Source organism: Gymnoscopelus microlampas (assembly GCF_963454915.1).
Source record: "Gymnoscopelus microlampas genome assembly, chromosome: 3".
NCBI lineage: Eukaryota > Metazoa > Chordata > Actinopteri > Myctophiformes > Myctophidae > Gymnoscopelus > Gymnoscopelus microlampas.
The window spans coordinates 5,844,894-5,989,072 of NC_139940.1; the positions used below are offsets into that span (position 1 = coordinate 5,844,894).

The following is a 144,179-nucleotide window of genomic DNA, read 5'->3' on the forward strand; positions in this document are numbered from 1 at the left end:
TCCAGAGCTTCTACCTGGACAGAGAAGCGGGTCGAGCTCCTGGAGACGCTGTCCACAAGATCTACCCTGGAGCATACATTAAGGTAACCTTTCACCTTTAACCTCTGACCCCTGACTATAATCTACCCTGGAGCATACATTAAGGTGACCTTTAACCTCTGAATATAATCTACCCTGCTGGAGCCTAAATCATCACGTTTGACCTCTGCCCCCTAAACATAGTGCATAGTGTACCAGGTCAAATAAAGCTCAACAATGTATTGGTACATAACCGCCATGAGCTTGAACAGCTACTTTGAAAACCAATCATATAACCATCCCAGTATGAAGGACCACATTAAAGTCTTTGCAATGCAATTATTATTAATATATAATTTGTTTTTCCTGAATTGTTTCTACTCCCTACATTGAAGTTAGATGTCAAAGACATTTTGGTAGGTGGAGATCTCTGACTTCTCTTTGAGTCATATCATTAACCTGTTTAATTTAACACAGAAGTGTGTGTGAGGCGCTATAGTGAGGCTGCCATCAACCTAGCTGGCTATCTGGCTCCCTCTACTGGTACTTAGGGGGCAGTAAATGTACTTCTGCATTTGCATCTGTTCTACTTAGCCTTGGGTTCCCGAGCCATGTGGCCTATTAGATCACTAAGATAAGGAGCCTATCTCATGTTCCTGTGGTGTGAGGTACCTTGATGTACAAGTACACCCGGTGTACATGACGCTAGTATGTCACTGGGACTTAACTCCTATCCAACCCTTGATGCTGAGCGCCAAGCAGGGAAGCATTGGGTCCCATTATTATAGTCTTTGGCATGACTCGGCTGGGGATTGAACCCGTAATGTCCCAGTCTCAGGGCGGACACTGTGGCCACAAGGCCACTGAGCTGGTCCTATCCGTGTACAGTACTTTTACATGTATGTTAGTCTGTTGTGACTGTTCCTGTAGTCTGTTCTAAACACATATCTGTGTTTTGCAGGTGCTCTGATCTGCCTCAGTGTATTGTGGGTAATGTAGTACTTGTGTGATTGCAGGTGTTTGACCTGCCTCAGTGTATTGTGGGTAATGTAGTTATTGTGTGGTTGCAGGTATTTGACCTGCAACAGTGTATTGTGGGTAATGTAGTTATTGTGTGGTTGCAGGTGTTAGACCTACCTCAGTGTATTGTGGGTAATGTAGTTATTGTGTGGTTGCAGGTGTTAGACCTACCTCAGTGTATTGTGGGTAATGTAGTTCTTGTGTGGTTGCAGGTGTTTTATCTGCCACAGTGTATTGTGGGTAATGTAGTTATTGTGTGGTTGCAGGTGTTTTATCTGCAACAGTGTATTGTGGGTAATGTAGTTCTTGTGTGGTTGCAGGTGTTTGACCTGCCTCAGTGTATTGTGGGTAATGTAGTTCTTGTGTGGTTGCAGATGTTTGACCTGCGACAGTGTCACAGACAGATGCAGCAGCAGGCGGTCACGGCAAGGACAGCGACGGCTGCGCAGGCTGCTGCTGTCGCTGGTTCAATTCCCGGACCATGCAGGGTAGGAGGCATCGCCCCAGCTGTTAGTAAGTACATCTCTCTCTCTCTTTCTCTCTCTCTCTCTCTCTCTGTCTCTCTCTCTCTCTGACACAGATGTAAAGGGTTTGAATTAGTTCCTATCTTTATGTTTATTAAAGGATCCCATTAGAGTCACATGAATGAGCCTATAGTCTTCCTCGGGTCCTGAACAAAGAAAATACAATACAAATGTACAACTAAAAGTGCAAATAATAGTAAAATAAAACAAAACAAATAAACAATAAAAAGAGAAATTAATACAAAAACACAAATTAACATTTTAAAATCTAATCCAACAATCCAGTCAAATGAATACACAAACACAAGTTACTTGCAAGGTACCTCTTGATGTGTTTTTTTAAACTAATTTTGTACAGGATTGTAAATAAGATGTTTTTGGGCAGAGCATTCCAGAGTTCTATTGACCTATATATATATATACCAGTGAGTTTTAGAAAATTAGTTTTTGGTGCTGTTTTTCTTCTTAAGTTACCAGAAGCTGCTCCTCTGGTGTTGTACCCATGTTCAGAAGTCATGTGTAACTGTTTAGCCAAGCTAGACGGCTTATTGGTGCTAATAATGTTCGGAGTAGCTTTAGAAGACTCACCGATAATTTCTGTTCAACCATCAGCCATGCCAGATGTTCATGCATAATATTCATACAGGACAAGTATTAGCTATATTATAGCTAATACTTGTCCTGTATGAACATCCTAGTGCCAGACAAGCTGCTTTATTGTGAGCAACCTGTAATTTTTTCAAATCAGATTTTGTAGCTGACGACCAGATTACAGGGCAATATTCTAAATTAGACAGAACTAAAGAATGAATAACTGATTTAATTATATTCTCTGACATTCCTGATCCTTATATCGTTGCCGTCGCGTAGAAACCTCTTTTATCTCCATATACTAACTCTTATTACGTTTTTTCTTAAATTAATGCCCTGCTTGATCATACTGCAGCATCAAACATAAGCATCAAAAGTAGCAGATCTACAAGCTCAAATCTGCTTTTTTTGCTATTTTTTCCACCCGACTGAGGCGATATGTTTGTTATACTTTGTAACTAGTGATGCGCGGGTCGGGTTTTTTCATGACCCGCACCGCCCCGCCACGGAACCCAACCCGCCTCAACCCGCCCCGCGAACCCATATATAAATCTATGGCTCAACCCGCCCCGCGGGTTGTACCTATAATTCTGTAAAATCATGGTTAGAAAATATTCCCCAAGTGTATTCAAACTGTTTTATTGTTATTATTCTTATTCTTATTAGGAATAAAGACAAAACAAGAGCATGTGATTTTATTTTATTTTTTGCGTGTGAGAGCGGCTGACCCGCTCACCCGCATAATTGCCTCTGAAATTCTGACTCGACCCACCCGCGCCGCGGGTTGACCCGCGGGTCCCGCGGGTTACGGGTCAACCCGCGCATCACTATTTGTAACTCTCCTCTCCTCTCCTCCTCCTCTCCTCTCCTCTAATCAGGTCTATCAGCAGCAGCAGGTATAGGAGTTGACGACCTGAGGCGTCTGTGTATTTTGCGCTTGAGTTTCGTGAAGGGATGGGGTCCAGACTACCCCCGGCAGAGCATCAAGCACACCCCCTGCTGGGTGGAGGTGCACCTGCATCGCGCGCTGCAGCTCCTGGACGAAGTGCTGCACACCATGCCCCTGTCTGACCCTTGACCCCGGAGCCCCGGATGTCTTACTTTTACAGTTATTTTTTAAATCTTTATTTCAAGGACCCCCAGTTTGATATGCGTTAGGCCACGGACCCCCTCCATTTGATACCAGTTTACACTGTAAAATCCTCAGTATTTAATTTAACTCTTGACAGTGTACAAATGGAACCAAATGGACCCTGACGGGTCCGTACTTTAATATTTGCCTGTTGAGGCCTGTTTACCTTATTTAAATGGAACCATGATGTCAAAACGTTTCTCCAGACCGATCCTACTTGTACCCACCTAAGCCCTACTATGTTATACTTTGACGTTCGAAGGTGTTGCTTGTTAAAGATAGCCGAGCTTGTAGATCTGCTATTTTCACTATTAAAAAAAAAACATTTTTAATCCAAAATAAAAGCCCTAGACTTTTTTTTTTCAAAATAAATGAGCCAGAGAGAATCATAGCAGCGAGAGTGATATTGCGCAAAAGTAAAAGTACTAAATATTTGAAAATAGCAGATCTACAAGCTCACAACGCGTCGCGATGCGACGCGTTGAGAGCTTGTAGATCGGCTATTTTCAAATAGCCTAGGTATAAATTAGGGCTAAAGTGGTTAATGTATGTTTTATAATGTAATCATTTTTATCTGAAAAGTAACTAGTAACTAAAGTTTTCAAATAATTGTAGTGGAGTAAAGGTATTTACACACCGGCGAAAATAGCAAATATACGCAAAATTCTGACTCGTTCCGAATAATTAAAAGACGCTTTTTCGCTCCATGTACGGAGCCATTGACTTTATAAGGTTTAAAAAAAAAACGCATTATTCGGCAAAAAAAAATAGCCCCGGTGTGTAACAACCTTAAAACTACAATATTTGCCTCTGAGATGCAGTGGAGTAGGCGTAAAAGTATTGGAAATTGGAAATACTCAAGTAAAGTACAAATACCTCAAAATTGTACTTAACTACAGTAACTTAAGTAAATGTACTTAGTTACTTTCCACCACTGAGTCCGCACCGTTGTGACGAAAAGAGAAAAGAGAGTCGAGTCTCCATGGTCGCCTCTCCAGGTAGGTTTTTCCAAGCCCGTCCAGCTGGGAGGAGAGGCCACAGGGCAGACAGAGAACCAGGTGGTGGGATTATATCTCTCCATAGTGAACTGGGAACGCTTTAAGATCCCCCGGGGAGAGCTGGCTATAACGTGGCCAGGGAAAAGGGACGTTCTGGGGTTCCCTGCTGGAGTCGCTACAACACCTCCACTACCTGACTTGCGTTTGAAGATGGATGGATGGATTATTTCACGGCTGTTGCAGGGAGTACTGCAAGATAAACTGCTCAAAAAAAGTTCGGAAACTTAACTTCGGTCAATTATATCTCCCCTTTGATAATACCATTTGTATTGTGTTTTATATCATTTTTATCGTTGATTAGTCACCTTTACAACAAGGTACAGTTTGTAAGGATCGTGCATTCTTGGAATGAGCAACACAGCTAAACGTGTGGGTAGCGCCTCCAAAAAATGTGCCAAAATCACCCAATATGCTGCTGTTGGTAATCGCTCTTGTTTTGAGCAACCTGCCAGCACACACCTGCTGAGAGGTGTGTGCCAGTAGTCACAGGTGTGTGACTGCCTCACAGGTGAGTGACTGGCACCTGAACATGGGTTCTGAAACTTTTTTGAGTTTATGTATGCTCCAAGCAGCAACACTGCCCCCATGGACTGCCACGTTTGTCCCTTCAGGATAAGGCCCGTGCAATAGGGCAAGTGAAACTGGTGTTACGTTACGCAGATTACACATTATTTGATGTCAGCCCTGGTACCATTTGCAGGCAGGTGTGTGCCAGCCAGTCACAGGTGTGTGACTGGCACCTGAGCATGGACCCTGCAACTTTGACATCTGTCTTTGGTACCGTTGTGCAAATCTTGCCTGTAAATCTATGGTTCCTCAGTGAAGCAAGGGGTCTTGGGATGTTGTCTTCCTTGTTGACTTCACCTGTCTCACAGAACTTGGTCCTAAGTTTGGAAATGGTACCAGGGCTAACACCAAATAATGCTGTCACTCTGCATAACGGAACACCAGCTTCACTTGCCCTATTGCACGGGCCTTATCCTGAAGGGATAAACGTGGCATCTTTCCATGGGGGCAGTGTTGCTGCTTGGAGCATCAACTCAAACTCAACAAAGTTGCAGAACCCATGTTCAGGTGCCAGTCACTCACCTGTGAGGCAGTCACACACCTGTGACTACTGGCACACACCTCTCAGCAGGTGTGTGCTGACAGGTTGCTCAAAACAAGAGTGATTACCAACAGAAGCATATTGGGTGATTTTGGCACATTTTTTGGAGGCGCTACCCACACGTTTAGCTGTGTTGCTCATTCCACGAATGCACGATCCTTACAAGCTGTACCTCGTTGTAAAGGTGACTAATCAACAATAAAAATCACACCTGTGTGAAGGTAGCGGCGCCTTCGATACATTTTGTCATCAATAAGTGTTTATAATGTGTTTATAGCCACGTGTCACGTGAAGCTTGACCAATCACTTTGTTGACGTGTCTGACCAATCAGAACGTTGACGCAAAAGCCAGGTATAGAGCAGGATCCGCTCTATACCTAAAGGTATAGAGCGGCTAGCGCCGCTAAAAATGATGACAATAAACTAAAACACAATACCAATTGGTATTATTAAAGGGGAGATATAATTGACCGAAGTTAAGTTTCCGAACTTTTTTTGAGCAGTTTATATAAGGACTGTATTTCTTTGGCTGGCTCTTTCTATTGGTCGCCGCAAGTGCTTGACAAGGGGCCCGGATTAGATATACTGTAGATCCTTAATCACGCACCTTAGATATGGTGAAAAGGCCCTGGTATTTATCTAGGTATTATTACTATTATTACGGAGTTTAAGCAATGGACTGCTACGGCAGAGGACTACGGTAACCGGAAATGATCAGCGCTCGATAGATAAACCTGCCGTCGCCGCAGCCTATTTTACTACGCCAGAAGCTACCGTTCCACGTAGTGTCTACAACGTCAAAAATAGGTGAGCTGCATAGACGCGTCACCATGGAAACCAAAAAGGGGTGGGAACCCGTCGCCGACGGCTGCTTGCTTAACGATTTTGACTGCTACGGCGATTGCGTCATAGCAGCCGCACTCCGCCTGGCGTCGCCGTACTGAAAAACAGAAAGCTTAAAGTGCCTAATACTACAACTGCCGAACGCTCTCATCTGACCGAGTCGTAGTATTTATGGGTAGGATATGATGCCATGCGGTCCTAAGACGACGTCTTAGGACCGCATGGCGGTCCTAAGACCGCACGTGACGTCACGACGTCACGTGTGTCCATATACGGGCGTAGTACTGTATCGTAACAACGGCCCTTTTGTTTTTTTGGGGTGGAAAAAGCAAGCAATCTGTCGCATTTGCTTGTAGATTAGAGCTTTCTGGAAGCAACACCGTTCTGCGATGGAATATAAATAAACCACTTTCAACCTCTTTTGGGCATGTCATTATAGGCCATCATTTTCAAACATTTTCATAAATGCAATTTGTTCACTTTTTGAATTATTTCTTTTTACACATTTTGAAAATTGCCAATCTACAAGCTCACAACGCTTGCACTACAACATGTTCTAAGCTTATAGATCGGCTATTTTCACCATACAACAAAGTATAAAATTAGGGCTTACGTGGATCAGCTTTTGTTGAATGTGAGTCAAGCTTCGTCTGTCAGTGGTTAAATGACTACTGGGAAATATCAGTGTTATGAATGGCATACAGCAAGTCATAAATAAACACATAAATAAATAAACACATTAAGAATTTTAATTTCTGCCCTCTCGTTTAATGTGATGCCTAGTGCCCTAGTCATTGTGCGCTTCATTTGAGGGTGTCTTGTGAAAGTAACACAAAAGTAATATAGCACATTACTTGTCACAGTAATATTGTAACACAACTTGGTACTTTTATTGAACATGATAAGCAATATGTAATACATTATACTTCTCCAACATTGGTTAAAGCATTAAAATGGGGTGTGCTAAGTGGTTTCATCTCTGTCCATCAGAGGGAGACATCTTGCACATCTGCACATTTAAAAGAGATTTACACAATTACATCAATTAAGATTGACAGCGTTGAACAAAAACTGCTGGGTCACAACACGCCACGCTGTGACCTTGTAGATCGGCTATTTTTTTAATTCTTCAGAAAATCTGTTAAGATGTTTGAAAGTAATTTGAAAGATTTTGAAATTGTTGGATTTTTAAAAAAATATTTCCTTTTTTTCTTTCTTTTTTTGTAGGGAAAATGTCACCTTTAGTGACGTGCCCAAAATAGGGAAGCCAGGTTGAAAGTGGTTATTATGACAGTAATCATAATAAGGTAGGGGTCTTCAACGTTTTCAGGCCAAGGACCCCCTAGCTGAGAGAGAGATGAAGCAGGGACCCCCTCTGTAGGCCTATTGTATACAATTGTGTTTCAGATAAACCTTTGCTGCTCTTTTCCCTCTAGTCTACCCCTATAACTCTTTGCCAAAAATAGCCTATCTACAAGCTCACAACGCCTCGCAGCGCGAGGCGTTGTGAGCTTGTAGATCTGCTATTTTTGGCTAAAGTTCTCCTCAGAAAAGGGATGCTAGGGTTCAAGTGGTTAATGTAAAAAAAATAACAATCATATCACACAAAGATTTGGTGGACCCCCTGTATTAACTCTGAGGACCCCCTAGGTGTCCCGGACCCCCTGTTGAAGACCCCTGGCATCATAATAGGGCAGTGATTTTTCATTTTATTTTCTTGTCCACAATACATCAGGGGATGGGTGTTGTGTGGAAGGAGGATAATATATGAGAAAGAAAAGGGAATTTCTGACATTAGATAATTGTGGGCCTGCATTTGTTTCTTGCTGCACATAGTGCCTGCAGTGGATGACTTTATCAAATTGTACTTTGGAATCTGATTTAGCAATAAAGAAACACTCCTGCTTTGACCCTGAAGTAATCATATTATAATAACAATACAGACTTTGAAGCGTCGACACAGTGAATTGGGCCAATTCAGAACCGTGCGCGCGCGCGCACACACACACACACACACACACACACACACACACACACACACACGCACTATGTATATATAATTGAATTATTTATTCTGTTTGTAACAGTTGCCGTGTTACAATCAATGAACAATCATAATGTTTCATGTTGATAACTGCTATGATGTTATTCAATATTAAACTTTTTCATTAAAAACAGATTCATCGTTTACATTTATAGGTCTGCTAGCTGCCTCTCATAATATATTCATTCATAACATTTACCAGAACATGAGCTGCCTTTCTTTATATATTTATTTATGACATTTTACTACGGTAAATATAAAAGCAGCAATGCCAGTAATTCTAGACTCTCTCTCTCTCTCCCTCTCCCTCCCTCTCCCTCCCTCTCTTTCTCCCTCCCTCTCTCCCTGCTCCTGTCCCTCCCTCCCTCCCTCCCCCCTTTCTCTCTCTCTCTCTCCCTCTCTCTCCGTACCTCTTTCCCTCTGTCTGTCCCTCTCTCTCTCTCTCTCTCTCTCTCTCTCTCTCTCTCTCTCTCTCTCTCCTTCCCTCTCTCCCCTCTCTCTCCCTCCCTCCCTCCATCTCTCTCCCCCTCTCCATCTCTCTCCCTCTCTCTCTCCAGCTTCCTGTTTACCAGTCTCTCTGTTCTCATTAATATTCCGAGGCAGAGGGGACAGCCCGAGCGGGGGGCGGGGCCTCTTCTCCTCTCTGTACCAGTCAGCCTCCGGCTGCATCTCAACCAGTGTTGCCATGTCGCCTTATTATAAGCGACTTTGGGCTTCTTTTTCTGCAAAGAAGTTGCTTGTAAATATTGGTAGTTGTGGGTTGCGTTTTTTTGAGCTTGTAGATCGGCTATTTTCGAACAGCCAATGCATAATAGGTTTAAAGTGCTCATATGTGGTTGCTTCTTTTGGGATTGTTTTCATAGACCTGGTTGCTTATTTCTCTCACAGAGTATGGCAACACCAATCTCAACCCACTTTGACAGCATCACACACACACACACACACACACACACACACACACACACACACACACACACACACACACACACACACACACACACACGGTGGACGAGCTGCGATCCAAACGGATATACATATATGAGCATTTCGTCGACATCCATCGTTTAGATTCATGCTCCATCCCTCCATATATATAGTGTTCTCTATGGATCCTATGAAATAGAAACCGTTATTAACCGTTACTAACAGCCTCATCCTCATCTTATTCTGCGCTGGTCGTCGCATCACTTGCTGATTCACCAAATGGCTGAGATCACTGAGTTACGACCTGGCTATGGTGAGTTTACAGGCCTCTGCTTCATTATAATGCCTTTTTTTATATTTTTATTTCTTATTTAATGGTGAAATAAACAGCAACCGCATTTGAAAAAATAGCACAAATTTTCACTTAAAAAAAAAAATAGCAGATCTACAAGCTCATAGCACAGCACTAATATGAGCCTGTAGATCTACTATTTTTGAATAGCCAAAGTACAAAATAATACTTTTTTAGCTCAAGTCTAAAGATAACAGTAGCCTATTTGATGTAGGCCTATACTGTTTTTAATGCCTTTAAATACATTAAAAACAGTAGCCTACACCAAATACTATGATGTGTTGTAGCCTAGTTGACAGAGATGATGAAGCTATTATTAGATTAATAGCCAAATAGATTCATTTGACTATTATTTCTAATCTTTTTATAATTTATAAAAGCTAATAAAATGACTAGAAATTAATAAATAAGACCATATAGCAGGCCTACAGCTTGAATGGCTTATTCATTTATTATTCCTCCGTCATCAATAGTGATTGTAAAATTGCTGAATCACCGCAGTCTGATAGCTATCAGTGAATCTTATTATTAATATTGAAATGAATATATATATATAATATATGCCATGGTCCATCCATGTCTTATTGAAATAAGCCCCATGCACTGTTCTCTGGCAGCGGGTGTGGGTGGGGATGACGTCATGTCTCTTATTCCCTTTGTTGAACACCGGGATGACATCATCATTCATGAGCCCTGGTGTCAGTCACATTCTGTCATAAAGACTTATCAAATGTAGGCTACATCTAACATTATATCCTTTGTAAACACTTATAAACGTACATCTGTAAAATGTAGCAGCCTAACATCATTCAACTGTGTTCATCACACACAGTGAAACATTAGCAGGGACAATCAAATGTAAATACATAGAATCTTGAAACAGAATTACACAAACTCAAGAGTTATTACAGTTGACCTGCACAACAAAATACTTACTGTTTCAAAATATGCTGAATATTATTATAATATAGACTACGTGACTAAATAACTATATGAATTATGTTAAATAATAATGCTATGTTGATGCTCTCCTCTTGTAATTTAAATATTTTTATTTATAATATAAAAGCAGGTTTTGTCTTCCAGAAAGTAACTCAGCCTTCACTCTGTTGTCATTAATATTGAATGTCTAAGACCAAAACAAGGAAGGATTATGATTCACTTGAATATCAGTTCCTGATGACATCACCAGTTTACGTCAACTTGACTTTGTGATGTGATGTCACACACTGATGTGATGTCACACTGATGTGATGTCGTAGTGCTGTCATTTCTTTAAAAGAAAACAGTCATTGATGCAGGAAGGGAGTTGTGACACGCACAAACAAACAAACAAACAAACAAACAAACAAACAAACAAACACACACACACACACACACACACACACACACACACACACACACACACACACACACACACACACACACACACACACACACACACAGACACAGACACAGACACACACACAGACACAGACACAGACACACACACACACACACACACACACACAGGGGCGGATTTAAGAAGTTAGGGGCTCCAAGCAAAGCTCTGGTTCGGGGCCTATTTTGCGCGCGCGAAAATGCGAAGAATAAAAAATGTAATTAAGAAAAGAAAAAAAAAAGGGGGGAGGTGGGGGCTCCCCTGCCTTGGGGCTCCAAGCAAGTGCTTGGTATGCCTAGTGCAAATATCCGCCCCCACACACACACACACACACACACACACAGACACACATATGATAATGTTGAGAGTAGGACCAGAGTGACTTACAGGCGTCTTTACCTGAGTTACTCTAGGGCAGTGGTTTCCAAACTGGGGTCAAATTATTCCCCAGATGATTAGCTTAGTGTGCAACATTGTTTTCTCACTCAACAGTAAACAAACCAAATACAGTGTAAGTGTTTACAGGGTATCTGCACATTTCTAAAGTTACAATTTAATGACGTAAAAGACCCTTTTAATACCAAATTGTCCAAATTGTCAAATATTATGCAAAAAAAAGAGGCACACATTGTGAAAATAGCCGATCTACTGCGAGGAGTTGTGAGCTTGTAGATCGGCTATTTTCACAACATTTATCTGTGGAACTGAGTCAAACTAAATGTAATGCCTACAATTCCAAGTGCTTGTCAGGGTGGGGGGTCCCCAGTTCAAATATGATTATTTTGGGGGGGTCGCGGCCTGAAAGGTTTGGGAACCCTTGCTCTAGGGTACAGTTACTGATTGGTTTATAGGCAGTGAGCAGATCAGAGATGCATTCAGGAGCCAGCTGAACCATTAAGAGCTTGGTAAACAGTAGTAGTACTTTGAAATCCATTTAGTATTGAATCAGGAGTCACTGATGTAAGTGTATTAATAATGTGTTCCAGTGAGAACTCTGGCTGTGCTGCATTTTATGAACTGTATTCTTCCAACAGTATTTTTTGGGGAATTAAAGAACAGAACGAGTCAATTACAGTAATCTGGCATCAGATGATTTCAGAGACGAGAAAGTTCTAAACATCATTTGAGTTTTTTAAATGATAGAAAGCAGCGGTGGAAAAATTACTCAACTGTTTTACTTAAGTAAAAGTATCAATGCTGTAAAAAGTGGTTAATGTATGTTTCATAATAATAATAATGATACCATAATTTATATCTGAAAAGTAACTAGTAACTCAAGTTTTCAAATAATCGTAGTGGAGTAAAAGTACAATGTTTGCCTCTGAGATGTAGTTGAGTAGAAGTAAAAGTAAAGACAATTGGACATACTCCAGTAAAGTAAAAGTACCTCAACATTGTACTTAAGAGTTGAGTAAATGTACTTAGTTACTTTACACCACTGTCCATGGATCAGCTGCCTCTGACCTTCAGCACATCCATCATAGTCACACTCATCCTCAGCGTAAATTCAACTGAGACGAGAGTACAATGAGACGCCCAAAACCAAGACCCCGGCGACTTTGATTGATTTCCCGTATTTGTGTGAGGCGGCTGCCCGGCCCCTTTAGGAGACCAGAAGCAGGTCAAGCAGAAAATTAACTTTATTAGAGACCTGCCTCTGTCAGCAAAACACTCTCATGACATCTGGCAACACTGATCTCAGGACAAGCTCTGACAACAAAAAAGGCAAACAAGGACAGGAAGGGTGTGTACCATTTTATACTATCGGTGAGGAGCGGAATGCGGTACCTCTTCTCTATTAAGGATCTTTGGTAGCCTACTACTGGAACCAAACTAATGGACCCTTGGAACTAATGGTTACATTTGTACTCTCTTCTGAGTTTGAATAACGCTGAGGATTTTGCAGTGAAGGATCTCACTCTTGTTTTCTTTTTTTCAGCTGTAGAATGTTCTGGTGGTTTTTAAGCACATTAACCTTGGCATGCCTATGCTTGGCTAGCCTGGTAAACCCTCCCTCCGGAAATCTCATTTCAATTCGATTTCAGAAAGGAGTCTGGTCTGAAACGCCTTTCTGCAATAATCGCTGTGGGCTGGAGTTGGGCGGGAGTAATACCGTTGACTGACAACCCCTTCAACCAATGATCGTTTTTCCCCTTCAGCCAATGAGCAGTTCAATTTGACGAGCTCCAGACTATGTGACGCAACGGGACTTTTGGGACGGCCATGCCGAAAATAGGTTGCCTTATTGGGATACATGCGTGTCACTCCCCGCCCCTGCCGGTTCTCTAAATTTATATTTTTAAATAGGCTCTGTCATGATTAATTGACCACATATATGAAGTTAAACAACTAAATTCTATCCAAACGATATCTTATAAGTAAATTCCGTGCCTCAAAAAAGAAGTTTGAAAGCGTTATAAAACTGAAAGTAAGAAGTGAAGGCACTCGCACAAACAACAATGGCTGCCGTTCGTCTTTTTTCGGCGGCTCTCAGGCTGCACTCGGGTTCATTCGGGCTCACTCGAACTCGCCACCTGATTGGCCAACTGTCGCTGTCAATCACAGAACAATGAGCGACGACGCTGATAGGCTCGTCGGCTCGGCGAGCAGAGCGATTATTGGAGAAAGGCGTTTCAGACCAGACTCCTTTCTGAAATCGAATTGAAATGAGATTTCCGGAGGGAGGGTTTACCAGGCTAATGCTTGGCATGTCATTATAGGTGAACATTTCCAAAAACCTTTAAACACAAAAAGTGTTTTTTTTGTGTTTCAAGATTATTATTATTTTCAAAATTGTTTGAAAATTCCAAATATGCTCAGTGGTCAGTATCTAGATAAAATGAGACATTGTAATATGGAACTGTCAATACTCAATATCCAATGCGTCAATAACAAGGCTTGTAGAATTCATCAGGGACGTGCACAGATAGACTCTAGGTGGTGCTAGAGCACCGGCCCTTTGCCCTCTTGACCAGAAGTGCCCTTTTGACAGGGGGTCCGGGACCCCTAGGGGGTCCTCAGAGTTACTACAGGGGGTCCGCCATATCTTTATGTGATATGATTTTTCTTTTTACCATAACCACTCGAAACCTAGCATCCCTTTTCTGAGGAGAACTTTAGCCAAAAATAGCAGATCTACAAGCCCACAACGCCTCGCAGCGCGAGGCGTTGTGGGCTTGTAGATCGGCTATTTTTGGCAAAGAGGTATAGGTGTAGAGGGAAAAAAGAGCAGACCAAGTAAACAAAAAAAAAGTATAATTTACTTGAGCACCTGCCCCTCAAAATGTCTGTGCACGCCACTGATTCACATCCTCTTTGTGCACTTCCTGTCGACATATCGATTGACAGCTCCACAGACCAATGATACGCCCGGTGTTACGACCTTGACTTGGGAAAACACTGAGTGACCTTGTTCCAGGATTTAACCAGTATGTAAAAGCTTGTAATGGAGGTTAGAGATGCAATCTGTACCTTTCATTTCCTACCCGGGAGGCGAACACGGGTCACATGCGTATAAGCTCTGAGATTTCTACTGCTGAGCTAATGCAGTGGACAGAAGATAAATGAATGTTTTATTTTAACCCATTAAGACCTGAGGCCGATTCTACGAATGTCTTATAAATCCCAACAGTATTCTGAAAAAAACGTATGTTTCTATATCAGTGTTGCTCAAACTTTTTCATGTCACGAACCGCCAAAATTATATTTATTTGGACGCCGACCCCCATCTCAAAATATGTTGTTCCAGGGACCCCCCAGAAGCAAAGATTTTAGTTAAAAAAAATCGCTTTACAACAATATATATTCAAAGATTTGCACACATTTTCATAATTTTTCAAAAATAGCTGATCTACAAGCACTCAGTGCCGCGCTATGAGCTTGTATATCTGCTATTTTTGAATGTCTCACACTGTGATTGGAGGGAATGGATCATTTTCAATCCAAAAAACTAAAAAGCCTGCCTTTTAAGTGAGCTCAGTGTTTTTTTATGTCCACAAGCAGCTGAAGAGGCTATTTAACAAATCACTCACTGAGTCTTTCTAAACTTTTTTAAATTAATTGCTGGGTTCGGCAACATTAAAGTTAAGAACACAAGCCTACTGAACAAAGTAGTTTAGTTGGTTAGCAAGATTATTGGAGAGCAGCAGGCCACATTAACACACATCTTTGCCTGACAAGTCTGATAGAAGACAAAGAAAACTTCCAAAAACAAAATGAGGAATTTGACAAAATCCTGTTGCAGGCGTTACACTATTATTGTTTTTTATCGATTGACTGATAATTGTTCTTATTTGTTTTAACTGCTTCTTAGCTGTTATTAATATTTATACTACTACTACTACTACTAAGGGTACTGTAGTGATCCCCATGGGGACATTACTTATGCATTTGACCCTTTTAGAAGTGTGCTGCACTGCTGTCTGTCTGTCTGTCTGTCTGTCTGTCTGTCTGACTGTCTGTTTATGTTTATGTTTATTAAAGGATCCAATAATAGTTACATATAGTTACATCTCTTGATGTGAAAGTAATTTTGTTATGGATTGTACATAAGACGTTTTTGGGCAGAGCATTCCAGAGTTCTATTGACCTATATATACCAGTGAGTTTTTGAAATTTTGTTTTTGGTGCTGTTTTTGTTCTTAAGTTACCATAAGCTGCTCCTCTGGTGTTGTACCCGTGTTCAGAAGTCATGTGTAACTGTTTAGCCAAGCTAGACGGCTTATTGGTGCTAATAATGTTCCGCAGTAGCATTAGAAGACTCAACCGATAATTTCTGTTCAACCATCAGCCATGCCAGATGTTCATGCATATAGCTAATACTTGTCCTGAATGAACATCCTAGTGCCAGACGAGCCGCTTTATTGAGAGCAACCTGTAATTTTTTCGAATCAGATGTTGTAGCTGACGACCAGATTACAGGGCAATATTCTAAATTAGACAGAACTAAAGAATGAATATCTGACTTCATTATTCTGATTTCATTATTCCGTCCGTCCGTCCGTCTGTGCATCCGTCTGACCTATTTACTTCCATGATGTTCTTTCTTCAGGCTTTGCCTGCAGTGCTGCAGTAATCTCTCAGTCTGATGGATCCCAGTGTAAACAGACTATAATCCACCCGTCACTGTGACTAGATCTACTGACCGATCTATGACCATGCAAAATTAGTTTAGTTTCTGATTGGCTGTCACATGGTGGCCATTAATGTTGGAAGAATAGTCCAGCTGAACAATTTAATCACTTCTAAATCAGATGTTAAAACTACATGGACCCGTGACGTAAAATAAACAAACTATAGCAGCAGCTTGTTAGACCAACAGTATAAATGACACCAGTTACATTTCAAACACAGTGAAATAAACCTCTAAAAGCTACAATGTACTGTAAAAATTACAGAAGTTACAGTTACAACACAGTGAAGAAAAACCTCTACTATCTACAGTATAAATCAACACCACAGGGAGGGAGGGAGGGGCAAATAGTGTGTTGCTAAGCAACGGGCTCAGCTGGTATTAACCACCTTTCAAAATATGACATCATCCCATGGCGATGCCACACACACACACACACACGCACACACGCACGCACGCACGCACGCGCGCGCGCGTGTGTGTGTGTGTGTGTGTGTGTGTGTGTGTGTGTTCCTCCTGGGAGACAGCAATCTAACAATAAAGTGTTGTGTTGCTGTGACCATTGATAAACAAAGACATCTCTCTCTCTCTCTCTCTCTCTCTCTCTCTCTCTCTCTCTCCCCCCTCCTTCCACAGCCATGTCCCCGGTGTTGGCGGGCTTCATCGGCGCCGGCGTGCTGGTGGCGCTGGTGGTGATCCTGGCGCTGCTGTGGATGGTCTGCCAGCGGCGCTTCCCCTCCTCGCGCTGCTCCTCGGCGTCCCGCCACAAGCTCCACGGCGACCGCTACGGCGACTCGGCCGAGGACCCGCCCTACCGCTTCATACACATGCTGAAGGGCATCAGCATCTACCCGGAGTCCCTCAGTGGCAGCAAACGCATCGTGCGGGTGGCGCGGCGGGCGGCGGGCGGGGGAGGGAAGGGGGGCGAAGGGGAGGGTGAGAGGACGAGTGGTGGCGGCAGGGGGGCGATGGTCCTGGTCGACGCCGAGAACAACGTGCTGCAGATGAGCAACCTGTTGCCCCCCGGTGGTGGTGGTGACGGCGCTGAGGCGGCGGGTCTGCCCGTGACGGCGGCGGACGACTACTGCCTGGAGGACAGCACCTCTGACAGCAGCAAGACGGGCTCGCCCTTCACCCCGCCCACCTCGGACCCCGAGCCAGGTATAGAGGGCAGTGTTGATTTCGTCAACTAAAACTATGACGAAAAATGTTCGTCGACTACCTTTTTTCACTGACGAAAACTAAATAAAAACTAAATAAAAACTAATTATACAACAGGTAGTTCTGACCAAGCAATCTGATTGGTTGAAATAGCTTTCTAGCCGTGCTTCAAACCAGCATCATAGCACGGGCCTAATCACATTAATAAATCACTCCGCAGTGCAGTCCAGTCCGCACCTGATTAGACCATTATATGGCACAGCTGTGCTGTGAAGTCACTCTGTCCCACGGTAGGAAAACAAACAGACAGTAGCCTGACCCACCGCCGCCACCGGAGAACAAACAGCTATGCAAAATGGACTATGTTGTTAATTTGGTGGATTTACGGTTGATCAATGGTTAGAAGGTTATATAAATATCCTCCTGTGTAAAGTAAAATGACTCCCATTTCGTTAACAGTCCAGTACGCTATATGCTCCGTCGTACGACCGTGTCACGCGGCCAAAATAGCCGATCTACAAGTTCACAACGCGTCGCCATCGCGACGCGTTGTCAGCTTGTAGATCAGTTATTTTGGCCGCGTGACACGGTCGTACGACGGAGCATATAGCCTACTGGAATTCATTCCACTGCGCAAGCATTGATAGCTCAGCTGTGTTGATGAGACGGTGCCTCAAACTCAAAGCACTGCTACAGGGACTATTTAATGTCTCTCAGTCAAAAACTCTTCTCTTTACAGGGAAACGGACAATAGCGAAACATTTTTATTATTAATTGCCCCACAATATGAATACATTTGGATGTGTTTTGTTGGTAACTGTTGTATAATCGCAATATTACACTCGAGGGTGTGCTTTTCCTTACATTATTGGCACTTCAGTGATGCTGGCGGAACTCGGCTTCGCCTCGTTCCTGACCGCATCACTGGCGTGCCAATAATGACGGTAAAGCACACCCTCTCGTGTAATATTGCTTAAATAAAAACTAAATAAAAACTAAATAAAAACTAAGGTATGACGACTAAAACTAAGACTAAATATATTGACAATTTCGTCAACAAATAAAAACTAGACTAAAATGTTACTGAGGGACTAGTGGAGAAGAGATCCAGTAGAACTAAAAGACGAGTCATTTTATGTTTGGTTGCGCTCGGGTGTTGCACTCTGAAAATAGCAGATCTACAAGCTCACAACGCGTCGCGTTACGAGCTTGTAGATCGGCTATTTTCAGCATGCAACCAAGTGTAAAATCAGCCATTACGACGCCATCAAGGCACCGACAAAATACATTTTAGTCGACTAAATCAACTGTAGATTTAGTCGACTATAATCTTATGATATTTAGTCGACTAAAATTAGACAAAAACTAAAACATTTCAGAAGACCAAAATATGACTAAATCGAAATGGAATGTTATTCAAAAGACTATGACTAAAACGAAATCAAAATTTGCTGTCAAAATCAAACTGGATGTCGCAATTATTACATAATCAGCCCGACAGCAGTTGTTTGAGATGATCGCGGTTATTTTTTCCTTAATCGTCCGAACGTTTCCATTCATCTGTATGAACTCATCTGCTGAGTTTTTTTTATACATTTTCGTTACAAAGAAAAGTGGAAATAGCAGCTCTAAGCTCACAAATCGTCTGTTTCCACTGTTTTTTTTTAATATTTTGAAAGTATATCATGGAAACCTCCTCCATCATGGAAATGTCCAAAACAGTTACTTTTCAGGATTCAAATTCAAAAATAGCAAAAGTAGCAGACCTACAAGCTCACTGCGTTTCGAGCTTGTAGGTCTGCTACTTTTGATGCTTTAGTGTGACACTGTAGTATGATCAAGTAGGGCTTTAGCAATGATATACAGTAGAACGTTATTTATTTTGATTTTTGCCACTGGTCATTGTCAGTAATTTCTTTGAAGATTCAAATTATTTGCCATATCTGCCCTGTGCATTTGTTGTTTACAAAGCCTAAAAGCCAAACAGAAATATACTTTGTATTTATATGTTCCAAGCTCATGTTCAATGCCAATCATTAATTGCAATTATTTGTATGACACTACCAGTGGTGGAAAAAGTACTCAGATATTTTACTTAAGTAAAAGTATCAATACTGCAATATAGAAATACTCTGTTACAAGTAAAAGTCTGGAATTCAAATTTGACTTGAGTAAAAGTACAAAAGTGTTGGTATCAAAATGTACTTAAAGTACCAAAAGTAAAAGTACTAAAATATTTGAAAATAGCCGATCTACAAGCTCACAACGCGTCGCGATGCGGCGCGTTGTGAGCTTGTAGATCGGCTATTTTCAAATAGCCTATGTATAAAATAGGGCTAACGTGGTTAATGTATGTTTTATAATATAATAATCTATCTGCAAAGTAACTAGTAACTAAAGTTTTCAAATAATTGTAGTGGAGTAAAAGTACAATATTTGCCTCTGAGATGTAGTGGAGTAGAAGTAAAAGTACCTCAAATTTGTACTTAAAGGTAGGGTAAGTGATATTTTTTGGTTAAAACAAAAAGTATTTTGTTAAAAGGTTAAAGTACTATATTCTGATAGTAATCATTGCTATAGAGTGTTTGTTCAGTAACAGGAGTCTCCCTGTCTCTCCAGCTCTTTAATAAACAGAAAATAAATGTTTCGGTAGGTGTCAAAATCTCAGCCAATCAGGAGAAAGTACCCATTTTTAAGATTAATTTGTATAGTGTTCCAGTTCCAATTTTGTCTGCTCATTTCTTAGTGTCATCACTTCCAATTTCACTTGTTTAATCTATATCCTGATTGAGTTCTCTGTCCTGGTTGCATAAAATTGGAAATGGAACTGAAACTGAAACGAAAATGCATTTTCTGTTTAATAAAGAGCTGGAGAGACAAGGAGACTCCTGTTACTGAACAAACACTCTATAGCAATGAGTACTATCAGAATATAGAGCTATTTAACAAAAGTGACACTGTAGTATGATCAAGTAGGGCTTTAGCAATGATATACAGTAGAACGTTATTTATTTTGATTTTTGCCACTGGTCATTGTCAGTAATTTCTTTGAAGATTCAAATTATTTGCCATATCTGCCCTGTGCATTTGTTGTTTACAAAGCCTAAAAGCCAAACAGAAATATACTTTGTATTTATATGTTCCAAGCTCATGTTCAATGCCAATCATTAATTGCAATTATTTGTATGACACTACCAGTGGTGGAAAAAGTACTCAGATATTTTACTTAAGTAAAAGTATCAATACTGCAATATAGAAATACTCTGTTACAAGTAAAAGTCTGGAATTCAAATTTGACTTGAGTAAAAGTACAAAAGTGTTGGTATCAAAATGTACTTAAAGTACCAAAAGTAAAAGTACTAAAATATTTGAAAATAGCCGATCTACAAGCTCACAACGCGTCGCGATGCGGCGCGTTGTGAGCTTGTAGATCGGCTATTTTCAAATAGCCTATGTATAAAATAGGGCTAACGTGGTTAATGTATGTTTTATAATATAATAATCTATCTGCAAAGTAACTAGTAACTAAAGTTTTCAAATAATTGTAGTGGAGTAAAAGTACAATATTTGCCTCTGAGATGTAGTGGAGTAGAAGTAAAAGTACCTCAAATTTGTACTTAAAGGTAGGGTAAGTGATATTTTTTGGTTAAAACAAAAAGTATTTTGTTAAAAGGTTAAAGTACTATATTCTGATAGTAATCATTGCTATAGAGTGTTTGTTCAGTAACAGGAGTCTCCCTGTCTCTCCAGCTCTTTAATAAACAGAAAATAAATGTTTCGGTAGGTGTCAAAATCTCAGCCAATCAGGAGAAAGTACCCATTTTTAAGATTAATTTGTATAGTGTTCCAGTTCCAATTTTGTCTGCTCATTTCTTAGTGTCATCACTTCCAATTTCACTTGTTTAATCTATATCCTGATTGAGTTCTCTGTCCTGGTTGCATAAAATTGGAAATGGAACTGAAACTGAAACGAAAATGCATTTTCTGTTTAATAAAGAGCTGGAGAGACAAGGAGACTCCTGTTACTGAACAAACACTCTATAGCAATGAGTACTATCAGAATATAGAGCTATTTAACAATTATTTTAACCAACGCAAATCACTTACCCTACCTTTAAGTACAGTACTTGAGTAAATGTACTTAGTTACTTTACACCACTGGACACTACACACACACAACTAAAATATCATGATCTCGACGTCTCCAGAGCAAAGCCTGGGGACCCTCAGCCTGGCCGTGGACTACAACTTCCCCAAGAAGGCGCTGGTGGTGACGGTGGTGGGCGCGCGGGGGCTCCCGGCCGTGGACGACTCGTCGGGGACCTCGGACCCCTACGTGAAGATGACCATCCTCCCGGAGAAGAAGCACCGCGTGAAGACCCGCGTGCTGCGCAAGACCACGGAGCCGCTGTTCGACGAGACCTTCTCCTTCTACGGCGTGGCGTACAGCGCCCTGCCCGAGCTCACGCTGCACTTCCTGGTGCTCAGCTTCGACCGCTTCGCCCGCGACGACGTCATCGGCGAGGCGGTGGTCCCGCTGAAGGGGGTGGACCCCAGCACCGGGCGCGTTCACATCAGCCAGCCGATCACCAAGAGGAACATGCAGGTCAGGACATTAAAACAGAAAACAAACATTTTAGATCATTGGTTCTTGAGCCTTTTAACACATGGGGTGCCAGAATTTTATAATAACAGATTACGTTCGGTGCCACAAATCTCACCGTTGCGCTGCATCGTGCCGTTTAAATCTGTAGACTCCACGACGAGCGATCCATGACAAAAAAAGGATGCGTGTAGGTTGCGCGATGGTCCTGGCTAAAGCCTGGAACAACAACATGTCTCACGCGAGTCACCATGGCGGAGTAATCTCGGATCGAACGGGACTCGTTTTGCCCACTGTAAAAAGTTAAGGAGATACAGAGGTTTTTAGCCAGGAGATAGAATGGAAGCGGATGGGAGCGAGATTTTTTGGCACGGTGATCCATCTGTCCCTTACTTCTTAAGAGTGTTCGTGGGTGATTCCAGGGCTGCGCTAGCCCCCCCCCCCCCTTGTGGAAAAAAACGAAAAAACAAAAAGGTAAGAAAACCGTATATATACACGTTTTTTAGGATTGTTGGCACTCCACGGGTGTATTTGCAAAAAGGTATATATACGGTTTTGGCACTCAATGTGTTCATTTAAATGACCTCATGACCCCATACCTCTGAGAGTGTATCACTCTCTGAGTTTGTACACTCCACTTCTTTAGATACTTTTGAAAATGTTTCTCTATGATAGTTTATTCATATTTTATACTAACGTGTGTATGTGTGTGTGTGTGTGTGTGTGTGTGTGTGTGTGTGTGTGTGTGTGTGTGTGTGTGTGTGTGTGTGTGTGTGTGTGTGTGTGTGTGCGTGCGCAGTGTGAGACTCGCGGGGAGTTGCTTGTGTCTCTGTCCTACCAGCCGGTGTCTCATCGTCTCAGTGTGGTCGTGCTGAAGGCCAGACATCTGCCCAAGATGGACATGAGCGGTCTGTCTGCAAGTGAGTACAACCTGTCTCACATCCTGACTGTACTGAAACCAGTCTCACATTGTCTGGGTCCAGACCAATAGACTCCACTGAGGGGACTGGTCCTCTGGACCTGGCATTGTGTTTTGGACCTGCAGTAGAAAAAGCCATTCTCCAATGACTCTAACCATTAGCCAATCAGCACCACGGGTCGGGCGTTGTCCTTCTTCTCTCCATCGCGCACCTCTCCATTCAGAAATGGAATAGAACATATATAGAACCGTCGTCCTAAAACACCCTCGCCCCGGGTCTAATCCGGCGACCTCGGTCCGCGGGAAAAAAATGGGGCAGCGTGTTTTAGGACGAGCGTTCCGTTTTGGAATAGAACATATATAGAACCGTCGTCCTAAAACACCCTCGCCCCGGGTCTAATCCGGCGACCTCGGTCCCCGGGAAAAAAATGGGGCAGCGTGTTTTAGGACGAGCGTTCCGTTTCCCACCCGGAAAAACCTCCGGCTCGTCGGAGTTTTTTTCTTTTTCTTTGTCCTAGAAGCGGGGGGGATATCAACCCCCCTCCCAATGGAACTGAATGCGTCTAAACCCCCCCCCCCCCCCCCACTGTGTCCCTGCGTACACATGTGCATACACGTGTCGACAGTGTCGTCTCAAAATGGCGTCAGACAATTCAGTCTGAAATCAGGCCACGGTTCACATCCTCCTCACTGTAGTGAAACCAGTTTTATCCATCACTTTATAGTGATCCATGCTTGCGTCTACTGCCATAGAGGACTGTCCCTGGTTGTACTTTTAAGTGCAATTGGATCTACATCAAAGAGCTCAGATCTGTCATTTGTTTGCCAATCTCCTCACTGGCATGGTGAAGAGAAGCAGCTGGTGTGTCCATGTGTATCAGACGAGACATGTGGTCGCTACACCCTCCTCCTCAGTGGAGGTTGGCAGCAGTGGTGGAAAAAAAAGTACAGTACAAGTACAAGATCCAACGGTACTTTGAGTAAAAGTACAAAAGTATTGGCATCAAAATGTACTTGAAGTACCAAAAGTAAAAGTTGTCATTATGCAGAATGTCCCATTTCAAGTTTTCAAATGCATAAAAATCATTTGAAAATAGCAGATCTACAAGCTCACAATGCGTCGCGATGCGACGCATTGTGAGCTTGTAGATCGGCTATTTTCAAATGGCCGAAATGTATGTAGAGCTGAAGTGGCTAATGTCTGTTTTGTAATAATAATCAAAATCTACAGTACAAAGTAACTAGTAACTAAAGTCTTTAAATAAATGTAGTGTAGTAAAAGTATAATATTTGGATCTGGGGTGTAGTGGAGTAAAGTAAAGTAAAAGTATTGAAAATTGGAATGTACTCCAGTAAAGTAAAAGTACCTCAAAATTGTACTTAAGTACAGTACTTGAGTACATGTACTGTACTTAGTTACTTTACACCACTGGTTGGCAGACACAGGAACCACACGGGACACAAATCATTTCTAAGCAGTGATATTACAGTAGGAAAAAACAGCAACAACAACAGTATAGCTATTTAGGCCAATCATCAAACATCAACGTTATTTTGGCAATATCTAAATCTTTTACGAATGCATGCTTTGCCAAACGTACGATTTAGTTTTTCTGCATTTTATTTTTGCTAATGTTTCACAAGGCATAACGTCAAAACGGCCGGTCATGTCCGTCTCGATAAAGTGAAGACCACATTATGAGACACTGCTAGTTAGGTATTGTACATTCTAAGATGATTCTGATTGTTCTGAGCATAATCACATTTATTCAATGTACTTTACATTTAACTCTGTGATGAAGATCAACATCGGCTTGTGTTGTATGTGTGTGATGCCATACAGCAGGGGTCCTCAACGTTTTTCAGGCCTAGGACCCCTTAGCTGAGAGAGAGATGAAGCAGGCCCCCCCCTACATATTGTATAACATTATGTTGCAGATACAACATTTTCATAGATTTCATAGATAGCTTCATGGACTTGTTTGACAACAGTATCATTGTGTAGTGTTGTGTTGGATTCGTGTTTCTGTAATTGTATTTATTATTATAATTTATTATTATCCTGTTATTGTATTTTCAGACAGTTAACCACTTAAACCCTCAAAACTTGTATTTGGTCTGCTCTTTTTCCCCTACACCAAACCTCTTTGCTGAAAATAGCAGATCTACAAGCTCGATCTCAAGCTCGTAGATCTGCTATTTTCGGCTAATGTTCCCCTCAGAAAAAGGAATGGTTGAAGTGGTTAATGTAAAAAAACAACAACATCCTATCACACAAAGATTTGTCGGCCCCCCTGTAGTAACTCTGAGGACCCCCTAGGGGTCCCGGACCCCCTGTCGAAGACGCCCTGCCGTACAGTTTCTGTGTGTGCGATGCCAACACTGTTGCCGCTCTGTGTCCTTCCAGACCCGTACGTGAAGGTCAACGTGTTCTACGGCCGCAAGCGCATCGCCAAGAAGAAGACTCACGTGAAGAAGAGCACGCTGAACCCCGTCTTCAACGAGTCCTTCATCTACGACGTTCCTCCGGAGCTCCTGGCCGAGATCTCCGTGGAGTTTCTGGTCGTGGACTTCGACCGAACCACCAAGAACGAGGTTCTGGGCCGCCTGGCGCTCGGCCTCCACTCCCCGAGCCCCTCCGGCACCTCCCACTGGAGGGAGGTGTGCGAAAACCCCCGGCGACAGATCTCCAAGTGGCACAACCTCAGCCACTACTAGCAGCGGCTCTGAAAACTACAACCATAGAAGAAGAAGAAGAAGATGAAGAAGAAGAAGAAGAAGAACGGAAAGGACTTCCTGTCTGTTGGGACTGACTCAACAGACACCACAGACAACACACACACACACACACACACGCGCACACACACACACACACACACACACACACACACACACACACACACACACACACACACACACACACACACACTCATACAACTAACACTGTCTGTATGTCTGTCTGTCTGTCTGTCTGTCTCTCTGTCTGTCTGTCCGTCTGTCTGTCTGTCTGTACTTCCATTACATGAACAATGAACATTACCTGATCCCAGATCAGTTCAGACTGTTAACCCTCGCCCCCCTGTTCGCCGCATGTCTGTCTGTGAAGAAAAAAAAAACTGAATACGACTGATGATGTCACACCTCTGACATCACAGCGATTGACAGGAAGCAAAAAAAAAAAAGAAAAGGAAAAGATCCAACAAATGACTATGATTATTATTTTCATTTTGACCCTTCATTCAATAACTCTGAACATAATGGGGAGGGTTTGAGTTGATGTTCGGTCGGACGTGTTCATGTATCGCTTGAAGTCGTACTGATGATTTGATGAACGTGCAGTTATCTGACAGCATGCCGTGTCCAATTCATTCATCTAAACCAGAGCCCGACCGATCACACACTTTTGGGTCCGATCCCGACATTTGGAGAGTTCTAGTCAGTGGTTCTGAAAAAAGACATAACAGACCTGTAAGGGTCCATTTGGACCTTGGTCCTCCACTTTCCTAGATCACCGATTATTGATGTTTTGAAAACATATTGCAAAATAAAATTGCAATTGATTTAAAAAAACAACAACATGTTTTTCATTCATAAGCAAACTAATAATAATGATAAATAATATTTAACTTGAATTATACAATGAACAAGCAAACAAGTATGCATTGTAAGCTTGTAGATTGCTATTTTTTCCCCAACTTTTTTTGTTGTTAGGTTTTTTTTTGCCCAAAAATAGGAATACCAGGTAGAAAGTGGTAAAACATCCAAACATACTATCTGCATAATGGCTGATATATCGTTCAAACTAATATATTGATTTGGACGATATATATCGGTCAAACTAATTTGGACGATATATGGTTCAGACCTCTGCGATTTGGGTCTGGCCCCCGCTCCGTGGTGAATCCATTTCCTGCTCCCGAAGTCTGGGGTGACCAATCAGGGCCCAGTATTCAAATATGGGAGACTGTAGTTGATCGTTGTTTGTAGGCCTAACCAATTGCGTCCAGAGCAGGGACGTCACGGGCGCTCAGAAGGTGGGGGGGATGGACTTTCGGTGGACTATAACCCTTACTTTACACTTTGGCTATTCAAAAATAGCAGATATACAAGCTCATAGCGCGGCACTGAGTGCCGCGCTTTGAGCTTGTAGATCTGCTATTTTTGAAAAAGCGTGAAAAACATTTGTAACTGTCGAATGTAAACAAATTCTGTATTTTCTTTTTTTGGGCGGATTTTGTTAGGTTTTTTTTTCGTGTTTCGGTTACTTTATTTCGGTTTTAGGGTTAGGGTTAGGTTATTTAATTCTTATTTTTGCCTGATTTTACCGATTTATTATCAAAAAATATATATATATATATATTTTTTTTTCTCAAAAAGTGGGGGGTATGAAATCACGGATCTGTGAGAGTGAGGGTGTCGCGTCGTACGCACAGTGAATGGCCGTGACGCCCCTGGTCCAGAGCCATTATTTTGATCCACGCCCCTTGGGAAAAAAATACGTCCTCATAGAAGCACCAGACTCATATCCACGCAGTGACATAGTCTGGCCACGAGAGGCTAGTTCAAACCCACATATCGGTCGGGCTCTACCATAAAGTCAAGCAGCCTGCTACTGTGTGTGTAATTAATGCATTTACAAGACAACACTGTATAACTCTGTATGACATTGATATGTGAGTGCTTTTAACATAGTGTATAAAGATGGAATAATGATGTCTCCCGGTCACCATGGCAACAGGAGGCAGTTCCTAGTTAGTCTTGACTGCTGGGAAAACAATGTTTTAACATTACCCGGTTTCTTAAAAAAAAACTTTATTTCGCATATCATAGATTTCCTTTTTAAATTTAATTTAAAATGATCCCTCTTCAGTTCACGATGAAGAATTCAATGTGTTTATAGATTGTGTTACTGTGAATGTTTTCTTTAGAGTAGTGCTTCTCAGACTTTTTTTTCGTTTCAAGGACCCCTATAGACCATATTCACACGGCGGCCATTTTAGAATTTTACATTGAAAGTGCCACCCCGTTACCGTGGCAACAGGGGTGGCATGGCAACTTTTGAGAACCACTGCTTTAGAGAAATAAACGTCATTACTTGATCAGCCACCAGGAGGCATTGTTGATTGATTGATTGATTGATTTAATTGATTGAAGTACTTTATTTAGAAAGACATGGAAAAAGTACATGGATAGTTCACCCCATAGGCGATTTTTAGGGGGGGCATGGGGGCCCCCCTGGTGGCCAGCCGATTTTTCATTTTTTTTCTTTTTTTGCCAATATATGGCAAGTATATGCAGAATATATGCTGCATACTGTATATGCCATATTCAGGTTCATATGTGTGCATATATGTGGATATATAGGAAATATATGTCTCTTCTATGTCCAATTTCGTATATGTCACATATATGATAAACATAAATGTTGCATATATAAAAACATATATATTCATATATTTTCTTTGCCCCCCCCCTGGAGGCAGAGGCAAAAATCGCCTATGGTTCACCCCCAAAATGTTGTATCTGTTACTTGTAGCCTTGCATACTAGACTGGTTTATCCAGACATTATGATGCATTCCATAATACCAGACTCCTGTCAGGTCCAGTCAGATCCAGCCAAAATTAACCGCACAGTCCCTTTAAGGCCAAATTAAATCTTTCTCTCCATGAAGCCACGGTTGTTGTTGTTGTTGTTGTTGTTGTTGTCTGTTGGTGTTCTTTTGAAAGATTGAAATACAAAGATGTAAGCGATCCCGCAACACAGCATTAAAGGGATAGTTCCCCCCACGGAGACTTGAATTCATGGATATTGTTTTGTTTTTGTCGCATTCCTAAAACAATAATTTGATGACCAGCGGACCGTTATAGGCAGCGGCTCCGAGACACAAAGAGACTTTTTGTGTCTCCTACCGGAACCGCTGCCGGTCATCAAATTATTTGCTTAGGAATGGGACAAAAACATATCCATGAATTCAAGTCTCCATGGGGTGACTAATTGATAAAAAAAACTGTACTATGACCACATTTCCCGTCTACAGCAAATCTCTTCGCCAAATATAGCTGATCTAGCCTACAAGCTCACAACGGTGTGACGCATTTTTGTCTAATGTTTACCCCAGAATATGGATGCTGGGGTTCAAGTGGTTAAGCGGAAATTAAGTGAAAATAGACGATCTCCATTCCAAGCTGACAAAGTTTTCATCAGTGGCCCAAAATATTGATGCCTTAAAATGGCTGCGCTGGGTCTCCCTCTGAGATTCCATTGGCCTTCCTAGACACCGTCTTCTTTCCAGGTTTCATTGGCCGAAATGTTGACCATGTGAAGCGCTTTGGTCCTAAAATAACCGTGCAGTGAATTCCTGCAGGATCTGTGGTACACGAATAGTACATGTAATGATTGGAATCAACCAGTCTCGTATAAAAGTCTACGTTTGCTGTTACTGGACAAAATAATTCAGTGAGTGACAGTGGTGGAAAAAGTACTCAAATTCTTTACTTAAGTAAAAGTATCAATGCTGCAATATAAAAGACAAGTAAAAGTCCAGAATTCAAAATGTACTTGATTAAAAGTACAAAAGTATTGGCATCAAAATATACTTAAAGTACCAAAAGTAAAAGTACTAAAATGTTTGAAAATAGCCGATCCACAAGCTCACAACGCGTCGCGATGCGACGCGTTGTGAGCTTGTAGATCTGCTATTTTCAAATAGCCTAGGTATAAAATAGGGCTAAAGTGGTTTTATAATTCATAATTTTATCTGCAAAGTAACTAGTAACTCAAGTTTTCAAATAATTGTAGCGGAGTCCAAATTACAATATTTGCCTCTGAGATGTAGTGGAGTAGAAGTTAAAAGTATTGGAAATTGGAAATACTCAAGTAAAGTACAAATACCTCAAAATTGTACTTAAGTACAGTCTACTTAAGTAAATGTACTTAGTTACTTTCCACCTCTGTTGAGTGATAGTCTGGGGGAAATCAACACATCCACTTGTCATATGAAAGCACAGAAGGTAGAACGTAGAACATAGAACATAGAACATAGAACATAGAACAGATGCTCTATTGAAGTGAGACACATTTTTGTGATAGGGCCTGACAGAATGGAAGTAGGGCATGGTCATTTTTACAGTTTCTTTTTTTTATAATAGATAATGATAGCTTTCAAATGATGTGTCATGACGTGACATTGAAATCTGAAAATAGCTGATGTACTGTACAGATGTACTCGAATGAAGAAGCTGAGAAAAGGGCGGTCAAAGCTCTGTGTTACTGTATCTCACGCGTCTCACAGCAGCTACTCGAAGGACAATTTATTTAGGTATTTAGTTGATCCTAAAACTGCTCTTTGTATTTAGTGAATTCTTCAACATTAAAATGTGTGGGGTCTTCAACGTTTTCAGGTCAAGGACCCCCTAGCTGAGAGAGAGATCAAACAGGGACCCCCTACTCTATATTGTATAAAATTGTGTTTCAGATGTTTTTTTTTTTTACTTAATCTGCTTTTTTTCCCCTCTACACCTATACCTCTTTGCCAAAAATATCCGATCTACAAGCTCTCAACGCCTCGCGCTGCGAGGCGTTGAGAGCTTGTAGTTCTGCTATTTTCGGCTAATGTTCCTCTCAGAAAAGGAATTCTAGGGTTCAAGTGGTTAGTGTAAAAAAAAAACGAAATCCTATCACACAAAGATTTGGCGGACCCCCTATAGTAGCTCTGAGGACCCCCTAGGGGTCCCGGACCCCCTGTTGAAGACCCCTGGTGTATACTATGAAAAAGAAAGAATGATTGAAACCCCAATTTTAGGAAGAAAAAAATATATATATTTCCTTGCACGATATCATGTTTGCCTACTTTCTTCTATTAAACCCTGTCACATTTAGTTAGACATGATGGAAAGGAAAATAACAGAACATCTCGTTCTTACAAAGAACGAGGGAGAGGTCCCACGTTTCTCTGCACAACTTGTTCATCGTGTACGACTAGGGTTGCATTTTCTGGGGGAGATGTGAGTGAATGCCTCTGCTTTTGATATCTCCTCCGCTGATCTTTTTTTTATGGCCGATGGGGATAATGTTTTATCCCTGCTTCTGGTCAGACTGAATGAAATACATACATTTCCTTTTGGGAGATAGAATGTCTGATATGTTTGATATTTGTGCTTTGGTAATATCACAATTTCATGTAAATTTAATTTAATTAAATGTACTGTAACCAAACCAAAACATGGCGTCCCTATTTTAAGATGTATTACTTTTTCAAAATTGTCATAAAGAATTGCAAAAGTTCTCAATTTGTAAAATCTCAAATCTCAAATGAAATCTCAAATAGCAGAGTAGCAACAATAGCAGATCTACAATCGTGTAGATCTGCTATCTTCGCTATTTGTTGTACAACAAAGTATAGGGCTTACTGTAGGTTGTTAAGAAAATGTCCCCCTCTATTTTGTGTGTGTTTTTGTGTTTTTGTTTTTTACTAATCAAACCCTATGTACAACATTTATTCTCATAACAGACACAACAAGGTGATCATTCCTTACAGCTCCAGGAAATATATTGCTTATAGGTTGATCTGCTGTAAACATAATGCTGTTCCGTGCCTCTAATAACATCATCAATAACTCCAGGTGAATGATTTTCTGTCCCATCAGACTGACCTTGTAATGTTTTATTGAATATCCTCCGCCTTCCATGGAATGGTTGCATAGTTGGCTGCCTGTGAGCACATTAACTTTCAGAAGAAAATGCCTCATTTCTGGGCAATGGTAGAGTTGGTTAAACGTTGGAAATCACTGCTGTACTGTTACTTGTTTACAAGGTCCAGCAATCTGACCAAATTATTACATTTATGTTACTGTCTACTGTAATCTCATAATATATTATTATATGAACACATCAAAACCATTGCTTCTTCAAACATGGAGGATTAAGGTACATTTTAACCACTTAAAGGGGAAATCCACCCATTTTCAATATTTAACTATGTCATTAATATAGCATAAAGGAGTTGTGTGGAAATAAGAAAAAAGTTCCCCCCTTTCTGTGTTGCCTTGAACTGGAGGATTGATTGTGGGTTTAACATTGCAAATTACAACGTGATGACTCATCATGTTGTAATTTGCAATGTTAAACCCGTCGTTCGAAAAATGACACATCTACAAGTTCACATCACGTTGCCGCGTGGACCGTTTCCATCTGCTATTTATGCTATTTTTGGGAAAATGTCAATACTTTCTGATATTTTTTGAACGTTCAGAAATATTTGGATTTCTTTGGAAATTGACATGCCCAACATTGGGATGCTAAGCATTCCTTGAAAGGTCTCTATATTTTCCGCCTCGAAGACCAACAAAACACTTATCGTTTTATTTTCTAATACTTTGTTTACATTGTACTTACATTAAGACAGCTGACCTCGACCGCACGGTCCGCACCCTGCATTTGTAGTTTGTGATTTTCTTTAGATTTAACAGAAAGGATGTAAAATATGACAGCCATACTGTAGATTTGTACAGAAGCTCCTCCCAGGTCTCCCATAGTGTGTTCTGATTGGACAGCCACTCCCCCTGACTCCAGTGCTGGATGCTAACTGTGTGTTGATGCTGTTTAACACTCTTTGGATGTGCAAATAAAAAGTTAGCCATCACTGGGTTGCGTTTCTCTCTACATGGCATATAATCGGCCTCAATATTTTGTGCCAGGGACCCCCATACAAGATTTGTGATTTATATATATTTTCCCCACATTTTCGCACGATTGTTTTGAAAATAGCAGATCTACACACTCACAATGCGTCGCTTGTAGATGGGCTATTTTCAAATACGTTAGGTATTTAGAGTGCTATATTAGTGCTATATTAACGAATCCCTCCATTATTTATCAGTTAATCTATGTTTTTGTATTACTCTAAATAAGCAAAGTAACTACTAAAGTTGGCAAACAATTATAGGCAAGGCAGGTTTATTTGAATGGCATATTAAAATCACAAAGATATTTAAACTGCTTTAACACATTACAAAAGGGCATTTGAATACCATTTCAAAATGTTAAAATGAAACCGATATCCACCTGTTTCCTAGGCTTTTCACTGTGTTCCACTTCCTGTCTTTTGATGCAATGAAATCCAATGAAACCGGTCAGATGACTAATGATATCCAATGAAATCCGACAGGAAGTGAAAACACACAGCCAAGAAACAGGTGAATAAGAGAATAAAATTACAGTGCAGAAGAAATTATAAAAAATGAAATAAAAAATAAACTCAGTAAATGGCAGCAACAAACAGAAAGATCATCAGCTTATTTTAAACACACAGAGAGTTGTATCAGACCTGCAGTTTAGTGGGAGTTTGTTCCATAAAAACACAGCTTCTCCACGTCTAGCTGTGACTCTGGGAACAGAAAGCAGAGCTGTCCCAGATGACCTGAGAGGTCTGGATGGTTCATGATGTAGCACAAGATCATACATGTATTTTTAAACCATTCAATGCTGTATAAACCAACAGTGTTTTGATTTAAATACATTATTTGGCAGACAGGGAGCTAGTGTAAAGATCTAAGAAATGGAGTGATATGATCCATTCTCTTGGTATTAATAAGAACTTAGTACGTTTTCTAAATCTTTCTGACATAAGTCCTTTAAGCCTTGATATAGTCTTTAGGTGATTATTTCTTCAATGCACTACTTAAAACGATAAAATGGGTACGACTTAAAATGGAGAGACGAGCAGACCTCTGTCACTGAACAAACTCTCTCTTAATTAAATTACTTTTTTTACTTATATTTTATGTATTTATTTTTCATTGAGTTGTTGACGTGCCGGTCTTATACCATCCACCAGGGGGTAGTGCATCACCCCTACTTCCCACAGCCTTGGGATGAACCACCTTCTGGAAGGGAACGAGATTAGAAGCTTCGTGGGAACTTCTTCATAACATGTAATTCATTGTGTCATTTGTTTCATCATTAACATTTTAATTAATGAAGCATGGTAACTCTTTAGTCAGACTATAGGCTCTGTGCAGGACTGCAGTTCCCTTTTCCAGAAGGTGGCGACCCTGTTGTCTGTAGTGGGTCAGTTTTCCAAAGCTTCATTTGATTGGCTGAATTGCCAAGCAGAATTGAACCGGAAACACACAACACCTTCATTCGAGTTTCCGGTTCAAATCTGCTGCTGAGCCAATCAAATGAAACTTACCCCGAAGCTGGAAATCGGAATGCCACCTTCTGGAATTACGTGTCATGCACAGAGCCTGTATGAAATCATGTGACAACAAACCTGAGAGGGTGTGGCCGACTTCACTGTAGATAGGCGGGGCATATGCATTGGGTGTGGCCTGTGACATCACTGTACTAACTTCAGGTAAATGGTTGCCCATGACAACAGCTTGCTGAAAGACACAGAATAGACCAAAGAGTCCCTGAGATGTTAAAGACAGGGCAGCAGATGAGGGACAACTTCAGATATTTACATACCACAATATATCTAGACAACAATATCTGTTGGTAACAGGGTGGATCTTCTTCCACTCCTGATACCACAGCCTTGAATATGGGATACGTGGGGGCGGGGCATATTTAGCTGTTCAACAGTGTGATGGTCCATCACGGTAACACAGGCAGATTCTACAGGTCCATGTCATGTAGGCCGCGTTTAGACTGCAGTCAAATCCAGTCAAATCCGATCTGATCAGATTTGAAACCACCTCTGAATCTGGCTCAAGTCGGATTTGTAAAAATCGGATTCCTTGAGACCTGTCTCTTTTCAGACTTCATAAAACAAATCCGATTACAATCTGGATATGGCACAGATCTGATTCAGGCTGGATTCAGGCTGGATTTGGCTGCCAGTGTAAAAGGGAGGCCGTAGATTTTGTTTGTGTTCAGGTCTTACCATGATCGGGGTCTGTTGGCAGCAGCTGCAGCAGGTGGCTTTGCAGCCAAAAACGGACACACAGATGGAAATGATGAACACCAGCAGATTGAAGACACACTGCACACCCGACACACCCATCGACAAGCTCTGGAAACAAACGCATCATATAAACAAACAAACATCATGTCAGCATAACCACAATTGTCCGTTGTTTTTTTTTACTTAAGAGCAGGGAGCCATTAAAATACATGATGGCCTACATTTAAGAGTTTTGTGTATGAGGCCCAAAGGCTTTACAAAACAACATCTCATTTGTAGAAAACCAACACAAGTAAACAAACACATCATGCATTGTACACATCTAAACCAGTGGTCTAATCAGGGTCAGGGTGAACCAGGTGAATGGAATGAACTAGCTGGTCAAACAGAGACCTAGCAGCAGTGTGGGTCAATTCAGTGAGTAAATAAAGTCCTACCCTGTATATATAAGGTTCCTCCCACAGCAATATCCCTCCAGCGTCCAGGCCGTAAAGGATGGTGGCAGTACATGACACCATAGCAGCCACAATGTTCATCCCCATAGAACCTTTAATCTGAAACATAGAACAGCAATAGTATAAACAGCTAGTAGCAAATGGAATGACTTGTAAAGAGCAGTAAGGGTGTGGTCGAGGGCGTGGCTTTACTGACCAGGCAGCTGTTCATTGACCTATCAGCAGCCACCGTTAATGACCCTGCAATGATGTACTGGGGGAGAAGAGAAACAACCAATCAGATAATGAAGAATTATGTTTAAAATGAAACATTTATGACTCTTCTTACAAAACATACAGTAGCATCAAAATGAATCATAGCAGTATGGTTATATTATGTGAATACTTACAGGCAATCAAATCCTGTTTAAATAATAGTTACGGTAATTAGTATGTACGTATCAACTTAGATACTAGAGAATATTACAGTATGTTTATTTCATTCAAAGCTCAAATGATTTGAATGAATATAAACACAGTACATTGTACAGTAGGGTTTGGAGGAGGATGCAGATGTTTGCTTACAAATAAAGGTGCCCAGACGAACACTCCAGAGAACACTGTCAAAGTGTTACCAAAGAAACACAACACCACACCAAACAGGAGGAGCAGCACACCCACCATTATCTGCACTGTCTGCAAGGAAACACACACAACAGGTCAACAGGTTAACAGGTCAAAAGACGCAATATTAACATTCTTTCTTTCTTTCTTTCTTTTTCCTTTATTTATTCAGGGAAACCCATTGAGAGCAAGCTCTCTTTTTCAAGGACGCCCTGATAACAAACATTTGAATCACATTACAATGTCACAACTTTGACAATAAAGCAAAAAAGAAAAGCAGAAGCATAAAACAACATTAAAATAATCGCAAAAGGCGTGAATCTGACAATACAGTGAGGACATGGATAACAACACAGAGATTTAAAAATCAGATGCAAGATAAGCAGTGTTACATGAAACAAGTACAGTCACTATGTAGTGTGTCCTCAAGAAGCACTCTGAATGTCTCTATTGAGACCAATCGCACCAGTTTCAGAGAGTCCTGAAGTATGTTCCATTTGTGTGGGGCATAATACATGAATGCAGTTTTTCCTTGTTCACTGCTCTTACGTGGACTGGTATATCTAATGTGTGTTTGTGAACGTGTTGAGTGACCATTAACCTTTGGTTCCAAAAGCAAGGTTAGGTATAAAGTTTACCACACAAGGCCTTATAAATAAATAAAATACAATGTTGCTCTCTACGAACTGCGAGAGATGGCCAACCCACTTTATCATATAAAATACAGTGATGGGTGAGATCATCACCAGTAATAAAACGCAAGGCACTGTGGTAGACTGCATCCAGAGGCTTCAGTGTGGAGAGTGAAGCATGCATATACAGTGTATCCCCATAATCAAATACAGACATACTTACAGATTGAACAATAGTCTTTCTGCTGGTAAAAGAAAAACAGGACCTGTTTCTGTAAAGGAAGCCAATTTGACCTCTTAATTTTTTGATTAGGTTCTCCACATGAACCTTAAATGAGAGTTTGGCATCTAGCCAAATGCCGAGGTATTTATAAGATGTGACCAGCTCAATTTGTTCACCTTTAAGAGTGTAAATACCAGTAAAGGGATTTATATTTGGAGACCTAGTAAATACCATGCATTTTGTTTTGTTGGAGTTTAAAACAAGCTTAAGGTTAATTTGAGCCCATTGAAACCTATTGAAGGCAGTCTGCAAATGTGCAGTGGCCACTTCCAGCGTTGGGGCAATACTGTATAAAATTGTGTCGTCTGCATAATAATGGACATCCCAGTGCGGAGAGGGGAGTGCAATATTATTAACATAAAGAGTGAATAAAAGGGGGCCCAAAATTGAACCCTGAGGGACACCTTTACCAATTGACAAAGAACTGGATTTAAAACCATCAGCAACAGCTTGAGTTCTACCCGTCAGATAAGTTGGAAAACCATCTGACCGAGAGATCATCCAAGCCAATGGAGACTAGCTTTTGTAATAAAATACAATGGTCCACAGTATCAAACGCTTTAGAAAGATCAATAAAAATAGCAGCACAGTGATGGTGATTATCTAGACCAGTTAGTATGTTATTTGTGACAAGCGTTGTAGCTATCACTGTACTATGTCCTGGTCTGAACCCTGACTGTTGAGGTTGGAGTATGTTGTGCATGCTCAGGAATGTACGTAACTGTGAACTGACTAGGGATTCAAGGATCTTGGCTAAACAGCACAATTTTGATTGGCCTATAATTATTTAAATCCAACTGATCACCACCTTTATGAAGTGGAATAACTTGTGCATCTTTCCATACTGCAGGAAGTGAGCCTGAGGTAAGTTATGAATTAAAAATATGGACAAGTGGTGCAGCAATTACATATGCACTAAGATGCAGTAGATACGTGTTAAGGTCTGCACCCTTAGACTTCTTGGTGCATATTTGTGACAGTGCAGTTAAAACCTCTGAGTGTGTTACTGGTCTAAATGAAAAGCATGGCGGGGACAAGTTGAGTAAGTTGTCAGTGACTGAATCCCCGTCCTGATCTGATGGCGCTTGACTGACAGACTGCCTGTCAAATAGATGGCCAGATGATATAAAATGATTGTTAAAAGCATCACAAATACCTAATTTATTTAGAACAACCCCACTTTCAGTGCTAATCTGCGATGGGAGAGAGGAGGCAGGCCTAGCTTTTAGTGATTTTACAATCTTCCAGAAACTAGCCGCATTACCTTGTGTCTTGGTGAAACTAGATAAATAAAAATCAGATGTAGCCTTTCTGACCATACTGATACCTTTATTTCACAGTAATCTAAAAGATAACCAGTCTGCTGGTTCACCAGAACTTCTGGCCTTTGACCAGGCCACATCTCTGTGGCGGAGAGCCTCTTTGAGATCCGCTGAAAACCAGGGACTTGATCTATTTTTTACTCTAAAATTCTTATAGGGGGCATGTTTCTCAGTAACAGAATTAAAAATAGTAAGAAATAGATTAAGAGCTAGGTCAGGGTCTTGAGTTGAAATGACCCTGTCCAAGTCAGAATTAAATAAATCATGTAAAAAAAAACCTGTTCATTAAAAACTTTAAAATTACTTTTAATAATCATCCGCCCCTTGATTTTTATCAGCTTTAGCAACTCTAACACAGACTATGGGGCAATGGTCACTCACACCTTGAGCAAAGACCCCGCTATAAGGGTATTTGGCTGGTCTGTTAGTTAGAGCTAGGTCTATCAACGTCGATCTAGAGGGGTTATTTAGGTTTGGTCTGGTAGTATGCTATTGCTGGATGAGCTGCGAAAGGTTTAAATCTAAACATAGCTGCTTCAGCCGGGAAGAACTATTAGCAAGCCAGTCCAGGTCCAAGTCTCCCAAAATCAGAACCTCTGAAGACACGTATTTTGTCAGCAGCACCCCAAATTCCTCCAGAGCCAAAACTGGCGCTGAAGGAGGACGATAAGTACCAATAACAGTGCAGTGGATATCACCACCCAGACAAATATCTAAAACAATATATTCAAAACGATTAGGGATAGATGACATTTCAAGGACATGTGCAGCTAGTTGTTCCCTGACTAAGATTACAACCCCACCAGCTCTTGATTTCCTGTCTACTCTAAAAAGGTTATAGCCATTTATGGCAATATCAGAGTCCAGTGTAAGCTCAGTCAGCCAAGTCTCTGATAAGACAAACACATCAGGGGAACCCCCATTAATCATAATATTAATAAAATCCAGTTTGAGAGCCATGCTCCGAATACATTTTAAGCCATCACAAGCTTGCAGCTCTTGTGCAGTCTTCAAATCAATACAATTCACATTATTAATGAAAGCAGAGGGAGTTATTTTGGGAGCAGTGTTTATAAAAACAAGGTTACTCACTCTGAACCCCTTAAGGCATTCTACTATTGGGCTGTTGAATTTACTGGGAATGCAAGTTGAATTTGCTCTATTTGAGATAACAGTGGAAATATTATAAACCTTGTTTATTACAAGTCTATCTGAAGGAACTTTGAGAGGGAGTGCTTTACAATCATTGTTGGTAATCAGGAACAAGGCGTGGTACTGTAAACTTATTTTATTATCCAGCAAGTAGGCTGACCCTTTAGTAACAACGCATGTACTGTAAGTGATTCCCAAAAGTATCACCTGATATAATGACTTGCCCAAAATAGGCGTGCTAAATGTCCAAATATATATCTCCTCACAGTTAATACAAATGACTCATTTCAGCTGTTACCCGACTGTTTACATGAAGTCAAAACCTGGATGGACAGGACATATACTTTCTAAACCTCAATAAAAGAAAAACTGAAATTATAGTTTTTGACCATGATAGCTGTCCCAAGTCCAACCACCAACATCCTCAATACCCTCAACTCCAACATCTGCTCATCTATCAAAAATCTTGGTGTTACAACTTCACACTAGACAAAAGCAATTTATTTCAGTTAAGACTCTTAGCCAAGGTAAAAGACTACCTCCCCCCTAAACAACTGGAAATGGCTATCCATGCCTTCATATACTCGAGGCCTGATTATTGCAACTCTCTGTATACAGGTATTGAGCAGTCCGCACTCAAGTGTTTGCAGCTGGTGCAAAATGTGGCTGCCCGTCTCCTTACTGGCATAAAAAAAACTAGACCATATAACTCAGAATACATTTTAAGGTCCAATTATTTGTTTTTAAATCTCTACATGGGCTGGCTCCTCCTTATCTCACTGAACTTGTGGAACCTTATGCCCCAGTCAGGGCTCTGAGGTCTGCTGACAAGTTGTTCCTGGAGGTTCCCAAAAGTAGAAACCAGGGGTGACCGTGCCTTTACTGCTCTGAAACAACCTACCTCTTCCCATTAGACTATTGGGGTTTTTAAATCTCTGCTCAGGACTTATTTTATCTAGCTTTTAATGTTGTTTGAGTCTAGTCTTTTTGTCTCTGCCTGGCGAGAGAGTATGTTTTGCACCCTGTCCGTCCGTCCGTCCGTGTGTCATTCTGTCATTCTGTGTACATCTAATCTAAGGCACTGTTGGCTTGATCGCAGCGAAACTGTGCACACACACAATCACTCACTCACTGCACTGGCTCCCAGTTCATTTTAGAATACATTTTAGGATTCTTGTAATCACACACAGAACCCTCCATGGCCAGGCACCCCCATGTCTATGTGACCTGCTCCAACCTTATGTGCCCAGAAGGTCTCTGAGATCCTCATCTCAAGCCCTGCTGGTTGTTCCTCCCACAAAACTAAAAACTAAAGGTGATCGAGCCTTTGCTAGTTTTGCACCCAGGCTATGGAATGACCTACCCTTCCATCTAAAATCTGTGGCCTCTGAGGGGGTGCAGTACGTTAGTCCGACAGCGCATTCCTCCGACAGCGCAGCGCTCCGACGTTTCCAAAACTAAACCCGAACCAAACCCGCACCCTAACCCTAACCGCACGCGGATGCCACATAGTCGGAGAAAAGGTCTGTCGGATTAACGCATGCCTCCCCTCTGAGGACCTTTTTAAAAAACTTTTAAAGACTCACCTATTCAAACAGGCCTTTACATAGCCTTTTATGATTACCAATCTTTGTGAGTTTGTGCTGTAACATAATCCGTATTGATTTCTTGATTTTTACCAACTGACTGGTAAAATGCTGATTGTTTTAATTTGTCTTTTTATGTTTTTACTGATATGTTCTGCTTTTATTGTTGTGAAGCACTTTGTGACTCTGATGTCTGTGAAAGGCGCTCTACAAATAAAATGTACTTACTTACTCCCTGGATGCCAATTCAGAATCTCTTCCCCACCAAACAGGTGTACAGCATATGCCCCACATTAAACAATCATTCTCCCATTCCTCATTCCCTCCCTCCACCCCTTGCACACTGACAAATAATACACAGAAAAGTGAGTATGGCAGAATATAAACAAATATAAACATCCCAGTACTCCTACAGATTTTGTCCAAAAATCACGCAAATCGGTACACAGCAGCTCCATAGTCATTAAACAAAAAGCGTCTTTCAGATTTTTCATATTTCATCCTAATTTGCAGGAGTGCTCTGTTTTGAACAAAATGGCTCAAATCATGCAGCATGCAATTTCCGTGAAACTTTGCCCGCACATTCCCACTAGGCTGAGGAAGAAATGCAACTTGAAAATGTTCAAATCGGCCTCATGGTGGCGCTATAACAGGCTGATTCGTGTTTTTACCTATAACTGCACCGATATGTGTAAAACTTTGTGGGCGCACTCCCTAGAGGCCAAGGAAAAACATTTTCCCTGCATTTTTCACTTCTGCCTTTTATAGTGCCACCAGGAGGCCGACTTATGTAAAAAAAATAATATATATAATATTAAGCCTTTACATTTTATCCAAATTGGATTTAAAGTGGTTAATTGTGTTTCTGGGTTTTATAACTACTGTACATAACCAATGAAAATATAATTTTTTTCACTTCCTGAAAAGTTATGGTTTTGGACAATATAATACATTCTTCTATGTTTATGCTTATATTGAGTATATTCTAATCTATACTGTTGTTATTCAGTGTAATGTATGAACCTATGTGCAAACATACCTGGCAAAAATACTGACTTATCAATCAGCTGATCACTGTGGTCTAAAGTCTGTCTTTCACTCATAAAAAGAGGTTGATCTGTGTAACAATGATTGTTCTGTGACTACTTCTACGTTATTATTTTACTCTTGGTTTTGCACAGCGACAAAAATGTTATCAACGATCTGTTTAAAAGCTCTAATCGTGAGATTTCATATAAAATAAATCATTTCACAGTGATACTCTGATAAATACTGTAAAGTATATTTACCCCCAGAGCTTGTGGGAATGTCCGTTTGAACTCCAATAGTTTGGTGTCTGGACTGGACCCCAGGACCAACCCAGTCCCACCAGACTGCGTTTGGACTGGAACCAACCCAGTCCCACCAGACTGCGTTTGGACTGGAACGAACCCTGTCCCACCAGACTGCATTTGGACTGGAACCAGAACCAAGCCATTGGGAATGTTCAGTACGTTAGTAGACATACTGCTGGATGCTGGTGTCTAATTGTATATTTATTGTATTGTATTCTGTCTGTTTTGAATTCTATTCTATTCTATTCTGTTCTTGGAAGACAGAAGTGTCTTGATGCTATGAGAACATCAGACTGTGTCGACTTCCCTAAAATCCTCTGCTCTTCTACTTTATTACAGTAACTCTGTTAATGATTCATGTAATGTAGGACATTAACTTATGGGAGTTATAAGGAACTACATTTTTTCCTTTATCAGTTTATGACTTACTGTAGCACTAGCCTGGCTCCAGCCCCATAATCACTAGACACGCTTCATTGAAACACAATGAAAATTCAGGCTGAGTGTCAGGCTAATATACTGTAGCACAACAAATGTTTGTTTTTGCCATAAACCATTCACTGCTTTTTACAACAATAGTGTTTTGATTATTTGGCAGACAGAGAACCAGTGTAAAGATCTAAGAACAGGAGCGAAATAATATGATCCACTTGTCGGTAGCAAGACATGTCCAAGTCCGTGGCACATTTTTTTGGTTATAATGTGTACAGTACATACATGTATCTATCCTAAATATTCATTTTTTAAAATAATTTGTTTGCATGGTGATGACCCCTGCTTTCTTGGTATTACTGCCAGATTCAAATTCTAATAGTGTCACCCCAGTGCCAGCGAAAACTAGTGTTTTTACCTACTTATATTTTCTTTGAACGCTGTCCGCACAGTGATCTCCTCATTACATGCACAGGGGTCACATAAAATATCCGATCGTTGTAATCCGTTCCATAGTTGTGGCAAGTTGAAAATAGCATGTTTTTCAAAAAATACATAGTAAAACACAGGGGCCGAGATACAGAATATTTCCCTAATATTTTAACATGGAAGTGAATGGAGCAGCAAATCTTTTGATCGCGTTATCTCCTGGTTCTGAGTGAATAATGAAAAAAAAAACTAAAAAAAAACTAACGCCTCAATGGCACTGTGGAGTGCCATTGAGGTACCAATTGACTCGAAAACACGTCCATGGCAGTAAAAGAGTTCTTAAGGCCTTGAGCAGCAGCGTTACAGCTGCCCCTCTGTCGTTGGGGCTACACTGGACGGGGTGGAGGTTGTGGTGAAGGAGGACATCAGGGCCAACCACTCCCACATCCTCCACATGGAGACGAGTGAGCAAGAGGAAGGATTTATAGTCCTATACCCCAAGATGAGGGACTTTGTCAGTCCTTTGTGCCATTTGTCATGAGAATTTATAATGATTGATGTAACCAAGGGGCTACAGTAATTTACGTGTTGTGTGACTATGGTAACATCCAATCTGTTACGTTATCTGTGGTTTGTGCTGATGTCATAACTAGGATTACCTTGCTACTCGCATTCTTGTTCTGTTTTGGGCTTAATTGGGCAGGATGATTGTGTGGGGTGTGTAGCTACTTCTATAGACTTTAGTACTTGTTGACGGTGTCTTCTTGTTCTGCACTGGGCGGGACGACTGTGTGTAGAGTATATACGTCTCTGTATAATTTTATTAATGCTTTGTTTGAGGATATCATGTTGTGATGCTGCTCTCCTGTGCTTGCTGTGCTTCTATGCCCTTTATCTGTGTATTTTTGCTGTAGTGCTGTCTATGGCGCCTGGGATCAGTAAAGGTATCCATAATCAACCGCAGTCATTTTTTTTTCAACTTCTTTTTATTTGAGAAAACAGGTGTACAGCATGTGCCCCACATTAAACAAGCTTCATTCCCTCCCTCCACCCCTTGCACACTGACAAATATACGCACATTTAGAAAAGTGAGTATGGCAGAATATAAACAAATACAAACATCCCAGGAGGGCATAATATCCAATAAATGTATTGGAGGTCAGACCTAGTACAGTACAGGTGTAAGAGTCTGACCGCTAAATACACCAGTCGGACATCACACTAAAACAGTAAGCATAAAACACTGTTGATCAGGACAAAAACAGGGTAGAAAAATGTATCAACCACTTTCTTCTGCGCAATGGTAGAGTTGGTTGAATGTTGGAAAACACAGCCTGTAGCCTACTGTTATTTATTTACAAGGTCCTGCAATCTGACAACAAATTATTACATTTGTTACTGTATATTTCATATATAATTATATTATCATATAGTGTAACCCACATTTAAAATGAGGGTGTACAAAATAAATAAATATGAACGGTTAATTTAAATGCAAAAATAAGTCATTAAAATACACAAGTAATTCATAAATGCAAAATTGATAAATAAGGGTTGAATTGAAAATGGTTTGATAATGTTTAGACTTGGAGTTAACAGAAAAACTGTAGCTGAACAAAAAAAAAGAACGTATTCCTTTAAGGCAGGCAGGTGACGTTACTGCCCCTTTAAGCACACACGTGCAGGAGGACTGCAGCCTCAGCCTGTCATCTGAAGACAGCTGAGCTGAGAGTGGAATGAATGATACAGAAGCAGACAGAGCGTCAGAAAGTAACTAAATAGATTAAAGTAAAAGAAAGCCATAGTGATAAAAAAAAAAAACAGTTTGATTACTGTGGGAACCCAGGTGAATGGTGCACCCACTGCACCTGACTTAGTCACATGACCAGGAAGTATAAAAGCCTAGCTCCTCCCAGTAGAGAGCCATTTGTCTCTGCTGTAGGCTGCATGGTTCATGCAGGGAGAACAATTCTGGAGATACGGGTACTTATCACGAAACGGATCAACTTGTAACATCCGTGGCTCGGGGATAAGCACTTTATATTTGAAATCTGAACGTTTATGTACATGTGAGAGTAGGCAATGTAAAAAATCGAACACCACTCTAAACCAGGAGCTCCCGGCTCCACCATGGCTAAGTTTGGTCAAACCTGGGAGCAGCACTTAACCTGTTGTGTTTGTGCCAGTACAGACCAAGTGTTTTGATGAGTTAAAAACAAATGCATTTGTCACTGCACTAAATGTTTGTGTTTGCACTTTTAAATGCAAACGTTTTGTATTATAAGTTGTTTGAGTACAAGAGTGTATTGTGTACATTTCTGATGGTAAAATGTCAAGATGTATTCATGGTAAAAACGAATTGTGTAATCAAAGCAGCTGAGCAGGGCAGCCAGCTGACAGCAATCAGCCATCAATATGGTTCTAGTTGTCCACTGCAGCTCGTGTTAATTGACCCACAGTACCTGAAGCACTTTATTGTTTGATTTGAGCAATTGATAGTGATTTATTTTCTTTATGACCTGTTGTACAGGTCAGGTTGTTTGTCCCTGTTGGAAATACAGTGAAGATTTGTTCTTTGTGATACAAGATGGCGAGCTAGGAGGTCCACAAACACTGAAACTCACTGCTAATTTTGATTTGATTTTTCTATATTAGTTTTTGGACTGAACTGAGTTAAGGCACAACTTAAAACTGAGTCAAAGTGCCATACATATTGGATAAGACACAACTTGAACTGAAAAAAGACAAGAGTCAAAGTGTCATATCTTTTTGATTTAAGACACAAACTGAACTGAAAAAGGACCGAGTTACAGTGTCATATATTTTGTTTGAATACGGAGCATTATTTAATTGAACACTGAATTGAAGTTTTCCTTTCACATCAAGCTGTGATTTAAAGTATAGTGCTACTAAACTGCTACTTACTCTTAACTGTGAAATTTGATTATTGAAACCTGGTTCGGTGAGTCTTTTAGCTGTGGAGGAAAAGGGAAAAAGTTAACTCAAGAGACAGTTGAACCAAAAATGAGTTATACCGGTCTAAAATAGTTGACCTAAAATAGGAAACGAAACTACTTCAACTTAGTTTAAAAAAAGATAAATCTATCTATAAATCTAAGGAAATTAAAAAAGGGAAAGTGGGATACTTACCTTTTAAGGATACCTGCAGGATTTCTCTTTGTTTTATTGGGTTCAACATTCATGGTTATTGTACAGTATGTTTTGTATGTCTTTGTCTAACTATAAGTAATGTTTGCCGTCTTGCAGTAAGTGGTCCCTGGTCTAATATTTTATTGTCCCCACTCATAAGAACCTAGAACTAGTCCAGTGGTTAACCTTGGTGATACGGGTGCTACCATAGCAACCATTGTTTCTTCAAACATGGAGGATTAAGGCGTATTTTAACCACTTAAGCCATATATTTGTTGTACAACAATATCAAACATGACACATCTATAAGTTCACACCACATCGCATTGTGTGAACCATTTCCATCTGCTATTTTTTTTAAATTACAATAATTTTGGATATTTTCTGTCATGTTCAGAAAGGTTTGAATTTTACATGCCCAAAATGTGGACGCCAGGTTGAAAGTGGCTAATAGGCATGTAACGATTCACTCAACTTACGATGCGATTCGAATCATGATTTGAGGTTCACGATACGATTTTTCACAATTTTTTAAACTAAAATTATTTACCAGACAAAATTACTGATGAATGATTTCTCTTACACAAATCCAGCATTTTCTTCTCTTTTATTATTATCTTTTTACAATACTTGTCTTATCCTCTTTTCAATACAGTAGCAAATGACTGAACACTTTTTAGCAATTCTCTTACAAAGATCTGTATTTTCTTTTGCACATGTCAGTGACATCATTGACGAATCCTTGGTATCTTTATAACCAGCTTTGAACATAATGGCGTAAGTCCGTGCTGTTGTGTGCCTAACTTATTACTTGAAGTTAGTGCAGCCTGAATTGAATCATTGTACAAAGAAAGCTTCGTGTCTTTTGGTTCGTTTATTTAATGACCGCTCCTCACAAACACCGGTCTCAATCATAACAACAGGTTACATCATATTGTGTGTCCCTATACATTTCAGTTACCTGTTCCTGGTCATGTGACCTGGCTAACCAATACATGACATCCCCCTTTTCCTTGGAAATAAACTTGTACCTTGAACAACCTCTGTACTGACCCTTAGAACCAAATACAACAAAAATCAAACAATGCATAATATTATTTTTTTTTCAAACAATGCACAATACCCTATTTTTTTTTAACAGTGCAATTCAGCTCAGGTCAGCACAAAGTCACTGAGCCTTTCAGGTGGCTTTGTCACCCTTTGAGGTCTGGCCTTTGGCACCTCTGACATCTGTTGTGGTGTGTGAGTGACATTAGTCTGTGCATGTGTGTCCATGTCAAGTGCACTGTCCTCAGTCCACTGCGTCTCCTCCGGTGTGTCGTGTGCCCCCGTAGGCCTGTTGGTCACATATCTTTTCACATGTGTGGTGTTTCTCTGGTATCTTGCTCCTGTTGGTGATTCAACCACAACCTGATTCCCTGTCTTGCTCACAACTTTGTGTGGTGTTGCGTTGAATGGTGTGGTGAACTTGTCCACCTTGTCCTGCTGTATGAGCACGGTGTCTCCAATGTCCACCTTCGAGTACTGAGCTCCCCGTCGTTCATCCGCATATAGCTTTGCTTTTCCTTTTTGCTCTGCATCTCTATCACGTACTTCCAGTGATGCTGTGTATGATCCACAGAGATCTGGCAACTTTCCCCTCATCTTCCGGTTAAAGAGTAGCTCAGCAGGGCTCTTTCCAGTAGTAGCATGTTCTATGCTCCGGTACACAGTCACATACTTTCTCAGTTCACGTTTCCAGTCCAGTCCTTCTGCTTGAGCAATCCTTATTCTTTTCATCAGTGATGAATTCTGACGTTCAACTTCTCCATTTGCTTGAGCCCATTTCGGAGTTGTCTTCACGTGTGTGATTCCATTTGTTTCACAGTACTCCTTGAATAATTCAGACTTGAACTGGGGTCCTTGGTCCGATCTGCAGGAAACCGGAAGCCCATGTCTGCTAAAAATGGACTCCAGACTGTCAATGACCTTCTCTGCAGTTGTGGAAGTCATAATGTCATACTCATAGTAGCGACTGTAGTAATCTACCACCACAAGTATGGAGTGATTAGTTGGCAGTGGTCCTAGCAGATCTATGGCAACATCTTGCCAGGGACCATCTGGTAGGCTTGTAGATCTCAACGGTTCTGGTGGGTCAGGTCTGGCTACAATTTGACATCCATGACATGCCTTACAGTATTTCTCGGCTGCCTTCTCCATGCCAGGCCACCAAACCTTGGTTCTGAGATGCTGTTTGGTTCCCACTATTCCCAAATGTCCTTCATGAGCTAGTGTGAGTGCTCGTGCTTGCAGCCTCTGTGGTAGCACTATGCGTGTTCCTCGTAGCACTATGTATCCTATTACACACAACTCATTAACAATCGGTGCATATGGTTTACAATTATCAAAACATCCACTTGTTATTGCATTGCGTACCTCAATTAATTCTGGGTCAGTAGCAGAGGCTTCTTCTATCTCTCGTGTAGTAAGTGCTTTGGGTGTAGCACTCACTGCTACAAATCTAACATACTCTTCTGAGTCATGTCTGTGTACCTCCCTTTTTGCTGTGCTCCCCAGCAGCCGTGACAATGGGTCTGCTATGTTTTGTTTCCCAGGTACATATACAACTCTGAAATCATAGGGCTGTAATCTGAGAACCCATCTCTCTATGCGTGCACATGGTTTGGATCGAGGACCATATATGACCTCTAATGGCTTATGGTCAGTGACTAAATCAAACCTCCTACCATACACATAAGGATGCAGTCTCTCACAAGCCCATACTAGAGCTAAAGCTTCACGCTCTGTCTGAGAGTACCTACGCTCACAGTCTGTCAAGCTGCGACTCACATAGCACACAGGTACCATCTCCCCCTGCTGTTTTTGCACTAGCACTGCCCCTACAGTGTACACCTACAGGACTGGCATCCGCTATCACCTTGGTTGGTGCTTCCTTGTCAAAGTAGGCTAGTGTAACAGTTTTGGCTAGCTCATCCTTTAAAATTTGAAATGCTTTTTTCTGTTCTGGCCCAAACTCAAATGGCACATCTTTTCTGGTCAGGCGTCGTAACGGCTCTGATAGTGTTGCAAAACCTGAAATAAATCTGGAACCGAATCCTACGAGACCCAAAAAACTTCTGACCTCTGAGGCATTCTCGGGTTCTCTGGCCTCTACTATAGCTCTAACCCTCTCCTCTGTTGGTCCTATGCCTTTCTGTGACAAAAGTATCCCCATGAAAATCAACCTGTCCATGTTGAATTGACACTTTTCTGGGTTTAGTGTTAACCCACAATCTGAGAGCCTCTTCATTACAGCATGTAAACTCCTGTCTTGTGTTTCCTGGTCTCGTGCGTGCACTATCACATCATCTGAGATGTTCTCAACACCTTCAATGCCAGTTAATGCATTAGCTATCTCCTGCTGGTATTGCTCACTGGCTGATGAGACACCAAAAATCAACCTTTTGTACCTGTACACTCCATTATGCACTGCAAAAGTGGTTATTTCTCTTGACTCTGGGGTCAGTTCCAACTGATGGTAGCCCCATTTAAGGTCTAGCTTGCTAAATATAGCTGAGCCATTCATGCCTTGCAAAATTTCATCCACAGTAGGAATAGGGTACCGTTCCCTTACAATTGCTTCATTGGCCCTTCTCATATCTAGACACATCCTGATATCTTTGTCAGGTTTTGGAATTATCACCACTGGGTTTACCCAAGGGGTGGGGCCTTCGACACTTTCTATGTCTAGATCAATTAATTCCTTTATTTTATTCTCTACAGCCTCCCTGAGATTGTATGGTATGCGTCTAAGTGGCTGTGCCACAGGCTTGACCTGTGGGTCTATGTACAGGCTAACCTGTTTGGTGTTTAATTTTCCTACACCCTTAAACACATCTGGATATTGCTGCCTGAGTGTGTCTTTGATGTCTGTAATCACAGAGACATTTTCACCTATTTTCAACACTCCTAATTTCGTGGCTGTCTTTTTCCCCAGTAGTGGTTCACCATTACCCTTAATTACAATGAATTCTGCCTGTTCAGACCTGTTACCAATGGTGATTTCACATTCAAATATTCCCTTAATTGGTAGTGGTTCACTGGATGAGTATCGGTACAAATTCCTCTGCTCTTTTGGCACATAAGAATAACATTTTATCTTTTCTGCCTTCAGTTTTTCCCATACATTTGCTCCCATCACATTGCTCTTAGCACCTGAGTCAACCAACATTTCTACATTTACTCCCCCCACACAAAATGTAAGTTTGTCTGACATGTCATCCTCTTTCACATTAAATGCAAACTCTTTGTCATGTTCTACCTCCACAGTGTTGACATTTTGCTTATTTGATCCTCTTGTGCGGCACATCTTGGAGTAATGATCCTTCCCATTGCATTTGTGACATGTCTGTCCTCGTGCGGGGCATTTAGGATCCTTTGCCATGTGATCAGCATATCCACACCTGAAACATTTCCTCTCCGATGTGGCGCCTTCTTCTCTTTCCGGTGGTTTCCCTCTCGATGCTGAGTATTTCCCTCCTTTTTGCATGACGCGATGCACAGTCTCAGTGTCCCCCCTGTCTTCAGTCAGAGACATGGCTGCCATCTGTTCCTCAATTCTCTCACATTGTGAGGATAATTCCAATGTGCGGGCAAGTGTCAACGTATGCCCTTCCTCCAGTAATTTCCTGCGCACATACAGTATAGTGATGTACACTTATTCAGGATAGCGTCCCTTATCTGATTGTCATTGTCGGCTTGAAAAGCACAGTCCCTCGCAGTCCGTCTCAGGCGTGTAGCAAACTGTTGCACAGTCTCACCTGGTTCTTGGCATAATTTATGAAACGTCTGGCGGGCAAACGCTGCGTTGACTTGGGGCACAAAGTACTTGTTCAGCGCTGTGACTGCCTCTGCGTAGTCCTTCGCCTCCCCGGTGTCCGGTAGAGTTGAAAATACATCCTGGACGTCTGGTCCTGCCAGGTGTAACAGTAAAGCTCTTCTCCTCTGCTTCACCACAGCCGTGGCATCAGCATCAACTATTAGTCCTTTTCCATCAGCAAATAATTCAAACGAAGTGAGCCATCGTGCCCATCTTGGTCCGAGTGTTGCTGGATCCGTGTAGCATGCAAACGGTTGAATTCCCGACTTTTCCATGTTGCTCGTTTAACTCCTTTTAACGTTCAACGTAGTCTTCAAACATTCACAATAATCCTCGTCGCCATTGTTGTGTGCCTAACTTATTACTTGAAGTTAGTGCAGCCTGAATTGAATCATTGTACAAAGAAAGCTTCGTGTCTTTTGGTTCGTTTATTTAATGACCACTCCTCACAAACACCGGTCTCAATCATAACAACAGGTTACATCATATTGTGTGTCCCTATACATTTCAGTTACCTGTTCCTGGTCATGTGACCTGGCTAACCAATACATGACACGTGCTACTTCCGGGTTGCATAATAGTGACATCACTGTAGAATCCTTGGTATTATGATCCTAGCCTTTCAACGTGTCGATGTTTACCGGGGCCGTCACTCCACGCTTTATTTTGATTTTCTCACACTCGCACTAATGAAACACTAAACAGGATTATTATTTCATGTCAAGTAGTGCAAGTACAAATATCAGAAGATGTAAACCAGGTGAAGTAGTGCGTCACTCTGCAAGTTTAACTAAAGTTTTCCACCTGTCCAATTGTTTCTTCTGGATATTTTTCACATTGCGATAGATTTTTTATTAAAACGATTTAAATCGTCACCCGTTTGAATCGATTTAAATCGATTTACGATAAATCGCTACATGCCTAGTAGCTAAGCATTCATTGAAAGGTCTCTATATTTCCCGCCTCGAGGACCAACAAACACATTTATGGCTGTTGAGGTTCTGTCTACTGGCTCTGTGTCTCAGAGGTGGGTGGTGAACAGTATTTATGGCTGTGGAGGTTCTGTCTACTGGCTCTGTGTCTCAGAGGTGGGTGGTGGACAGTATTTATGGCTGTGGAGGTCCAGGGGGTCAGGACCTTTTTGTCGTTGCCAGGAAAGCGGTAGAATGACACTTTAGTCGTTATTTCAGTCTATGTGAGGGACACAGCACTGCGCATATTGGGAAAATACACACTTGGACCCGGAAGTTATTCTAGCGGGGCGCAACGTCACGTCTTAACAACCGAATGGGATCTGTAGCCATGGTCATGGTCCCAAGTCAGGTATGGACTAGTACAGTATATCATCATTTATCAGTTCATGTATGTTTTTTTTATTAATAATCTAAATAGGCAAAGTAACAAAGTTGTGAAATGAGTGTAGGCAACACCGGTTTATTTAAATGGCACATTGAAATACAATAAGCATATTTGAGACAATAAGACACAGAAACTTAAGAATGCAAAATAAATTACAACAAACACATTACAAAAAGGCATTTGAATACAATTCAAAAAGATGTTAAAATGAAACCGAAAAAATAATAAAATAGTATAATTATATATTTTTTTAACTCAGTAAAAGGCAGCCACAAAAAACAGAAAGATCATCCGTTTATTTTAAACACACTGAGAGAGTTGTATCAGACCTGCAGTTTTGTGGGAGTTTGTTCCATAAAAACACAGCTTCTCCATGTTTAGTTGTGACTCTGGGAACAGAAAGCAGAGCTGTCCCAGATGACCTGAGAGGTCTGGATGGTTCATGATGTAGCACAAGATCATAAATGTATTTTTAAACCATTCAATGCTGTATAAACCAACAGTGTTTTGATTGGATTTTTTTTTTGGCAGACAGGGAGCCAGTGTAAAGATCTAAGAACTGGAGTGGTATGATCCATTCTCTTGGAATTAGTAAGGACTTAGTAAGTATTTCTAAATCTTTCTCAGACATAAGACCTTTAAGCCTTGATATATTCTTAAGCAGGTTTTATACAACCCACCACGGGGTGGTGCATCACCTCTACTTCCCACAGCCTTGGGATGAACCACCTTCTGGAAAGGAAAGAGATTAGAAGCTCAATCAGGTTGGATATCACATGTTTCCTTAATGGAATGGATCTTTATAAAAGGTCATTCATTGTGCAACATTCAATTGTCTTTAGTCAGACTAATTCGTTTTTTAAGTCTGACGTCATTTTGTAGTCCTGCGTCACTTCCGGGTCCAAGAGGTATCTAGCGCCGTACACTCTTCATTGTAAACAAACATGTCGGAACCCGTAAATCGTTTTACAATAACCTCCTTTTTCACACTTGGAAGTTGTTCTGACGGGTGCATACGTCACGGTTTAACAACAGAATAGGCTCTGCGCATGACTGTAGTTCAGTCAGGACAACTCATGAATGGATAAAATATATTTCTATTGAATACAAAATTAGCAATATATTTATTTTGGTTTGGCGATGAATTGGATCTGCATTTAGGTACTCTGAGCCATAGATATATATTAAGGCTAGATGGCTCAAGGGGGCGTCGCAAGCGTAGCTCAACCGTGGCCATCTTGCGACAGTCATTCATAACATTATGTCTATGGTGCATGTACTATTGAAATAACCATAGCGTGCTCAATTTTCGGTTCGGTGTGTTGTAAACACCAAAGATGTAGTTATGATACTGCATACTTATAATTATAATCATGTTTTTTTTTAATAACATTAAGTATGCAGTATCATAACTACATCTTTGGTGTTTACAACACACCAAACCGGATGAAAATTGAGCACGCTATGGTTATTTCAATAGTACATGCACCATAGACATAATGTTATGAATGACGCAAGATGGCCACCATGTGGCAACGTCGTACTCCATTGGCCAGCAGCGCGGGTGAGTCATCTAGCCTTTATATATCTATGCTCTGAGCTAGCATATTACATCTCCCTACCAGTAGCTGGGGTGGTGGAGGGTGAGCAGCCAGTGTTAAAGCAGCAGCAGAACAGAGCAGTAGACAGCAGCAAAAGGCAAGCAAGGAATGAGCAATGCATGCAACTTCCTCATTTAAATAGGGTGCTCTATTATGAAGTGAGTATGTAATTGGTTGAGAATAGAAGCATGAAGCTGACACCGACCAATTGTCGGCCAGCAGCAACTGCACTGAGTTCGCGGACAGAACTTGCTCTGTGCATGTCTATACCAAGGGCTACACTCATTTCCCTTTAACATAAGGTGGCATTCCCGTTTCTTGTAGTGGGTCAGTTTCCCAAAGCTTCATTTGATTGGCTCAGCAGCAGATTTGAACCGGAAACACACAACACCTTCATACAGTACGTGTTTCCACCTTCTGGAATGGACCCTTCGCTAAACCCCACCCCAAAAGCGATTGTCCAATGCCAGCTTAGCAACCGGTGTTAGCCTGGCATAGGTCTGGCAAGCTTTCGTCACCTGCCGTAGCTGTCAATGTTATATCGCCCGCCAGTGTTGGGATAGTTACTAAAACATAGTAATATGTTACTTATTACATATTACTTGTTTAAAAAGTAATGTAGTTACTTTACTTATTACTCCCTGCCAAAAGTACCTAGTTACTTATTACTTTAGTTACTTTTTTCTTCTCGCCCCCAGTAATTTGCATCCTTTCTCCCCAAAAGTCTAACTTTGCATTTTCAACATTAGCAGTTGTTTTTTTTCTCTTTTCTGCAGCCTACATTGTAAAATCCTCATTGTACACTCATTTGAATTATATTAACACTAAGACTTTTACAGTGTATGAATTCATAACTTACAGACTAAATGAAAACCATTTGACGACTATGAATTGAATACTAAGGACCTCAATGGAAACAAGTATTTTAAATGTATTTAATGTATTTTTTGCCTAATAAAATATTCAAATTCAAACACCTGGGCTCAAACAGATAATGACTCATCATGAGACACAATCTTTGAACAACTTCTGTTGTTTATTAAAGCTCCAAACATAAACTAAACAAACATAGATAAAAACATCTTCATAAACTGCTATATTTCTTTGTAAACAAAATGTATTCTAATAAAATACAAAAATAAAAATGCTCCCATAGCAACACATATCATCGTGGGCTAGGCCTATGTACTAGGTTAAACAAAACAGTTAAACAACAAAACCTCTTCATAAAGTGCTTCATTTCTTTGTAAACAAAATGAATTCTAATAAAATAAAAAGGCTCCCATAGCAACACATATCATCGTGGTTCGTGGGTGTAGGAAATGTAAACTTCAAAACAATCATTCTGACTGACTGATATTCAGTGCATCATTCAGGACACAAAAAAACATATCAGGAAAATAAATCAAAAGTGTGTTCCACTTGACCACTTCATAGCAGCCTACAGCTAGGCCTATGGACTAGGCCTACGCTTAAGTGGGCATTGGACAATATGCTGGTGGACCCACTTACAGCCAGCCTCTCAAAAACCTTTTATTTGACAGCAACCAACTAAACAACAAAACCTCTTCATAAAGTGCTTAATTTCTTTGTAAACAAATGTATTCTAATATATATATATATATAGAAAATAGCCGACCTACAAGCTTACGGCGCATCTTCATCGGTTAACAAGTCGCTTATAATAAGCAGACATGGCAACACTGTTTGATCCGGTTTAAGGGCGGCCCGCCCTTCCGCAGCTGATAATAATTCACACAGACATGAGCGCAACGTTTCCGTATCCGCTCTAGACCGGATCAGCAAGCAGCCTGCATAGCAACTCGATCCCAACCAGTCTACCATTATATCAATGGACCAAAAACAACACAGGATCAAATAAACACACTCAAACCCAGAGTACCACCGAGGCTCGTGAAAAAAAGTAATAAGTTACTTTTTGAAAAAAAGTAAAGGTAATATTATTACTCAAAACGTGAAAGTAATTAGTTACGTTACTAGTTACTGGGAAAAGGTAATAATATTACTTTAAGTTACATATTACTTTAGTTACTTCCCAACACTGTCGCCCGCACACACACACACACAAGCATTTGCAACATAATGGCAAGAATAGGAATACCACGATAACGTAATGGTGACTATGAACCACGTACCCAAACCCGTTGGAGGCTGCTTTTCCCAAGCTGAAATCTGCACTTAAACTGCAAGGCTTCATGGCTGTGTTGTTGAATACATACACAGCTTAACGTGGTGAAAGACACGACTCACTAGCCCAGGTGGTGTCAATAATAGGCTACTAATCACCGTAATCGTAACAAAATTCAGAATCACAGCGCTGCCTGTTTCGGATTCCGCACGTTAAAGTATATTAATTCATTTGTTCGTCTATTCATTAACTGCTACTGCAGTCCCTGCGGTACATGAAAACTCCTGTTACAGTCAAGGATCACCTTCAACCTGGTGTTTGCACTTTCTCCATTTACGGTCCATCTACACAATCTATACAATCTATAGTACATCTATATAAACGTTCAGATTTTAAATATAAAGTCCTTACCCCATGGCCACGGATGTTACAATTATGCACGGGACTCTCAAAAGTACCCGTATATTCTGTATTGTTCAATGAAAAGCATTTTAATCTGATCAGTGGCCATTTTGTCATAATGTATTCGAGTGCAATACACCTACCAACCGATAGGGTCACTCAGTTGAAAGCATATGGAGAAAATGGCCACCGATCAGATTAAAATGCTTTTTATTTAACAATACGGATGATACAGGTACTTCTGAGAGCCCGTATATACATGTAACATCCGTGGCCATGGGATAAGCACTTTATAATTGAAATATGAACGTTTATGTAGATGTACGGGCCATAAATGGAGAAAGTGCAAACACCAGGTTGAAGTTCATCCATGACGGCGGTGTCAGTCGACCGTCGTGTATCCATGGCTTTTACTCCCTCTAACATTTCCCATGTTTTAGTTTATTGAAATAATGTCATGCACATTTGTCCAGTGCATAGCCTACTGCAGGCCTTGTTGACTAGATTTAGAAGAGATTTTGAAGCTCTTGCTCCTGAAATGATCGATTATTTTTAAGGGGAAAAGCCATCATTTAACATGCAAGTCAATGGGTGAGAAGCAGAGATTGCCAGGCGCTGCCAGGCCTGGGTGTGACTAACTTCGCACCACCAGTCACAGAGTGGAGTGGGTGGGGCTTAGCGAAGGGTCCATTACAGTCATGCACAGAGCCTGTATGAAATCACATGTGACAGGGCAACAGACCTGAGAGGGCGTGGTCTACTTCAGTGTAGGAAGGCGGGGCAGATGCAGAGGGTGTGGCCAGTGACATCACTGTACTAACTTCAGGTAAATGGTTGCCAATGACAACAGGTTGCTGAAAGACACAGAACAGACCAAAGAGTCAACTTCAGATATTTACATACCACAATATATCTAGGCAACAATATCTATTGGTTTCTGAATATAATGATATGGAATTTAACAGGGTGGATCTTCTTCCACTCCTGATACCACAGCCTTGAATATGGGATATGTGGGGGGCGGGGCATATTTAGCTGTTCAACAGTGTGATGATCCATCACGGTAACACAGGCAGATTCTACAGGTCCATGTCATGTAGATTGTGTTCGTGTTCAGGTCTCACCAGGATCGGGGTCTGTTGGCAGTAGGTGGCTTTAAAGCCAAAAACGGACACACAGATGGAAACGATGAACACCAGCAGATTGAAGACAAACTGCACAAGCACAACCACCGACAAGTTCTGGAAACAAACGCATCATATAAACAAACAAACATCATGTAAACCACAATGGTCTGTTGTTTTGTTACTTAGGAGCAGGGATACATTATTTTATGATAACGATAATTACAATAATACTTTATTGTCAGTTCACAACTTACAAAGCATAGTGTTTGAAGAGATAATTCCTTGCCAACCCAGAATCTGTCTACTAGCACCAAAAGATCTCAGACGGTAAAGGAAATAGATTATTTGCTTTGTCTTCTTAAGACCTCTACACACTGCCTGATCGGGCAGTCGGGCTAAATATATCGTTGTGATTCTCGCACGATTGATTGCTCGGCGACAGGGGTTCACTGATTACAAGATATTTCACCACGATGTGATCCCGACCCAATACATACATTTGTTTTTATTCCAAACGAAAACGAAAACGAAAACGTGAAAGGCTCCCGTGATATATGCACGAGACCGAGACAAGACGCTAATGATTGACATTAAATAATTCTCAATTTCTCTATATTTCTCTCTCTCTCCCTCTCTGAAACAAACGTTTCAAAAGTCAACCAGTGTTGCGGTGTCCGCTTATTATAAGCAAGTTTCTTGTAAAAGATATTGGTGGTTGCGTTTCTTTTTAGCTTATTTCCAAAGTGTAGTTGCTTATTTGGCTTTATTTCTTAATGTTGCTTTTTTTCTTTGAAAATTGCTGCGACGCGTTGTGAGCTTGTAGATCGGCTATTTTATTTGTATATAGGTTTAAAGTGCTCATGCAGCCTATAGTCGCTTTTGTTGGGCTTGTTTTCATAGACATGGTTGCTTATTTCTCGCGCAAAATCTGGCAATACTGTTCAGAGACACATACCTGCGACACACACACACACACACACACACACACACACACACACACACACACACACACAGCTCTCTCTCTTTCTCTGTCTGCAAGCCCTATTCCTCTCTAATAATAAACAGCCCCATTGTCGAGCAGGCTCGCTCACTCTATCAATCTGTTTATCATGTTTATCTAATACAGGACCGGACTGGGAACCGCCTTCCATTTCGACATCCCGCCACTCCGACTACGTGGCTTCCGCGTGCGGTTAGGGATAGGGTTAGTAATGTCGGAACAATGACATGTCGGAACAATGACATGTAACCGACTGGCCTGTCTGTACGGTAATATTGCGGTTCTATGCGGGAGGACTAGCCACGGACCGGTGCGTGGCTGTAATGTGCTCTCATTGAATGTAGCACGGCTCTCATCGGATCCGACAAACCCAAATATCCAACATGCTAGAAAAGTAAAAATTGTCGGGAACCGCGCGCCGACCGCAATTTATCGGGGTGTTTCTTCTCGGAGTACCTTACACACTGCGCGATCAACACCTCGCCGAGGAACGCCCGATCTGGACTGAGATCGGTGTTTTTCTCGGCGATCACCAAAAAATATCCCTGAGTGCCAAATCGGGTCAAATGTCGGGCAGTGTATAGAGGTCTTTACCCACTGATTCAATCTGGTCTTTCCATGACAAAAGATGGTCTATTACTACTTCTAGGTATGTATACAAACATACCTGGTTGATCTGTTCTCTATGAATAGTAATGGGGGATCTGTGTATCTCCAGGGGTGCACCAAAAACTATAAAAAAATATGGTAGTCTACATTTAAGAGTTTTATGTATGAGGCCCAAAGCCTTTACAAAACAACATCTCTGCATTTGTAGAAAACCATCACATGTAAACAAAAACATTCTGTACACATTATGTAAACCAGTGGTCTAATCAGGGTCTCATTAGGACCTGGTGAACCAGATGAATGGAATGAACTAGCTGGATAAACAGAGACCTAGCAGCAGTGTGGGTCAATTCAGGGTGTAAATAATAAAGTCCTACCCTATAATAAAGTACATGCCGATTTACTATCACGATTACAGCGTCCAGGCTGTAAAGGATGATGGCATCACCTGACATCACAGCAGCCACAATGTTCATCACCATAGAACCTTTAATCTGAAACATAGAACAGCAATAGAATAAACAGCTAGTAACAAATGGAATGAATTCAGCGTAGTGATAGTTCAAGTAGACACAGAAGGCAGGAGGTTTATGCTATGTTCACTCTCTCTGGACCCCCCCATTCATTCGTTAACAAGCTAATTCATATGTACTCCCACAATCACTATGTCCAACCACACTTCATTCTCATTCGCTACAACCTAACTCACACACACCCTCATTCCCACAGTGCATCTCAGGCGGTTCATTTAACAAGCCTCTGTTCAGTGTTCATTCTACATGTTTAGCTGTTTCAGCTGGTTGTACAGCTGTGTTTTTTTCAAATTCCCTCCACCTCCCTGGCCTCCTCCCTGTGGCATTTAGTTCATATTGTTAATATGTTGATTCTGTGGATTATCCTGTGGTTCTATGGATAGTACTATGACATGTGGTAAATTAATTATGCATTGAAGGTTCAATGTTATGTGTATGTAAAACTATATTTGCGAGTCACACCGCCAAATCTGAATGCAATATCATTGCAGTAAATGGTTATATATGCAATATGGTAAATAGTTAATACATGGTATTGGTTATTCCTGAGCTGAAGTGTCTAAATTAACTTCTAGAGAGCAGTAAGGGTGTGGTCGAGGGCGTGGCTTACTGACCATGCGGCGGCTCATCGACCTATCAGCAGCCACCGTTAATGACCCTGCAATGATGTACTGGGGGAGAAGAGAAACAACCAATCAGGTAATGAAGAATTATGTTTAAAAATGAAACATTTATGACTCTTCTTACAAAACATACAGTAGCATTAAAATGAATCATGGCAGTATGGTTATATGTGTGAATACTTACAGGCACTCAAATCCTGTTTAAATTATAGTATTAACTTAGATACTTCGAGAGTAAGTATATAGAATGTGTATTTCATTCAAAGCTCAAATTATTTGAATTCATATAAACACAGTGCAGTGTACAGAAGGGTTTGGTGGAGGATGCAGATGTTTGCTTACAAATAAAGGTGCCCAGACAAACACTCCAGATGACTTTGTGAAAGTGTCACCAAAGAAACACAATATCAGACCAAACAGGAAGAGCAGCGCACCCACCATTATCTGCACTGTCTGCAAGGAAACACACACAACAGGTTAACAGGTTATTAACATGAGAGGGAGTGCTTTACAATCATTGTTGGCAATCAGGAACAAGGCGTGGTAAATTATTTAATTACTCCAGCAAGTAGGCTGACCCTTTAGTAACAACGCATGTAAGTGATTCCCAAAAGTATCACCTGATATAATGAGTTGCCCAAAATAGGCGTGCTAAATGTCCAAACATACCTTCCCCTCACAGTTAATGCAAATGACTCATTTCAGCTGTTACCCGACTGTTTACATGAAGTCAAAACCTGGAAACTTTCTAAACTTCAATAAAGCAAAACTGAAATTATATATTTTGACCATAATACTGTCCCAAGTCTATATAACCACCAACACCCTCAACTCCTACATCTGCTCATCTGTCAATCATCTTGGTGTTGACTATTGGGGTTTTTAAATATCTCCTCAAGACAAGACTTCTTTTCTCTAGCTTTTAATGTTTTTTGAGTCTATAGGTTTCCAAATTGGATTTAAAGTGGTTAAGTGTGTCTGTGGGTTTTTATAACTACTGTACATAACCAATGAAAAGTATTAACAGGAGCTTGTGACTAATGTGACTAATAACAACATTGGCTCCACTGTATCAAAGGTTCTTTCTTTCACTTCCTGAAAAGTTATGGTTTTGGACATACACGTTTTCCGCCTGACAGCGACAATATAATACATAGGTTCTTCTATTTTTATGCTTATATTGAGTATAATCTATACTGTTGTTAGTCAGTGTATGTATGAACCTATGTGCAAACATACCTGGCAAAAATACTGACTTAAATAAATAAATCTGAATTACAAATGAATGTAAAACTAAATTTGTTCAATGCATAACAAATTAACAATGTATAACAATGCTTGTTCTGTGACTACTTCTACGTTATTATTTTATCATTTTGAGAAGGTTTTGCAGAGAGACACAAATGTTATCAAAAATCTGTTTAAAAGCTCTAATCGTGAGATTTCATATAAAATAAACAATTTTACAGTGGTACTCATTCTGTTTACCCCCAGAGCTTGTGGGAATGTCCGTTTGAACTCCAATAGTTTGGTGTCTGGACTGGACCCCGGAACCGAGCCTGTCCCACCAGACTGCATTTGGACTGGAACCGACCCTGATCCACCAGCCTGGAGTTGGACAGGAACGAACCCCGTCCCACCAGATTCCATTTGGACCTGAACCAGAACCACGCCACTGGGAATGTTCACAACGTTAGTAGACATACTGATGGACGCTGGTGTCTAATTGTATATTTATTGTATTCTGTTCTGTTTTGAATTCAATTCTATTCTATTCTGTTCTTGGAAGATGGAAGTGTCTTGATGCTATGAGAACATCAGACTGTGTCGACTTCCCTGAAATCCTCTGCTCTTCTACTTTAATACTGTAACTCTAATTTTCTCGCTCTCGGGTGACGCAGTGGTAAAGTGCCTGCCCAGTGACCACCACCACGGAGGTTGTGGGTTGGAATCCACGTGGTACATCCGGCTTTGTCGGGCGTCTACACTAACACAATTGGCCCGTGTTCGGGGGAGGGAAGCCGGACGGGGAGGGTGATATTTGTCACTGCGTGTACGTACTCTTACGGGCTGGGGCGGCACCTGTCAGCAGGGAGAGTTGGGCGGGAGGAGTAGGACGAAGCCTCTACATTCTCCTGGTGGGGGCTCCTCACTGAGTCAGTAGGATACAACAGCAGGAAATGTGCGTCGGGAGAAATCAATTGGCACAACGACTAAATGTGGGAGAAAAAGGGGTAAACAATATTGGCTACTCTAAATAATAATACAAAATAAAAAAAGCCAACAGTTTTTTGATTGTTTCGCAGAAAGGGAACCAGTGCAAAGATCTAAGAACAGCAATATGATCCACTTTCTTGCAGGGGTCATCAATATGTCCGTACACGGACACACGTGTCCGTGGCAAGACATGTCTATGTCCATGGCACATTTTGTATTTTGGTTTTAATGTGTACATATCTATCCTAAATATTCACAATCATTATTTTTTTTTAAGAATTTGAATGATTTTGGTGACTCGTAAAGCATGCTTGCATTAATATGTTGCAGGAGATTTGTCGTATTGGTACCTGAATGTACATGATTGAATCAGGTAAAGACAGACTGGCAGACTGTTAGAAGTAATGTTAGCGAATAGCTGCATGCTCTAATATTTTCATTGTTCCACTTACAAAACCTTGCATTACACCACCTACGCATGGTCTAAGACTTTCTCATCAACATCGAATACTTGTTCACCGTAACGGAAACCACAACTCTTGAAACTAACTACAGTACCTTGACAAAAAGAAAACGAGTAGCTCGTCCATTGTGGAGCTATTTGAAAACCCAGACAAAAACATGCATTCATATCATCCAACGTCCAACCATGCATGGGTTTGCTGGTTTGAATGTGATCCCCAATAACTGATTGGGGCAGTGTGAATTAACACAGGGTTGACCCTGGCAGCATATCAATGGTACAGGTGTGTTACCTGTTTATTAAGCTACTGCTATTTTTCAAACACAACTAATGAGACAAGACATCAGTAGAATGAGTTTGGGAACAGACGTCATGAGACAAAAGACATGAATTGCAACAGGTATGCAGTTCTGTCGAACCACAAATCATTTGACTAGACATTTCCAGCAGACAGAGAACTGAGAAAAGGAAATAAACTAAGGAACTGAAATTTCAACCATTTTTACCATGTGAAAATTGTCACGTGCAGTCATCAGTATGTTAATCAAAAATTATATTTTTATTATTGTTTGATGTACATTACACTTTCTTTCATAATCATAGATATTAAACTATTGACTTTTCTCTTTGCATTATTTTAATTCACGGTCTATAGTAAGATGAAAAGGCAGTGGCTAAATACTGTAGATCTCATGCCCACAATGAGACTGTTGGGGCCCAGAGGGGGCCCTTCTGCTCTAATTAACTTATTTAAGCAAACATTGGGCAGTGCATGACACAGCACTGTGGTTGGCAAAGCAGAGTTGATCCGGTTCTTATGAATTCCCTGTTTTCCCTTCATTCAAACAACTTCTGGATACTGTTTGGCAATTGACTGTGTTTTTACTTTGTACATGAGTTGGATGGTTTTGAAATCAACCATTTCCTTATATTTCAGTGTGTTCAGTGTGTGGGTTTGTTGGTTCACTGTAATCAGCTTTCTTTAGTATCCTTATTGCAATTTTTTGAAAAAAAAAAAGTTTTAAACAGTGCTCGCAATGTTAGCATCTTGCAACTTCAGAGTCCAGTAGAGCCAGCGACAAAAACTAAAAGGCAGCAGCAAACAGAAAGATCATCAGCTTATTTTAAACACACAGAGAGTTGTAGCAGACCTGCAGTTTATTGGGAGTTTGTTCCATAAAAACACAGCTTCTCCACGTTTAGCTGTGACTCTGGGAACAGAAAGCAGAGCTGTCCCAGATGACCTGAGAGGTCTGGATGGTTCATGATGTAGCACAAGATCATAAATGCATTTTTAAACCATTCAATGCTGTATAAACCAACAGTGTTTTGAATTAAATCAATTATTTGGCAGACAGGGAGCCAGTGTAACGATCTAAGAGCTGGAGTGATATGATCCATTCTCTTGGTATTAGTAAGGATTTAGAGTATTTTTAAATCTTTCTCACACATAAGTCCTTAAGCCTTGATATATTCTTAAGCTGATTATTTCTTCAATACACTTTTAAAAAGATAACATGGGTACTCTGACATTAACATGTAACATAATAAGGAGTTGTAGAGACGGAGACCCTTGTCCCTGAACAACCTCTATAGTAATTAGAGGACACTTTGATTTTTTATTTAGTCTTTTCTTTTACCCCTTTTTCTCCCCAATTTCGTCGTTATGCCAAATGATTCCTCCCCACACACATTTCTGTGTTGTCACTGCTGTCGTATCCTACTGACTCACCTGCCAGTGAGGAGCCCCCACCAGGAGGACGTAGAGCCTTTGTCCTACTCTTCCCGCCCAACACTCCCCGCTGACAGGTGCCGTCCCCAGCCCGTAGTAATACGCGCAATGACCGATATCACGTCCCCGCCCGGCTCCCCTCCCCCGAACACGGGCCAATTGTGTTTGTGTAGACACTTGACAAAGCCTGATGCACCACAGTGGATTCGAACCCACAACCCCTGTGGTGGTGGGCAGTGACTTTACCACTGTGCCACTCCAGCGCCCTGATTGAGTTGTTGACGTCCGTGGATGTTATACCATCCACCAGGGGGTGGTGCATCACCCCTACTTCCCACAGCCTTGGGATGAACCACCTTCTGGAAAAGAATGAGAGTAGAAGCTCAATCAGGTTGGATATCACATGTTTCCTTGATGGAATGGATTTCATAAAAGGTCATTCATTGTGCAACATTCAATTGTTTTGTCATTAACATTTTAATTAATGAAACATGGTAACTCTTTAATAATAATAATAATAATAATAATAATAATAATAATAATAAACATTATTTGTATAGCACCTTTCATGACATGACATGCAGCTCCAAGTTGCTTTACAGAGCAAGAATACAATTACAGTTACAAATAATTTAACAATAAAGCAAATAAGAAAACCAGAAGCATAAAACACATTAAAATAATAGCAAAAGGCAGTGAATCAGGCAATACAGTGAGGACATGTACAACACAGAGATTTAAAAATCAACCAAAAAATCAGCTAAAAGCAAGAGTGAAGAAGTAGGTCTTGATCTGTAGAGGGTGCCTGTCTTAGGTGTAATGGGAGTTTATTCCACACTGTCGGTCCGTAGAAGCAGAATGCTGCTTCGCTGTGTTTTTTATAAGTCATTGTAGGCACCTCTAGCAGGTCAGCACTTGAAGACCTGAGGGGCCGGTTTTGAACATACAGTTCATGTATCTCTCTAGGCAGTCATAGAGGTAGGAAGGTGTCAGACCATTTATAGCTTTATAAACTACTGTAGTACAATAATTTTAAAAACAACCGGGAGCCAGTGTAGTGAAACTAGAACTGGAGTAAAATGTTCTCTCATCTTAGTTTTAGTTAAAACTCTGGCTGCCGCATTTTGAACAAGTTGTAATACGTCAGTTGTTTTCTTTGGCAGGCCAGAGTAGAGTGCATTGCAGTAATCAAGCCGAGAGAAAACAAAAGCGCGGATCAACGTTTTTGCATCGATAGGCTCTGATTCGCGCAATATTTCTAAGATGAAAGAAAGCAATCTCGGTAACATGATAATGTGTGTATTCAAATTAAATTCAGAATCAATAATAGCCCCCAGGTTCTTTACTGTAGTGTCACTTTCTACAGTCAGGTTAATAATACGTCGACTTATTATTGATTCTCTCTGCTCACTAGAACCAATTAATTTTTTCAATTACAGTCATGTACAGAGCCTGTATGAAACCATGTGACAGGGCAACGCACCTGAGATTGTGAGGCTTCAGTGTAGGAAGGCGGGGCAGATGCAGAGGGTGTGGCCTGTGACATCACTGTACTAACTTCAGGTAAACGGTTGCCAATGACAACAGGTTGCTGAAAGACACAGAACAGACCAAAGAGTCCCTGAGATGTTAAAGACAGGGCAGCAGGTGGGGGACAACTTCAGATATTTACATACCACAATATATCTAGACAACAATATCTGTTGGTTTCTGAATATAATGATATGGAATTTAACAGGGTGGATCTTCTTATACTCCTGATACCACAGCCTTGAATATGGGATACGTGGGGGCGGGGCAGATTTAGCTGTTCAACAGTGTGATGGTCCATCACGGTAACACAGGCAGAAACAGGTCCATGTCATGTAGATTGTGTTTGTGTTCAAGTCTCACCAGGATCGGTGTCTGTTGGCAGCAGGTGGCTTTGCAGCCAAAAACAGATGGAAATGACAGACAGATGGAAATGATGAACACCAGCAGATTGAAGACACACTGCACACCCGCCACCCCCATCGACAAGCTCTGGAAACAACCACATCATATAAACAAACAAACATCATGTAAACAAACACATAACCACAATGGTCTGTTGTTTTTACCTAGGAGCTACATTAAAATATACGGTAGTCTACATTTAAGAGTTTTGTGTATGAGGCCCAAAGCCTTTACAAAACAACATCTCTGCATTTGTAGAAAACCAACACAAGTAACAAACACATCATGTGCAAAACACATCATGTACACATTATGTAAACCAGTGGTCTAATCAGGGTCTCATTAGGACCTGGTGAACCAGGTGAACGGAATGAACTAGCCGGTCAAACAGAGACCTAGCAGCAGTGTGGGTCAATTCAGTGAGTAAATAAAGTCTTACCATGTAGTATATATAAGGTAAACCCCAATATCCAATCACCCCTCCAACGTCCAGGCCGTAAAGGATGGTGGCAGCACATGACACCATAGCAGCCACAATGTTCATCCCCATAGAACCTTCAATCTGAAACAGCAATAGAATAAACACCTAGCAACATATGGAATGACTTGTAGAGAGTCGTAAGGGTGTGGTCGAGGGCGTGGCTTACTGACCATGCAGCGGCTCATCGACCTATCAGCAGCCACCGTTAATGACCCTGCAATGATGTACTGGGGGAGAAGAGAAACAACCAATCAGATAATGAAGAATTATGTTTCAAAATGAAACATTTATGACTCTCCTTACAAAACATACAGTAGCATTAAAAGGAATCATGACAGTATGGTTAGTATGTATGAATACTTACAGGCAATCAAATCCTGTTTAAATAATAGTTACAGTAATACGTAAGTATGTATCAACTTAGATACTTCGAGAGTAAGTACAGTATGTAGAATGTGTATTTCATTCAAAGCTCAAATGATTTGAATTCATATAAACACAGTACAATGTACAGTATGGATTTGGTGGAGGATGCAGATGTTTGCTTACACAGAAAGATGCCCAGGCAAACACTCCATATAACTTTGTGAAAGTGTCACCAAAGTAACACAACATCAAACCAGACAGGAAGAGCAGCGCACCCACCATTATCTGCACTGTCTGCAAGGAAACACACACAACAGGTTAACAGGTTAAAGGAGATACCACTCATTTTCAACATTGAACTATGTCTTTAATACACCTTAGAACTGTTGTGTGGAAATAAGAAAAATGCCCCCCCCCCCCCCCCCCCCCCCCCCACACACACACACACACACACACACACACACACACACACACACACACACACTGAGGGGGCGGAGCCAAAAGTACACCGTGCGTATGTCACTGTTCACATGACCTCAATCAATTATCCAGTTCTAGGCAACATAGAAGGGTGGGGGGACTTTTTTCTTATTTCCACACAACAGCTCTAAGGTGTATAAAAGACATAGATACATTTTGAAAATGAGTGGTATTCTCCTTTAACAGGTCGTATGATGCAATATTAACATGAGAGGGAGTGCTTCACAATCATGGTTGGCAATCAGGAACAAGGCGTGGTAAACTTATTTCATTACTCCAGCAAGTAGGCTGACCCTTTAGCAACAACGCATGTACGTGATTGCCAAAAGTATCACCTGATATAATGACTTGCTCAAAATAGTCGTGCTTAAATGTACCTTCCCCTCACAGCTAATGCAAATGAATCTTTTCAGCTGTTACCCGACTGTTTACATGAAGTCAAAACCATTTCTAAACCGCAATGAAAGCAAAACTGAAATTTTATATTTTGACCGCATGATACTGTCCCAAGTCCAACCACCAACATCCTCAGTAACATCTTTTGCAAAAAAGATTCTGCAGGATTGATGATTGGTCTGCTCATTCTGCCCCTCTTTTCAAACGTTTTAATATTATATACATTTTTAATTTACAGAAATACCAAACCTGCGACTTTATTTTCAAAGTACTGTTTCAGCCAGTTTCATTTTATTTGCCTACTTCTTCCAGTTCAAAAATGTACACCATTTCAATACAAGACAGGCAAATCATTTGCATCTCCCAAAGCTCCGTACTAGTCTGTGTCAATTTTCCTTCAGGTACAGAGGGGCTCAGCTATGGAACAGCTATATTGAGATCTCATTGAAGGCTGCTTTACCACATCATTTTTAGTGTTTAGCTTAGAACCCATTTGATGAATCAAATTTAACAATTCACAGAGACTTCTACTCTTACACCCACACACACTTGCACTTACACCCATTTCTAGAAATATTTATTTTTCTCTATCATTCATATTGTGTATCTATTGTTGTATTATTTATGCTGCCAAATAATGTATGTTTTTTTATTACTTTGTTTTTCTTCTTGTTAAGTGAGGTGATATTAACTTTATAAATCCCAACCTAATATTATGCTGTTGTTACAAATGTGTTGTTTTATAAATGTACAAAACAATAATAAACTAGACGCGTCGCAATTCCGGGGAAATTGCAGAGTGTGGTTGCGCCGACGCCGGTCGCGGGTCGCGGCCGCCGGGACTCGAGGAATAGGCCGGGAGGAATAACGTCGGAGGCTGCGCCAATTACATTGTCACGTCTCTCATGAGATCGCTTGCGTTTCATTTTGAAAGGATCGATCCACCCCGAAATAATGTTTTTGCATCAAACGGTTACATTTTGCGCATTTGTGGCGCCCCCTATGGGTCAAAGTGGAAATGCTTTTGGGAATTTGTTGAGTAAACCACCCTCGACATGTGATTTGAATTTGGGATTGACCGGACGTTTCGTTCGTGATTTCTGGCATTTTTGGTAAAACGGGCCCCTCCCGCTAACTTTGGAAGCCATTTACGGACGAACGGTAAGGTCTATGAAAATGCCGTTTGGATATGTTTACCGCATGGGCTCAGAGATCATGTGTACCGATTTGTGTGAGATTTGGAAAAAAATTGTAGGAAAAGGAGCAAAAAGTGTGTTTTGAAGAACATTCAAAATGGCGGAAAATCTATCCTGACGCAAATGGGCGTGGCCTATATGGGGAGATGCGTAATGACCCAAGGAATCCAGGGAAAAAGACATTTTGATTTTACGACCTACGGTTCAAGAGTTATAGGCCAAAAGGTAAAGTGGGCTGTTATAACGCCACCATGTGGCCGACTGGTGTGATTATTTTCATAATAATTTCGCAAAAAACTATTAACCTCCCCTCCAAATCTTGCAACTGTAGCCCTTACGGTTTCCGAGAAAAAAATACTTGAATGGGAGTTTTTGCAATTCCCATTAAAGTGGATGGGGAAATTTAATGCAGAAATAAATCAATATCAAAAAATCTATCCTGACGCAAATGGGCGTGGCCTATATGGGGAGATGCGTAGTGACCCAAGGAATCCAGGTGAAAAGAAATTTTGATTTTCGGACCTACGGTTCAAGAGTTACAGGCCAAAACGTAAAGGGGGCTGTTATAGCGCCACCATGAGGCCGAATGGTGTGATATTTTTTTCAATAATTTCGGACAATATTATGAATTATCCCTCCAAATCTGATAACTCTAGCTCTTACGGTTTCTGAGAAAAAAATACTTGAATTTGAGTTTTTTCACTTTTCCATTAAAGTGGATGGGGACATTTAATGGCACTAATAAATTAATATCAATTAAACTATTCAACCAATCTCTTAGCCCTATACACGCGCACGATTCCCGATTTAGACGGTCATTTTGATATATGGCACAACATTGGGGGATAAAAACTGTGGGAGGAGATGCGTCTGAAAAAAAGTTTATCTATAAATAAATAAAGAGTATAGAGTACTATAGTCTGGTTGCCCTGTTGGGCAACCACACTAATAACAATTTAAAAAAAAAGTTACCCTCGACAGGAACTTCACACTAGACAAACAGTCTGCTCTGTCGTCAAAAGCAGTTTATTTCAGTTAAGACTCTTAGCCAAGGTAAAAGTCTACCTCCCCCCTAAACAACTGGAAATGGCTATCCATGCCTTCATATACTTGAGGCTTGATTATTGCAACTCTCTCTATACAGGTATTGAGCAGTCCACACTCAAGTGTTTGCAGCTGGTGCAAAATGGCTGCCTGTCTCCTCACTGGCACAAAAAAAGCGAGACCTATAACATTTTAAGGTCCTCTTATTTGTTTATAAATCTTTACATGGGCTGACTCCTCCTTATCTCGCTGTTACGCCCCAGTCAGGGCTCTGAGGTCTGCTGACAAGTTGCTCCAGGAGGTTCCCAAAAGTAGACTAAAAACCAGGGGTGACCGTGCCTTTGCTGCTCTGCAACAGCCTACCCCTTCCCATGCATTAGAAGTGCTCAGACTACTGTTTTTTTTTAATAACTCCTCAAGACCAGATTTATTTTCTCTAGCTTTTAATGTTGTTTCAGTCTGGATTGGATTTGGATTTAAAGTGGTTAAGTGTGTCTGGGTGGGTACTGTACATAACCAATGAAAAGTATTAACAGGAGCTTGTGACTAACTAATAACAACATTGGCTCCACTGGATCACAAGTTCTTTCTTTCACTTCCTGAAAAGTTATGGTATGTGCAAACATACCTGTCAAAAATACTGACTTATCAATCTGATTTACAAATGAATGTATAACAAATGATTAATGTACAGTATATCAAATTAACAATGTATAACAATGCTTGTTCTATGACTACTTCTACGTTATTATTTTATCATTTTGAGAAGGTTTTGCACAGAGACAAAAACAATCTGTTTAAAAGCTCTAATTATGAGATTTCATATAAAATAAATCATTTTACAGTGATACTCTGATAAATACTGTAAAGTATATCTACCCCCAGAGCTTGTGGGAATGTCCGTTTGAACTCCAATAGTTTGGTGTCTGGACTGGACCCCGGAACCGTGCCTGTCCCACCAGACTGCATTTGGACTGGAACCGACCCTGATCCACCAGCCTGGAGTTGGACAGGAACCGACCCTGATCCACCAGCCTGCATTTGGACCGGAACGAACCCCGTCCCACCAGATTCCAGTTGAACCTGAACCAGAACCACGCCACTGGGAATGTTCAGTACGTTAGTAGACATACTGATGGACGCTGGTGTCTAATTGTATATTTATTGTATTCTGTTCTGTTTTGAATTCTATTCTATTCTATTCTATTCTTAGAAGACAGAAGTGTCTTGATGCTATGAGAACATCAGACTGTGTCGACTTCCCTGAAATCCTCTGCTCTTCTACTTTATTACTGTAACTCTAATTTTCTCGCTCTCGGGTGACGCAGTGGTAAAGTGCCTGCCCAGTGACCACCACCACGGAGGTTGTGGGTTGGAATCCACGTGGTACATCCGGCTTTGTCGGGCGTCTACAAGAACACAATTGGCCCGTGTTCGAGGGAGGGAAGCCGGACGGGGAGGGTGATATTTGTCACTGCGTGTACGTACTCTTACGGGCTGGGGCGGCACCTGTCAGCAGGGAGAGTTGGGGTGGAGGAGTAGGACGAAGCCTCTACATTCTCCTGGTGGGGGCTCCTCACTGAGTCAGTAGGATACAACAGAAGTGTGTGTGGGGAGAAATCAATTGGCACAACGACTAAATTGGGGAGAAAAAGGGGTAAACAATATTGTCTACTCTAAATAAAAAATATTTATATAAAAAAGCCAAGTTTTTTGATTGTTTCGCAGAAAGGGAACCAGTAAAGATCTAAGAACATCAATATGATCCACTTTCTTGCAGGGGTCATCAGGGGTCAATATGTCCGTACACAGACACACGTGTCCGTGGCAAGACATGTCTATGTCCGTGGCACATTTTGTATTTTGGTTTTAATGTGTACATATTTATCCTAAATATTCACAATCATTTTTTTTAAAGAATTAGTTTGAATGATTTTGGTGACTCATAAACATGCCCATTAATATGTTGCAGGAGATTTGTCGTATTGGTACCTGACTGTACATGATTGCATCAGATAAAGACAGACTGACAGACAGAAGTAATGTTAGCTAATAGCTGCCTTAATATTTTCATTGTTCCACTGGTAAACCTTACATTACACCACCTACGCATGGTCTAAGACTATGCATCAACATCGAATACTTGTTCAGCGTAACGGAAACCACAACTCTTGAAACTAACTACAGTACCTTGACAAAAAGAAAACGAGTTTAGCTCGTCCATTGTGGAGCAATTTGAAAACCCAGACAAAAACATGCATTCACATCGTCCACCGTCCAACCATGCATGGGTTTGCTGGTTTGAATGTGAACCCCAACAACTGATTGGGGCAGTGTGAATTAACACAGGGTTGACCCTGGCAGCATATCAATGGTACAGGTGTGTTACCTGCTATTTTTCAAACACAACTAATGAGACAAGACATCAGTAGAATGAGTTTGGGAACAGACGTCATGAGACAAAAGACATGAATTGCAACAACTTTATGCAGTGATAGTGAAGAAAGGGAACTTGGAACTTTCTGTCAAACCACAAATCACATGACTAGACATTTCCAGCAGACAGAGAACTGAGAAAAGGAAATACACTAAGGAACTGAAATCTCATGCCCACAATGACACTGTTGTTCTGTTCTAACCTTCTTGAAATAGTCCTCACTTTTATATACACACACACACACACACACACACACACACACACACACACACACACACACACACACACACACACACACACACACACACACACACCAGTAAACTTATACAGTTTCCTCGTGGTCTTACCAACATAGGCGAGACCACAGGAACAGCTTTAGAAAATCATGTGAGTGAATCCGCATGTGATGACACTTTTAATAGGCAATTGTTTGTCAGTTGACGGGTGATAAAACACCTTTGCTTTGTTGGTATTATTGCATTGCACGCGTTACCACAGGGATAATTGCCATTGGGAATATGGCTGAGCAAGGATTGTGTGGGTTGCACTGGTCCGACAGTGTAAAAGTTTGCTTTGATGAGAGAATCTCTTACGTTTCTCTCACGTTTGTTAACAAAGAGTGGGGGGAATTGGAAAATGTGTGATAGTTCCGGATAGGATTGAACAAATGCCATTGTTTCTTGAAGACTGACTGGATGTGAAAATGGGGAATAATTAGTGATACAAGTGACTGAGACATTTTTAGCCTGTTTCTTACTCTTTTTGAATACATCAGACCGGGGTTTCTGTAAAGCTGTAAAGCTGAGCATTCCTGATCCAATAATTTGATGACTGGGTCATCGGTCAATAGCAGACTCAGCTACTGGAGAATCCGCCGGTCATCAAATTATTGGCTCAGGAATGCAACAAAAACAAAAAATAAATCTCCATGAATTCAAGGCTCCATGGTTGTGTAATTGATAGATAAATAAGTCTTTTTTTTTTGGGTGAACTACTCCTTTCACCACTTTCAGAAGAAAAATAATGCCTCATTTCTGTGCAATGGTAGAGTTGGTTAAACATTGGAAATCACTGCTGTAGCCTACTGTTACTTGTTTACAAGGTCCAGCATTCTGACAACAAATTATTACATTTATGTTAGCCTACTGTATATCTCATTAGATGAACACATAGCAACCATTGTTTCTTCAAACATGGAGGATTAAGGCACATTTTAACCACTTAAGCCTATAGTTCACATCACATCGCAGTGTGTGAACTGTGAACCATTTCCATGGATTCGCCAGGTTGTAAGTGGCTAAGCATTCCTCAAAAGGTCTCTATATTTCCCGCCTCGAGGACCAACAAAATACTTAGCGTTTTATTTTCCAATACTTTGTTTACATTGTACTGACATTTGACAGCTGACCTGGACCGCATCCTATATTTATATTTGTGATTTTCTTTAGATTTAACAGAAAGGATGTAAAATATGACAGCCATGCTGTAGATTTGTACAAAAACTCCTCCCAGGTCTCCCATAGTGTGTTCTGATTGGACGGCCACTCACCCTGACTCCAGTGCTGGATGCTAACTGTGTGTTGATGCTGTTTAAGACTCTTTGGATGTGCAAATACAAAGTTCTCTGTACATGCTTAAAGCATTGGTTCTCAAACTTTATCATGTCAACGACGACCTAAATTAATATGTGTTTGGGCGCGGACCCTCATCTGAGAATGATTTGTGCCAGGGACCCCCATACAAGAATTGTGATGTGTGTATGTATATATTCTTTCACATTTTCTCACGATTGTTTTGAAAATAGCAGATCTACACGCTCACAATTTGTCGCTCTTAGATATATTTAGAGTTGGAGGACCACACTTTGAGAACCACTGGCCTAAAAGGAGCACTTCAACCATTTTGAACCTTATCTTTATAACTGGTCCTCACTAATGCTTATGATCAGATTATACCATTTCTGTCTACTGGCTCTGTGTCTCAGAGGTGGGTGGTGGTCAGGTGGATCTGTAGCCATGGTCGTGGTCCCAAGTCCCTCAGGTATGGACTAGTACAGTGTATCATCATTTATCAGCTCATGTTTTTGTATTAATAATCTAAACAGGCAAAGTAACAAAAATGTCAAATTATTGTAGGCAATACAGGTTTATTTGAATGGCACATTAAAATACTATAACAATTGCATTGTGTTAGAAAACTGCATCCACTTGTGGTTTTAAATCAGCCCAAAATACTCAAAAAATAAGTATTTTCATTTGTCCCCCTCCCACCTCATAGCTGAGTACTCAAAATATTATGTTGGGTTAGGGCTACGGTTTCATCTTTCAAAATATCTCGTTTTCTATTATAAAAATGTTAAAATTCACTCATTACATTTCCTATAATGAAGGCAATGGATAATGATGTTATCTAGCTATAATAGAATAATTAAGAATAATAATTAGAACACACTTAAAAAAAAAAAAAAAAAGTTTAACTTTAAAAAATGTTAAAATTATTAAAAATAGTGACACTAGTGGTGTTAGGGTCCGAAATGACCCGTATACCATAGAAGGTAAAAAGTCATTTATTTTTCATAAACTCAAACTTTATTTTACTCCTGATAGCAAATGCTAATTGAGGACAAGCCTCTCTCACTCTCAAACATGTAAACATTGAATATTGACAATTTGGGGGGGAATTGAGCCACACTTCTTTGCCGGGTCATTTCGGACACTAACACCACAAGTATCCCTTTTTTTTTTTAGACTACCAGAATTAATTAAAATGATGATAAATAATTTAGTTGCGTTAAAATGGCTATTTCTGAGGATATCATGAAGCCTCGTTACAATAAAGAAATGTAAAGGGTACTTTTTACCTATTCAAACTTGAAAACGGGTAAAAAAAAAGACCCTAACACAATGGAAGGGTTAAGCATTGAGACACTTTGACACAGAAAGAATGCAAAATAAATTACAACTCATTACAAAATGTAAATACAATTCAAAAAGAAAATGAAAAAAAATGAATGAAAAAATTATTACAGTGCAGAAGAAGGTATAATAGTATATTTTTTAAACTCAGTAAAGGCAGCAGCAAACAGAAAGATCATCAGTTTATTTTAAACACACTGAGACAGTTTTGTGGGAGTTTTTTTCCATAAAAACATTGCTTCTCCACCTTTATTTGTGAACTTGTGACCCTGGGAACAGAAAGCAGAGCTGTCCCAGATGACCTGAGAGGTCTGGATGGTTCATGATGTAGCACAAGATAATAAATGTATTTTTAAACCATTCAATGCTGTATAAACCAACAGTGTTTTGATTTAAATACATTATTTAGCAGACAGGGAGCCAGGGTAAAGATCTAAGAACTGGAGTGATACGATCCATTCTCTTGGTATTAGTAAGGACTTAGTAAGTTTTTCTAAAGCTTTCTCAGACATAAGTCCTTTAAATATTGATATATTCTTAAGCTGATTATTTCTTCAATGCACTACAGAGACTACAGAGCTGTATAGTCTATAGTAATGAAATTACACTTTTATTTTAATTGTATTTTATGTATTTATTTCTAATTGAATTGTTGACGTGCGTGCATGTTATACCATCCACCAGGGGGGGGTGCATCACCCCTACTTCCCACAGCCTTGGGATAAACCACCTTCTGGAAAGGAATGAGAGTAGAAGCTCAATCAGGTTGGATATCACATGTTTCCTTCATGGAATGGATCTTCATAAAAGGTCATTCATTGTGCAACATTCAATTGTTTAGTCATTAACATTTTAATTAATGAAACATGGCAACTCTTTAGTCAGACTAATAGGCTCTGTGCATGACTGTAGTTCAGTCAGGACAACTCATGAATGGATACAAAATATTTGTATTGAATATAAAATGAGCAATATATTTATTTTGGTTTGGATCTGCATTTAGGTACTCTGAGAAAGCATATTACATCTCCCTACCAATAGGGACTCTGAATCCCCCGTACATAAAAGTAGATCCAAAACGACAGGTGGTAGCTGGGGTGGTAAAGGGTGAGCAGCCAGTGTTAAAGCAGCCGCAGAACCAGACAGCAGTAGACAGCAGCAAAAGGCAAGCAAGGAATGAGCAATGAAACTTCCTCATTTAAATAGGGTTCTCTATTATGAAGTGAGTATGAGACTGGTTGAGAATAGAAGCATGGAGCTGAGAACTTGCTCTGTGCATGTCTGTACCAAGCGCTACGCTCATTTCCCTTTTCCAGACATTCCCGTTTCTTGTAGTGGGTCAGTTTCCCAAGGCTTCATTTGATTGGCTCAGCAGCAGATTTGAACCGGAAACACACAACACCTTCATAGTGTACGTGTTTCCACCTTCTGGAATTACAGTCATGCACAGAGCCTGTATGAAATCACATGTGACAGGGCAACAGACCTGATAGGGTGAGGCTTCAGTGTAGGAAGGCTGGGCATATGCAGAGGGTGTGGCCCGTGACATCACTGTACTACCTTCAGGTAAACGGTTGCCCATGACAACAGGTTGCTGAAAGACACAGAACAGACCAAAGAGTCCCTGAGATGTTAAAGACAGGGCAGCAGATGAGGGACAACTTCAGATATTTACATACCACAATATATCTAGACAACAATATCTAATCTGACTATAATTATGGAATTTAACAGGGTGGATCTTCTTCCACTCCTGATACCACAGCCTTGAATAAGTAAAACATGGGGGCGGGGCAGATTTAGCTGTTCAACGGTGTGATGGTCCATCACGGTAACACAGGCAGATTCTACAGGCCCATGTCATGTAGATTGTGTTTGTGTTCAGGTCTCACCAGGATCGGGGAACTTATGTCTGTACCAAGCGCTACGCTCATTTCCCTTTTCCAGACATTCCCGTTTCTTGTAGTGGGTCAGTTTCCCAAAGCTTCATTTGATTGGCTCAGCAGCAGATTTGAACCGGAAACACACAACACCTTCATACGTGTTTCCACCTTCTGGAATTAGTCATGCACAGAGCCTTTATGAAATCACATGTGACAGGGCAACATACCTGATAGGGTGAGGCTTCAGTGTAGGAAGGCGAGGCATATGCAGAGGGTGTGGCCCGTGACATCACTGTACTACCTTCAGGTAAATGGTTGCCCATGACAACAGCTTGCTGAAAGACACAGAACAAACAAAGAGTCCCTGAGATGTTAAAGACAGGGCAGCAGATGAGGGACAACTTCAGATATTTACATACCACAATATATCTAGGCAACAATATCTATTGGTTTCTGACTATAATTATGGAATTTAAAAGGGTGGATCTTCTTCCACTCCTGATACCACAGCCTTGAATATGGGTGTAGTATATTAGACTACGCATATAGTCTTGTAATGAACAGTCTTGTAATGAACACACATGAGGAGCACATGGTCTGAGTTGAACCACACCAAGAATAGGCCTAGAAACCTTTCCTCCCCCGCAGGATGCTGCACACTGAAAATCACTGATCACTTGTTACTGAGGAACAGGCATTTAAACAGCACATGGTCCTTGTACTACATACATACATCCATACATAATATCATATATCAATATACACTAATGCACTAGTACTTATATTGTAATGCACATACATTGCAATATAACTTTCATACTACTACTGAAGGTTTAAATAGACACAGTCCATTGATTACTAGATTGCCTAGCAAGGCATTCCTGATTAGCCACAGAAATTCTACACCCTTTCATGGGGGAGAAAGACCCATCCTTAAGATAAAGGTCCATTCTTTTAGGAGGTCCAGATGGCCAGTATCTTCTGGGGTCATCTGACCTTAGTGACCACTATATTGTTCTAACCAACTCTCACAATAGACCTACACACACACCCAACTCCTTAATCTAGCGCACACACATTTACACACATAGTCTAACACACACACCTACGTGCACACTGAAGTACATCCATACATGCCTATACACACACACACACAGGACACACACCGTTTTGGTATCTGGTTCAGAGCACACACACCACATGCACAAACCTATAGGAAGAGTGTGCATGTGCATACACACGGAGTATAAAAAAGGTTCTCTAAAGTGAATTCTGCCTCTTTTCCTGCTGAAAGCTGCCATGTAACCATGTGAGTAATTCTCTTCTCTCCTTAATAAAATCAACTGAGGAGAAGGAATGCCTTGGACTCCTTAATTCTCCTTAAACAAGGGCAAATAGTCTCACAGATTAATGCATTTTACTTCAAAATGGCGAACCAGTCCCGATTTCATTGATTCATTTTGGGAACAATCTACAGCACGGTGAGTTAATTTATTTTGACTCAATGGTTGTCCCTAAAATGTTTTCGAAAACAAGAACCTGTTTTTTAATTTTTATAATTGCCATCTGTGGGGCATTATTTTTGCCTTTGTTGAAGGAGTGTTTTGGATTCATGTTAAATTTATTTTTATTGAAAGTTTGGTCAAAAGTATATGGCTCACATTGCAGATATGCCTCTGTGTCAGGCGATTACGCATCAGATTAAGTCGTCTCGCTCTGTCTCCTAATAAGTTTGCCTGACTGATCATGAAGCTAAAAAAAAAAAAAAAAAAAACAGTAAACTAATAAGAGGATTGATGAATGGAAGACGTATGATTTTATAAGCCACTCCATGTTGCGAGGCTATCCTCCGAGGATTATAAGCCGTGGATGGCTCCCATGCATAGGAATTAGCCCAAGACCTTCTTGAGATCTGCAAAATGATTAGTCGTCTTTCCATTCATAGTTCGACTATAAAAAATGTAATATTCAAAAAAACAAATAAAATCTATGACTATTCGATTGGATAGTAGTTATATGTTACGGCAAGGGATCCTTCTAAAATACCATGATATGCCTGATCAGCTTTGGTTGGGGAGGCCGGCGCTAAAGCGTTTTGGGTTTAGTTTTCGTGGATTGATGATGACAGATGCATGAATTTATAAGCCACTCCTAATGTTACGAGGCCAAATTCTCCCACGATTGTAAGACATGTTCGCCACCATGCGTTAGGACATATTTGGTCCAATGACCATCATAAGGTCTGCGTAAACTGGTCATCTGTTCATTCATAGTCCAATTGTAGCGTATGGCTACCGGATTCTTACTTGATTGGTTAGCGTTTGTAAAAGAATCCGCCGGGTGTTGTGTTGTGAGACTGGAAAATGTTGAGTTGCGGCCCAGAGCTGCTACTTATATTCACTGAAAACTATGGTTTTCCGTGAGACTGCGATGTTGACGTCTTTTTGGAGGGTTTTTGTTTTTGTGTTGTAGGCCTATGTGCGTTCATCTCCCTGTTGCATACATGTAAAGCCATACATGTGTTCAAGTTGTGAGATGAAAATGTTTTGTTTGTTGTCTCTCTGTTTTGTGAGTATGCGTGTCTGCTTGTCGTTTGTCATTGGTGTTTTGAATGTGTGTTTGTCTTCATGTTTGTGCGCAGGTGTTGGTTACTTTTTATATATTATAAATACAGGGTTATTGCCCTGAGCTTAATTGGGTGTTATTTTGTATTATGTTGGATGCTTTTGTGTGTTGAATTAAAGTGCGCCCGTGAGCCTATGGGACGCTGCCCGCTGAGGTGACGTTTGACTGCCTACGGACTGGACCGTGGCTTGGAGTAAAGGTTCGATATCGCACCTTTTCATACAACATTTGTGTAGTACATTTGCCTCTGACATTATATTTTGGATGCTAAGAGATAAGTGTGAATGAATTTTAGTATATTACGTGACAAATATTTTTCCATAAGTATGACAATATAGTTGAAAGGAAGGATTTTGCACAAGCGTGCGTGGGGTTACCTCATGAATGCATCACATTTATTTCTCTGGATTTTATAATACACACTTCATGCTGGCTTAATGTTTTGCAATGTTATGTGCTGTGTGTTGATGATACTTCATATATTTGCTGCTGATGTTGCTTGTTTGGCTGGCAAATGCTATATTGGATAAGTTGCAGTGATTGATATATTGAAATTGCCTTGCTAAGTTTATTGCATTTACTGCAGACGTGTGCTATATGTAATTCCTTGTTGATGTTTTTTCTGTATGTCATACAATGCTAATTGAGCTTATGATTAATACTTATATTTTATAGTTTGGCTTTGTGGACCCTTATTTCTAAGTGTCGCCGTACACTGCTTTGTTTGTTCTACACTAACACTTCACTAAACTAAAACTATACTCCGCTGTGGGTGCTGACTTATTGTGCTGACACAAGCTAGCCTGTCTTGTTGCTAACTTATGTGGCTAGCTCATGCGAGTGAACTGAATGTCCATTCATAGGCTTAACTGAGTGGTGTCACGTAATTTCAAAGCAGCGACTATAAGTCTTTTGTTCATAACACCTGAACCATGTCTTTTATCGGAGCTTTTATGGCCTTTATTGTCACTTTTACACATTTGTAAAACGGGTTGGTTTTGTTGACATTTTCGCTTCCGCGTTTTTACGTCGCTGCCGTAAACCGTTGTGATCTTTCTCTGGTTGCTATGGTAACGTTCATGTGACCACTGCATCAGACACTGCTGATCTCTATTCTTTTGGTTAAATTCTTAAATAATATGTACTTTTGGTACGTATTCTCATTTATTACTTTTAAACTTTAAATTACTTGTCGTGTTAATAATAGTCATTTTCACTTAAACTCGTTTCTGGTAACTTTTTTAAGCTACTCTTTTAATTTTTTCAACGGACAATTTGACTCTGGTAGCTTTTGTGTCAGGTCACGTGGTACGCTGCTAATACTATTCAGTACGTCACTACGTTCAACGTGGGGATTCCCTCCCCTCTTTTTGTTGGGGGTATCCCTTCTTTGTCCTGCGTCACTGAGATCCTCCTTTCGAGGGCGGGTTTTGCCGCATCGTATTTCACACTTCGCCTACGCTGTGAAGTATATGGTTTGATGACTGCTCCTGTCTCAGCACATGTTGTCTCCATTTAAGCGGTTTAACCAAGTATTACTTTTTCCCATACATTAATGCAAGATCGTTTCTGTTTCTGAGTTGAGTTTGGACTATTCTGAACTCACTTATTTCTTACAGCTTACTGCTATATTGTTGGTTTAATTGTTTTACATTGCTTTAATCCAACTCTTGTTTTTCTTTATGTTTCATATTACTTATTACATTTTAGTAACATTTTAACACGCATGTGTTTTATTACCTACTTCACAGCCACTTTCATGTGGTATTTTCTTTTCGTTTCCTCTTTATAGTTTGTTCATTATACTGACATGCTTGTTTGTTATACTGTAGGCCTACTGTTCTTTATAACGCCTTAGAGTATTCTATTTAATCGGTTTATTCCAAATTAGCGATCTTGCATATTCGATAGTTTACATTTTTAATTTTTACAGTTTTTAAAAATAAAATTAAATAAATAAATAACTTAATAATATTTTATCAGCACCTACCTAAGACATTGTCAAGGGGGGTACTACATTTATTTGGCTCAATTTACTGATCATTTCCCTTGTTTTATTTTTAGACATTTAAGCGGTTTCGGTGGTTCGGCAATTTGAGTAATGAAATTAAGGTTGTTTTCAGTTCAATATAGCATCAATTAATTTGCTACTTCTATCTCCTATATTGAAGCTTGTGTTTGTTCTTGCTGCAGCCTTTTATTCAACCACAATACAAACCTAACTGCACACACGCACACATACACATTATTATACGTATACATCAGCTTATTTGTGTACGTTGATATATATACATTCGCATCTTTGTGCATTCATACTCAAGTTGCATTCACGTATATAGGTGTATTCGGTGTGGTTACATGTTTTATAGGAATATACATAACAATCGTATTGTTCCTGCACAGCTTTTCTTGAGGGTTGACTGACGGGTCCTTTGTGGACTGGCAATTGTTCGTGGTCTGTCTATGAACCTTTAATGGTGAACGTATAGTTTTTCTTTAGTGCTTTCAACATTATTTCAAAGGCTATATAATCAAAAAACACTATTATTATTGGGTTTTGGCCACTTACAGTGCACCCACTAAAACTATCATACATATTCTTCAATAATATTAACGTAGTTGATCAATATTTGTGATGGGGGCCAAGGCGACGCGAGCTGCTTCCCACGCTACGACTCCTGTGTTGATAGTACAACAGAAAAATCCCCTATTTAAAGGTATTTCCAAAATTTCCAAGAAATGGAATTCACGCTGGTTGGGAATTGATCAGCCATGGCCTCAGGATGGTACTTTTGACCCAGAGGTTATTAAAACGATGCAAGTTCTTGTCCACACACACAGGGCAGACCAGAATACAGGTAGACGTGGCCGCATTCGTAAAGAAAAACGGTTTTTAGAAGAAGCGATTTTGGAATTATTTTATCAAGAAGGTCAAAAGTTGACCAAAGCCCGAAAAGAGCATAATGACAAAATTATGGCCACAACCCTGTCCACTGACATGTTACCTCAGGCAGTTGCAGCCCCGTTCATTCATGTGAATCCACCACCTTGTGGGGTTGCACAGATTTCCCCTGCACCATGCCCAAACCACTACCCCCTACAGATTTCCCCTGCACCATGCCCAAACCCCTACCCCCTGCTACCGCTTTTGGAAACAAAGGGCCGCTACAATATTACTGATGACCACGGTGCATTAAGAGACATTTATATAACTAATATCGACCCGGACGTCATTCTCATTGACGCCCTTGGAGATGTAGAGAACCCACGTGCGTTTGTAGCCAGAGCTCATCAGAAATGGCGAGACGTCACCGGCAATGACCCTGATCTTAACCAGCTGGAGCAGGCGCTCGTCAGGAGCAAGATTCAAGAAGGCTTGCCTGCGCCGGTGCAGAAGAAACTTTCTGGGACTGTGGGCCTTGCTTGCATGGATAAACCAACTTATACAGATAATGTTGCACACCAAGTCATCAAGCACCGGAAGAAACTAAGCGCTCAGAAGGACAGTGACTTGGCCACAGTGAGGAAGCTTAACCAGTTACATCTGTGCGAGGGGTACAAGCAAGGGGTTCTCCAGCGAAACACCTCACGGTTTCCCCGGGCTGGCTCTCGACCTAGGTCCAGACCTGATTTCAGACGGCCTGTGGGACCTTGCCATACTTGTGGGAACTATGGCCACCTTTGGCGTCAGTGCAATCTGCCACCACCACAACAACAACCTTCAGCACAACATCTGACTCCTTTACAGTGGACGCAAGGGTCATCGCCTCAACAAGGTCAACAGTACTCTCAAGATCAACGACAGCACGTTGAGGCACCCCGTCCTCAGCAGGAGCAGCAGTTACCGTGTCTGGTGAACCCTTATAGGGGTCCACCAGTGGGGGGACTATAGGGTTGCCCAGAAGATTCGGAAGGAAGGTGCGAACAGCTGGTAGTGTCAGGGCCTGAGACAGAGCCCACTGTCTCGGTGAAGATTAACAATCGCACAGTAAAACTCATGGCTGATAGTGGTGCAGTTTTTACTTGTGTACGACCTTGTGACACTATACACCTTCCTATGTCTGGACACTATGACAGAACAATCGGATTTGAGGGAAAAGGACAGCTGATACCAATCACAAAACCAGTGAAGATTCAATACAAGTCTCAAGTAGCCAAGATCCCGATACTTGTGTCTACCAGTACCCCCATTGGCCTACTGGGACGTGATGCTCTATGTCAAATGAACTGTACGATTAAATGCACTCCTGATGGATGTGTGGTGCAAGTGCCCAGTGAAGTGGAAGTACCCAGGAAACAATATTCTCAACTGCCTGTTTATTCACAACCAGAAGGCTCCCTTGTGTACTGGTTGGGAAATCTAAGTCACGATTTGATGGAACCTGCCAGATTGTGGGAAAAGTTTATTGTGGCTAATATGCCAAATGCAAGAACGCCACGGTACCCCCCACATTGTACACTCCAATACTTCAAGGATGCCAGCACAGCTGATGCTACAGAATGGATGTCACGACAACCACGACAGATTCAGCTCAGCTCCAGCTGTATCATTCTTGGACCACAGGGTGCAGCTATGAAGATAAACAGACAAGAATACATGGATGAGACATTTAAAGTGGAAAACAGCATTCCACATGTGACTTTGAGGGTTGCTGAAGATCACTCACAGAAGCACATAGGGGCAATGATGGCGGAAGCAGAGGAGGCCATCTTTGCAACAACAAAAGAAAACCCTGCTATCTGGATAAGTGAAGATCGCAAATTCCTCAAACTCATGATATCTGCACAAGGCATGAGTCAACCTCAGACAGTGAAACTGACGAATGACTCTATGTTCACTGTGGAACTGGACCAAGTCCTCAAGGAAGAGATGTTCCTGCAAGTTCCAGAGAGCCTGTGGTCACAACACAGCACAGACATTGGCCTTGTTAAGTCCGCCCAACCGGTGAGAGTGTTATTAAGCCCAGGCGCCACACCCCCATGGCGACCTCAATATCCCCTCAAAGATGCAGCAGTTCAAGGCATCGAATCACAGATAAAAGGGTTATTAGAGGCCGGAGTTCTACAGAAAACAAAAGACCCACTTAGTAATATGCCCCTCCTCCCCATTTTGAAGCCTGACAATACTTTTCGTTTAGTTCATGACCTTAGAGCTATCAATGAAGTTGTGCAGGACTTCCCCGCGGAGGTCCCAGACCCGCACCTGTTACTATGTGATATACCCCCCAGTGCTACCTGTTTTACTGTTCTGGACCTGTGTGGAGCGTTTTTTAGTATTCCATTGAGTGAAGAAAGCCAAGGTTATTTTGGTTTCACGTACAAAGCTGAGTGCTATAATTATCGGAGGTTACCTATGGGTTTCCGACATTCCCCACACTTGTTTAATAAAATTTTGAAAGACGATTTAACTGATGTGGGTCCTCTTTTGAATAGTGTCGTGTTGCACTACGTAGATGATTTAATGGTCTGTGCCAAGGACAGAGAGACATGTCACAAAGACTCAATGATGTTGCTACAAAAATTATCAGAAAAAGGCCACAAAGTTTCTAAGAAGAAACTCCAATATTGTCAGGATTCGGTGGTCTATCTTGGCCAGAGAATTAGCCCTGGCCATCATAGCATATCAGAGGTTCACTTGGAGGCTATCCGCCATGCACCTAAACCTAGAACAGTGCGAGAGCTTATGAAATTCTTGGGCACGACCCAGTATTCTGCTGCTTGGTTAGAAGATTACACTACACTTACAGGTCCTCTTAGAAAGATGATTAAAGACACCGGAAGTGATCTGTTACATCGTAATGTTACCTGGAATGAAGATTCACTTGCGGCATTTGAGACCTTGAAAAGAAAATTAATGGAGGCGCCTGCCCTCGCACTGGTAGATTATACGAAAAACTTTCTGTTGTACGTATCAATGTCCACAGGTGGGAAGCATGCATGCGCTGTCCTTACGCAGCCTACTGGCACGTCCATCAACCCTCAGCCCGTTGCGTATTATTCAGTGGCTTTCACTGATGTTGAAATGGGCCTCCCGCCGTGCTACAGAGCACTAGCAGGGGTTTATTCAATGTATGAGAAGGCTTCGGCAGTGACTATGGGTTATCCAGTGACTATCCTCACTCAGCATAGTCTCAAAAATCTTTTGAATCATGGCAAGTATACCTTAACCATGTCAAGAATTAGGGACTACCATAGAATGTTGGAACAAGAGGATGTTACGGTAATTAGGTGTAACACCATTAACCCTGCTGATTCTTTGACTACGTCGGAAGATGGAGAACCACACGACTGTGTGGAAGGGCAGAGAGATACTCTAAATTGAGATCTGACCTACAGGCTCTCCCGCTCCAAGAAGTGGATGCAGAGTACTGGACTGATGGGTCTTGCTATCGTACTGGCGATGTGTTAAGCGCAGGCTATGCGGTGGTACAGGCCCAGGGAGCTGACTTTGTAACAATTAAGGCGGAGCCGATTCCACAGCCATGTTCCGCCCAATTAGCAGAATTGGTCGCTCTCACAGAAGCCTGCTTATTAGCAGAGGACAAATGCGTAACGATCTATACGGATTCCTCTTACGCTATGTCAGTTTGCCATTTGTTTGGAGCAGTATGGAAGAGCCGAGGCTTTAAGTGCTCAGACGGCTCTACCATAAAGCACCATGCACAGATACTAAAGTTGTTGTCAGCAATGATGAAACCCAAGAAGATTGCGATTGCGAAGTGTGCAGCTCATAAATCTGACGCATCACGTATTACTAGAGGTAATAATGCGGCCGATGAGGCTGCTAAGGCAGCTGCAAGTACTAACAGAATGGGAAAGGTTCTTTTGGTAACGCACGAAATGGAGATAGAGGAAAAAAATTACATTGAAAGATTTGATTTTGATGCAGGAGGAGACCAGTGTAATTGATCAAAACTTGTGGCGTGATAGAGGTGCTGTTAAAGACAGCACTGGCCTATGGCGCAACCACAAAGGTTTAGTGATTGCTCCCCCTGATCTATTAGGTCTATTGATACATGATGCCCATGGTGTCTCTCATGTATCAAGGGGGGAAGTGAATAGAAAGATAGCAAAAGAATACCATATTTGTTAGAACAAATTGATCAAATTATAAGTCGATGCACCATTTGTTTAAAAAACAATATAAGCACAAACAATATAAGACAAAGAAATCCGACACTTACGCATGACACCGCATGAACTTGCTATGGGCCGATGCATGCTAACCCCTGGTCTACACACTAGTGGTAAGGGTCCTAGCCTTTCACTGTTAGAAATGAAGGCTTATGTGCGTTACATGTCCAACCTCCACAGGAGGATCGCTGTTTATGTTTCTTCCAAACAGGAACAGGAGGAGAAGGAAGAGCTGACGCGGACAGACGCCAACACCATACTACCAGGGGACAAAGTGTTTGTGCAACAAAATGACCATGAAAGAGGGCCAGCGACTATTTATGCCCACCCAAGCTCTTGGAAAGATAATGAAGGTGTTACTGTATCCCTAATGAGTAAAAACACAGAATAACAGATGCAGGAGTATACACTTGTATTGTTGACAGTCCCAGTGGCCCATATCAACGACAGGCACTGTGACAGGAACTGGAGGATGGAGTATGTTCCCCGGATCAAGTGACTCTTATCGTTACAACTCCAACTCCCACTCCCACTCCCACTGCCATTTCCACTCCAACTCCCACTTCAACCCCCACTTCAACTCCCACTTCAACTCCCACTCCAACTGTTACTCCCACTCCAACTGTTACCTCAACTGTCACTCCTGTCCCAACTACAAACCCAAACCAAGTTATAGTTCCAAACTCCATTTTAACTATTCACCCTAATTTCACTCCAACTGCCACACCTGTATCACGGGAATTTGACGAAGCCAGACTTAGATTAACTAGGACAGTGCTTACAGGAGCAGAAATGCGGGAGCAACAGTGGGCCCGACGTTTCGAAGAAGCTGAATACCGTCTATTTAAGAACAGATCAACCGTAGCTGAACCCTTGTATGAAATAGCAAAAAGAAATCCTTGGTATCAGTATCTAGACTTCACTGCAAGGTCACTTGACAAAAAAGACTGTTATATGTGTACTAGGTCCAAAGTCAATACACTCATAGTGACAAACACTCAATATAGCTGGAAGAACTGTGGACGGGATAACAAAAATATCCCATCTACACTTTCCTTTTGCCCTGCACAGTGCCTACAATATCTGCAGTCGAAAGAATACTACCGTGAGGTGATGAAAAAGGGATATCAGGTGAGGGATTTGTGGGAGGCCCTAGTAAGAGAGCCCTGTGCATCACTTAATGTGCGAATGACTACGTCTCTGATAACTGTGCCCACCAGCACTCATTTGAAATTGACAGGCTCATTTGAATGTTTCCAAAGGATAGGAAATGTATTACTAGAAGGTGCCACCAAGGTGCCTATCATTGTGGTTGGCTATCTTGAGGAGGAATTGTGTTCTGAGATATTCCATCTCAATTTTGATTTTAGTCGTGAGATTGAAACGTGTGTTCTCCGTAATGGTTCTATTAGTAGGATGCCGGCGGTAAGGATGCTTAAGGGAAAACCGCCCCAGTATCCGCCCAACATATGCCCACTCCATTTCTCTACCCAGTCTGTGGCAGACCAGTTTTGGATCTGCGGAGACATGGTTTTGCGTAACGCATTGCCCTTCAATTGGTCGGGTCGCTGCGCCCGTGTGGAAGCTATACAATCAATTCTTGTCATCCCTGCTAGTGACCTTGACGAGAAACATACCGTCCCACCTCCCCGGTCCCGGAGGGCGGCTAAAAAGGGGTCGTCTAAAAAGAAGAGCATATTTTCTGATTCCCCGGTACTGTTTGATAAAGCTGGGGATCCATACAATATACCTCGTCACGCAATGGCTATTGATGATGACTCCATTCTGTGGACGTCACTCTTCTTCCCCACAGTGGGTATAGGAACCACAATTAGCTGGGTCAATTATATATACTATAATCAGCAGCGCTTCATTAATTTCACGTACGACGCTTTGGATGCTCTGGGACAACAGCTCAGAGCCACCAGTGATATGGCCTTACAGAATAGACAGGCATTGGACTTCCTGTTGGCCGATAAAGGAGGAGTTTGTGTGATGTTGGGAAGCAGCCACTGCTGTTCATACATACCGGACAATACAGGCCCTAACGGTAGTTTCACGCTTGCAATGAACAAACTGAGAAACCTCAAAGGGGAGGTCCAAACCCACTCGGGAGTTGCGGAAGGTTGGGGATGGCCTAACTTGTTTTCCAGTTTCCGTATGGGGAACTGGGGATCGTATTTGGCCCAAATTGGAATAACCATACTTGTCTGTGTGCTTGTATTGGCCTTTATCCTTTGCTGCTGCATCCCTTTGACTCGCAGCCTGATATCAAAAGGAATTGATAGGGCCATGAACACTCAAGCTATCCAAATGACAGATGTTGTCGCAACAAATATACCTATCACTAATCCGGCAGAAGAAATCGAGGAGATCAAGGAAGTACATTCTGATTTGGATCTGTGCGAGTATGCAGACTTTTGCTACACTGACACTGAGGAGAAAACTTATGAATGGGACGCAGAAAAGGACGAATCCCTTCTCCTTTCTCTCCCCAGTCCCTGAATCCACAGCCCCTTTACCCCAGCCCACGGATACATGCCCACAGATACATGCCCCCTCTCCCTTCATCCCCGGAGACATACCTTTTCTGTCCTCTCCCTTTTTTCTCTTCTACAGCTTTATCTCAACTTTACTCTATCTTTTCTCGTGAGACGGGTTTTCCGTTCATGAAGACAGATGTCCGTCAGAGACCCTGATGAAGACAAAGATCGTTTGATAGTGCGTTTTAATGTAGGCGTTTTTTTAGTTTTTTAGTGTTTTGATGCGCGTAGTAAATGCCGATTTGCATGCCTTTAATTGTTTGATGATGTTTTTCTGGTTTTATATTTTGTCATTTTAGTTATCTTTTGAAACATGTATTGGTTGATGACGTTTAATAGTTTGCTGTCTATTTTGGACATGTTTGCTTTATATTTGCAAATTTTAGTAGTTTTATACGTAAGTTTAATTGTAGTAACGTCATTAATGTCGTATTTTTTACTGTTACCTGCCATATTATATTGTTTGAGAAGTAGACTAGTTCAAGGGTTTGTTTAGCCTATTTGTGTTACAGTTTTTGGTTTGCCAAGGGGGGCCTGGATGATTTTAACACGTTGTTCTTTTTCTACATGAGGAGTAGCAGGTTTTTTACTGTTTGTGTTTTGATACTAATGTTTAGTTAGCTTTTTATATGTTTTTATTTGTTAGTGTTATTTAGGTTGTATGGTTACTGTTTTATGTCCCCACGTTTATGTAGGACTTGTAGAGTCCTCCAAGGGGGGACTATGTAGTATATTAGACTACGCATATAGTCTTGTAATGAACAGTCTTGTAATGAACACACATGAGGAGCACATGGTCTGAGTTGAACCACACCAAGAATAGGCCTAGAAACCTTTCCTCCCCCGCAGGATGCTGCACACTGAAAATCACTGATCACTTGTTACTGAGGAACAGGCATTTAAACAGCACATGGTCCTTGTACTTACATACATACATCCATACATAATATCATATATCAATATACACTAATGCACTAGTACTTATATTGTAATGCACATACATTGCAATATAACTTTCATACTACTACTGAAGGTTTAAATAGACACAGTCCATTGATTACTAGATTGCCTAGCAAGGCATTCCTGATTAGCCACAGAAATTCTACACCCTTTCATGGGGGAGAAAGACCCATCCTTAAGATAAAGGTCCATTCTTTTAGGAGGTCCAGATGGCCAGTATCTTCTGGGGTCATCTGACCTTAGTGACCACTATATTGTTCTAACCAACTCTCACAATAGACCTACACACACACCCAACTCCTTAATCTAGCGCACACACATTTACACACATAGTCTAACACACACACCTACGTGCACACTGAAGTACATCCATACATGCCTATACACACACACAGGACACACACCGTTTTGGTATCTGGTTCAGAGCACACACACCACATGCACAAACCTATAGGAAGAGTGTGCATGTGCATACACACGGAGTATAAAAAGGGTTCTCTAAAGTGAATTCTGCCTCTTTTCCTGCTGAAAGCTGCCATGTAACCATGTGAGTAATTCTCTTCTCTCCTTAATAAAATCAACTGAGGAGAAGGAATGCCTTGGACTCCTTAATTCTCCTTAAACAAGGGCAAATAGTCTCACAGATTAATGCATTTTACTTCATGGGAAACATGGGGGCGGGGCAGATTTAGCTGGTCAACAGTGTGATGGTCCATCACGGTAACACAGGCAGATTCTACAGATCCATGTCATGTAGATTGTGTTTGTGTTTGTGTTCAGGTCTCACCAGGATCGGGGTCTGTTGGCAGCAGGTGGCTTTGCAGCCAAAAATGGACACACAGATGGAAATGATGAACACCAGCAGATTGAAGACACACTGCACACCTGACACACCCATCGACAAGCTCTGGAAACAAACGCATCATTTAAACAAACAAACATCATGTAAACAAACACATAACCACAATGGTCCGTTGGTTGTTACTTAGGAGCAGGGATACATTACAATATACGGTAGTCTACATTTATCAGTTTTGTGTATGAGGCCCAAAGCCTTTACAAAACAACATCTCTGGCTGCATTTGTAAAAAGAATGGAAACAATCACATCATGTGCACAAATACATTATGTACACATTATGTAAACCAGTTGTCCATAATCAGGGTCTCATTAGGACCTGGTGAACCAGGTGAATGGAATGAACTAGCTGGTCAAACAGAGACCTAGCAGCAGTGTTGGTCAATTCAGTGAGTAAATAATAAAGTCCTACCGAGTATATAAAAGGGTCATCCCAATACGTGAACACCCCTCCAGCGTCCATGCCGTAAAGGATGGTGGCAGTACATGAAATCACAGCAGCCACAATGTTCATCCCCATAGAACCTTTGATCTGAAACATAGAACAGCAATAGAATAAACAACTAGTTACAAATGGAATGACTTGTAGAGAGTAGTAAGGATGTGGTCGAGGGCGTGTCTTACTGACCATGCAGCGGCTCAGCGACCTATCAGCAGCCACCGTTAATGACCCTGCAATGATGTACTGGGGGAGAAGAGAAACAACCAATCAGATAATGAAGAATTGTGTTACAAAATGAAACATTTATGACTCTTCTTACAAAACATACAGAAGCATTAAAATGATGGCATTATGTGGTTATATGTGTGAATACTTACAGGCAATCACATCCTGTTTAAAAATATTCACAGTAATAAGTAAGTGCGTATTAAGTTAGTTACTTAGATCAGTGGTTCTCAACATTTTCAGGCTGCGACCCCCCTAAATATTGTGAAAATTGTAGATCCACAAGCTCATAATGCCTCACGTTGTAGATCGTCTATTTTCTTTCTTATATTATTTGACAATTTGGCCAATGTTTTTATAGTATATAGCATGTTGATGACTCTTGATGCAGTAATGGTCTTTTAGTTAAATGGTCCTTAAATTGTCACTTAACTGTCATCTGGGGACCCCCCCAAAACCATGCAGGGACCCACAGGTTGAGAACCACTGACAATCCTTTTTTGCCAAGGAAAAACAGAGACAGAGACACTCTACGTACTGAGACTGGCGATAACAGCATTATCGCCAGTCCCGACTCCCGATAATGCTCTCGCATAAGCGCTTGTATATTTTGAGAATAGCAGATCTACAAGCTCACAACGCGTCGCATCGTGACGCGTTGTGAGCTTGTAGATCTGCTATTTTCAAATAGCCAATGCAGCCAGATCTGCAATCTTATCTGAATGACTATTAAAGCAGTTTGTTTAAATTGGTTTTAAAATGTTATATTTTCACAGGGATTATTTATTAGTGTGTTAGATATACATTTTGGAGTGGATGTGTCCAGATGCCTGTCAGACGGTCAGACAATGTTGCTCAGCAGGTCTAGGATGGAACAACTGCTCTCGACCAGACGTGAGATCTGAGCGGGCAGTACGCTGAAGTCAACGTCAGGATATATTGATAAATGCCAAAAGTTGGTGGTGATCTCACCGTACGCCCATTATGTGGTCTACACCGCGTTGATAAATGAGGGCCACTATGTGTATTTCATTCAAAGCTCAAATTATTTGAATGAATATAAACACAGTACAGTGTACAGTAGGGTTTGGTGGAGTATGCAGATGTTTACTTACATATAAAGGTGCCCAGACGAACACTCCAGAGTACACTGTTACAGCGAACGCTGAGCTCACTGTTGAGACCATGTAATGAAAGACACACGACACCACACCAAACAGGAGGAGCATCAGACCCACCATTATCTGCACTGCCTGCAAGGAAACGCACACAACATGTCAGGTAACTGGTCAACAGGGTAACTGGTCAAATGAAGCAATATTAACATGAGAGAACATTGTTGGCAATCAGGAACAAGGCGTGGTAAAACTTATTTTATTACTCCAGCAAGTAGGCTGACCTTTAGTAACAGCTTAGAAATGCATGATACGTGATTCCCAAAAGTATCACCTGTACTATGACTAAACTGTATAATGACACGCTAGGTTTCAACTGGTTACCTGTGTCTGTGGGGTTTATAAATATTTAACCAATGAAAAGTATTAACAAGAGCTTAAATAATAACAACATTGGCTCCACTGGAATGGTTCTTTTTTGTTCTCCATTTCCTGAAAAGCCATGGTTTTTGACATGCAAGCCTTCCACCCAACAGCGACAAAGGTATTCTCTATTTTCTATCAGTATATTCTGTACTGTTGTTATTCAGTGTAAGGGCACGGTCCCAACGCACTTTTATTTTACCTCTGTGGCGGAATCTGCCAATGCTTTGTCAATGCAAATGCGTGGATTCATGGAAAAAATGCGCAAGACCATGAATCCACGCATTTGCATTGACAGATTCCGCCCCAGAGGTAAAATAAAAGTGCAGTGGGGCCGCGCCCTAATGCATTGACCTCACCAAGACAGATTATTTGTATGTGTAAACCTGCCAATAACATTTTTATTATTCTGATACATACTGACTTATCAATAGGTCTTTCACCCGCAGTCACAAAACTAAAGGGAGTGTTAACACCGATCTGGTACTACCCACCCATAAAACAAACATGTGCAAATTCTCCCTCTACAGCAGTGGTTCTCAAACCTTTTTGGCTCAGGTCACCCCTGTAAATTACTTTTTCATCCACGGCACCCCTGAATTACATTGTTACTTACTTACTTATAGGACCCTCCATTTATGTCACATTACGGTACTTAAAAATGTAAATATTTCCGCCTAAGATACAGTATGTCATGAGGAAAACTTGAGAGAGTATCAATTTCCATTTGGGCAGGTTGAAAATAATTCCATACTTTTACGTTTCACATGGGTGGAACAGTCGTCAAAAATAGCAGATCTACAAGCTCACAACGCATCGCGTTGCGATGCGTTGTGAGCTGTAGATCGGCTATTTTTGACAAAGAGATTTGGTGTAGGTCCAAAAGTGATATGGATCAATTCCAAATATTATCAAAACATTCTGAGGCACCCCTGGACTGGTGTCACGGCACCCTAGGGTGCCACGGCACCCACTTTGAGAAACCCTGCTCTACAGCACCCAGATTTGGAATAGTCTAACTAACCCCATCCCTAAATATTTTTTTTTTAAATCAGCCCTGAAAATTCACCTTTCAGGAGGCCAAAAAAGGAGGTAGTACTATTTCCCCGTTAGACAGACGACCCCCCACCCCCACCCTTGTTAGTGTTATTATTGCTTTGACTCTCATTCCCCCCCTTATTGTTTGTACATATTTGAAATGTTGGTGCCACTATATATGACTATGAATTGAATACCAAGGACCTCAATGGAAACAAGTCCTCAAGGACTTTTTTGAACAGACCTTTTAGATAAAGTATTTTATATGTAACTGTGCTGTTTTACATTTTTGCCTAATAAAATATTCAATCAATCAATCAATCAATCAATCAATCAATCAATCAATCGATCACTCATGCAAAGAGGTCTGAAAAACAAATTGGTGTAACAAATTAACAAAAATGCTATCAACAATCTGTTTAAAAGCTCTAAACATGAGATTTCATATAAAATAAATAATTTCACAGTGATACTCTGATAAATACTGTAAAGTATATTTACCCCCAGAGCTTGTGGGCTTCTCCGTTTGAACTCCAATAGTCTGGTGTCCGGAACCGAGCCAGTGGGAATGTTCAGTACGTTACTAGACATACTGCTCGATGCTAATTGTATATTTATTGTATTCTGTCTGTTTTTAATTATTTTCTATTCTATTCTGTTCTTGGAGGACAGTAGTGTCTCGCTTCTATGAGAACATCAGACTGTATCGACATCCCTAAAATCCGCTGCTCTTCTACTTTATTACAGTACTCTGTTAATGATTACTGTAGGGAGTTACGGGAGTTATAGGGATCTAAATTTCTTCACTGTACTGTTATCAGTTCTGTTTTAATCAACCAATCTGCTTCACAACACTGGAATATTCTATTATAAAATGTTGACTTTCTTTTTTGTTTTACATCTGTACTGTAACACTCTGGTGTGCTGTGAGGTTACAAAGAAAATATTACTTACATAAAACAATCTACTTCAATGCCGTATCAACTTTATTATATGAGCCTATTAATACAGCAGTACAATAAAGCATAAACATAACATGTTCAATCACATTTAAAACATTTTTTTTTTCACATTCCATTTTTTTTGTACTCTTTTTTTTCCATTTTCAATTCTTTTTTTTAAATTGGCTGAAAACGGCTGTGGCTCAGGAGGTAGAGCAGGTCGTCCAATGATCCTTGGGTCGGCGGTTCGGATCCCGGCTCCTCCTGTCCACATGTCGAAGTGTCCTTGGGCAAGACACTGAACCCTACATTGCCTCCAATGATTCGGTCGGCGCTAGCTTGCCAGCATTGGCGTGTGAATGTGGGAAGTGAGGACGCTGGTGTTGACTGTTCGCCGCTTCACCTCCCAATGTATGAATGAATGAACCATTGTAAAGCGCTTTGAGCACTGGAAAAGCGCTATAAAAATGCAATTCATTATTAGTCAGTGCTCGCAGATAGGTTCTCCAGTAGTGCTGCACGATATATCGCATTACAAAAAGGCATTTAAATACAATTCAAAAAGAGAATGAAAAAATTAAACAGAAAAAATAATTAAAGTGCAGAAGAAAGTTAAATTATATTTAAAAAACACAGGCAGCAGCAAACAGAAAGATCATCAGCTTATTTTAAACACACAGAGAGTTGTAGCAGACCTGCAGTTTAGTGGGAGTTTGCTCCATAAAAACACAGCTTCTCCACGTTTAGCTGTGACTCTGGGAACTGAAAGCAGAGCTGTCCCAGATGACCTGAGAGGTCTGGATGGTTCATGATGTAGCACAAGATTATAAATGTATTTTTAAACCATTCAATGCTGTATAAACAAACAGTGTTTTGATTGAAATCAATTATTTGGCAGACAGTGAACCAGTGTAAAGATCTAAGAACTGGAGTGATTTGATCCATTCTCCTGGTATTAGTAAGGACTTAGGTTTTTCTAAATCTTTCTCAGACATAAGTCCTTTAAGCCTTGATCTTAAACTGATTATTTCTTCAATGCACTACTCAAAAAGATAACATGGGTTTTCTGACATTAACGTGTCCTTGTCTCCGAACAAACTCTCTGTAGTAATTGGCCCGTGTTCGGCGCAGGGAATCCGGGCGAGGCGGGTGATAGTGGTCATTGCACATACTGTACTCGGGCTGGGGCGGCACCTGTCAGCGGGGAGTGTTGGGCGGGAGGAGTAGAACGAAGGCTCTACATCCTCCCGGTGGGGGCTCCTCACTGGCAGGTGAGTCAGTAGGATACAACAGCAGTGACAACACAGAAATGTGTGTGGGGACAAATTAATTGGCATAACGACTAAATTGGGGAGAAAAAGAGGTAAACAATAATTGGCTATTCTAAATAAATAAAATAGACCAAAGAGTCCCTGAGATGTTAAAGACAGGGCAGCAGATGACGGACAACTTCAGATATTTACATACCACATTATATCTAGGCAACACTATCTGTTGGTTTCTGAATATAATGATATGGAATTTAACAGGGTGGATCTTCTTCCACTCCTGATACCACAGCCTTGAATATAGGGCGGGGCAGATTTAGCTGTTCAACACAGTAACACGGGCAGATTCTACAGGTCCATGTCATGTAGATTCTGTTTGTGTTCAGGTCTCACCAGGATCAGGGTCTATTAGCAGGAGGTGGCTTTGCAGCCAAACACGGACACACAGATGGAGATGATGAACACCAGCAGATTGAAGACACACTGTACACCCGCCACACCCATCGACAAGCTCTGGAACTGGAAACAAACGCATCATGTAAACAAACAAACATCATGTAAACAAACACATAACCACAATGGTCTGTTGTTTTGTTACTTTAGGAGCAGGGATACATTACAATATATGATAGTCTACATTTAAGAGTTTTGTGTATGAGGCCCAAAGCCTTTACAAAACAACATCTCTGCATTTGTTTACCAACACATGTAAACAAACACATCATGTGCACATTATGTAAACCAGTGGTCCATAATCAGGGTCTCATTAGGACCTGGTGAACCAAGTGAATGGAATGAACTAGCTGGTCAAACAGAGACCTAGCAGCAGTGTGGGTCAATTTAGTGAGTAAATAATAAAGTCCTACCATATAAGTAGAATAATAATAATGTACATCCCCATAATGTACATTCCGATATGGCCCATGGATCACCCCTGCAGCGTCCAGGCTGTAACAGATGATGGCAACACCTGACATCACAGCAGCCACAATATTCATCCCCATAGAACCTTTAATCTGAAACATAGAACAGCAGTATAAACAGCTAGTAACAAATGGAATGACTTGTAGAGAGCAGTAAGGGTGTGGTTGAGGGCGTGGCTTTACTGACCAGGCAGCTGTTCATTGACTTATCAGCAGCCACCGTTAATGACCCTGCAATGATGTACTGGGGGAGAAGAGAAACAACCAATCAGATAATGAAGAATTATGTTTCAAAATGAAACATTTATGACTCTTCTTACAAAACATAGGCCTACAGTTGCATTAAAATGAATCATGGCAGTATGGTTATTTGTGTGAATACTTACAGGCAATCAAATTCTGTTTAAATAATAGTTATGGTAATTAGTATGTACGTACTAACTTAGATACTGGAGAGTAAATACAGTATGTTTATTTCATTCAAAGATCAAATGATTTGAATGAATATAAACACAGTACAGTGTACAGTAGGGTTTGGTGGAGGATGCAGATGTTTGCTTACTAATAAAGGTGCCCAGACGAACACTCCAGAGATCACTGTGACAGATGGACCAGAGAAACACAACACCACACCAAACAGGAAGAGCAGCGCACCCACCATTATCTGCACTGTCTGCAAGGAAACACACACATCATGTCAACAGGTTAACAGGTCAAATGAAGCAATATTTACATGAGAGGGTGTGCTTAAGGGTGTGTACACACTGTACGATATTTGGTCCAATTATGCTGCCAGGGACCTTTTTTGCCAACAAACCCCTCGATCTGACGCAGATCGGGCTTTGATTGGTGACATGATGCTCGCTGTGTGTGAAAGGCTCTGCGAGAGGATCTACCCACGATAATAGCGTTCGCCGATGTGTTCCTGAGTGTTTCTAGATATCTAGCAGGTTTGATATTTGGCTCTGTCGCCGACTGGACATCATACAGTATCATATACAGTATGAACAGGGTTGCGATCACTCTGCGAGGAGATCCACGCCACAGCCAATGAGAGCACATTACAGCCACCGTGGCTATAGGGGATGGTCGCTGGACCTGACCACAACAAACAGTCCCTACCGCAATATTACCGTCCAGTCCTGTATTAAGTTAAACATTATGAAACAAAATGAGAGAGTGAGCGAGTGTGCTCGAGGGGGGGCTGTTTATTTATTTGAGAGTAATTGCACAGAGAGAGAGAGGGAGAGAGAGACAGAGAGAGAGCGAGAGAGAGAGAGCGAGAGAGAGCTCTGTGTGTGTGTGTGTGTGTGTGTGTGTGTGTGTGTGTGTGTCTGTGTGTGCAGCGTCACCAGCGTGTCTGAACAGTGTTGCCAGATTTTACAAGAGAAATAAGCAACTAGATCTATGAAAACAAGCCCAACAAAAGGGCCACATAGGCCACATGAGCACTTTAAACCTATATACAAATACATTGGATATTTGAAAATAGCCGAGCTACAAGCTCACAACATGTCGCAGCTATTTTCAAAGACAAATATTGGAAAAAAAATGAAAATTGTGGAATATTTTCCAAATCCACGCAAATCTTGTATTGGGGTCTACGGCACAACATATTTTCAGGGGGGGGGGGGGGGGGTCTGCGGACAAATGCATATTATGTGTTGTTTAAACCACTGGTTTAAAAAACCTTAGAAAACAAGGCTGAATAAGCAACTACACAAAAAAGCTCAAAAAAACGCAACCCTCAACAACTAATATTTACAAGCAACTCTACAGAAAAAATTATACAAAATAATAAGCGGACATGGCAACACTGTTTCTGAGTTGCATTGCACACTTTTAAGCTGGTTGACTTGTTTCTGAGAGAGAGAGAGAGAGAGAGAGAGAGAGAGAGAGAGAGAGAGAGAGAGAGAGAGAGAGAGACTTACAGAGAAATAGAGAATTCATTATTTAATGTCAATCATTAGCGTCCTGTCTCAGTCTCTCACATATCACGGGAGCCGTGCACGTTTTCATGAGACGTCGGTTAAAATGAATTGGAATAAAAACAAATGCATGTATCGGGTCTGGATAGCATCCTAGTGAACTATCCTACAGTGAGTAATCCCTGGTCGGCGATCAATCTACAGTATAGTGTGAAAACCACAACGATATATGACAGCCGATTTCAAGAAATAGACTCCTGTAGTGTGAAATCTGATAATGACTTGCCCAAAATAGGCGTGCTAAATGTCCAAACATACCTTCTCCTCACAGTTAATGCAAATGACTCATTTCAGCTTTTACTAGACTGTTACATGAAGTCAAACCCTGAATGAACATAAACTTTCTAATCCTCAATCTATCAAACATCTGCTCATCTATCAAAAATTGGTGTTACCCCCGACAGCAACTTCACACTAGACAAAAGCTGTTAATTTCTGTTAAGACTCTTAGCCAATGTAAAAGCCTAGCTACTTCCCCCCTAAACAACTGGAAATGTCTATCCATGTATTCATATACTCGAGGCTTGATTATTGCAACTCTCTGTAGTATTGAGCACTCAAGTGTTTGCAGCTGGTGCAAAATGGCTGCCCGTCTCCTCACTGGCATAAAAAAGCGAGACCATATAACTCAGAACCTTACGTCCCAGTCAGGGCTTTGAGGTCTGCTGACAAGTTGCTCCTGGAGGTTCCCAAAAGTAGACTAAAAAACAGTGGTGACCGTGCCTTTGCTGCTCTGAAACAGCCTACCCATTAGAAGTGCTCAGACTATTGGGGTTTTTAAATCTCTCCTCAAGACTCATTTAATTTAACTAGTTTTTAATGTTGTTTGAGTCTATAGGTTCCCAGATTAAGTGGTTAATTGTGTCTGTGGGTTTTATAACTACTGTACATAACCAATGAAAAGTATTAGCAAGAGGTTGTGACTAAATAATAAAAAACATTGGCTCCACTGGATCACAGGTTCTTTCTGTCTCTTCCTGAATTTTTTTGGACAGGTTTTGGACATACACGCTTTGCGCCTGACAGCGACCATATAATACATATAGGTTCTTCTATGTTTATGCTTATATTGAGTATATTCTAATTGGGTTCTCAACCTTTTCAGGCCGCGACCCCCAAAATAATGATATTATTTCCCGCGACCCCCCGCGTGCACGCGCGCGGTCCCGTTCGCGCGCGCGAACGGGACCGGGAACCTTATTTATAATTAAATAAGGTTATTTAATTATAATAGGTTATTTGATAATTGTTTATTTTCAAAACATTTTTGCAAAAAGTGGGTAAATTGAGTAAATTAACTGATAAAACATGAATTAATGATAACATAAAAACATATTTTGTAAAAAAAAAAAAAAAAAAAAAAAATCAAATTCACCAAAAAATCTGGCGACCCCCCCAAATTATTTGGCGACCCCCAGGTTTAGAACCACTATACTGTTGTTAGTCATTGTAATGTATGAACCTATGTGCAAACATACCTGGCAAAAATACTGACTTATCAATCAGCTGATCACTGTGGTCTAAAGTCTGTCTTTCACTCATAAAAAGAGGTTGATCTGAATTACAAATGAATGTATAACAAATTAACAATGTATAACAATGCTTATTCTGGACTATTTCTACGTTATTATTTTATTCTTTTGGAAAGGTTTTGCACAGAGACAAGAATGTTATCAACAATTTGTTTAAAAGCTCTAATCATGAGATTTCATATAAAATAAATAATTTCACAGTGATACTCTGATAAATACTGTAAAGTATATTTACCCCCAGAGCTTGTGGGGATGTCCGTTTGAACTTCAATAGTTTGGTGTCTGGACTGGACCCCAGAACCAACCCAGTCCCACCAGACTGCATTTGGACTGGAACCGACCCAGTCCCACCAGACTGCATTTGGACTGGAACCGACCCAGTCCCACCAGACTGCATTTGGACTGGAACCGACCCAGTCCCACCAGACTGCATTTGGACTGGAACCGACCCAGTCCCACCAGACTGCATTTGGACTGGAACCGATCCAGTCCCACCAGACTGCATTTGGACTGGAACCGACCCAGTCCCACCAGACTGCATTTGGACTGGAACCGACCCAGTCCCACCAGACTGCATTTGGACTGGAACCGATCCAGTCCCACCAGACTGCATTTGGACCAGAACGAACCCCGTCCCACCAGACTGCATTTGGACTGGAACCAGAGCCATGCCATTAGGAATGTTCGGTACGTTAGTAAGATCTTCATAAATCGCATCGTCTATCTCTTGGAGTTGAAGCTGTTCATAAGTGCCATCCACAGCCATTAGGACTTTAGTTGTTCTTTCAGGTACCTGATAAGATCAACCTCTTCACAACACACTGAAGACACTGTTCTAAAGTAGGCAGCACTGTTACATTTATATCACATATGAGAGCACCCCCCTCCACACGCACGCACGCACGCACGCACGCACGCACGCACGCACGCACGCACGCACGCACGCACGCACGCACACACACACACACACACACACACACACACACACACAGACACACACACACACACACACACACACACACACACACACACACACACACACACACACACACACACACACACATATATCCTCTTCTTTGCTAGGCTCTGATGTGGTGTAACGCCTATTCAGACGAATGTGCCAGTGCAAAAAAAGAAAAAAAGCCCTTGATATTAATCTGGCCATGCCAGGCTGGATGAGGCCCCTTGCAAAGGTTCCCAGGCATGCATGTAAATTATTTAGCCTGTAATACTTAGCATGTTGACCTAAAGTTTGACATTGTTGAGTGCTTCTACCATTTCCATATTGCTAACAAGGGTCCATGATCAGAGAGAGAGAGAGAGTAATGCTCAACATGTTCTGTGGCCTTTTGTTTTTTGGAGAAAAAGAGTAATTCATGTGAGAATAGCATTTATGTGGGTGGAAGTAAAAGCACAACCTTGGATTAATCTCTCCACACATCTAGACCAAGTTTTATAATAATGTTATATACTGTATATTGAATTAACCAAACTATATATATATATATATACACATGATATATACATGTATATGATTTATATTTTCATATGCAGTACATTGTGTTTGAAATGTTTTTTTGCCATATTAATCTAAAAAAAACATTAGTCTGAATTTCAGACAAAGCCAAACACAAAAAAAAAGCCAAAGGTTTGTTTCCATTGTGGTTCATTAATCATTCAACACTCAAACAATTGGACAAAACAACAACACAAAAAAACAACTACACAAAAACATCCAAATAAAAATCCAAATATACACGGTCATAAAGTAACAAGTTGTCATCTTGTTCAAATGTCTGCATAAAATGGAGGGATTTTCCATTCTACGCCTCTGTTCAGAGATGTGGTCGACTTTGATTGGCCAACCAGATCTGTTTGAGTTTGGTAAATGCCTTATTTAGGTCAAATAGACCACCTATTCTTTGCCTCCTCCTATGACGTTGCATGCAAACATACTTGTTGAAGTATTGGTCTGTGGAGTTGATTTAGAACAACCGATTTCTGAACAACTATGACCTCTCATTTTGAAGAAAAAAATATTCCCATATTGTAAAATCATTGGGATCACAGAAAAATACATGGTAAACTGTCATATTTCCCCCCTTCCCACCCCCCCCCCCGGGCTCTTTTTTTTTCACTCCCCCTAAGCACTGGCAGGGTTCGGGAGTAGTGCTTTTTGCTCATCCCGCTCAGTAGCAACAGGAATCTCACAGCAGAATCCAAACTTTTTGTTAAAGATGCATTTCAAATTTGATGGTGGTTTAATACAGCATGTATTGTGGGTTGTCACTGATTTTGCCTGATGAGTTATGAACAATACAAACGTGCTGTTTTGGAAGCTATAAAGTTGCTTAAGGAGGTTGCGTGTGAAAGCGTACATGATTCTAATTATAGCCTTTCTGCTAAAAACCACAAAGTCCTCTGCAGTAGAAGACGCATTACGGTGAAGCACAGTAAAGATGAACTAAGATGAATAGGACCTGATGAAGCGTCCTGTTTGAGGTACAGACCAATCTTCCTGTCCTCGCTTAACCTCAGTTTCCACTGAACTGTGTAACCACACATAAGAACAGAAACTTTCAGCTGAGACTGAAAGGTTAAGATTTATTATCGCAAAATACGCGACAGTAAGGTTGTTTTTTCCTTACCATACTGTATGTAGAAACTTGTGAAATGGGACATTGTGATATAATGAGTACTTTTACTTTTAGCACTTTAGTATATTTTTATGCCAATACTTTTGTACTTTTACTCAAGTACATTTTGAATACTGGTACTTTTACTCATACCAGAGTATTTCTACATTGTGGTTTTACTTTAGTACATTTTGAATGCTATTTCTACATTGTGGTATTGCTACTTTTACTTAAGTACAAAATGTGAGTACTTCTTCCACCTCTGACTGCGAACAGCTCCATCTACGAACATGAACACATAGAAAGGGATGCTAGTACTGTATAAGTACAGTACCTGAGCCTGAAAGAGGCAGATCTGAGAACTGCACGTGATTTGTGGCCTTTTCTGCAGTGTGCCGTGAGATGCAAGGGTCTTTCTTGATTTCATCATCATGTAGAATGCCATTTTGAAGCAACTTTTAGGAGCTATAGAATAGACACGAGCTGTGGTTTCTGTCCCAATGTTTGCTTGTACCAAATAAACATTGTCACACCAGTGCCATTCCCATATAGAAGCATCGCAAAGTTACAGTGTCCTCAACACTAGCTGGTGTCAGACAGGCTGAGACTGATTTCAGATGAACTGCTGTAAACATACAGACCAATTTCAGATTTAACCATGAATTAAAATGTAAAAAACACAATTCATGCACCGTACTGCATGAGCACCTGTTACATGCTCTGGCAAATGAATATTTCAGTGTCTCGCTTTCACCATGATATATCAACGTCACTAATGTGAAAACCACATTCTCTTGTTCTTTTGAACGTCTATCGTCTCTGCTACGCTGTGAGATGTTGTGACCTTGAGGTTGCAGACCAGTCTTCCTGTTCTCGCTTGACTTTAGTTTCCAGCAATGGAAACAACAACCGTGACTAAACCACACGTGTGAGAACACACACTTTCAGATGACACTTGGTTGAGCTTGTAAGGCGCAAACGGCATCAATATTTATGATCAGAAGAAACTATATATATTGACATGTGAGAGTCTTGAGTACATTTGTATCGATGCTGTATGTGTGTGAGATGTCAGACTGAAAACCTGCCTACCCTAATGTGCAATAGCACACAAGACTAATGAATTAATTAATATTGTACTTTGTACCATTATGAATTGTAAGATGTTCTTAAGCTTTCAGGTCTGTAATCAAGCAAACATTGAATGATGGCTAAAGTTAAAATCCATGTGAATATTTACCTTGATATTTGTGGGCCATGAGGATATTGCAAGTGGGCCCCCAAATAGTTGGCAAAATAACAAAGATTTTAATGACAAAATAACATTAATATAAATGTGTATATATATATATATGTTAACAATGTCAATGTATTTGTAAAGGAACTTAACCCATTCAATCCGGGAACGCATCTGTGTCATTTTAGATTTTATCTATAAACATTATTTTATACTTTGGCTATTCAAAAATAGCAGATCTACAAGCGCTATGAGCTTGCAGATCTGCTATTTTTCAAAAAATCTTGAAAATGTGTGCAAATCTTTGAAGACATTTGTAGATGTATACTACTGTTATGACCCTGGGGTCATACGTATATTTTCCTGTGTGGTGTTGCTCTGTGTATTGTTTTTCTTCCCTCATTGGTGTGTGTGATTGAGTAGTGACTACTAGTGATGAGTGGCTGATTGACTACCAGCTGGTGTGAGTGGTGACTGAGTGGTGTCTGAATGTGAGTGGCTAACTACTAGGTGCAGCCTGATGGTTATTGGCTCCTGTGTTTGTGGACTGCACTATAGACGGATTTCCGCGCGACGTCACAGAGCAGAATGCGCAATCTGCGCATGCCCGGGTGAAAGGCGCGTTCGAAAATACAGCCCTGAGCGGCAGTGAGCGCACTGGCCAATACAAACTAATAGGCGAGTGTGCTCCGGTGCGTAATTTCCAAACGCACCCATAGGCTTCCCCCTCCTCTGCGCGGTCATATTCCTCTCATGTTTACTAACAGGAAACCCGTCTATAAAGCTGCCTGTCCCTTCAAGCACCAGTACTGTGTCCTTACAATGGGTTAAACTTGTGCTGTATACTGTAATGCCTTGGGTGTGTAGGGGTGGATGACCTCTCTTTTTGTTATATATATTTTGACATTAGGTTAGATATTTATATTTTTGGTTTGGGTAAGAGTAGGAGTTTTGTATTTAGGATGTTATGGTCCCACCCTGAGGTAATGTTTTAAATATAATATAAAATATATTAGACTAGACACTTGGGATATTAAAACCTGTGTGGCCTGGTTCTTTGGGGACTGGGAAGAGTCCATCCTTTATGTTACACCTAGTCTGGGTCGTAACGACTACCGTAGTTCCATTGACCCAATCGATTGATCATTAAAATAAGCATGCAATGAAAATGCATGCAAAATGCAAAAGCTTTTTGAGATGTTCAGATGGGCTCTGGTCCAGAAAAGGTTGAACCACACCTTTAAGGGCTGCTTTCAAGCCAAATCAGAACTTTAAATTGTTTAATATTGTAAAGTGAATTAAGGAAGGGAAGCACTATTGAACTAGGATATTCTGATTGGGAATATGGACGGAATACAGTAAGGACCCTGGACCTTCAAGTATACACCCCAAGTGTATTCAAACTGTTTTATTGTTATTATTCTTATTCTTATTAGGAATAAAGACAAAACAAGAGCATGTGGTTTCTTTTTTTTTTTGCGTGTGAGAGCGGCTGACCCGCTCACCCGCAGCCCGCATAATTGCCTCTGAAATCCTGACTCGACCCACCCGCGTCGCGGGTTTACGGGTCGGCCCGCTCATCACTACTACTCAGTATGTCTGAAAGTCCGTTCCTTGAAATGAGTTTGAGAAACACTGTGCCAGAAGGCCACTAGGTCGCTAGATGGCGCCAGTATGCCGCTAATCGGTTCCTGGTTGGCAATGCACGTTGTTTCCACTTGATCCACTCCCTCCCTCCCCCTTCTGTCTCTCTCTCTCTCTCTCTCTCTCTTTCTCTCTCTTTCCTGGCTCCTTGGCTTGGCAGATATCACTGACGGGCAACGTGCGCGATGACAGTACGGTTTTAACCCCATAGACATATAAAGGTAGACGCCTCCTCCGGCTCTGAGGCGTCTGTATCCCGGGCGCCGTATTGGAGGGGGCAAGCTTCCGCGTGCGTCACAGAAGGGGGTGTTCGTAAGGCCAATCAGAGGCAGGTGGGGGCGGGTCTTTTCGTAACCCAGCCCTTAACCCTTTAAGAGGCAGCCGCGCAGCAACTAGTCAGTTAGACACGCTGTGATTGGCCAGTAGTCAACGCGCTGTGATTGGCCAGTAGTCAACGCGCTGTGATTGTCCAGTAGTCACTTTGAGTGACTACTGATTTTGAGCAAAACTTATTTACTCGGTCAGGGGGCCTTTTTGTTTTTTGAACTTGGCGTAGAAAAGGAATTATCCATAGGCCCCCTGACCTTACTCCTACCCCCATCTTATTTAACATTCATAATCCATATAAACAATTACAAATGTAACATATCAAACAATTACAAATGTAACATATCAAACAATTACAAATGTAACATATCAAACAATTACAAATGTAACATATCAAACAATTACAAATGTAACATATCAGCCATGGTCGCCATGGTCGTGGTCCCAAGTCCCCAAGGTATGGACTAGTACAGTATATCATTGTTTATCAGTTCATGTATGTTTTTGTATTAATAATCTAAACAGGCAAAGTAACAAAGTGGTCAAATTATTGTAGGCAAGACAGGTTTGAATGGCACATTAAAATACAATAACAATTGAGCCACTAAGACAGAAACTTAAGAATGCAAAAATAAATTACAACAAACTCATTACAAAAGGGCATTTAAATACAATTCAAAAAGAGAATGAAAAAATGAAACCGAACAAATAACAGGCAGCAGCAAACAGAAAGATCATCAGCTTATTTAACACACAGAGAGTTGTAGCAGACCTGCAGTTTTGTGGGAGTTTGTTCCATAAAAACACAGCTTCTCCACGTTTAGCTGTGACTCTGGGAACAGAAAGCAGAGCTGTCCCAGATGACCTGAGAGGTCTGGATGGTTCATGATGTAGCACAAGATCATAAATGTATTTTTAAACCATTCAATGCTGTATAAACCAACAGTGTTTTGATAGATTTTTTTTTGACAGACAGGGAGCCAGGGTCAAGATCTAATAACTGGAGTGATATGATCCATTCTCTTGGTATTAATAAGGACAAACAGAAGTCCTTTAAGCCTTGATATATTCTAAAGATGATTATTTCTTCAGTGTGCTACTCAAAAAGATGAATTGGGTATTCTGACATTAAAATGTATTTTCTGTTGACTAAGGAGTTGTAGAGACCCTTGTCTCTGAACAAACTCTCTCTTAATTAAATGACACTTTTAGTTTTATTCTATGTATTTATTTGTATTGAGTTGTTGACGTGCAGGTCTTATACCATCCCACAGCCTTGTGATGAACCACCTTCTGGAAAGGAATGAGATTAGAAGCTCAATAAGGTTGGATATCACATGTTTCCTTGATGGAATGGATCTTTATAAAAGGTCATTCATCGTGCAAGATTCAATTGTTTCGTCATTAACATTGTAATTAATGAAGTGTAGGAAGGCGGGGCATATAGCAGATGGTTTGGCCAGTGACATTATTGTACTACCTTCAAGGGATATTTCACTTTCAAAACAAATGTGGGTAATTTTATAGTCTACTTTTTAAGTTGCTTGATTCAGTATTTAGATATTTCATATTCATTCTATGAGACACGCCCTCTTCCTATATAAACCCATTATAACATCAAACTCCATTTTTAAACATTTTCATTAATTTTCATCAAAAACACCCATCCTTGGTTCTGGTGACTCATCCTGCCCTCCTAATACGTGAGGGGCCGTGTTTTTCTGATTACTTTTTAATTTTAATTTTTTTAATTTTCCCGAAAAAAACTATAAAAAATAAATGAAAAAAGTAATTTAAAAAAACACGGTCTCCTCACGTATTAGAAGGAGAATATCAGTCACCAGAACCAAGGACGGGTGTTTCCGATTAATCTAACATGGTTAAAATGGAGTTTGAAGTTACAATAGGATTTGTATAGGAAAGGGGCGTGTCTGATAAAATTAATATCAAATATCTAAATACTGAATCAAGCAACATAAAAACTGTCCGGGGTGCTCCCAAAAGCCTGAGTAGACAATAAAATGACCCAAATGTTTTTTGAAAGTGAAATATCCCTTTAAGGTAAATAATAAAGACACAGAACAGACCAAAGTCCCTGAGATGTTAAAGACAGGGCAATAGATGAAGGACAACTTCAGATATTTACATATCACAATATATCTAGACAACAATATCTGTTGTTTTCTGAATATAATGATATGGAATTTAACAGGGTGGATCTTCTTCCACTCCTGATACAACAGCGGTGAATATGGGAAACGTGGGGGTGGGGCAAATTTAGCTGTTCAACAGTGTGATGGTCCATCACGGTAACACAGGCTGATTCTACAGGTCCATGTCATGTAGATTGTGTTTGTGTTCAGGTCTCACCAGGATCGGGGTCTGTGTCAGCACTGCAGGTGGCTTTGCAGCCAAAAGCGGACAGACGAATGGAAATGATGAACACCAGCAGATTGAAGACACACTGCATACCCGACACACCCATCGACAAGCTCTGGAAACAACGCATCATATAAACAAACAAACATCATGTAAACAAACACATAACCACAATGGTCTGTTGGTTTGTACTTAGGAGCAGGGATACATTACAATATACGATAGTATACATTTAAGAGTTTAATGTATGAGGCCCAAAGCCTTTACAAAACAACATCTCTGCATTTGTAGAAAACCAACAAAAGTAAACAAACACATCATGTAAACAAAACACATTATGTAAACCAGTGGTCTAATCAGGGTCTCATTATGACCTGGTGAACCAGGTGAATGGAATGAACTAGCTGGTCAAACAGAGACCTAGCAGCAGTGTGGGTCAATTCAGTGAGTAAATAATAAAGTCCTACCGAATAATAAGGCATCACCCCTAAAGCGTCCATGCCGTAAAGGAGGATGGCAACACCTGACATCACAGCAGCCACAATGTTCATCCCCATAGAACCTTTAATCTGAAACATAGAACAGCAATAGAATAAACAACTAGTAACGAATGGAATGACTTGTAGAGCGTAGTAAGGGTGTGGTCGAGGGCGTGGCTTACTGACCATGCAGCGACTCATCAGCCTATCAGCAGCCACCGTTAATGACCCTGCAATGATGTACTGGGGGAGAAGAGAAACAACCAATCAGATAATGAAGATTTATGTTTCAAAATAAAACATAATGACTCTCCTTACAAAACATACAGTAGCATTAAAATGAATCATGGCAGTATGGTTATATGTGTGAATACTTACAGGCACTCAAATCCTGTTTAAATTATAGTTAGGATAATTAGTATGTATTAACTTAGATACTTAGAGAGTAAGTACAGTATGAGTATTTCATTCAAGCTCAAATTATTTTAATGAATATAAACACAGTACAGTGTAGGGTTTGGTGGAGGATGCAGATGTTTGCTTACAAATAAAGGTGCCCAGAAGAACACTCCACTCCACATTGTTAAAGCGAAACCATAGTAACACTCCACCACACCAAACAGGAAGAGCAGCACACCCACCATTATCTGCACTGTCTGCAAGGAAACACACACAACAGGTCAACAGGTTAACAGGTCAATTGAAGCAATATGGCAGTCTTTACTGTAGGCAAGGTTAGACCAGTGTTTATCAACCGCGGTAGATGGTACACTTTTGTACCGCGGGAACTTGCGAGGTTGTACCGTGAGCTTTGAAGAACGTGTGAAACCAGCCCCTCGAGAACAATAGCGCGTCCGTCAATCGATACGGCCGTCATCCGGACCGTTTCACACTCAACCACGCCCGAGTCCATTCAGTGTAGCCGCTACACTGAATATTTGCATTCCTATGGGTGATCACTGTGATCATCACCCATAGGAATGCAAATATGTTGTTAATATTACTGTATAAAAGGGGCACAGGGTACATGCTTTGGCACTCAGTATTATTACTACAAGATGATGAGAGCTCCACCAGCAAAGAAGAGATGCACCCAGGGCCAGAAGACGCTAAATTTCGCCGTCATCAGCAAGACATTGCCGCTGCCAGATCCTCCTGCAAGCAGCGCTGCCGGTGTGTCCGGGCCACCGCGACCTGCCAACGAGCTGGCCGCACAGGGCAGCTGCAACAGCAGCACACACAACAGCGCCGCCGCCAGCGTCCTCGCCGTGCCGCCGGGAACAACAACGGCGACAAGCAAGACGACTACAGCCAGACTGTACCGTGATGACTACATCAAGTTTGGCTTCACTTTTATGGGGGACCCAAATCCTATTCCACTGTGCATCGTGTGCGGAGACAAGCTCGTAAACAGTGCTATGGTTCCCAGTAAGATGAAACGTCACCTTGAGGCCCACCATGGAGAAATCGCCACAAAGGACAAAGACTATTTTGTGAGTTTGAAAGCTACTAAGGCGAGACAGAACGCAAAACAGACAACTGCATTGTTACGCAGTAGTTTTTAGTTCAAGGTTTCTTTATTATGACATCAAAGCAAAACAAGTTGTTTCCAAGTATATTTCCAAAAATAAATCGGTGAAACTGAGGCACTGTCTCTTTCCTTTTTTTTCATCTTCTCCATTCATTGCACTGACCCAAGTTTATATATTTGTAGGCCAAAGACATTTTGTAATGTTCAAGGTTTCTTTATTACATCTTGTGTACATGAGAGTAATTATATATATATATATATATATATATATATATATATATATATATATATATATATATATATATATATATACGCACCATATATCTAGGTGTACCCTGGGATATTTTGGCTAAGCCAGGTGTACCTTGGCACCAAAAAGGTTGATAAACACTGGGTTAGACGACCGCCTGTGGCCTCAAAAGTCAGGAGGCCTCATGAGATTTACCCAAATTATTATCTTTAAAATATAAATAAACTGTTTTTCATTCCATTTGAGGCCCCTCAAAAATCCTGTGTGAAAATGCCACAACAAGACCGCTTATTTTATAATATTCACTTCATTTCACTCTGAGCCCCAACCCCCCTCAGTTCAGACTGCAATGGTCTATTCCATATGCCACCGGCCAATTGCAAGCCGAGCTGCCCAGAAAGTCACGTCACATTTAGTGTTGCCAGATTGAAAGAGAAATAAGCAAGTCTAGGAAAACCAGCCCAAAAACAAGCCTAAAAGAAGCGGCCTGCACATGAGCACTTTAAACCTGGGCTATACATGAGCTATTTAAAAAACTTCAACCTACTAATATTTACAAGCAACTTAAGAGAAAAAGCCTCAAAAAATTGCTTATAATAAACGGACCTGGCAACACTGGTCACATTCTAGGAAATAACTCACTCACTAACTGCTTGTGGGTGTGTTAGTTGGAGAGTGAAGACAAGACGAGACGAGACGAGACAGTCACAGAGAGACAAAGAGACAGAAAGTGAGAGATTCACCGGCCGATTGTGAAAAATTATGAAAAAAACACTTTGATAGTTGTGCACAAAAACAGAGGAAGAAGGAGGAAAATAAGAAGTTCATGAATACCCCCCCCCCCCCCCCCCCCCCCCCTTCACACTACAAACATTCCACTCTGGGTACAAACACACTTGTCCGTTTTTGTCCGTTTGCAACCGTACCGACGGCCGGAAGTCCCATCCACTCCCATGTTAAAAAAAAACGGATAAAACGGACGCGATCCGGTCCGGAAAAAGCACATCCGGTTTCCGCAACACATTTGTATACATAACAAAATTGCCGGATCCGGAACAAGAGCTTCCGTTTCGTAGCGACCCGTTTTCCGCCAGCAAACGGACAAGTGTGTTTGTACCCACTGTCGTCAAAAGCCGTTTCTTTCAGTTAAGACTCTTAGCCAATTAAGGTAAAAGCCGAGCTACTTCCCCCCTAAACAACTGGAAATGTCTATCCATGCCTTCATATACTCGAGGCTTGATTATTGCAGCTCTCTCTATACAGGTATTGAGCAGTCCGTACTCAAGATTTTGCAGCTGGTGCAAAATGGCTCTCCTCACTGGCATAAAAAAGAGAGACCAAATAACTCAGAATTATTTATTTATTTATTTGTTTTAAAATCTTTACATGGGCTGGCTCCTCCTTACCTCGCTGTTACGCCCCAGTCAGGGCTCTGAGGTCTGCTGACAAGTTGCTCCAGGAGTTTCCCAAAAGTAGACTAAAAACCAGGGGTGACCGTGCCTTTGCTGCTCTGGAACAGCCTACCCCTTCCCATTAGAAGTGCTCAGACTATTGGGGTTTTTAGATATCTGCTCAGGACTCATTTCTTTTCTCTAGCTTTTAATGTTGTTTGAGTCTATAGGTTCCCAGATTGTATTTAAAGTGGTTAAGTGTGTCTGTGGGTTTTATAACTACTGTACATAACCAATGAAAAGTATTAACAGGAGCTTGTGACTAACTAATAACAACATTGGCTCCACTGGATCACAGGTTCTTTCTTTCACTTCCTGTAAAGTTATGGTTTTGGACATACACGCTTTCCGCCTGACAGCGACAATAAAATACATATAGACCCCTTAACAGACGACGTCACACTGATAAGAACCAGAATGCGTGCAACCAGTATGCGTGCAATGAAACCCATTCTATCAGGTATCGCTAGGACGCGCCTCACTAGCAAACACAGAAGAGGGGGTTGGGGTGTGCTGAAACCAGCGCGCCCCGAAACAACAGGTTGGGAATTGATTGCGTGAAACAATCACCTGTGCGTCCAGTCTCAATGTTAGTAAACAAATAATTGGTCTATTGGTTCTTCTATGTGTATGCTTATATTGAGTATATTCTAATATATACTCTATACTCTATAATCTATATGTTGTTAGTCAGTGTAATGTATGAACCTATGTGCAAACATACCTGGCAAAAATACTGATTTATAAATCTGAATTACAAATTAACAATGTATAACAATGCTTGGTCTGTGACTACTTATAAGTTATTATTTTATTATTTTGAGAAGGTTTTACACAGAGACAAAAATGTTATCAACAATCTGTTTAAAAGCTCTAATCGTGAGATTTCATTTAAAATAAATAATTTCACAGTGATACTCTGATAAATACTTTAAAGTATATTTACCCCCAGAGCTTGTGGGGATGTCCGTTTGAACTTCAATAGTCTGGTGTCTGGACTGGACCCCAGAACCGACCCAGTCCCACCAGACTGCATTTGGACTGGAACCGAACCAGTCCCACCAGACTGCTTTTGGACCAGAACGAACCCCGTCCCACCAGACTGTATTTGGACTGGAACCAGAACCAAGCCATTAGGAATGTTCGGTACGTTAGTAAGATCTTCATAAGTCGCATCGTCTATCTCTTGGAGTTGAAGCTGGTCATAAGTTCCATCGTCAGCCATTAGGACTTTAGTTGTTCTTTCAGGTACCTGATAAGATCAACCTCTTCACAACACACTGAAGACACTGTTCTAAACGTAGGCAGCACTACTTAAATTTATATCACATATGAGAGCACTCCCCCTCCAACCCCCCCCCCCCCCCCCCCCGACACACACACACACACACACACACACACACACACACACACACACACACACACACACACACACACACACACACACAGTTTGGACATTTGGCACATACACACACACACACACTTCCCCTCTCCTTTGCTAGACTCTGTGGCGTAACGCACATTATTTTCTGATGAACTTAGCAGTTTCTCATGAATATAAACCACAACCACAATGCGTAGGCTGTACTGACGGAAGTTAGAAGTGACAGACTAGAAGCGAAAAATGTCTATTGAAAAAATATTACTTTCACATTTTTTTATTTGGACTGCATTTACTTTATTGTCTTTAAGCTAGAGCTTTTTTTTGTCTTTTTGGCCATTCAAATGTGCTTTCATCAATAAGGACCAACAATAATAAAAATTGTAAAAATAATAATAATTGAAATAAATAATTAAAGTTCAATAAAAAACGTGCTCAACAGGGTTGCTTTGAGTGATGAATGATATCTAAAGTTGAGGCAGAAAATCAAACCCTGTTGAGGCCTGGAAACCAGACGAATCTGCCAGTGCAAAAGAACAAAGCCCTTGATATTAGTCTGGCCATGCCAGGGCCAGGGTAGCTGAAGCCCCTTGCAAAGGTTCTCAGACATGCATGCAATTTATTTAGCCTGCTATACTTGAGGAGCAGCATGTTGACCTAAAGTTTGACATTGTTTAAGGACATTAAGCACGCAATGACACATTTTCGGGTTATTTGGGTTTTGGGGCCTAAAAGTATAGTAATTGTTTGGTGCCATTTTGAAATTGCAGCCCCTGCCTCTCCAAATCCCTCTGCACGTCCCTGTATAGCAACATAGGTTTTTCAGAAATGTCCAGTTTTACACTGGAGTCCTTAGTGTCTACAGGGCACAGGTTCCCCCGTGACAGTTTCTTTAAGGCATGATGATGATGATGATGATGATCATGATGATGATGATCATGATGATGGCATTATTCTATTAACTCCCAAAGGAGAAATTCACATGTGATTAATGTGTTAATTTAACACATGGGGTGCCAGTTTTTTTTTTTAAACAGAGTACACTGAGTGCCAGGATTTTTAACCATTTTCTAACCTTTCTCAAGTAGTCACAAAATATTTTCAGTGATCACCGTCCTCACGATGAACCCCTCATTACAGACATAGAGGTCTCGTACAATCGGGGAAAAAAACTTAAAAACATTCGGTAATCCGTTCCATAGTTGCAGCCAGTTGAAAATAGTCGAAAATACATAGTAAAAACAAAAAGTACACAGGAGCCGAGATACAGGCTTTTGAAGTCATAAGTTAACCAGGAAGTGGATTAGAGTCTAAATCTTCGAAAAATTATATCTCCTGGTGCTGTGAAGGAAAAAAAAAACTGCTCCGCCTCCAAGTAGGTCAGTAGCTCCTGATTACGCCCAATGAATGGTCTGACAAATCGCGGGTAGGTCCGTATATCGCCTACTCGTCGCCTACTCGCCCATTCAATGGTCTGATAAAACGTGATAATCTCCCATTCAATGCGTTGATAGCATTCGAAGCCGGTGTTTTGTGACGGTATTAACTACCCTAGACACGGGGAGGCTTGATTCTTAAGTGTAGTTGTTTATTTTATGTCTTTTAAAGCAGTGGTTCCCACATTTTTCTCATGTCAAGGACCCCCAGATTAATATGTATTTGTCCGCGGACCCCCATCTGAAAATAATTTGTGCCAGGGACCCCCATACAAAATTAGTTGAACAACATTAACCCTACATACATTGGCTATTTGAAAATAGCCAATCTACAAGCAAGCTCACAACTTGATGCGATGTGATGCGTTGTGAGCTAGTAGATCTGTTATTTTCTAAAGAATGTTGAAACATTTTGAAATTTTGTGAATGTTTTTTAAACATTTTAAATACACATGTATTGTATGGGGGGGGGGGGGGGGGTCCCTTGCACAAAACATTTCAACGGCCAAATACATAGCCTATTAATTTGGCATTAAAAAGTTTGAGAACCACTGGTAGGCCTATATCGTGCTGGCGTCCGTTGCCTTAAGGCAACGGACGCCAGCCTGCCAGCTGCCAAACTCACTTCAGACAGTACTGGAGATGGAAAGAGGAAGCGCAATCAATTGACAGAACATTTCACAGAGTTTCTGCACACATGTTAACACCCGCAAACTATTATTACACTGACAGCAGTCTTCAAGTGGAGAAAACAAGATGAGTTGCTTGAGAAGAGTTTGAGAGCCATAGTGTGTGTGTGTGTGTGTGTGTGTGTGTGTGTGTGTGTGTGTGTGTGTGTGTGTGTGTGTGTGTGTGTGTGTGTGTGTGTGTGTGTGTGTGTGTGTGCGCGCGCGTGCGTGCGTGTGTGCGTGCGTGTCCTATGGCTCTGACATGGTATTCTTATCTGGAACACAGTTACAGTACACTAGACTTGTAAAGACCGGCCCGGGGGCCAATTGTAGCACAAGGGCAGATTTTTTTTAAGGCCTTCCTTCCTAAATAGTATTGTTTATGGCCAGCCCGTCTTGTTTTGTTTGTTTTTGGCAGCCAATATTAAAGTAGGCCTACATATATGCATGTCTCTCACACAGAGACATGCAATGTGGCATGCCTCCTCTCCTTAATGGAATGATGGGGTATGTGTATGTAACCAATGTTACACTTTTAATAACACACAGAAGCAGAAGGAAACAGCTCTGGATCTTTCTCAGAGTTTCTGAGCAGGGGTCGTCAATGTGTCTGTAGGCCTATGGACAGACGTGTCCATTGCAAGACTTTTCATTTTTCTTCATTTTTTTTTGGGCCCACTTCTTGGGGTATACTTTGTCACTGTATATTTGCAACTACGTGAATTTTGTCCTCTGCATTTTACCCATCCTATAATCACTAGGATTCTACGGCGCTCATTATCTCTCATTGCAGAAAAAAAGTATTATATAGTTTTCTTGAGGCATGATGATGATGATTATTATAATTATACTGAATTAAATTGAATGATGTATAAATGCAAAGTGACATGAAATAGCCACAACATAAATGCATACAGAGCATACAAGAGCAATATAATTAGTTTTTATATGATGTTTAACAGCATTTACTTGGTTGTCACTGCTCTGAATTGCTTAAACGGTCTTTCTGTGTGTGTGTGTGTGTGTGTGTGTGTGTGTGTGTGTGTGTGTGTGTGTGTGTGTGTGTGTGTGTGTGTGTGTGTGTGTGTGTGTGTAGCAAAAAGGGAGACAATGAGAAAGAAAGAGAGGGGAACAATATTTCAATGCAGTGGTGGAAAAAGTACTCAGATTTTTTACTTAAGTAAAAGTATCAATACTTGTACAATGTAGAAACATTCTGTTACAAGTAAAAAGTCCAGTAATCAAAATGTACTGGAGTAAAAGTATTGGCATCAACATATACTAAAAGTACCAAAAGTAAAAGTGCAAATTATACAGAATGACCCGTTTCACAAGGTATCATATTATGTATAAAATGTATTAACGTCTTTTGAAATAGCAGATCTATAAGCTTATGAGATTGTGAGCTTGTAGATCTGCTTTTTTTAATCTATTCAAATAGCCAAAGTTTAAATATGGCTGAAGTGGTTAATGTATGTTTTGTAATAATAATCAAAATATTCAAAGTAATTAGTAACTAAAGTCTTCAAATAATTGTAGTATTAAAGTACAATATTTGTGTCTGAGATGTAGTCGAGTTGGAAATACTCCAGTAAAGAAAAAGTACCTAAGTACTTAAGTACAGTACCTGAGTACATGTTTTCAGTTATTTTCCACCATTGTTTACATGACAAGACACCTCATGCACCCTTCATCAGCTGTCTATTAGTAAATGGTTCTCCCTAGTGGCTGCTCCTTGTACTACACTGGTTCTGTGTTTCAGCCATTGATGTCTGCGGACCATGACCACAAACACAGCTTCAGTTTGGAAGACCCCCGTCAAATAAAAACACAAAAGCGTCATGTCTAATGTGGCATGAACAGAGGGAGGGTGGAATCACAGCCTCACAATTTGGAACGGTGATCGAACGGAAACAAATTACAGAGGCTTTTTGTACAGGATATATATTATCCCATGGCATTCATATTTACTCTACAACTAATTATGGATCACACAATGAGGCTTTGGCCAAGCAAACCTATCTTGCACAATATCCTGAAAGGCACCTGCACAGCTGTGGCCTTTTACTGCAGCCACGGTTGCTGAAGTAAGTTACTGCCAGTAACCACACTTGAGGTTAAATGTCCCTTTGCTGCAAGGGACGTGATGGTGGCCGAAGCAGCAGAACAAATTAAAAGCTTTTACATTGAAGAGGGTGAGACCTTAACCATCTTTAAAACTCACTAATGTTACTACCAGATTCAAGGCCAGTCGCTACTGAGTGGCCTTGAATTCTGTGACTCTTGCTTTTCACTAGAAGTGACATATTCATTGAGAGAGAGTACACAGAGAGAATGAGCCAGGTGAATGATTTTCTGTCCCATCAGACAGACCTTGTAATTGTGGGAATCTAGGTGACTGGTGCACCCACTGCACCTGACCTGGTCACATGACCAGGAAGTATAAAAGTCTAGTTCCTCCCAGTAGAGCCATTTGACTCTACTGCAGAGGATGGTGTTTCCCATCTGAGGAAGGGTGAAGGAGAACGCGCAACTTTGTGTAGCACATTATAACCATTTCTAAGGCTACCCTTTTGTTTGTTGCAGCTAATGCTACTGCTAACCTATTGTTTGTTTGAGCACATGCTACTACTTTGTTTGTTAGCCTACTGTTTGAGCACATGGATGCTACCATTTCTATAGCACTTTAATTTGTATCTACATTGTTATGTTTTATTCTATTCAAATGTATTTCTTTTATTTCAGTTTACAAACTAAGTGACCACCAGTGAGCTGATGTGCGGTGTCTAGAGACCTGGAGATACTGGTACAGCTGTATAGATTTTATGTGTTGCCTCCTTGTGCATTTTAATGTATTTTTAGTTTTGTACCATCACTATCTTTTTCTTGTAGCCGTGGTGCTGGAATTGTCCTCTGCCCTTGTCCCTGCATTGTGCTGCATGTGTCCATTCACTGCAAAGCAAAGTAGGTTTATGCTGTTCTTTTTAATGATTTCAATAGTGTTTGCATTATGTTGAAATACTAGGGCTGGCAACTAATGTTTTTTGTCTGTTTCCTTAAAGGGACCAGTCCAGCCACTGTTTTCCACTGTTATTTTGATTAGATTTTGATTTGTTTATTTGAGTTCATTCATTTGAGGTACAGTAGTTGGGCAGTGATTTTAGATTTGCATTTATAGTGACATTGTTTTAATTGGTTCTCTCTTCTTCTTATGTTACAGAGTAACCGTGTTCAAGGCTGGGTCCGCCCTGTTACACACGCCTTCCATTCCTCTCTTGGGACTGCACTGCACTGTGGGACCTTTGGTTTTTATTGGTGTGTTGGTGTGTATGTAAAATCCTGACACTACATGTTTTTGTATTGACTATTATATTTTATTATTGCATGAGTTTGGTGCCAGGCCTGTCCCTTTCTCTTTCCCCAATAGTACCCTGGTAGTAACGTGTGTACGGGCCGACCCGCCCTTCCTTATTAGGAGAGAGAACTGTAACTTGTCACTTTATATTCTTGCCTTATTGACTATTGCCTTATATTTTAATAATCCATGTTATTACATAGTTTTCTAATAAAGTATGTTATATTTTGACACAAACTGCCTCTGGTAAATTGTTCCTGTTTAAGGGAAAGTGGTCATATTACACCGTGTTTAACATTCTAAGGTTTAGGGGTTCCTCCTGCCCCCTCCACAAGTGGGAGGTGGTGTAGTCAGGCATATCATTTAGCTCCAGTTACGACATAATGTTTTATTGAATATCCTCCATTAGAGGCCTTCCATGGAATGGTTGCATATGGCTGCCTCTGACCACCTTAACTACTTTCAGAAGAAAATGTATAATTTCTGTGCAATAGCAGAGTTGGTCAAACGTTGGACAGCACTGCTGTACTATTACTTGTTTACAAGATCCAGAAATCTGTATTACATTTATGTTACTGTAGATCTTATTACATTTTAACCACTTAAGCCCTATATACTTTGACAAAAATATCAAACATGACACATCTACAAGTTCCCATCGCAGTGTGTAAGGATCTGCTATTTTTTGAAAATGACAATATTTTTGGATATTTTCTGAAATGTTCAAATGTTTGAAATGTACATGCCCAAAATTTGGATGCCAGGTTGAGTGGCTAAGCATTGAAAGGTCTCTATATTTCCCGCCTCGAGGACCAACAAAACACTTTTTATTTTCCAATCCTTTGTTTACATTGTACTTACATTAAGACAGCGGACCTCGACCGCACCCTGCATTTGTATTTGTGATTTTCTTCAGATTTAACAAAGGATGTAAAATATGACAGCCATGCTGTAGATGTGTACAGAAGCTCCTCCCAGGTCTCCCATAGTGTGTTCTGATTGGACGGGCCACTCACCCTGACTCCAGTGCTGGATGCTAACTGTGTGTTGATGCTGTTTAACACTCTTTGGATGTGCAAATAAAAAGTTAGCCATCACTGGGTTGCTTTTCTCTCTACATGCTTAAAGCACTGGTTCTCAAACTTTATCATATCAAGGACGAACAAAATTAATATGTATTTGGCCCCGGACCCTCATCTGAGAATTTTGTGCCAGGGACCCCCATACAATTATTATGATATTTTTTCACATTGTTTCACGATTGTTTTGAAACTCACTCACAATGCGTTGCTTGTAGATCGGCTATTTTAAAATATGCTATATATAATGTATTTAGAGTTAAAGTTCAACAGATGTTGGTGTTATATAAACTAATTTAGCTGGAGACCCCCTGGAATCCCCTGGGGGTCCTGGGCCTGGACCCCACTTTGAGAACCACTGGCCTAAAAGGAGCACCTCAACCATTTTTAACCTTATCTTTATAACTGGTCCTCACTAATGCTTATGATCAGATTATACCATTTCTGTCAACTGGCTCTGTGTCTCAGAGGTGGGTGGTGGACAGTATTTATGTCTGTGGAGGTTCTGTGTACTGGCTCTGTGTCTCAGAGGTGGGTGGTGGACAGTATTTATGTCTGTGGAGGTTCTGTGTACTGGCTCTGTGTCTCAGAGGTTGAAAAACTCTGCCATCCCACCAGACGATCTCACCTCCATATTCACAATCTACATACGACCAACCTTGGAGTATGCCGCTCCAGTCTGGCACTCAGGCCTTACTGGCGTTCAATCAAAGGCCATCGAGAGGGTCCAACGCAGGGCGGTGCGGATTATCTTGGGCAGGGATTTTATATCTTACAGGAATGCCTGTAGCCGCCTAGGACTCCCCTCCCTCAGCTCGCGGCGCGAGGACCTGACCAGGGCGTTTGCGACCTCCCTCAGACAGTCTGACCACTTTAGGAGCTGGCTTCCACCTGAGCGAGGCGAAATAAGCCAACGCCAAACCCGCTCCTCAAATGACCTAGACCTGGCCTTCTGCACAACAGAGCGGTACAAAAAAAGTGCCATCCCCTACATGATCAGACTTTTAAATAATTAACTTGACTGTATGTTTGTTGTTTGTTTGCCCTTTTATGCTTTTATTTGTAACGATGTACCCACAATTCAATCTTTGATCCAATCTATGATTTTATCTATGATTGCTACTTGTACATCTCCTTTTTTTCCTAAATAAAACCGTTTACTACTACAGAGGTTGGTGGTGGACAGTATTTATGGCTGAAGTTTTGATAAAAACTAACCAGCGTCCAGAATTTACAGTTTGGTAAGTTTACAAGAACATGGAAGCATGGTCCCACCTCTTTCACTAAGCCCGGGATGTCCTCTTCTGATGACGTCACTTTTATTCAAATGAGATGCAAATGAGACTACACTATAAACAGGGCCGTGTTTACGCACTGGCAATGTAGACACATGCCTATGTCCTGTCCGGGGGGGGGGGGCGAAAAATGCACCCATAAAAAATATATATATATATATATATATATATATATATATATATATATATATATATATATATATATATATATTTTTTTTTTTTTTTTAAATTAAATAACATAGGCCTAAGCCTAACCTAACCCTAACCCCGAAATAAAGTAATAAAGAAACGCCCAAACGGCCACAATCCGCGAAATAACCAAAAAATTTCACGCGCACGCGCGCATATAGGTCGCACACATGCACGCGCGCGCAACGCTGGGGGCGGGGGGGGCCCGAAAACTGTCCGTTGCCTAGGTCGCATTTTGACATTAACACGGCCCTGACTATAAATACTATGGGATCTGTAGCCATGGTCGTGGTGCCAAGTCCCCCAGGTATGGACTAGTACAGTATATCATCGTTTATCAGTTCATGTATGTTTATGTAAAAATAATAATAAAATAATAATATTAAAGTCATGAAGTTGACAAACTATTGTAGGCAAGACAGGTTTATTTGAATGGCAAATTCAAATGCATTAAGCAATGAGACATTAAGAGACAGACACTTAAGAATGCAAATATAAATTACAAGAAACACATTACAAAAGGGTATTTGAATACAATTCAAAACGAGGTTAAAATGAAACCGAAAAAAAAATATTACAGTGCAGAAAAAAGTATAATTGTATATGTTTTAAAAACTCAGTAAAAGGCAGCAGCAAACAGAAAGATCATCAGCTTATTTTAAACACACATAGAGTTGTATCAGACCTGCAGTTTAGTGGGAGTTTGTTCCATAAAAACACAGCTTCTCCACTTTTAGCTGTGACTCTGGGAACAGAAAGCAGAGCTGTCCCAGATGACCTGAGAAGTCTGGATGGTTCATGATGTAGCACAAGATAATAAATGTATTTTTAAACCATTCAATGCTGTATAAACCAACAGTGTTTTGATTGATCGACAGACAGGGAGCCAGGGTAAAGATCTAAGAACTGGAGTGATATGATCCATTCTCTTGGAATTAATAAGGACAAACATAAGTCCTTTAAGCCTTGATATTAAGATGACTATTTCTTCAGTGTGCTACTCAAAAAGATGAATTGGGTATAATGACATTAAAATGTATTTTCTGTTGACTAAAGAGTTGTAGAGACGGAGACCCTTGTCTCTGAACAAACTCTCTCTTAATTAAATGACACTTTTAGTTTTTATTTTATGTATTAATTTGTATTGAGTTGTTGACGTGCAGGTCTTATACCATCCACCAGGGGGTGGTGCACCACTACTTCCCACAGCCTGAGACACAGTCTTGCACAGCCTTGGGATGAACCACCTTCTGGAAAGGAATGAGAGTAGAAGCTCAATCAGGTTGGATATCACATGTTTCCTTGATGGGATGGATCTTCATAAAAGGTCATTAATTGTGCAACATTCAATTGTTTCGTCATTAACATTAATGAAACATGGTAACTCTTTAGTCAGACTAATAGGCTCTATGCATGACTGTAGTTCAGTCGGGACAACCATGAATTGGATAAAATATATTGTATTAATTATAAAATGAGCAATATATTCATTTTGGTTTGGTGATGAATTGGATCTGCATTTAGGTACTGTAAGAAAGCACGCATTACATCTTTCTACCAATAGCGACTCCAAATCCCCCTTACACAAAAGTAGATCCAGATAGAGCCAGTGACATCACTGTACTAACTTCAGGTAAATGGTTGCCCATGACAACAGCTTTCTAAAATTACTACCACAGCTGCCTTTGATTGTGTTGTTCCTCTCTTCCTGTATTTAACACGGCTTTCCATGTAATGTATCAGACCTGATGAAGACCCTTTGCGGTCGAAACGTTGCCTGAAACTATTTTATAAAACATTTTCTACTGGGAGCTAAAGGTGTGTGGACTTCCCCTCTTTTCCTTGATGTACGTATTGTTGTCCAGCACCCGATAAATAGTTTTGGGATGTGCGTGCTTACCTTTGGACTCTATTAACAGCTTGCTGAAAGACACATAACAGACCAAAGAGTCCCTGAGATGTTAAAGACAGGGCAGCAGATGACAGACAACTTCAGATATTTACATACCACAATATATCTAGACAACAATATCTGTTGGTTTCTGAATATAATGATATGGAATTTAACAGGGTGGATCTTCTTCCACTCCTGATACCACAGCCTTGAATTATGGGAAACGTGGGGGCGGGGCATATTTAGCTGGTCAACAGTGTGATGGTCAGTGTGAACAGTGTGAGTGTAGATTGTGTTTGTGTTCGGGTCTCACCAGGATCAGGCAGGGTCTATTGGCAGCAGGTGGCTTTGCAGCCAAAAATGGACACACAGATGGAAACGATGAACACCAGCAGATTGAAAACACACTGCACAAGCACACCCGGCACACCCATCGACAAGCCCTGGAAACAAACGCATCATATAAACAAACAAACATCATGTAAACAAACACATATGGTCTGTTGGTTTTTACTTAGGAGCAGGGATACATTACAATATACGGTAGTCTACATTTAAGAGTTTTGTGTATGAGGCCCAAAGACTTTACAAAACAACATCTCTGCATTTGTAGAAGACCAACACATGTAAACAAACACATCTTGTAGAGAAAACACATCATATGCACAAACACATCATGTACACATTATGTAAACCAGTGGTCTAATCAGGGTCTCATTAGGACCTGCATGGTGAATGGAATGAACTAGCTGGTCAAACAGAGACCTAGCAGCAGTGTGCGTCAATTCAATGTGTAAATAATAAAGTCCTACCATATAATAATAATAGGGTACATCCCGATCATGTTCATATCGAATATATGCAGCCTGACTTATCACCCGTGCAGCGTCCAGGCCGTAAAAGATGATGGCAACACCTGACATCACAGCAGCCACAATATTCATCCCCATAGAACCTTTAATCTGAAACATAGAACAGCAATAGAATAAACAGCTAGTAACAAATGGAATGACTTGTAGAGAGCAGTAAGGGTGTGGTCGAGGGCGTGGCTTACTGACCATGCAGCGGCTCATCGACCTATCAGCAGCGACCGTCAATGACCCTGCAATGATGTACTGGGGGAGAAGAGAAACAACCAATCAGATAATGAAGAATTATGTTTAAAAATGAAACATTTATGACTCTTCTTACAAAACATACAGTAGCATTAACATGAATCATAGCAGTATGGTTATATGTGTGAATACTTACAGGAAATCAAATCCTGTTTAAATAGTAGTTACAGTAATTAGTATGTATATATATTAACTTAGATACTTAGAGAGTAAGTACATCATGTGTATTTCATTCAAAGCTCAAATGATTTGAATGAATATAAACACAGTACAGTGTAGGCCTACATCAGGGTTGGGTGGAGGATGCAGATGTTTGCTTACAAATAAAGGTGCCCAGACGAACGCTCCAGAGACCACTGTGACAGATGGACCAAAGAAACACTCCACCACACCAAACAGGAAGAGCAGCACGCCCACCATTATCTGCACTGTCTGCAAGGAAACACACACAACAGGTCAACAGGTTAACAGGTCACATGACACAATATTAGTGAGAGGGTGAGCGTTACAGTCATTGTTTTGTAATCAGGAACAAGGCGTGGTAAACTTATATTATTAGTCCAGCAAGTAGGCTGACCTTTTAGTAACAACCAAGCCCCCAGAACCCAGTGGTTGCATTGAAGCGCATTGGACATGCTGGCCATTCATAGGTACTGCAGCTGGGGCCACTGTACATGAACGAGCGAAAACGGTTTCGACCAATGGGCTCAACTCACGAGCTTGTGCACGGGGCTGCGCACCTCTGTGACGCAAAAAAGCCCCAAATAGGCCTCGCCCGTCACATTTCCTACCCGGAAGAAGGGGTGATTTCGGCCCATGCACTGGTTGAGCAATTCATGCAAGTGGATGGGAGGGGATATCCGGTGCCCTCTGTATTATGTTTAACTCTATGGTAACAACGCAGGTAAGTGATTCCCAAAAGTATCACCTGATATAATGACTTGCCCAAAAAAAGTCGTGCTAAATGTCCAAATATACCTTCCACTCACAGTTAATGCAAATGACTCATTTCAGCTGTTACTCGACTGATTACATGAAGTCAAAACCTGAATGGACATTTCTAAACCTCAATGAAAGCAAAACTGAAAATATAGCTGCAAGCAGCAATAATACGGGGCCAGCGATTGCAGAAACAAAAAAGAAAGAAGCAATGATAAGTAATATGCACAATAAGCCGTAGAAACATAGAAAACCGAACTTGAGAGTAAGAAAACCATGCAATTAACATGAGCATTTTAAACCCTCACTAACCCTAACCTCAGTAAAACTATGCCTACCCCTAACCTCAATAAATACTACGCATAAGCCTAAGAATGCCAAATTGTGATCACCTCAACACGTCGTCGGGGTCGAAATTGAACCGGTGACCTCCGGACTCATAGGCTGCCTTTTTTCTCATTGAGCTAGAGATATGATAGCCCTGTCTGTTGATACACTATACACAAGTCTTTCTGTCCCTGATGGACCAAGCCTCTATTTTGCTAACTACTCTAGATCACTGGTTCCCTAACCATCTACCGTGAAAGTAGTCGATCTTCAAGCTCAAAAAACCTTGCCATCTGAAAAGTTGTGAGATTGTCGATTGGCTATTTTCACAATGAAGTATGTCATACATTGAAAAAACATACTCTCAAATAAGCATTTCACTGGTACTTTTATTTTTATTTTGATCAAATACACAGTATATTTTTGCTTCAATCATGTCTCCTGCCTATTTAATTTAATGTTGCCATTAATATAATTTATTCCTCCACTTTTCACCTACCTCTGTCTGCAGTTAACTGGTCCTATAGCTATATCATGCTTTGCCCACTCTAAGCATATGCTACAGATGTCAAGAAATGCATTTATAATTTAGTTAAAAACTGAACTAATGTACATGTTTACAGGTGTATTCATTAATCCTTGCAGTTAAGCACTTTTGATGCACTTTTGCTGCTCCAGTATGTTAACATTTATATGCTTAAGCATACCAGGTGTCTTATCTATTAATGTGAGATTGTGCATTTATTTTGATTAATGTCAGTGTGAGATAGGATGATGCTACAGTTATAGAGCATGGATATAGGGCGTGGCATTGGGCAATGTTAAGTCAACCTGGTTTTTACCCCTCAAAGATGTCCAAAAGACACTTGTTGACGCCCCCTTCAGGATTTTTGGCACGCTCTATACAGACTGAATGGCACTTTGTTGAATTCATGGTCAAAGGGTCACCTGTGTATATGTATTGCAGTAGTGTTGGTTGACATAATTCTGCTAAAATATTGTCAAATGATTGAAATAATTGAATTGAAGAATGTGTGATTGTGTTATGCACTGTTGAAACTTTTATATAAAGTCAGATACACTCTGGTGTTTGAGAGGAACGCGTCGTGTGATTTCATTCATTCATTCATTCACCCTTGCCCCTCTTTACAGGGGCGCTACACGATTACAGGGAGGCTAGATGTTGTTTGCAAGGCATGTGGTTCTTTGTGACCACATCCGCTGGGATGTGGTCACAAAGAAGATGCTGTTATCTGCATTTTCATATGTACCCACACGCACAACCGTTAACTTCACCTTGTCAAAACAAGATGGCGCCGACATGCACAGCGGCGAACTTCACCCAGTCAAAACAAGATGGCACAGAGACAAGTCGACTTGCTTGGTCTCCATACACACAACCTTTGATTTCCTATACTAACACATCAGGTCAAAATTCATGTCAGATCCTGTGTCTAGGTGAGACATGACCTTTGACACGATCTAAATGTCTCAATAGAAGAGCAGGGAGACAAAATATCGCCCCAATTGTATAAGTTATATTGTATTAACATACACTCTACCATTCAGATTGGACAAAATTACATTTTATTCATTATTTAAAGAAAGTTAGTGCCTCTTTAAGTAGATCTCACGTCATTGTTATTTTACAGTACTTGATTTTAAAAATACTTAATACTTAAGTACAAGTAAAAGTAGAAGTGCAATTCTTAATTTTTATATCAATGAATTGCTGTAATGTTTTCACAATTAATTTTTAGGACCTTGTAACTCTTGTTTCAGAGAAGTAACTCTGAAACCACCTGCACTGCATGCTGATGTGCATGTAGAACCGATACGTTATACAAAGCCTGCAGAAACGCCTATAAAAACGAAAACAGAAATGACTGAGGAACCAGAACTAACTACATTTACTCCTATACAACCATACAGGATGTAACAAAGAGGCGAGCGGAGGGGGAAGCCAGAAACACGGCTAGTGTGAGAGCAGAAGTGTGTCCAATTGCATTTTAGGGAAGAAAAAAGAAACAGCCAACCTAAAAGTACTCAGTACTTTTACAGCCTTCCTCGAAATGTCCTCCAGTAAAAGTAAAATATTTGTCTTGGAAATGTACTCAAGTAAGAGTAATAAGTATTAAAAAAATCTAATACTCAACTAAAGTACAGATCCTCAGAATCTGTACAGTACTCAAGTACATTTACTCTGTTACTGTCCACCACTGTATACTTTTACTCCACCACTATTTGAAAACTTTAGTTACTAGTTACTTTGTAAATTTAGATCATTATTACAAAACTTACATTAACCACATCACCCCTATATACATTTTGGACGTTCGAAAATAGCCGATCTACAAGCTCACAGATCTTGTAGATCTGCTATTTTCAAAAGATTTGTATGCATGTCATACATTTGAAAACTTGTGAAATGGGACATTCTGCATAATGAGTAGCCTACTTTCTAATCTTGGTACTTTAGGTGCATTTAGATACCAATATTTTTGTACTTTTACTCAAGTAAGTTTTTTATTCTGGACAGAGTTACTTACTTTTACTTACAGAGTATTTTTTACATTACAGTATTGATATACTTTACCTGAGTAAAAATGTGAATGCTTTTTCCACTGACTGTATGTCCATGTCCAACCACAAGGTTAGTGCCAGGGACCACCATATAATATTTGTGGTGTTAAAATGCTAACAAAAACATTCCAAGTTTTTTTTAATTTTGTCAAAGGTTTTTGATAGCAGATGTACAAGCTCTTTAGATCGGATATTTTCAAATAGCTGATGTATAATAGGGTTAAAGTGGTTAAACTGCATGCTGGGGACCCCCTGGAACACTCCCAAGGACCCCTGACAGTGATGCGCGGGTGATGTTGTAGTAGTAGGAGATCACTCACTGTATATCTATCTACGTTATCGTTTAATGTTCTCTCATGTAGCCTACACAATTATAAAGGACAGGAAAAATATGAATTGTCTACAGCAGCTAAACTGAATGGTGCTGATTCTGCTGAATATCATAAGAGCGTTGTTGATGAAAAGAAGCCGAACTATTGGCATTAAAAAAATGCCCCTGGTGTGTAAGGATCTGTACCGTTTGTCAGTGGCGTTGCAGCTTAATTCCGTACATTGCATTTATTAGATACATACACAATGAGTGTCCATATGGCTGTGTATGGAAGACATGCAATAATATCCTGCTGTATTGTAACCTTATCAACAACTAGAAAAACGATCCGACGTTCATCTTGAGTACTGCTGGTGATTGTAGACTGGGAAATTAGACTGGAGCAAGCGTCAGATACATTATATAAGTTATAGTTGTAACTACTATTCACATCCAACACAAAGGTTTTTGCTGCGGAAAAATTCACCTTTCCCATGCACTTATTGCCATGCATATACAGTAGGCTCACATACACTTTTTGTAATTCATATTTATTGATGTTATTCACATTTTTAATGCTATTTATAACATATGCAATGCAATGTTTTCAAATTGGTCAAGGTGCGCTGTCACAATGTTTCCGCATTACATCTGCATGTTTTTATAGTGCGTGCGTGTCCGCGCGCAAGTGCACGAAAATGCGTGTGCACGTGAATGCGCGTGCATGTGCGCAAGCACGTGTGTTATGGGGCGCTCCCCCACTTCTAAAAGTAGCACTACAACACTGCGCACACACATACACTCACATTGGATATGTTATCCAATTAATTCTTGTTGTTAGAAGAAAAGCTCAAATACTCATTCAGATGATAACTGTATTGCACAATGCAGTGTCATTCTGTAAAAAGACAGAGTTTGGACTGTGCCGTCATGATGTTCACTGTCAGTTTTGGTGTAGCTCCGATCGAGTATACAATTTGTAACAAAATGGAAGGAACACTAGACAAACATTCTACTCTGTCGTCAAAAGCAGTTTCTTTCAGTTAAGACTCTTAGCCAAGGTAAAACACCTAGCTACCTCCCCCCTAAACAACTGGCAATGGCTATCCATGCCTTCATAGGGTGCAGTACGTTAGTCCGACACCCTAACCCTAACCGCACGCGGATGCCACATAGTCGGAGAAAAGGTCTGTCGGATTATCGCATGCCTCCCACCTTCATATACTCAAGACTTGATTATTGCAACTCCCTCTAAACAGGTGTTGAGCAGTCCGCACTCAAGTGTTTGCAGCTGGTGTAAAATGGCTGCCCGTCTCCTCATTGGCATAAAAAAGCGAGCCTATATAATCAGCTGATCACTGCGGTCTAAAGTCTGTCTTTCACTCATAAAAAGAGGTTGATCTGAATTACAAATGAATGTTAACAAATTAACAATGTATTATGAGTTATTATTTTATTCTTTTGAGAAGGTTTTGCACAGAGACAAAAATGTTATCAACAATCTGTTTAAAAGCTCTAATCGTGAGATTTCATATAAAATAAATAATTTCACAGTGATACTCTGATAAATACTGTAAAGTATATTTACCCCCAGAGCTTGTGGGGATGTCCGTTTGAACTTCAATAGTCTGGTGTCTGGACTGGACCCCAAAACCAAGGCTTTCCCACCAGACTGCATTTGGACTGGAACCGAACCAGTCCCACCAGACTGCGTTTGGACCAGAACGAACCCCGTCCCACCAGACTGCAGTTGGACTGGAACCAGAACTGAGCCATTAGGAATGTTCGGTACGTTAGTAAGATCTCCATAAGGTGCATCGTCTATCTGTTGGAGTTGAAGCCGTTCATAAGTTCCATCCACAGCCATTAGGACTTGAGTCCTATCAACCTCTTCACAACACACTGAAGACACTAAACTGTTCTAAACGTAGACAGCACTCTTTTTTATATCACATACGAGAGCACTCTGTGCCCCCGCCTCCCCCCCCCCCCCACAAACACACACACACACACACACACACACACACACACACACACACACACACACACACACACACACACACACACACACACACGAAACTAACTATCTCATATTTTGACACTACTTGCCTTTTTTTTCCTTATGGGAAGAAACTGATTACAAAAGTGAGCAGTTACAAAAGTGGTCAATTTCATCATCAACTTTATGTTGAAATTTGTGGACCAGTACATCATATTTCTCACTAGATATACTGTAAATGTTGCTAAATAGCAGAAGTGGTTCTCTGACAAGTGCAATGTTCGAATCCAGGTTGTGTTAGAATTAGAATATCGGAATAACAGCGCAAACAGCGTAAGCTTCTCATGGTTGTGGGTGGCAACAATTCCACGTTGGGTCGTAAATGATCGGGTTGTCACACACACACACCACACTTCAACAGGATTAAATCACTGTCCAAAACGTAACTATACATACCGAGTGCATAACCCAAAAGTCTGCATATAGTTTGTCTGCGCACATCGTGGTGTATGGACCAGTACGTGTGGATGTTTTGTGTAAAAACCTGTCTATAACTTTTTGAGATATCTTGCTTAAATATGTCTGATACAGACAGGCAGACAGGTTAATGAACAAACAAACAGGAGCAAAAACATAATTTGTACTCATCTGAGGGAACATAGGGCTGAGGGAACATATACGGTCTAATTTGGGATGGGGGGACATAGGGCTTAGGGAACATAGGGCTGAGGGAACATATACGGTCTAATTTGGGATGGGGGGACATAGGGCTAAGGAAACATAAGGCTGAGGGAACATACTGTAGGGCTGAGGGGACTTGAGTACGCTCCCCTCTTTCTTAGGTAATATTACAATTAATAACAATTTTCCAATTTGGTATTAAAAATGTCTTAAAAGTCCTTACATTGTAACTTTAGAAATGTGCAGATAGCCTACCCTGTATACACTTATACTGTACGTTGGTTTATTTACTGTTGAGTGAGAAAACAAATTTGTTTAAGCTAATCATCAGGGGACCTCCCCTAGGATCATTTGGGGAACCCGACCCCCAGTTTGGCAACCACTGACATAGGTAAGACCTTTATGAATATAAATACATCTTGATTCCATTCACCTGTTTGATTCCCACAGCTGCATGTTCCTCCACTCGCACCCGATTAGGGAGACAAAATTGGTCTGCTAGGTTCTTTATCCAACTCAAAATGACGGTCAGGTGGTGCATTACTTGTTTTATTAAAATATGTATCTGAAAACATTGGAGGTGAGAAATAAGCAATGCCGTACACAAAAGTGCCGCAGCATTATTTGCTCCCCTCTCTGCCCCTCTCTCCCCCTCAGCTGTGCTCTGATCAGTGCAGTGTGTGAGTCCAGCGATCCTATAGCTCTGTCGGCTGACACTGTGATTGGTTACATCAAAACACACCCTCGTTAGTTGTTTCTGAGCTAAACTTAAAACGTTAGCAATAAAGCTATTTCATGATGACTTTATTTCCGATTGGATAATCATATCATGATCAAGAGAATGGGTGATGTTTTCGTGGAGCTAAAGACAAAAAAAAACAGGAAAAAAACTTTTTTTATTAAAGTCGTGAAACTTGCTTACACATGTGCCTTGACTCATGAGGAACACACGTATCGATTTGACCATTAAGCTCTGCCCTTAGATTTTCCGCAATTTTGAGCAGTTTGAAAAATACTTGTTTTTGCCAGTTCTGGCTTAACCGTGCATACGCTTTTTACGAAACTCGGCCATATGGTAGATGCTCATGAAAAACTACCAAGAAATAATTCTCACACTCATTCGTCAAAGGGTGGCGCTATAGCACTCAATTGAAAGTGCCAACTTTGAACAGGTACAACTCATGCCCTGTTTGACCTACAACCATGAAACTTCGATACACACATGCGTCTCTTCATGCCCGACAACTTTTGTGGTCTGACTTTTGACCTCTGACCTTTAGATCGCCCACCATTTTGAATTATATGCAAAACAGTCATTGGCTCCTAACTTCTGCATTTTTTCACTTATGGAAAATCCGTTGAAAATTTTTGTAGGCAGTGGTCCAAAGTTCAAGTGTTAAACGTTTCGTGCAGATTGCTCAAAAATCCCAGGAGGAGATAGATTTTAACTATTACAGTTTTATGAAAATTATTAATCTGTGCCTAAAACATACATGCAGACTCACATTTCTTTGAAACTTTGCAGAAATGTACAGGGTCATTCCAAATATCACTGAAACCAATCTCACTCCAATTGGCCAAAAGGGGGCGCTATAGCAATTTTTTGAAAAGGCAGACTTTAAACAGGCATAAGTCATGCCTCGTTTGGCCGAAAGTCGTGAAACTTGCTTACACATGTGCCTTGACTCATGAGGAACACACGTATCGATTTGACCAATAAGCTCCTGTAGTGCTCACTTGTGCCACTAGTCGGTGAGTGACACTTCTAGTTGTAACTTGTGTAATCGTGTAATCTGGGCTAGTCTAGGTTTAGGTTTAGGTTCGACTGCTGGAGCTGTGGGGAATACTTAATGAGACTCAGATACAAAATGTTAAATGATTGCCGGCTATTTATATTGAAACATCCATAAACATATAAAACAAACAAACATGTAAACATCAACAGGGGAATACAAATACAAAACGTTTTGGTACCAAACACTGTGGCGATTGCTTGGCCACTTTTACTTCTCAAGTTCACTGTATCTACGGGTGCACCCTTCTAACTTGAACCTTCAGTTGTCAACATTAAATTCAAGTTAGTTTCTGTTCCAGTTATATCAAATCAACAATGAAAATAGGACAATTGCAAAATACAAATCCACCCTTTAAATAGGTAACTATTTCCACTCAGTCACAGTTCCCAATTTGAGGAGGTAAGGTAGGGTAAGTTTCAGTATACGTGTTAAGGTTCCAGAGTTCCAAGGATAACCCAGGAGGGTAGGTATCAGTATACGTGTATGAGTTCCAGGTGGGTTCCAATACCTAGGAGGTAAGTATCTGGGTTCCAGAGTTCCAGGGTGTGTGTGTGTGTGTGTGTGTGTGTGTGTGTGTGTGTGGGGGGGAGAGTGGGAGAGAGGGGGAATTGGGAGTACTGCAGCTGAGAGTGGGGGAGTCTGCAGTAGGCCTACCACACAGTAGAGTGCAGTAGAACTGTCCAGTGATCGCTGTCAATCACTCTCTAGATCCTGGGTGGGTTAGCTCGCCATCAATTGGAACGGTCACTGGAAAAGATCCAATCCAACAAAAAACCTGACCTGTCATCAGACAGGGTCAGAGAAATCCAATCAGTATCATAGATTCTACTGTCTGTTTTCTATTCAGTTTTTAACCATGAAATAACATTACATGAAACTTTTTAAATGAAACAATAAATGAAATACTGTTTGCAACACTCTGTGCATACTATATGCAACACTGTGCATTTACTCTTTGTACATACTTTTTAAACAACATATGTACTTTAAACAAAACCATCTTCACATGAATTCAATACACTCTTGTCAAATGCAATGCAAAATGAATTACATACATTTTGTAATCAACACTTGAAAACAAACTCCATGTTTAAACTGTTACATTTGAATGTGTTCACCATTAACTCAAATTGCAAAAAACATCATCCCTTAAATTAAAAGAATGAACAGTCTCACCGATTCTGTGAAACAGGCTGGGCACAAACATGAAATGGCTGCCCCAGTGAATCCACAATTGGGTTCTAGAAGTCAAACAATACCACACATCAAAACCAAAGTAATCTTAACTTATTTGTTACTCTTCAAATGAAATTGTTACTCTTCAAATGAACTTATAACAACGGGTGAGTTACCTTGCTTCTCTGTGGTTTGCATATATTTATTTCTTCTAGATCTCAACTTCTCCTCTCTGTGTTCTGTGCTGTCTGTTCTGTGCAACAGTGGCTTTTTTTCTGGCTGTCTCCAACCTCAACAGCTGAACTGACTCTAGCTTGATTAGGGATTGGTTTGATTAGTGCAGGACTGCAGGTGTGTGTAACTGGCTGCCTTTGTAGGTCAGCATGACCTGATTGACTGCTAAATTGGCCAGAACCACTTGTCACTCTAATGTCAGTGGGAGATATTGTGCAGGTATTCTGCACCACTCAGTTGTGTAGTCCATTCCATATCATGTGTGTTACATCCTCCCTTCTTGACGGTATGCACGTCCCTGTGCATTCAGATGAAGAAAGTTTCATAGTCAAAGGTCTCCTAAATAGTCTGAGCAATCGAAACCTTGCATGGAACTTGCAAATGCCTCACTCAGGCCTTGGAAGAGGGAGTTCACAACAAATGATAAGGGTTGACCTAAACTAGAATATTGAAGTCTCTCAGGCCTCTCACGTTGTCTCTGAGAACGACGGACAGAGGTCTCAGTATTTTGGGGTAGTTCATTCTGTATCTCTACTGAACTGGACTGTTCAGGTGCAGTTCCATTTTTTCCAGATTGCTCCTCTTCTTGCACATCTGACAACACTGGGGATGGCTCATGTACATTGGGGGACGTTTCCTCAGGTGGTTGCAGACATGTGTCCAGAGGGGAGCTGTCATTTTCAGGTAAGAGGTCTGGTCCGGTTAAATCATCACATTCGGATGATATGTCCTCATCAGGTAAGTTGACATGTTCGGGTAGGTTTTCCTTTACAGGTTCATCAGGTAAGTTGACATATTCGGGAAGGTTTTCCTTTACAGGTTCTTCAATTTCCGGTTCCACGGAATCAAATAAATTACGTAGAGATAGGTCTCCATCTGTGTCCTCTTCAGGGGATTCAACTGGCAGAGGAGCAGGAACTTCAGGAGATGACACATCAGGTTCATGCGATTGTCTGGTCACACAAGGAGGGTTCCTCAACTTGTGAGTATCTTGGTCTTGTGTATGACTAGGATATGTAACCATGGTAGGTAGATTCTCTGAGTCAGAATCCTCGTCCTCTTCACTCTCAGGATCAGGATTCTGTCTTGTCCTTGGTCTCCTGACAGTAGGCTGTCTGACAGGTTCGTCCATTGAGGTTGCGGGTAGAAAGCCACAAGGGAGCAACAGGTCTCGATGTAAGGTGCGTACAGGTCTATCTTTACCCTCAGGCTTGACCGTGTAGACCGGCATCTCTCCAGCTTTCTTGATGACGACATAGACATCATCCTCCCACCTGTTTGCTAGTTTGTGCTTTCCACGTATCTTGACATTACGGACAAGAACTCTATCACCCACTTCCAGGGTTGACTCTGTGACTCGTTTATCAAATCGGTTCTTGTTGCGTTCAGCATTCTTCTGGGCGTTAGAGGTTGCAATCCTGTAACTCTCTTCCAACCGGCACTTCAAGTCACTGACATATTGAGAATGAGACTTTCCACTGGTATTGATGGGTAACCCAAAGGCTAAGTCGATTGGAAGCCTTGGTTGTCTCCCGAACATTAATTCGTAAGGAGAGAATCCTGTCACCTCGTTTTTAGTGCAATTATAAGCATGAACAAGAGGCTTGACAAAGTCCTTCCAGTGCTGTTTATCCTGTTGACTTAGTGTCCCAAGCATTTGGAGGAGAGTACGGTTGAATCTCTCGACCGGGTTCCCTCTGGGATGGTATGGTGTAGTTCGCACCTTCTTCATGCCCGTTATCTCACAGAGTTCTTTTATGGTCTTTGACTCAAAGTCAGGGCCTTGATCACTATGTAAACGCTCAGGAAACCCATAGTGAACAATTAAGTTTTCCCAAAGACTCTTTGCTACAGTACGTGCTCGCTGGTTTGGCGTCGGTATTGCTACCGCGTACTTAGTGAAGTGGTCGGTGATGACTAATATATCTTTAGTGTTGGAACGGTCTGGTTCCAAGGATAAGTAGTCCATACACACCAGTTCAAGAGGTCTACTGGTCTTTATGTTAATCAGTGGAGCGGCTCTCTCAGGTAGGGACTTGCGAAGAACACAACGCTCACAGGTTCTGATCATCTTTTCAATGGCCACGTACATTTTTGGCCAGTAAAATCTAGCTCGTGCCAGATCCACTGTCCGCTCAACTCCCATGTGGCCCATGTCGTTGTGGAGGCTCTTAAGTGCTACTGCTCTCAGCTCCTCAGGAAGCACTAGCTGGAAGACGATATTGGGTCCATCCTGCCTCCTTCGATACAGCACTCCATTCCGCAGTTCCAGGCGGTTCAGCTCACGTAGCAGTAAGGGAAGTTCAGGTAGTTCTTCTCTGAGACTGGTAGGTGGAGTTTGACCAGTTTCAATCTGAACAATCACCTCATTGATTGCAGGATCGAATCTCTGCTTCTCTCTCAACTCATCCTCAGAAAGAGAGGGAATTAAAGGGAAACCATCAACTTGTTCTTCCTGGAAGCTGTCTGGAATGGCTGTAGAATGATGAGCAAGGGACTCAACTAGAGTTAACCCGGGACTAGAGATTTCGGCATCGTTGCCTTCAGTAACGGTGACAATGTGTCGGTCACATATGGCTTGGACCACATCTTGAGGTACAGCGTGTGAATGTTCGGCATCACTTAGGTGATAATCCGTGAACTGCTGGATTCTTTCACTCTCCTTTCGTGATGTCGGGTCATCCTCCGGTGTACCATGAGAGCGACGAGACAGTGCGTCGGCATCTAGGTTTTGCTTGCCAGCTCTGTACTGGAGTTGGAAGGAATAGGTGGAAAGGGCAGACAGCCACCTGTAACTTGTCGCATCGAGTTTGGCCGATGTTAGGACATAAGTCAGGGGGTTGCTGTCAGTCACCACCGTGAAGTCTGTACCATATAGGTAGTCAGCGAATTTATCAGTAACTGCCCACTTGAGGGCCAAGAATTCAAGCTTATGGGCAGGGTACTTGGTTTCACTCTTTGAAAGTCCTCGGCTTGCAAAAGCTATGACTCTAGGTTGTCCATCCTGGATTTGGTACAATGCAGCCCCCAAGCCAATTGTACTGGCATCAGTATGTAGGATGTAGGGAAGCTGAGGGTCTGCAAAGCCCAAAACCGGAGCTGATATCAGTTTTTGGATTATCAGGTCAAAGGCTTCCTGGCAACGGGGTGTCCACCTTTGACCGAAGGACTCTTTTGGGTTGTGGTACTCTGAGCTTGCACCTTTTTCAGGTTTCTTTCGTCCCTTTCCAAGTGGTGGATATCCAGAGGTTAGCTCGTTAAGGGCCTTTACGATGTTCGAGTAACCCTTTATATACCTTCTGTAATATCCCGAAAATCCGAGAAAACTACGGAGCTCCTTCAGATTGGTAGGGACAGGCCACGTTGTCAAGGCCATGATCTTTTCTGGGTCGGTTTCCACACCCTGCTCTGAGACTATATGTCCAAGGTATTTCACCGAGGTCTGGAAAAATTTACATTTTTCTGGAGCCAGCTTCAATCCATATTCCTTCAGTCGCTGTAGTACATGCTTCAGGCGCTTCTCATGCTCTTCTAAGGATGATGAGAAAATGATCAGGTCATCAATGAACACTAAAACCTCCTTTAGATTCATCTGTCCCATACACTTCTCCATGAGTCGCTGGAAGGTTGACGGCGCATTAGTGATTCCCTGGGGCATTCTGTTGAATTCCCAAAATCCTAATGGGCAAACAAACGCTGTCTTCTGTTTGTCGGATTCTTCCATTTCTATTTGGTAATACCCCGACTTCAGATCGAGAACAGAAAACCACTTTGACCCAGCCAGCGCAGAGAATGCCTCCTCTAGCTTTGGAAGGGCATACGCGTCCTTGATGGTTTGAAGGTTTAGCTTCCTGTAGTCTATACAAAGACGAACGGAACCATTCTTCTTCCGTACGACTACAATGGGGGAAGCAAATGGGGACTCTGATTCTCGTATCACTCCTGAGTCGAGAAGTTCCTGAAGATGTTTCCTCACTGCATCCACATCATGTGGATGTATGGGACGGCCTCTGAACTTAAAAGGTGTGTCATTGTTGAGTTTGATATGGTGTTTGACCTTATCTGTCTGTCCAAAATCCAGGTCATGTTGAGAGAAGACTTCTGGCATGGAATTTAGCATTTGTGTTGCTCGTTCCTTCCATTCGGCAGGTAAGGGAGAATCACCGAAATCAAAGCTCAACTTTTCAGGTTGACTGGACTCTTTCTGCATCTCAGTAGAGTTTGGTTCTTTCACAGTCTGTTCTTTGTGAAGCACTCGCACTACGGCATTAACATCTGCCAGTACTGTTCTGGGTGGTATGACAATGTCATGATCAGTTTCATTTTTTAGCACAACAGGCAACCGGCAGGGCTGTTTCATTGGCAAAGTGACTAGGCTGGTTGAAACCAGTAGACCACCAGGTAAGGAAGAGACTGATGGTTGTTCAAGGATGACATACTTCTCAGTATGAGCGTTGGACATGTTAACTGTTCCCTCCAGAACGATGGTCTGTCCTGCGAGGACAACCTCAGGGCTCTTTCCTTGCATCTTCACCCCGCCAAGGGTATCACTGCTGGAGATATTCTGACGCAGTCTGAGGATTTTAAGAACAGCTCGGTAGCCATAAGCTGAAGGCTGAAATGTAGAGAGGTTCTGATCAGCAGAGAAGTCTGCATAAAGCACGTCAAGAGTGTTCGTGCCAATAAGCACATCTTGGCTTCCAGAGCGGAGGTGGGGAATAACCAGGGCTAAGGTGTGAACCTCAATATCAGAGCCTACAAAGTCTTTAGAGAAAGTGATGGGGACCTCTATATATCCTAAGTAGGGGACTGATTCACCATTGGCACCCTCCACATCAAGAAGACCATTTAGTGGATGGATAGTCAGGTCTGAAAGATGGTTTTCATAGAAAGACTGGGGTATAGTTGTCACTTGGGACCCGGTGTCTAAAAGACAGTTGGTGTCAGTTCCTTTAATAATCACTTGGGCTGTAGTTTTATTTCCAACGAGGCCCTTTGGAATTATTACAGACTGTTCTTTGGCCTGAACTCTCTTCAGGTTGGATTTGTTTGGTCTGGGACTAGATTTGTTTGGTGTTGCTCCCATATGTCCCTCGATGGAAGCAGCATTCAGTTTAAATGGGTCTTGTCATCAGAGGCATTAGTAGTTTCCCACATTGCCTGTTTTTCTCTCAACTGCTTTTTCTTGGCAGCTACAAGAGAAGGATCTGGCTCATTGTCACAAGCAGTCTTGATGTGACCATCCTCACCGCATTGAAAACAATACCAAGGGCGTGGCATGCTGTTGGTCTTGGTGGTAGGTCTCTGCGGTTTGGTTTCTTTATTTTTCGCAGGTCGGGCCTCCGCACTTGCTGCAGGGGACTGAGATTTATCTTGTTTCGGGTTCTGTTTATTGCTCTCACTCTTCATGCTGCTCAGCTTGGCGCTGAGGTCTGCTATTTGTTTTTTCAGCATTTCGAATTCCGTGACATGACCAGAATCAGCAGTGGCATGTGCTGTTTGTAGATGAGACATTGTTCTCTGCTTAGTGATACTAGGAGCAGGCTTGACAGTGCCTAAGTGCTGCCTCATGCGGCTGACTTTCGCGGCCTGTATATCCTCTTCTGTTCTTAGCATCAGCAGGAGTTCTGGGAAGGAAGGCGGAGTCTCCCTTCTTTTTCCTAGCTGGAGGTCAGTTATTAGAGCATTATCCCAGCAGCCACGGCAGAACTGCTTTAGGAGCTGCTTGTCAAATTCTTGTGCGGACACACCACCGCGCCGCATAGTCAGGCTCAGACACACATGCAATCTATGGAGAAATGCGGACGGCTTTTCATCATGATCCATAAATGTACTCATGAATCTTGCGTAGAGTTCATCACCATCTTCCACCGTTCCATAGGCAGAGTCAAGTAGTTCAATATAGGCGGAGGGTTGAGCCTGTGGGCCTAGATGCTTGATTAACTCCGCAGCAGGTGGAAGGAGACTGTCGAGTATGCGGTGTGTGCACTGCAAGTCAGAAACGGAAGGATCTTTCATAAGGACTTCAACGCTTGCGCGCCAGGTGTCATAATCTGCTTCGTTGTTGGGTCGAGGGTTTTTCCCTGAAAATGCTCGTAGTCTATTTGCAGTGAAGTGTGACGAGGTTTCACTACTGCGAACGACATGTTCGACCACCACTCGTTGCACGTTGGGTGGATTTAAATCAATTGTGGGCGGTAGTCTGCCCTGGGCCGCAGCTGGTGTAGCTGACATTGAGAGGGAGTCGGTCAGGTTTTTAGTTGCTGCATCATGAGGGGATTCAAGGACTGGAGGATTAGAAGGGTGTGAACTTTGAGAAGACAATGGATCAACTGGTACTGGTTGTTCTGTGGAGAGGGATTGCCTCTGATCAGAGGAAGAGGGGGGAGGGGGAGGAGTGAAAGACAATGTAAGACTCTCCAGTTCTTCTTTTAGCATTTGCGCTAGAGGATTTCCGCTCAGGCTGGCAATTGCGCGCAGCTCGTCCATGTACGTTTTGGTAGCATTAACACGGGCATTTAGCGTATAGACACTTGCCAAGCTCTGTATTTCGTAACCAGTATTCTCAAGAGTGGAACTATTAAGCTTAAGCGGCAGCAAGGGCTCTAATGTTTCCATGGCAGTGCCACTTTTGAACTCTGCTATACAGTGTTGGTGAAAATCAGAATTTTTGTCATCAATGGGTATGAGTCGGTTAATTTCACCATATTTCTTAAGATAAGTATCGACTTCATCATCAGCAGATGTGCCTGTTAGTCCACTAACTATTACTGAGTAGGGGATTTTGATCGATTCTTTCATTACAATTTCCATGTTGCCTGACCTTTGTTTAGATACCAGATTTTGAATGTAAACAGTTGCAGATCAGTGAAAACCAAATAAGTCTGACAATTAAGCATCCAACACAGCTCCTGGCTAGCTCGCCAAATGTAGTGCTCACTTGTGCCACTAGTCGGTGAGTGACACTTCTAGTTGTAACTTGTGTAATCGTGTAATCTGGGCTAGTCTAGGTTTAGGTTTAGGTTCGACTGCTGGAGCTGTGGGGAATACTTAATGAGACTCAGATACAAAATGTTAAATGATTGCCGGCTATTTATATTGAAACATCCATAAACATATAAAACAAACAAACATGTAAACATCAACAGGGGAATACAAATACAAAACGTTTTGGTACCAAACACTGTGGCGATTGCTTGGCCACTTTTACTTCTCAAGTTCACTGTATCTACGGGTGCACCCTTCTAACTTGAACCTTCAGTTGTCAACATTAAATTCAAGTTAGTTTCTGTTCCAGTTATATCAAATCAACAATGAAAATAGGACAATTGCAAAATACAAATCCACCCTTTAAATAGGTAACTATTTCCACTCAGTCACAGTTCCCAATTTGAGGAGGTAAGGTAGGGTAAGTTTCAGTATACGTGTTAAGGTTCCAGAGTTCCAAGGATAACCCAGGAGGGTAGGTATCAGTATACGTGTATGAGTTCCAGGTGGGTTCCAATACCTAGGAGGTAAGTATCTGGGTTCCAGAGTTCCAGGGTGTGTGTGTGTGTGTGTGTGTGTGTGTGTGTGTGTGGGGGGGAGAGTGGGAGAGAGGGGGAATTGGGAGTACTGCAGCTGAGAGTGGGGGAGTCTGCAGTAGGCCTACCACACAGTAGAGTGCAGTAGAACTGTCCAGTGATCGCTGTCAATCACTCTCTAGATCCTGGGTGGGTTAGCTCGCCATCAATTGGAACGGTCACTGGAAAAGATCCAATCCAACAAAAAACCTGACCTGTCATCAGACAGGGTCAGAGAAATCCAATCAGTATCATAGATTCTACTGTCTGTTTTCTATTCAGTTTTTAACCATGAAATAACATTACAT

The 144,179-nt window shown here is 41.1% G+C and overlaps 5 protein-coding genes across 17 annotated transcripts in view; 2 read left to right on the forward strand and 3 right to left on the reverse strand.

Annotated features, from left to right (window-relative positions):
• The window catches only part of LOC311042076 (mothers against decapentaplegic homolog 4-like), a 28,548-nt gene extending 24,986 nt beyond the window's left edge, over nt 1-3,562 (forward strand). For all 3 annotated transcript variants that reach the window (XM_084052618.1, XM_084052620.1, XM_084052619.1), the window contains exons 10-12: nt 1-83; nt 1,413-1,551; nt 3,032-3,562. The exon at nt 1-83 is cut by the window's left edge and continues 86 nt beyond it. In XM_084052618.1, coding sequence (XP_083908744.1) covers nt 1-83; nt 1,413-1,551; nt 3,032-3,231 — 422 coding nt within the window. In that variant the 3' untranslated portion in view covers nt 3,232-3,562. The remainder of the gene's footprint in view (nt 84-1,412; nt 1,552-3,031) is intronic.
• Nucleotides 3,563-9,541: 5,979 nt separating this feature from the next.
• On the forward strand, nt 9,542-26,165 carry LOC311042206 (synaptotagmin-11-like; the record flags this gene model as incomplete). The annotated part of the gene is made up of 5 exons (XM_084052791.1): nt 9,542-9,575; nt 16,763-17,287; nt 21,496-21,893; nt 22,690-22,810; nt 25,217-26,165. 5 exons carry the CDS (start codon nt 9,542-9,544, stop codon nt 25,525-25,527), a joined length of 1,389 nt encoding a protein of 462 aa, XP_083908917.1. The 3' UTR covers nt 25,528-26,165.
• Nucleotides 26,166-33,631: 7,466 nt separating this feature from the next.
• Nucleotides 33,632-115,127, reverse strand: LOC311042207 (membrane-spanning 4-domains subfamily A member 12-like). 5 transcript variants are annotated; one of them, XM_084052794.1, is made up of 7 exons: nt 114,799-115,127; nt 98,961-99,071; nt 67,357-67,413; nt 67,145-67,267; nt 34,699-34,827; nt 34,084-34,195; nt 33,632-33,694 (listed from the first exon to the last, which is right to left on the reverse strand). In XM_084052794.1, the coding sequence occupies exons 1-7, from the start codon at nt 115,075-115,077 to the stop codon at nt 33,663-33,665; spliced, it is 843 nt and encodes a 280-aa protein (XP_083908920.1). In that variant the 5' UTR covers nt 115,078-115,127; the 3' UTR covers nt 33,632-33,662. The 5 variants fall into 5 exon arrangements, with proteins under 5 accessions (XP_083908920.1, XP_083908921.1, XP_083908919.1 ...); XM_084052795.1 differs by lacking the exons at nt 67,145-67,267; nt 98,961-99,071; nt 114,799-115,127 and adding exons at nt 35,157-35,273; nt 67,736-67,846; nt 71,548-71,964; XM_084052793.1 differs by lacking the exons at nt 33,632-33,694; nt 34,084-34,195; nt 34,699-34,827; nt 114,799-115,127 and adding exons at nt 63,836-65,129; nt 66,254-66,361; nt 66,664-66,792; nt 102,154-102,394.
• On the reverse strand, nt 52,853-62,181 carry LOC311042208 (membrane-spanning 4-domains subfamily A member 15-like). Its single transcript, XM_084052797.1, has 7 exons — nt 61,847-62,181; nt 60,701-60,811; nt 60,350-60,406; nt 59,580-59,696; nt 57,591-57,707; nt 57,209-57,320; nt 52,853-53,046 (listed from the first exon to the last, which is right to left on the reverse strand). The coding sequence occupies exons 1-7, from the start codon at nt 62,060-62,062 to the stop codon at nt 53,015-53,017; spliced, it is 762 nt and encodes a 253-aa protein (XP_083908923.1). The 5' UTR covers nt 62,063-62,181; the 3' UTR covers nt 52,853-53,014.
• Nucleotides 115,128-123,662: 8,535 nt separating the features above from the next.
• On the reverse strand, nt 123,663-132,305 carry LOC311042209 (membrane-spanning 4-domains subfamily A member 18-like). Of its 7 annotated transcripts, none has more exons than XM_084052802.1 (7): nt 132,012-132,305; nt 126,586-126,696; nt 126,208-126,264; nt 125,962-126,111; nt 125,463-125,556; nt 125,156-125,178; nt 123,663-124,505 (listed from the first exon to the last, which is right to left on the reverse strand). In XM_084052802.1, exons 1-5 carry the CDS (start codon nt 132,288-132,290, stop codon nt 125,479-125,481), a joined length of 675 nt encoding a protein of 224 aa, XP_083908928.1. In that variant the 5' UTR covers nt 132,291-132,305; the 3' UTR covers nt 123,663-124,505; nt 125,156-125,178; nt 125,463-125,478. The 7 variants fall into 7 exon arrangements, 6 of the variants coding, with proteins under 6 accessions (XP_083908928.1, XP_083908926.1, XP_083908925.1 ...); XM_084052800.1 differs by having other exon boundaries at nt 125,463-125,592; XR_014600474.1 differs by having other exon boundaries at nt 125,156-125,592.
• Nucleotides 132,306-144,179: the final 11,874 nt, after the last annotated feature.

Excerpts from the sequence above, each read along its gene's own strand:
- LOC311042209 (XM_084052799.1), bottom strand. The coding sequence starts at position 132,290 with ATGGCTGTGGATGGAACTTATGAACGGCTTCAACTCCAACAGATAGAC. Across the intron at positions 126,697-132,011 it reads CATCCCCACAAGCTCTGGGG|ACAGTGCAGATAATGGTGGG; the intron begins GTAAATATACTT and ends GTTTCCTTGCAG. Across the intron at positions 125,593-125,961 it reads TACCCTATTATTATTATATG|GGCTTGTCGATGGGTGTGCC; the intron begins GTAGGACTTTAT and ends GTTTGTTTCCAG.
- LOC311042207 (XM_084052792.1), bottom strand. The coding sequence starts at position 71,799 with ATGTCTACTAACGTACTGAACATTCCCAGTGGCGTGGTTCTGGTTCAG. Across the intron at positions 67,414-67,735 it reads TTGCCTGGGCATCTTTCTGT|TACATCATTGCAGGGTCATT; the intron begins GTAAGCAAACAT and ends CTTCTCCCCCAG. Across the intron at positions 67,268-67,356 it reads GGTCGATGAGCCGCTGCATG|ATTGAAGGTTCTATGGGGAT; the intron begins GTCAGTAAGCCA and ends TTGCTGTTTCAG.
- LOC311042208 (XM_084052797.1), bottom strand. The coding sequence starts at position 62,062 with ATGTCTACTAACGTTGTGAACATTCCCAGTGGCGTGGTTCTGGTTCAG. Across the intron at positions 60,407-60,700 it reads TTGTCTGGGCACCTTTATTT|TACATCATTGCAGGGTCATT; the intron begins GTAAGCAAACAT and ends CTTCTCCCCCAG. Across the intron at positions 57,321-57,590 it reads GCCAACAGACCCCGATCCTG|CAACCTGTTGTCATTGGCAA; the intron begins GTGAGACCTGAA and ends TGTGTCTTTCAG.